Source organism: Lagenorhynchus albirostris, chromosome X (assembly GCF_949774975.1).
Source record: "Lagenorhynchus albirostris chromosome X, mLagAlb1.1, whole genome shotgun sequence".
Classification (NCBI taxonomy): Eukaryota; Metazoa; Chordata; class Mammalia; order Artiodactyla; family Delphinidae; genus Lagenorhynchus; species Lagenorhynchus albirostris.
The window spans coordinates 1,541,912-1,675,671 of NC_083116.1; the positions used below are offsets into that span (position 1 = coordinate 1,541,912).

At 58.3% G+C, this 133,760-nt stretch overlaps 7 protein-coding genes across 31 annotated transcripts; 5 read left to right on the forward strand and 2 right to left on the reverse strand.

Moving 5' to 3' along the window:
• Positions 1-16,655: 16,655 nt before the first annotated feature.
• On the reverse strand, positions 16,656-21,808 carry TMEM187 (transmembrane protein 187). 3 transcript variants are annotated; one of them, XM_060137583.1, is made up of 2 exons: positions 21,602-21,808; positions 16,656-18,028 (listed from the first exon to the last, which is right to left on the reverse strand). In XM_060137583.1, exon 2 carries the CDS (start codon positions 17,777-17,779, stop codon positions 16,979-16,981), a length of 801 nt encoding a protein of 266 aa, XP_059993566.1. In that variant the 5' UTR covers positions 17,780-18,028; positions 21,602-21,808; the 3' UTR covers positions 16,656-16,978. The 3 variants fall into 3 exon arrangements, with proteins under 3 accessions (XP_059993566.1, XP_059993565.1, XP_059993564.1); XM_060137582.1 differs by having other exon boundaries at positions 16,656-18,024; positions 21,576-21,808; XM_060137581.1 differs by having other exon boundaries at positions 21,576-21,808.
• A 272-nt stretch (positions 21,809-22,080) lies between these two features.
• HCFC1 (host cell factor C1) lies at positions 22,081-46,169 on the forward strand. Of its 8 annotated transcripts, none has more exons than XM_060136844.1 (26): positions 22,086-23,796; positions 29,235-29,383; positions 29,541-29,701; positions 30,263-30,471; positions 31,383-31,467; positions 31,956-32,062; positions 33,125-33,304; positions 33,387-33,746; positions 33,986-34,146; positions 34,643-34,840; positions 35,211-35,435; positions 35,528-35,632; positions 36,031-36,274; positions 36,570-36,712; positions 36,862-37,000; positions 37,141-37,361; positions 37,975-39,409; positions 39,608-39,771; positions 40,236-40,809; positions 41,248-41,568; positions 41,766-41,884; positions 41,980-42,117; positions 42,448-42,633; positions 43,238-43,538; positions 43,960-44,023; positions 44,254-46,169. In XM_060136844.1, the coding sequence occupies exons 1-26, from the start codon at positions 23,604-23,606 to the stop codon at positions 44,291-44,293; spliced, it is 6,222 nt and encodes a 2,073-aa protein (XP_059992827.1). In that variant the 5' UTR covers positions 22,086-23,603; the 3' UTR covers positions 44,294-46,169. The 8 variants fall into 8 exon arrangements, 7 of the variants coding, with proteins under 7 accessions (XP_059992827.1, XP_059992830.1, XP_059992825.1 ...); XM_060136847.1 differs by having other exon boundaries at positions 22,087-23,796; positions 40,365-40,809; XM_060136842.1 differs by having other exon boundaries at positions 22,088-23,796; positions 40,233-40,809.
• Positions 46,170-48,602: 2,433 nt separating this feature from the next.
• Positions 48,603-55,817, forward strand: RENBP (renin binding protein). Of its 5 annotated transcripts, XM_060138775.1 has the most exons (11): positions 48,603-48,685; positions 48,958-49,067; positions 49,181-49,256; positions 49,349-49,424; positions 49,615-49,787; positions 51,081-51,305; positions 51,989-52,070; positions 52,386-52,561; positions 53,117-53,248; positions 55,478-55,565; positions 55,654-55,817. In XM_060138775.1, the coding sequence occupies exons 2-11, from the start codon at positions 48,961-48,963 to the stop codon at positions 55,797-55,799; spliced, it is 1,281 nt and encodes a 426-aa protein (XP_059994758.1). In that variant the 5' UTR covers positions 48,603-48,685; positions 48,958-48,960; the 3' UTR covers positions 55,800-55,817. The 5 variants fall into 5 exon arrangements, 4 of the variants coding, with proteins under 4 accessions (XP_059994758.1, XP_059994759.1, XP_059994760.1 ...); XM_060138776.1 differs by lacking the exon at positions 48,958-49,067 and having other exon boundaries at positions 48,650-48,685; XM_060138773.1 differs by lacking the exon at positions 48,603-48,685 and having other exon boundaries at positions 48,720-49,067.
• A 255-nt stretch (positions 55,818-56,072) lies between these two features.
• On the forward strand, positions 56,073-60,735 carry NAA10 (N-alpha-acetyltransferase 10, NatA catalytic subunit). 5 transcript variants are annotated; one of them, XM_060138778.1, is made up of 8 exons: positions 56,100-56,322; positions 56,801-56,899; positions 57,353-57,411; positions 58,302-58,347; positions 58,433-58,548; positions 58,643-58,933; positions 59,670-59,754; positions 60,401-60,735. In XM_060138778.1, exons 1-8 carry the CDS (start codon positions 56,302-56,304, stop codon positions 60,635-60,637), a joined length of 954 nt encoding a protein of 317 aa, XP_059994761.1. In that variant the 5' UTR covers positions 56,100-56,301; the 3' UTR covers positions 60,638-60,735. The 5 variants fall into 5 exon arrangements, with proteins under 5 accessions (XP_059994765.1, XP_059994761.1, XP_059994762.1 ...); XM_060138779.1 differs by having other exon boundaries at positions 58,646-58,933; XM_060138780.1 differs by having other exon boundaries at positions 56,108-56,322; positions 58,433-58,547; positions 58,885-58,933.
• A 3,878-nt stretch (positions 60,736-64,613) lies between these two features.
• On the forward strand, positions 64,614-80,255 carry ARHGAP4 (Rho GTPase activating protein 4). 7 transcript variants are annotated; one of them, XM_060138268.1, is made up of 22 exons: positions 64,614-64,753; positions 68,665-68,872; positions 68,959-69,121; positions 69,338-69,400; positions 69,646-69,810; positions 70,397-70,525; positions 70,603-70,824; positions 74,649-74,750; positions 74,831-75,022; positions 75,108-75,192; positions 75,468-75,495; positions 75,726-75,828; positions 76,473-76,533; positions 76,610-76,687; positions 76,783-76,917; positions 77,020-77,125; positions 77,254-77,487; positions 77,575-77,666; positions 77,759-77,942; positions 78,155-78,247; positions 78,409-78,523; positions 79,700-80,255. In XM_060138268.1, the coding sequence occupies exons 1-22, from the start codon at positions 64,687-64,689 to the stop codon at positions 79,931-79,933; spliced, it is 2,859 nt and encodes a 952-aa protein (XP_059994251.1). In that variant the 5' UTR covers positions 64,614-64,686; the 3' UTR covers positions 79,934-80,255. The 7 variants fall into 7 exon arrangements, 6 of the variants coding, with proteins under 6 accessions (XP_059994251.1, XP_059994254.1, XP_059994255.1 ...); XM_060138271.1 differs by having other exon boundaries at positions 78,366-78,523; positions 79,700-79,836; XM_060138270.1 differs by lacking the exon at positions 64,614-64,753 and adding an exon at positions 67,955-68,042.
• Positions 80,256-80,717: 462 nt separating this feature from the next.
• Positions 80,718-83,095, reverse strand: AVPR2 (arginine vasopressin receptor 2). The gene is made up of 4 exons (XM_060138129.1): positions 82,998-83,095; positions 82,480-82,531; positions 81,244-82,137; positions 80,718-81,052 (listed from the first exon to the last, which is right to left on the reverse strand). The coding sequence occupies exons 2-4, from the start codon at positions 82,502-82,504 to the stop codon at positions 80,847-80,849; spliced, it is 1,125 nt and encodes a 374-aa protein (XP_059994112.1). The 5' UTR covers positions 82,505-82,531; positions 82,998-83,095; the 3' UTR covers positions 80,718-80,846.
• A 26,097-nt stretch (positions 83,096-109,192) lies between these two features.
• On the forward strand, positions 109,193-124,235 carry L1CAM (L1 cell adhesion molecule). 2 transcript variants are annotated; one of them, XM_060138048.1, is made up of 27 exons: positions 109,193-109,216; positions 109,382-109,573; positions 112,860-112,965; positions 113,208-113,410; positions 114,368-114,490; positions 114,580-114,750; positions 114,997-115,108; positions 115,238-115,422; positions 115,563-115,694; positions 115,823-115,966; positions 116,659-116,770; positions 116,881-117,047; positions 117,137-117,293; positions 117,510-117,634; positions 117,778-117,888; positions 118,118-118,315; positions 118,502-118,572; positions 118,747-118,969; positions 119,578-119,693; positions 119,907-120,108; positions 120,198-120,320; positions 120,431-120,604; positions 120,703-120,822; positions 120,951-121,106; positions 121,616-121,750; positions 122,105-122,177; positions 122,844-124,235. In XM_060138048.1, exons 2-27 carry the CDS (start codon positions 109,498-109,500, stop codon positions 123,073-123,075), a joined length of 3,747 nt encoding a protein of 1,248 aa, XP_059994031.1. In that variant the 5' UTR covers positions 109,193-109,216; positions 109,382-109,497; the 3' UTR covers positions 123,076-124,235. The 2 variants fall into 2 exon arrangements, with proteins under 2 accessions (XP_059994031.1, XP_059994033.1); XM_060138050.1 differs by lacking the exons at positions 109,193-109,216; positions 109,382-109,573; positions 112,860-112,965; positions 113,208-113,410; positions 114,368-114,490 and having other exon boundaries at positions 114,687-114,750; positions 115,004-115,108.
• Positions 124,236-133,760: the final 9,525 nt, after the last annotated feature.

The following is a 133,760-nucleotide window of genomic DNA, read 5'->3' on the forward strand; positions in this document are numbered from 1 at the left end:
ATATACATTTTGTCCAGCTTCTCTAGCTGTTTGCAGTGACAGTTAGTCTGATATACTCTATCAGTCGTGGCCAGAATCAGAAGAAGTCGCCAGCACGTCTTATCTCCTTGCACACTGTAGATTTCTCCCTTCTGCCTCGTTCCATCTCCATAGCCCCGCCTTGGCCAAACCGCCCTCAGCTCTGTCACAGCTGGCTGCAGCTGTCCCCTGCTGCGGGGACCCTGCCCCTGCCTGGCCCTCCAGCCTTCTCTCCTACCAGTCGGGTCTCTTCACAAAACTCAGAGGTTAAACTGTGCTGTCAGTCAAGACAGGTCTGTGCCCAGGCAAGCCAGAGCAAAGTCCAAGCAGACCTATGTCCCTTCACTTTTCTCTCTGTTGAAGGTACGAACTGTACTAAGTTCCACCGCTAATGCTGGGTGGTTTTTTTGGTTTGCTTGTGCTCTACGGGCCATCAGTTGCTGTGGCAACCTGGAGTAAACACTTGCGAAAGGAAGCTTTCTTTGCACCGTCAGCGGGAGGGTCCAAGCTGGCAGAGGGCAGGGGACCCGTGGTCTCCTAGGGACAGGAGAGCAGAGAGACACCGCTCAGCTAGTGACAAATTAGAAGAGACGGTCGACTTGTCCTATCACCTTCATTTTTTATCATCTCACCAGGTTGCAAGTGTGACATCGGAAATACTCCCTCGCTGTTGTTTTTCTAGAAGAGAAAGTCACAAACAGTGAATGGAGACCTCCCTCCTGGGTTGGGTTTTCTGCTGAGTCACTGCCTTAATGGCTCCCCAAGATAACTGGCTCCCCCTCTCTTAGCCGGTTTCTAAGGCAACCAGTGAGCAGGCTGGGAGCAAAGCCAGCCTGGGATCAGGAGTCCCATTCCTGGCCACCATGCGGTCATGTTTTCCTAGCCAGAACACTGCCTTTTAAAAATACCTGCTTTTTATGAGGAATCCCAAACGGTACATGAGTGTAGTGTACAAAGGAAGACAAACCCCTTCTCACTTTCCCCGCCTGCATCTCCTCCCCGAGAGCAGAGGGCAGCCGCGCAAGCCTCAGTGGTCCACATCCTGAGACCCAGACCACGCTCGCCCCCCTGCACCCAGCTGGGCCCCCAAAGGCTGTGCCCTGGTGCGCACGCTGTCTGGATATACTACCAAGTGACGTAAGTGGTCCTCTGCGGAGAGTCGGGTTGTTTCTAGTTCTTTCTTCTGTTTGTGCTTTTACACACTTAGGCGAGGCCCTCAGGAGCTGGATCGCTAGGTCATTTTGGTACGTGTAGCCCACCTGGCCTCCAAAGCACCAGGCATTGGCAAAGGTTTCACCTTTGCGAGCTTTTTGGGTTTTTTAATGTTTATTTATTTATTTAGCCAGTGCCGGGTCTTAGTTGCGGCACGTGGGATCTTCCCTGCCGCGTGCGGGATCTTCGTTGCTCTATGCGGACCCTTAGTTGCAGTATGTGGGCTTCTTAGTTGCGGCATGTGTGTGGGATCTAGTTCCCCAACCAGGGATCGAACCTGGGCCCCCTGCACCGGGAGTGTGGAGTCTTACCCACTGGACCCCCAGGGAACTCCCCACCTTTGCAAATCTAATCGGTGAGAAGGCATATCTTGCTTTTTATTTTCGTTTCAGTATAAGTGAGGTTGGACGTTCTTCACTGGTTTGCCTGCATTGGCCTTTGGAATTTCTTTTCACGTGAGCTATCTAGTCATATTCGTGGTTAGATTCCACTGGGCTGTGGGCCTTTTTCTTATTGGTACGGAGAGTTCTTTCCATAATCGAGATCATACGTGTTACAAGTATTCTATCCTCATTTGTGATGTGTCTTTAACTTTGTTCCTGGTACTTTCCATTCAAAAATGTACTAATCTTCACCTGTCAGAACGGCCATCATCAAAAAGACCACAAATAACAAATGTTGGCAAGGATGTGGAGAAAGGGGAACCCTCGTGCACTGTTGGTGGGAATGTAAATTCGTGCAGCCACTACGGAAAACAGTATGGAGGTTTCTCTAAAAACTAAAAATAGAGCTACCATGTGATCCAGCAATTCCATTCCTGGGTACGTATCCAAAGAAAACGAAAACACTAATTTGAAAAGTTTCATACAGCCCAATGTTCGTAGCAGCATCATTTGCAATGGGCAAGATAAGGAAGCTACCTAAGTGTCCAACAGATGAATGGATAAAAAAAGATGCGTTATATGTATACAGCGGAATACTACTTATGGGTTAAGGAGGAAATTTAAATCTTTTAAAATACTAAATACCAAATGTAACGTTATGCCAGTACATTTGGAATAATAGCTTATTTTTTTAACATTTATTTATTTTGGCTGCACTGGGTCTTAGTTGCGGCACACGGGCTCTTCGTTGCGGCATATGGGATCTTTAGCTACAGCATGAGGACTCTTAGTTGCGGCTTGTTGAATCCAGTTCCCCAAGCAAGGATCGAACCTGGGCCCCCTGCATTGGGAGCGCAGAGTCTTACCCACTGGACCACCAGGGAAGTCCCTATGCTGGCGGTACATTTTGAAATTCTAGATTAAATGAATGATTTTCTTTGAAAAATAAAAATCTCCAAAATTGTCTCAAAAAGTAGAAAAACTGAGTACAACAAAAATCACATATGATATGGAATCATATGAAAAGGGCCCGTGTTCAGCAAATTGTTCTCACCTTTCACAGAGGCATTCCCGCGGTGGGACAAGCCCAGGGATCCCCGAGTGTAAGCAGAAATGAGACTCGGGGACCCTCCCCAGCTGAGGCCGCGTCTGCACCCCCTCCCCATACCCCGTGTGGCCATCTGGCTTCGGACCATTCTGCATCTTTGGCTAATTAACCTGGGAACCTAACACCGCCTATGCTGAGGATGTGTGCGTGGTCCCTTGCTACCTGTGTGCAGCCACCAGAGCCACTAGAGGTGACCAAGGGGGCAGAGTCCCCAAAATGACCACCAGAAAAACCTGTTGATCTGGCAAAGCTGAGTTTACTGGACTCACTGCCAAGGCAATGAGGAAGAACACCCGCCTCGACAGAGGAACCTAGAAAAAAGGCTCAGAGCCTTAGAGCCGTGCAGTGGTTTCCAGGTGGGAACCTGGGGACAGGGCTTTGGATTGGCGGACACAGCCTAGGGGCGGGGCTCCACCCAGGGTTGGGTTACAGTCTTACCTTCCTAGGGCAAGTCCGTCCCGAAGCCAAACGCTAGTGTCCTCTGCTCCGTTCCCAGTTTGACAAGGCAATGGGAAAGGATGCCCAGTCCCAGAATTGTTCGTCGTGGGGACAGGGTGGCCTGTTTGTTCCCAGTGCAGCTTAACACAGGACTAGGAGAGGGTACTGGTGTCAGATTTCACAAGTAAGACCCCCTCGGCCACTGTCGGCCCCCACTCGCTCCCCTGGGAGGCCACCAAGAGGACTTGTTGGTCAAAAAAGGCCAAGATCATTGCAGCTGCAGTAAGAGAGACCACGACCTTGACAGAGCCTTAGAGGCTTCTTGGAGGGGCGAGGTCAAGGGTGAGGTGTTTTTCATTAGGTTTTTCCAGTCTGGTGTAAGGCAGGTCTTTCAACCAGGGGGTCTGATCGGGATGGAGCAAACCCAGCTCAGGACTGGCGGATCCTGCCAAGCGAAGGCTTTGAAGGTAACTGGAAGAATAAAGGGCCCTCTGAAAAGCCCCGCTGAGCCTGCTGTGGTTCTTGGCTGGAGGCTGTTACCCTGATGAGGGCCGGTTGAATAATCTAATGTTTGGATAAATGGATTTTGAGGAAGCTCCTGAAATCAACAATAGAGTTATTTGCAACTTCCATGTCCTAGACAAGAATTTCCGGGCACGGTACAGGCACCAGGAGCTAAGGGCTGGGCGATCGTGGTTTCAGTTCTCACCCGAGCAGGTCAGAAGCTGCCCTGGTGGTGGGGGAAGCCACCTCTCCCTGGGGCTGGCTGAGAGGCACCTTCCAGCACAACCGGCCCTCCCACGACCAGGCAACGAGGGCCACCGGTGGCGGTGCTGTAGTATTGGAGGGGAACGCATGGGCGGCTTGCCCTCTGCAAAGCCCAGGGAGGGGTGCCCCCAGAGAACCAACCCTGGAGACCAGAGGTGCTCGAGTCATCCCCATCTCATCTGGAAGTGGCGGAGCTCCTGGTGCTGGGGGGCCCGGCCGCGGGCGGCCTGCCCCGCCACCGTCTGGCATAGTGAGGAGATGGTGCGTTTCAAGTGGGCTGTCTCGCTGACTTCCACCCACAAGGATGTCCTGCTGAGGGACCCCCCAGCAGCAAGAGCCGTGGGGTGGGCAGGGTTGAGAGGCGAGGGAGAAGGCGAGCCCGAGGCGGACGGACTCCTGGGCAGGGGAGAGATGTGAATCGGGTACAAGGGGGACGTTTGGAAATGAACACCATTGGATTTAAGCCCCAGAATGAGACTGACTACAATGAAAAGTGACGGACTCGGCCTCCCATTTCTTAAGGGGGATTTCCTACAGCCCAATGGAGGGGGCAATTGCTGGTAAAAATAAAACCATTTTCATGCATATGCTTCCAAGGAGTTGAGACTACCTGTGAAGGCTGATTAAAGGCATGAAGCCCGATCCTAAAACCAGACAAACCCAAAGAGAAAACCATGCCCGGTCTCAGATCAGACCCAGCACAGAACGCCAGAATCCGGGCTGGCGAGGCCCGCCTCACGTGCCATCTCATTAGCCCGGATCAGAAACACACCTCCCTGAGTGACGCGGGGCCCAGTTGCCGAAAGGAGCAGTGACCCCCAGCAAAGGAGACTCGAGACTGTCAAGTTTTCCCGTTCTTGGTGTGGCTTTAGGAAATGGGGATGGAACGGGATACCCCGCAATGTTTCCTAACTTCTTTTTTCGTAGAAACCCGCCCCTTTTTTGGTGCGGTGTTAATTTTCTAACCAGCCAACTGACTGCGTTTCCTTATGTTTTAGAATTCTTTTTTCAGTTGATTATCTTGGACCTTTCAGTTGTACAATCATCTTATTTACAAATAATGAGAACTTTGTCGTTTCCAACACATATTCCTTGTATCTTTTCCAATGTGAAATAATAATGCTGATCGATCGTGGGATGTCGTCTTTCACCACGAAGCATAGCGTGGCCTTTTGGCTTGAGAGACATACACATCAGCTTCTGAAGCTACTAGCATCTGTTTACGGATTTCACTGTCCAAAGTTGGGTGGAGTAATACTTCCCATCCCACTTGTTCTTCCAGAACGTTTCCACTCCCCCATCAAGAAGTAGAGTCCCCTTGACCATGGAGTCTGGCAGAAGGGACTCGTGACATCCAAGGCTAGGTCCGTCTCTCGAGAGGCTCACCACCCTTGGAACCAGGTGTCGAGCGGTGAGGAAGGTGACGCGGAGGTCATGTGTGCAAAGGAATCAGTGCCTCTGTCACCCCAGCTGAGCGCCCAGCTGCCATCCAGCACCCACTTGCTCTTGGTGGGCTGGCCCCGGCCGACACCACATAGAGCAGAGATGAGCCCTGCCCACGCTGCAGACCCACCAGCAAAATGGGCACTTGGCGTTGTTTCAAGCCACCGTTTTTTTGTTTTGTTTTGCTTTTTTATTTTTGGGCTGCACCGCGTGGCATGTGGGATCCTAGTTCCCCAACCAGGGATCGAACCCGCGCCCCCTGCATTGGAAGCACGGAGTCTTAACCACTGGACCGCCAGAGAAGTCCCTTAAGCCACCGTTTTGGGGTAGTTTCTTGTGCAGCCGTAGTGAACTGGAATGTCATCTATTCCAATTCCTCTCTTATTAAGTGAATTGAATTTTACCAAATACCTTTTTCCCTTTTTTTTCTTTTTCTTTCTTGCGGTATGCGGGCCCCTCACCGCCGCCGCCTCTCCCGTTGCGGAGCACAAGGCTCCGGACGCGCAGGCTCAGTGGCCATGGCTCACGGGCCCAGCCGCTCCGCGGCACGTGGGATCCTCCCGGACCGGGGCACGAACCCGTGTCCCCTGCATTGGCAGGCGGACCCCCAACCACTGCGCCGCCAGGGAAGCCCTCCCTTCATTTTTTATTGTGGTAAAAATATGTCTAAAATTTACCATTTTGACCACTTTTAACTGTGAGTTCAGTGGCACTTAAGTTCAGATGCTTCACACTGGCGTGCAGCCGTCACCACCATCCATCCGCAGAACTCTTCATCTTCCCCGTTAAACAACAATTCCCCCTCCCATCCCTCAGGCCCTGACACCCGCCATCCTACTTTCTGTCTCTACGAGCTGGGCTACTCTAGGCACCCGATAGAATGGAATCATACACTCTGTCCAATTGTGTCTTGTTTTATTTCACTCAGCACAATGTTTTCAAGGTTTGTCCATATGTTGAAACATGCATCAGAATTTCCTTCCTTTTTAAGGCTGAATGACATTCCACTGTGTGTCTCTACCACGCTTTGTCCATTCATCAGTTGATGGACAGTTGGGTTGCTTCCACCTTTTGGCTATTGTAATGCTGCTGTGAACAATGGTGTACAAATATCTGTCCCAATGCCTGCTTTCAATTCTTTTGGGTGGATACCCACAAGTGGGATTGCTTTAAATACCTTTTGACAACTATTGATGTCATGTTTTCCTCCTTGGACGTATTAATATTACTAATCATAGTAACATCATTCCTAATTGGATCATCTCTGCACTCTTGGAATGAACTCCACTTGGTTATGGTGTATTCATTTCTTAATCTGCTTTCGGACTGTCTGAGCTAATTTTTAATTTTTGAAATGTGCATCGACATTTCAGTGAAAAGGATCTGCAGTTTCCTTTGTGCTGTGTGTGTGTGTGTGTGTGTGTGTGTGTGTGTGTGTGTTATCTTTGTCAAGTCTGGAAACCAGATCATACAGTTACTCAGACCAGAAGCGCCCACTGGGCACCAGACACCAGCCTGGACCTCCGGAATGGAGCCCGGACAGGGAGCCACAGGGAGTCTGCCTGTGTGCTGCTCTTGCGCTTCTGGGAGAAGGTTCCTTCGGTTTCATTAAACACACTTGGAAGCTTGTCTTTACTTTCTGGGGTCAAGGTCGGCGACGTCGGTTTCCCCGCCTCCCAGCTGCCAAGCCGCAGAGAAGCTGGGCGAGGCGAGGCCACAGCTCGGAACCAGAAGGCAGCTGGCCTCGGGGTCTAGCGGTTCAGGAATGAGGAGCTGGCCCTGCGGAGGCCCCAGCTCCCCCCTGCGGCGCCCTGCCCACTCCCCCGCCCTCCCCCCTCCTCCAACAGCCCCGCCCCCGCCTCCTGCACAGCCTCGTCAGTCGCGGGGAAACGCAAGAGAAAACCGCAGTGACAGGGCTGTGCACACACACCAGGATGACTAACACTAAAAAGACTGGTCATACCAAGTGTCGTCAAGGGAGTGGAGCCAGCCGCGGTGCAAAGTGGGCCAGCTGGCCGGTTTCTTATGAACTTGAACTTCACCTACCCCCAGGAAGCCATTCCGCTCTAGGTGTGTACCAAAAAGAAATGAATGAGCACGTCCATACAAAGACTTGTACCTGCATGTCCACAGCAGCTTTCTTTATATGAGCCCCCAGCTAGATGCCAATCAACAGGCTAACAGATCAACAGAGCTGTCGGATATCCATATCGCGCACACTACTCAGTAATAAAAAGGAATCAATGTGCTGATACGTGTATGACTGTCCCACGCTGTAAGCTTCCGTTTATATGAACTTCTAGAACGTGCACAACCAATCGGGAGTGCTAGAGGTCACAGTAACGTTTAGTTTGGGGCTTGGTGTGATGGCGCCTCCGCTGTGTGTATGGAAAGTCCAAGTGATTACACTTAATATGTTTGGGGTCAGTAAAAATAATGCAGATACGTGAGGCCCTAAAGCTGTAAATTTTACTTTAAATAACATTTTCAGTATCACCCACCACTTCTATTATTTCGTTCTTTTTATTACTGTAGTTCTAAGTATTTTAAAATTCTCGTTACCTTTTTTTTTTAACTTCACAATGTGTGGCAATTGTGTGTCTGTCTGTGTGTGTGCACATGCGTGCACCGACTTCCAACCTAATCACACTGTCTTCAAATACAGTGGTCTGACACCAAGCTTCCAACTTGCCATCGTCTTCAGACACCACTTGCGGCCACGGGGGCAGTCAGGGTGCCCTTAGTCACTCGCTCCTTCACGTTTTCTGAATCTTCGCAGAACTGTTGTCTGCTTGACCTAAATACCTTCGAGGAAAGCCCATGGAAACCTCCCTCTACGGTGCTAGATTTGTCTATTTCTCCCTGGAGTTCTGTCAATTTTCGCTTTATATATTTTGAAGCTATTTTAACATTATTCCTAACATGTTCTTGTTTTGTCTGATATTAATATAACCACGCCAGCTCCCTCTTGGTTAGGAGGTGCCGAGTATATCTTTTTTCTCCTTCTTTCACGTGTGATCTTTCCGCAGACATATGTTTTAGGTGAGTGTCTAGTAAACAGCATATGCCTGGAGGTTGTGGTTTTGATGCAGCGTGACAATCTCTGTAATCTCTGACAGTTCCCCGATCTGAAGTCCTCTCAGAGGTGGCATCTGTTGTTTATTGTGTCAGCCACCCCAGAAGCCCCGCTAGTGGGGCTGGCTCAGCTCCTTGTGGGTGTCACAGGCTCAGCTCCACCACCTGTTTGGGTTGTACACTATAAAGAACAGTCTGGAAAGAAAGCCCATCTGAGTGGCAAGGACAAATAGTTTCAAATGGAACACGTTTCCGAATGGCTGCCCGGCAAGGGCAGGGCGCTCTCTGGGGAAGCCGAGATGCCCCATGACACAGCCAGGTGCGTGTGCCCGTGCAGTGCCGATGAGAGGGTTTTGAAAATTAAGAATATATTTTCAAAGCATAATGAGATCCCACGTCACGCCCACGAGGATGCTTATAATCAAAAATCAGTAACAAGCTTTGTGTGCTGCAGTGGGAACGGTCCGGCCGCTCCCGGACCGCATGGAATCAGCCCCCGTCCCAGCATGGCCACTCCCAGCTACCGACCCAAGAGAAAGGAAAACACCCTGTCCGCACAGAAACTTAGGCACAAATGTGCAGAGCAGCATTACTCATAAGAGCCAAAGGTACAAACAACCCGAACGTCCACCTGATGACTGGATAAGCAAAAGGTGGTCTAACCACACCGTGGAGGACTATACGGCCGTCAAAGGGAATGCAGTACTGATAGATGCTGCAACACGGATGAAGCTCGGAAACGTGATGCTGGGTGAAAGCAGCCAGACACAAAGGGCCACATAGTGTATCAGTCCGTTTATACGAAAGGCCCGGAAGAGGCAAAGCCAGAGCGGCGGAAAGCAGCTGAGCGGCTGCCAGGGACTGGGAGGCAGCGTGGGAAGACTGCTAGCAGGCCTGCGGTTTCTTCTGGGCTGACAACAGTGTTCTGGAATTCACGGTGATGGTCGCACAGAATATACTAAACAACACTGGAACGTACACTTTATTTTTCTATTTATTTATTTATTTTGCGGTACGCGGGCCTCTCACTGTTGCGGCCTCTCCCGTTGCGGAGCACAGGCTCCGGACGCGCAGGCCCAGCAGCCACGGCTCACGGGCCCAGCCGCTCCGCAGCATATGGGATCCTCCCGGACCGGGGCACGAACCCGTGTCTCCTGCATCGGCAGGCGGACTCTCAACCGCTGCGCCACCAGGGAAGCCCGAACGTACACTTTAGAAACGTGAATTGTATGGTATGTGATTCCTATCTCAATTATTTATTTATTTATTTAGCCTGCACCGAGTCTTAGCTGCGGCATGCGAGATCGTTGAGTTGCAGCATGCATGCGGGATCTAGTTCCCCGACCAGGGATCGAACCCAGGCTCCCTGCATTGGGAGCGCAGAGTCTTACTCACTGCGCCACCAGGGAAGTCCCTCAATCTTTAAACGTATTTTCAAAATGAAATTTGGCTCCCAAGCCATGGTGGCAAGGACTCTATTTACAAATAACAACGTAGCAGCCGAGAGCAGGGAGGGAATTCTGAAGCCCCAGGGCCAACCCCACCTTGGCCACTTCCTACCTCCACAAACTTGAAGGTTATTCAACTTCTCTAAACTTACTTTCCTCGACAGTAAGCCCTCAGTAACCATTAGCTACTCCCAGTATGATTCGTGTTTCCTCGTCTACAGTGCAGCCCAAGAGATGCAGCCCCGGGCTGGGGAGAGCGGCCAGGACCCACAGCTGGTTCTGAGCAGACACTTTGTCCTGAACTGCTTTTATGGGTCACCTCGACCAGTACTCACAACCAGCCATGCCGTATGAGAGGGGAAACTGAGGCACAGAGGGCTGACAAAACGTATTCAAGGTGTCTCAGCTAGTGAACTGCAGAGATCAATGTCGATTTTTAAAGTGTAGTTGAATGCAGATAACATCAAGTTTACCACGTTAACCATTTTTCAGCGCCCAGCTGGGCGGCATTAAGTACGTTCAGGTTGGTGTGCAGCCATCCCCACCATCCATCTCTAGAACCGTTCATCTTCCCCAAGGGAAACCCTGTCCCCATTAGACACTAGCCCCCCTCCCCCTCCCCCAGCCCGTGCCCCGCCCCCATCCTACTTTCTGTCCCTAGGAAACCGACGGCTCTAAGCAGCTCATACAAGTGGAGTCATACAGTGTCCGTCCTTTGTGTCTGGCTGATTTCCCTGACCATGATGCCTTGTAGGTCCAGCCATGTTGTAGCAGGTGTCAGAGCGACCTTCCTTTTTAAGGCTGAATAACATTCCACTGATTGGATGGACCACATCTTGTTTGTCCATTCATCCATTGATGGACACTTGGGTTGCTTTCATGTTTTAGTTATTGTGAATAATGCTGCTGTGAACACAGGTGTACAAGTATCTCTTCAAGACCCTGCTTTCCCTTCCTTTTTCTTTCATTTTTGAATTTTATTTTATGTTTTTTATACAGCAGGTTCTTATGAGTTATCCATTTTATACATATTAGTGTACGTATGTCAATCCCAATCGCCCAATTCATCACACACACCCCGCACCCCCCCCACCGCTTTCCCCCCTTGGTGTCCATACGTTTGTGCTCTACATCTGTGTCTCTATTTCTGCCCTGCAAACCGGTTCATCTGTACCATTTTTCTAGGTTCCACATATATGCGTTAATATACGATATTTGTTTTCCTCTTTCTGACTTACTTCACTCTGTATGACAGTCTCTAGATTCATCCACGTCTCTACAAATGACCCAATTTCGTTCCTTTGTACGGCTGAGTAATATTCCATTGTATCTATGTACCACATCTTCTTTATCCATTTGTCTGTCGATGGGCATTTAGGTTGCTTCCATGACCTGGCTATTGTAAACAGTGCTGCAATGAACACTGGGGTGCATGTGTCTTTTGGAATTATGGTTTTCTCTGGGTATATGCCCAGTAGTGGGATTGCTGGGTCATATGGTAGTTCTATTTTTAGCTTTTTGAGGAAACTCCATACTGTTCTCCATAGTGGCTGTATCAATTCACATTCCCACCAAGAGTGCAAGAGGGTTCCCTTTTCTCCACACCCTCTCCAGCATTTGTTGTTTCTAGATTTTCTGATGATGCCCATTCTAACTGGTGTGAGGCGATACCTCATTGTAGTTTTGATTTGCATTTCTCTAATGATTAGTGATGTTGAGCAGCTTTTCATGTGCTTCCTGGCCATCTGTATGTCTTCTTTGGAGAAATGTCTATTTACGTCTTCTGCCCATGTTTGGATTCGGTTGTTTGTTTTTTTAATATGGAGCTGCGTGAGCTGTTTTTATATTTTGGAGATTAATCCTTTGTCCGTTGATTCGTTTGCAAATATTTTCTCCCATTCTGAGGGTTGTCTTTTCATCTTGTTTGTAGTTTCCTTTGCTTTGCAAAAGCTTTTAAATTTCATTAGGTCCCATTTGTTTATTTTTGTTTTTATTTCCATTTCTCTAGGAGGTGGGTCAAAAAGGATCTTGCTGTGATTTATGTCATAGAGTGTTCTGCCCGTGTTTTCCTCTAAGAGTTTGATAGTGTCCGGTCTTACATTTAGGTCTTTAATCCATTTTGAGTTTATTTTTGTGTATGGTGTTAGGGAGTGTTCTAATTTCATTCTTTTACATGTAGCTGTCCAGTTTTCCCAGCACCACTTATTGAAGAGGCTGTCTTTTCTCCATTGTATACCCTTGCCTCCTTTGTCATAGATTCGTTGAGCATAGGTGCGTGGGTTTATCTCTGGGCTTTCTATCCTGTTCCATTGATCTATATTTCTGGTTTTCTGCTTTCTCTTCTGTTGGGGAGATACCCAGAAGTGGAATTGCTGGATCCTATGTTTGATTTTTCCAGGCAACCTCGATTTTAAGCCGGGAAAGGCAAACCATAAGGAAATGAAATTCTAGTTCACTGCCATCAGAGCAGCAGACAGTAACTCCTCTCCCAGTACTACGTGCTGGTGAGGCCACGGAGCAACGGGAACTCTGCTGGGCAGTCATTTCAGCAAGCACCGTGGCGAGGGATTTGGCAACTTGTAGTTCAGCTGAAGTGCAGATGTGCTGTGCACAGGCAGATCCCCTGGCGACGTGCTCACACGTAGGCAGAGAGGCCCAGACAGCAGCACCAAAGGAGGAAGTACCCTGATGGGCAGCCAGGAGACCTGGGGAAAAACACCCACAGATCCGGTCCCGAAGCCGGTGGGAGACGGATCAGGGCCACGTGGTGCACCTAGGGAAGGTTACAGCACGTGCGAGACGGCAGTGCACACCGCTGGTCATCTCCCCCCGCTCCCCTGTGGGAAAGGTCTCGGAACGTGTTGGGGAGTGGACTCCACCCAACTCCGGACGGTGGTTTCCTCTGGGGCAGGAGAGTAGGGTCAGGCCCCTGTGTGATCTGTTAGGCTGCATGAGAAAGGAGAGGCAGAAGTAAAACCACAAGTCAGCGGTTCTGAAGATCCAAGTGAAAAGCAGGAAACGGAAGAAAAGACTAGAAACACATGAAAACGGTTAGAAGGGCCTGCTGGGCTAGCAGGGCGCGGGCTGCAAGGAGCTTTCCCGGCCTGCGGGCGCCAGGCCCCAGAATTCAGCGCTTAGCAGAGAGGCAGCCAGGGCTCCAGGGGCACCTGGCAGCTGAAAACACCGGGAAAGCAAGACCCGCTTAGAAGGGGAAGAGGCGCTCTCGAATTTCATAGCTATTTGGGGGCTCGCTCGGGAACAGAAATTGCCTAGTTTATATTTACCCAAAGATTTCTACTCATGGAGGCTTTCGGAGGTGAGAGGGAAATGTTTACCTGTGGGACGTGCCCAGTTTTAAGTGCCGAGAAACAAAATCTCCTTTGTCCCCCAGGCTGCGATGAAACATGCTCCTCGGGGTTTGGGCATTTCCTCTCCGCCATGGAACACGATTGTGAAGGGCTCCGGCAAGTACAGTTTGGTGAACTGTCCTGTTAACAGTGATGACAGCTGCACTGCTTTGTTTCTGAATGTAACTTGCAACTATTTTATGAGTATTAGTCTCAATTTTATAATTAACTTTTTATAATGAAAACTACCTGAAGCAGCTATAGGAGATGTTAAGATTCGACAAAGCTACCTGATGTATAGACAAGAAACCCAAAAGCTACAAAGAAAAAGACAGACGTTTAGACATCCATGACTGGGGAAACCTTCAACCACGTTCCTTTAAGATGCCCACAAAGGCAAAAGACAAATGAGATTAACAAAACGTACGTATCATCTGTATGACAGATGAATGGTTAACGTTTATAACGTAAAACAAGCTCCTGCAAACTTTTGGAAGAAAAATCCAATAATGAGGAAAGGATGGAAACCAACAACCTACAGAAGAATAAATCCTAGCTTCCAACAGACAGGTGCACAAGCACCAGTTGTGCACAAGTGTGCATACGTGTGTGTGGAGGGGCACGAGTTAAAGTCACAACGAGGTCTTGCTTTGCCCCCATCAGATTGGCACAAAATGGAAAAGCCCCCTGACGCCTTGCCCAGCCTCTCTCATCGCCGTTAGAAACTGAACCATAATGTCAGTGGGAAAGGCAACCCGGGTGCCCCTGATCCTGACCCAGAGGAAGGCGAGCTCTGGGGCGAAGGGGCAGGCACAGGATGTCGGGGTGAGGGTGGCCGGTATAGACGCCACTGCAGCAGCGCGGGGCCGGGGGCGGCATCTGGGCCTAGCACCGTGAGCGGGAAAGACAGGTGCAGGGGGGTGTGTCCCATGCTGGGGCCACCGCAACCCTGATGGCGCTCTCAGGCGGCTCGTCGTCCCCACCGTGAGCCTGTATACCTGCACGATCAGAGCAAAACCAATGCCACCACTTTCAGGGGGAGCAGATCCCCAGGCCACGTGTGGGGAAGTGAGGAAGAGGCCAGGTGGTGCCGCCACTGTCACTGCTTCCCGGGAGAGGTGGGGCATCACAGCAGAAGGGCCTGGAGGCCGCCGCCTGCCTTTCGGATGCTCAGTGTTGAAACCTTCAGCAAAGTTGCACATGTATAGTTTCAGTTTCTGCGAAATGAGGGCGCCGCGCACATGGTTTCTGAGATCCCTCCCAGCTTCGGAGCCTCTAAGCCGTTAGGCCAGACGCAGGGGGAGGGCCCATCTGGTAACCATTGGCTTCTCTGCTTTCCGGGGGCAAGTTGCAGAGGAAAGAGCAGAGCCCAGAGGGGGCCCGGCCGCCAGCCTCCGTCCTCCGGCACCTCAGACATCGCGGGCGCCCTCGCAGCCTGGGGCAGGGCTGAGGCTGGCTGAGGCCCCGGCCCCGGAAGCCAGGACTCACCAGGGCTGCAGGGGACGCAGGAAGCTGCGTGGCTAAGGCTGGCCACACTTTGAGAAACGCTGATCAAAAACAGGGGGCAGAGAGAGAAGGTTCCAGGCCTCTGGCTTTGGTTGGATGGGTTCAATATAGGGTCGTCTGATTTAGCAAATAACGACAGAACACGCAGTGAAACCTGAATTTCAGATAAACAATGAACACTTTTTTAGTATAAGCACATCTCATGAGACATTGGGGACGCACTGGTACTAAAACATTATTTGATGTCCTGCATTTCATCTGACCACCTTGGGCTTCTGGAGGTTTCCGCCCCATCCGAGGTGTCCCTTCCACACGAGTCTCTCCTTTGTGTGGAGTCCACCCCACCCAGGGTCTCCCCAGGCCCCAGAGTGGAAAAGACCCCCTGCGGTTCCCCCCTTTCCTCCCTCCCCGTGGCACAGTGGTGTTCGTAGTTCTTCATGAAGCAGTCCTGAATCACCCTGATCTCAGCGTGACATCTGTTTCCTGTGGGGACCCAGCCTGACACACGAGTGGAATGAAACCCAGAAGGTTCCCAGGGTTATTTATTAAATAGGTATTGGTAAAAATAAAATAAAATAAAAACAACAAAATAAGTTATGAGGGCTTGCGGCTCAAAGGTATGGAATGAACGAGGCTATGCAAAGCCCCAATTCTCAGGGGATCCACTCTGCCAAGCAGGGGGGAATCAGAGCCCACCCCACATCAGACCCTGGTCCTCCCCCATTCCTCCACACTGCCACCTCTGTCTCTAACTGAGCCACCCGAGAAATCATGCCTTTCCCCTCCCTCCCTCTGGCCTCTTCGAGGAGATGCCCATAGCCTTTTTCCTCTTCTAGGACACACAAAGCCTTCGAGATAACTGTAGTGGAACAAAGCTGCTTCCCGAAGCAAATGCTGGCCGTGCTCTTCAAAGCCGGCAGGCCCCGCCGCGGGCCCCAGTCCTCAGGGGAGGGGCAGAGGCAATGATCACCGACAGGATTCTTCAGGCAACAGCCTGGTTGAGACCCGCCACCCACTGGAGATGTGCCCAGAACAGAACATCCTGCCCAGGTACCCAGTTTCAAAAGCACCTTGGTAGTCATGGCAACGGTCCACATGCCAACCCTCGAGGCTCCAGGGAGAGGGGCCTCAGGGGACACTGAACAGATGCCTGTGGGCTGCCCGTCCTGAGACGCCATTCGGCAGGGACAGGACATCCTCTCCCTTCTGCCCTTGCCTTTGTCTTCAAAGACCAGATGCCTTTCCCGTGACGGGGAATGAAACAGGTGTCTAAAGAACACGTTAACAAGCAGGCAACCCAAAGGCAGACTCCTCAGCGTCTCTTGGGCCTCAGTGTTCCCCCACCCAGGGGGGCTCTCTTGTTCAAACATCACCATCTGCATGAGAAGCACGCTTTGGGGTTGAAAGATGCCAACTCCATGGCCCTACGCTGGGATGCCATCAGGGGATCATGGTTCCGAAGGACCCAGGTTTCTCCGTGGGTGACAGACACTTGACACTGCAGTAACCCTAGCTGCTGAGGACACCTAAGCTATACCCTGGCTCTGAGGGAAGACCCGGCAAGCAACACTCTGTTGAGGACTCACCTCTTGACATTTGCGGGTGTTGCTCCACAGAGGATCAGAGGTGATGTGACTCCCATTTGACCTGCTGTCAGCTTGGCAGTCACAGATGGCACAGTGAGTTAGTGCTCTGGGCTTCGGATTTCCCCACCAGTCTGCTAGGCGCGTGTGTTTACTATGACTCAGTCTCCCTGAGGCCAGATACCTCTGGAGACGCTCACTTGTAACCCCAGCGCCTGGCCTGGCACGCCAGCCAGAGGCTACCCTGCCCCACTGTCGGCCAGCCCATGCTTGTAGCCCACATCCCGAAGCAGACAACCATTCTTTGTCCAACCGTGAGTCTGATGGATTTCTTGGGGTCATTTCCCCCCAACATTTTATTTTGAAAAATTTCAAACTACAGAAAAATTACAAGAATAGTAAAATGGAACCCCACATCCCGGCCCTTAGATATTTGCTTTAACCCTTTGAAAGTAAGTTGCAGACAGCATAACGTTTCATAATGTTGAATATTCATACTCAGAGTATTGAAGCCCATACGTTTGAAGGAAGGGGCAGTCTTCTGTCATCATCCTATCTTGCTGCACCCAGGACTCTGAACACTGATGACAGGATGCCAGCGGAGGGCGCATTTTGATGTTAGGGTGGGTAAGCACCTTCCTTCCACACTTTAACGCATCTTCTCCGCAGGAGGGCATCTTCGGCAGGTGTTTAAGTTGGTCATGAACAAGAAGGCAAAGTGGAACTGGAGCACATCGCAGACTTTGGACCAGAAGTGGCCCGTGAGCCGCTGGAAGAGACGCCACTGCGAGAGCTCGTGGTCACACAGCTTGAGGAGCACAAAACCCAGGCAGCAGAGCACGCCCAGAGCCAAGTACTTCCCCGAGGAAGCGCTGCCGTGGCGGCCCTGAGTGTGCAGGGCCTGCCCCACAGCTGCTGCGATGTGTACACCCAGTGCCACCTCAAACCCACGGGGGTGCAGCAGGGCCAGGCTGTAACTGCACAGGGAGAGGCCCTCGACAGCCAGGAACAGCCAGGGCTTCCAGCCCCTGTCCAGGCAGAGGCACCAGGCCACCGGCCATGCAAAGATGGGCAAGGTGAGCCACTGGTCCAACACGGCGGTGGGGCGCGTCTGCATCGTGATGCGCAGCCACTGAACCGGGCCGTAGACCAGGGCCATGCCCGCAAAGACGTCCTTCATGTAGCAAGCCTTCCATGCTTCTGTGGGGCCTCCCGGGGCGCTGGCCTTGCTCTGCAGCCAGTACATCCCCAGGAGCACGTAGGCCACGTTAACGAGCGAGTTGAAGGGCATGGCCAGGAAGGCAGGGAGGCTGGCGACCGGCGCTTCGGCGTAGTGCTCATAGCCCACTGCGACAGAGACACCTGCGAAAACGCCGGTGTGGACGGTGGCCGCGCAGAGGCAGCTGACCAGGGCCACGTGCAAGAGGGCCTGCCCCGACTCGGGCTTCATCTGGAACCCTATGTGTGAGCCGGGTCGGAGAGCTTAAGAGAGCAGCCGTCTCCACTGTTATTTCAGAATTCAGATAAACAGTTTTTTTGCAAAACACTCCTCGGCCTCCCAGCTGAGCCAGCAGGAAGAATTCCCCGTGATTTCCGACGCAGATGCTGCGACCTTGCCCCGCGTGGAGGTAGTGGCCCAGAGGAAGGCGAGGGTTCTGCTGATTGGTTGGCACCAGTGGAGGATCGTTCTGCCTTCTTCCTTTGTGGTTACAAAAAGAGTGTAGTTAAAGAGTGTGGGTAGAAAGAAATCCATCCGAAAAAGGGTCTCCATCTTCCCGATTCTCAGCCTCAGGATCCACCAACATCAGAAAAAAACCCAAAAAACCCCACAGAAATAAAAGTGCAGGAATACCCAGTCCATTCACCTTCTTATGCACGGCCTCTAGAAGGCTCTAGAACCCTCTTTCACCTAGAGGTTTTGTGCCCCTCTCTCCTGATACCTATGCTCTTGTTCTTTCATCTGTGTGCTATAAAAGTCCCGCCCCTTTGCCCTAGTTCCCTTCGAGCCACTGCATTTGGAGACTTAAATCTTTCCTAGGTCTGCTGTTAAAACTCAGAATGGGCTTTTCCACCTCAGTGACATTACAAATGTGGAAGTTTCCAAGCCAGTCCCAAAGCCCTTTGAACCAAATACCCAGTTAAAAGAGAAACCCTTTGCTGTGGTCCGAGTTCTGGAATCTAAGGCAAGGATGGCGGGGGTGGGTAGGAGGAGGGCGGGGGAGGACTCCCTTCTGCTTCTTAGATGTGAGGCCAGGTGGCACAGGGAGCCGTCCCCCATTGGTTCACCCTCCTGCCTGCCCCTGAAGTGCCACGCCTTTCAAAATCACCTTCTGTCCTTGGCTCACAAGAAAACCTTCCACTTCCTGCAGTCACAGAAGCAGTCCGATAATTTTAAAACAATGTGGACTTTTCATGGACCGTCAACTGCTCTGGGGCCTGCTGCAGTGTAAGCTGGCCAGGTAGCCAAGAGATGTATTAATATCAACAAGAGAAGAGGTTCAATGCCCTGAAAGTGACTCAAAGCGAAGACAGCAATCAGGCAGGCAAGCATGGGGACGAGAGGGACTGTCCGTGTTCAAAGCCCAGTGCCCCCAGCTACTAACCGTGTGATCTTGGGCCTTAACCCTTCCGGGCCTCGGTTTGCATACCTGCAGAATGGGGATGCTACCAGTACCTCCCTGCAGAGTCATGGTGTGAATTAAATGAGTTCTTAGCTATGTAGACCACAGTTTATTTCTGAGGCCCAATGTCCACCTGCCCTCCTGCAGTTCAGGCCCTGAAAGGGCCGGGCAGGGTCTGATTCTGCGCTCGCCCTCCGCTGCTCAGCAAAGACCTGCTCAGTTTCGGTTCAAGCCCCAAACCAGCACCCCTGCTCTTGTTCCTCATCCTGTTTGCCATTTCGCTTCTCAGACTGGCCGTGGGGCCCACGTGGAAGATCCCGGACGGGGCCCGCTGGGTGTCTTGGTGAGGTTTCTGGCCCCCATCCTGCCTTGGGGGCCTGTTGCTAAGGGGACCGGCATTTCCACGAGGGAACCGCAGGCCTTGTCCTGACCGCCACCTCAGCACGCAGCGCTGTCTCACGCCTCCCCGCTGCGGCTTCCGGTTAAGGAGCCTCTAGGCTGGGGGGCTGCCCCTGCCCCGGGCTTCCCACTTCCAGGCTGGCCACCGCTAACGTGGTCTGCACACAGCAGCCCCCAGCATCTCCCTCAAGGGCCGCCCCTGCTTAGCACCCTTCGGTGGCCGGCTCTCCACTCACACACGATCGCGCCCCAACCTCTCGCAGACACCAAAGTGCCGTGCTCATGTAGTCCTGCGGGTCCCTCCTGTGCCTGGCCTGCTTACACCCGCAACTCGGCTATGCCTTCCTCTCTGGCACCAGCACTTCCCCATTCCGCTCCCGAGTCTGGCTGGGACAGCAGCTGAGGCCCGGCCTCGTTTCTCCAGGTCCTTCCCTGGCGCCACCTGGGGCCCGACTCCCTGGTGTGAAGACCCAGGCCTCCTGGGCCCCACGCGGCCAGCGCCAGCCTGACCCTCTCGTCTGCCAGCCAGCATGGAGGAGAGCTGGGGACCGGAGTCCAGCACTGTCAGCTTGATAGACAAGGAGGCCCAGGAAGGGCGTGGAAAGTGACTCCTCTCCCACTGCTGGCCAGAGGCTACTGAGCCCTCGCGCAAGCTGAAAGTGACGTGTAATCAAACGAACTTCCCAAGTCCACCAGGAAGGCCAGGCTGGGTACCTTATGGCCTAGCTCCTCCGTACCCCTGAGGTGTTGTGACACTTGTTACATGACTCTCAAAGTTCTTCCCAGCTTCCCCCGGCACATGAAGGTCCAAGGGCTCTCCCTTGGTCTGGTGCTGGGGTCTCTGGGGGAAGTCCTGCAAAACGTGACAATCTCCTGGCTAAGGGGTTAAGACGTGTTCCTTAAACTCTCCTGCTTCCGCAGTCTGTATGCATTGAAGCAGGAGCCACTGTCACTGTCACAGTGGTGGTTTCTTTGGCCTGTATCATTCATGACAACTGCTTACCGTGCCCGTGACTACCCTGACCACCTTGTTCCCTTTCTGCGGCTAAGGGGACGCCAGTCTGAGGGCTGTACCGTGGGACATCAGCAGCAGGAGAGCTCAATCTGGGCCACTTGGATGCCCAAGGAGCCTGGAACTACCGTAGTGATTCTTGAACTCTGAGGACAGAATCACTGAATGTGGCTAAGGCGCCTGGGAACCAGCAGCTTGGCTTCCTTATTTTACAGGGGAAGGAGTTGGGGCCAGAGAGGTGACGTGAACGGACAAGGTCACCTAGGGCAGTTGGTGGCACAGAAACACAGATGAGGGCTCTTGTCCTTTGCCTGTGTCACAGGACTCTTTGGTCTTTTACTCAAACAAATGCTTCCAAATGCATAAACTAAAACAGAATTACAACAGAAACTTAATATGTCGAAAGACAGTTATTAAAGTATTTTTGAAAATGTATGATATAGTAATATACGTGCTTCTTTACTAATAGGTTAAATTACAGGATCTATGGGCAGGTTGAATAACTACAGTAATTTCCTTTTTAAAATAAATTTATTTATTTTAGTTATTTATTTTTGGCTGCGTTGGGTCCTATTGCTGCGAGCGGGCTCTCTCCAGCTGTGGTACGCGGGCCTCCCACCGCAGGGGCCCCTCCCGCCGCGGAGCACGGGCTCCAGGCACGCTGGCTTCAGTAGTTGTGGCATGCAGGCTCAGTAGTTGTGGCTCACGGGCTCTAGAGCACAGGCTCAGTAGCTGTGGTGCACGGGCTTAGCTGCTCTGCGGCATGTGGGATCTTCCCGGACCAGGGCTCGAACCCATGTCCCCTGCCTTGGCAGGCAGACTCCCAACCACTGCACCACCAGGGAAGCCCAACTACAGTAATTTCAAAGCAGTTATTCTATAATAACGTGTAATTTCTTTAATTTCAGGATATCTACAAGAAAATTTATATGATCTCAAATGATCTGTCATTTCCTTTGGTGACACAGTCACCAGGCTAACCCTCTGTGCTTTGCTGCCTACACTCGTAATTGCGGGAAAGGCCAAATTTCGGCTGGAGGTTGGTGAATGTAAAGATCAAATAAAGATGAGAGAAACAAGAAAAATCATCTGTTGTCATTCCAAGAGCCCGGAGAGCAGCGCATTACACCCTGCGTCTGGCAGTGAGCATGACAGTGCAGCGACCAGACAGCCTCCTGCAAGATTTGGAACATAGGGGTGATGACAGTACCCACCTCTCAAGGTTGTTGTGAGAACTTACAGGATTGGCGCGAAAAGGCCAGCGATCACCATCCGGGTATTTTGCCTCTCTCGCTTTGCTGGGGGAAATTCAAATCTCGAAAAAGGGCGGAGCCGAAAGGCGGCCGTGCGCCTGCGCGCGGGGTGGGGCGCGGGGTCCTGGGAAGCAGGCGGGGCGGGGTGACGCGAGGTGACGCGGGGCGATGCGGACGGCTCCCGCGCCCGCCCGCTCGCCTCAGGCGCCGCCAGCCTGGCTGCCCGCCCGACAGCAGGAGGGGCGGCAGGCGGCTCGGCGCGCGGCGGCCCCGCTCTTTTTCTCGGGGCGCCGTTGGCCGCGGCGGCGCCCCCGCGTGGGGGCGGGACAGCAGGCCTGGGAGCCTGGGAGGGCTCCGCCCCCGGCGTGGCGCGCCAGGCCGCGTTACCGCTCACTCCCACCCCGCCTCCGGCTCCCCCGGAGGCGGGCTTCGGGCCACCTTTCCGGAGGCAGCTGGGCGTGCGGAGCAGGAAAACGTCGGCTCCCCGGTACGAAGCCTGACTCTAATGTCTCCGTCAGCCACCCTCAGCAACCTGTGCCCTGTCCCCACTGCTAGTTAAAGCGATTCCTCTGGCGTGTGTCCCTTCAGCGACCCAGGGGGCAGTTCCCAAGGGGGCGGGGCCAACGGCGTCTGAGGCATTCTCATCCGGGCATTCCCCAGATGCCGCAGCCGCCATCTTTGTTTTGTGCTGAAAGTCGCTACTGACGCCCGCGGACGGCCGGGCGAGGGGAAGTGGCAAGATGGCGGCTCCCAGGGCGGAGGCGTGGAGGCGCGCTTCGGCGGCCACAGGGCTGGGGACGCCTGTGCCTGACCCGAGCGCGGCCTGACCCCAAGCAAAGCGCGCAGCGGCACCGGTCCCTCGCCGCGAGGCAGCGCGAGGTTCTTTTAAGAAGCCTCGGCCGGGAGGAGAAGCCTGCGAGGGTGGGGTGTGGGGGGAAACAGTGACGTCGCCCGACTCCGCCCCCTCGCCCGACCGCCGCCGCCGCCATGTTTAGTTGTTACTTCTTCACACAAGATGGCGGCTCCCAGGGAGGAGGCATGAGCGCCCTGCCGTTACCGCTCCTCCTGCCGTACAGTTGCCACTTCGGGGCCTAACTCTGCCTCTTTGAAGCGGCTCCTGTGGGAAGGAGTCATAAGGAGGGAAGCGAGGATCGGACGCTGCCTTGCGTTTGGTTTGCAGTGGAAGAACTGACCCAAGAGGAAGAGAATAGGGGGGAAGGGGGAGCTAGTCTCAAGATGGCGACTCCCAGGGCGGCAGGCGCAGCCTGAGCAGCAGAGGCGGACTAAAGGGAGACGCTCGAGACCTCACGAGCCGTACGGCGCGAGCCTCCGAGCAGCCCTCGAGAACTCAAGCTCGTTTCACTGGCCTCCGGCGCGCCTCTATTCTTTCCAAGTGTCGAGGCTGTTTAGGGAGCGGCCTCTGCACTAAGCGCTGGGCGGGGAAGCGGGACGGTCTCAAGATGGCGGCTCCCACAATTGTGGTCTGAGCTCCGGCGGGGCTGGGACAACCGCGGCGCTTGTGGCTCATTTCCACCCGCCCCGGAAGCCGGCCAGTGCAGGAGACTTGGGGAGGGTGTGGGAACCGGGCCGGGGCTCCGCCATTTCCGGCGGGGGAGGGCTACGATTGAGGAAGGGAGGAGAGAGAGGCGGCTCAAGATGGCGGCTCCCAGGGCCTCCCGCTCGAGCTTCTAAGTGGGAGCTCCCAGGCAAGTAGTCAGGGCGGCGGGACTCGGCGGCCTCCAGCTTCTCGGGTCTAGGCGCTCGACAGCTTCAGGAGGCTCTTAAGGAGACGTGGTGAGCGAGAAGAAGGGGAAGAGTAGAAGAGAAGGAGAATAGTTAAGATGGCGGCCTCCATGGAGCCGTTCACCGCTGTGTGAAGAACCGCTTCTCTGTGCGAGACGCCTTAGACGAAAGGGGGTGTGTGTGAGTGGAATTGGGGGCCTCCCTTCTCGCTTGGTGACTTTTTCCACCGCGCCCTTTCCCGGAACTATGGCTTCGGCCGTGTCACCCGCCAACTCGCCAGCAGTGCTCCTGCAGCCCCGCTGGAAGCGAGTGGTGGGTTGGTCGGGTCCAGTGCCCCGGCCCCGCCACGGCCACCGCGCCGTGGCCATCAAGGAGCTCATCGTGGTGTTTGGCGGCGGCAACGAGGGGATAGTGGACGAACTGCACGTGTACAACACGGGTGAGTGCAAAGCCCGCTGGGTTCTCGGATCTTTCCCTCCTCCCTTCATCTCCTCCCTCTCCCTCCTTTTCCCTCCCTCTCTCTCCCCTTCCTTCCCTCCGTCCCTCCTCCCTCTCTCTCCTTCCTCCGTCTCCCGCCTTCTCCTCCCCTCCCCTGCAGCCCTCTCCCCCGCCTCCTGTTCCCCCTCTCCGTCCGCACCGAGGTGCTACTTCTCCCGTCCGAGACGGTTTGCTCTGCCCGGCACCTCTGCTTTCCCTTGCTCTTTTTCCCATTCTTACAGCCCTGATTCCCATGTGTTTGAGAGGCGCTTTTCATTATTGGAGAGGAAGCCTGTACCCTGGCTGGTGAAGGAGCGGGGGCGGCTCCCGCGGCGGTGACTTCAGACAGACACCGTTACCCCCGCCAGGCGGGCGGATGCGTCCCTTTGGCGCAGAGTCCCACCCCCTTCCTCCCTCCTCCTGCTCCTGGTCCGCTCTTCCTCATCTCTGGTGTTCTTTCGGGAGAAATGACAACTTCTAGATTACAGATTAGGTCGCCGTCTCGAGAAAAGGGGCAGAGTTGAGCAGCGTAATCCCGACCTGGGGGAGGGGGGCGGGCTGTGTGCTGCGCTGCGTAACCGTCTCCTGGGGACCCACAGGTCAGACGACATTGCTGCTTCCCTCTTGCAGCGTTGACTTCTCCAGCGTTTCTCCACAGATTTCATGTTGTCTCGATCTGGGATCCTTTGATGTAAGAGATGAATTAATTCCAGTGATCCCGCAGCAGGCTGAGGAGGTTCCCCTGCCCGTTCTCATGCCTCCCCCAAAGCCCGGGCCTGGTTGGTTGGGAGGGGCAAGCAAGGTGCGGTCATAGCTGGAGGCTGCGGTGCGCCTCTGCCTCCGGGTGCTGCTGCCGTGCCGGCTCGCCTTCGGCCTGTTGCCTGGTGTCCCCGCTAAGTCTCTAGGGCTTAGCCGCATCCTCCTGCGGCCCCCTCCCCCTTGGCGGCCACTTGGCCCGGTTGATACACCTGGCGCCTCCTTGGGCCCGAGCTGCCTGTTGAATGGACGCTGGCCCGCAGGACCTCGCCTGGCCCGGAGGGAGGGGCTCGGCGGGCGTTTTCGCCGGGAGCGGTGGGCCTGGGTGCCTTCCGGTCCAGTCCCCAGCCTGAGAGGTGGAGGCGGGGCTGCGGAAAACCCCCTCCCAGCTCAGGCAGCGTGCTTTGAGGAAGCTCCCCTCCGCAGCTCGCAGTCGCGTTCGGCTCAGCCGCGGCCAGGGGCCGGCTTCCAGCTCTTTCCCCCGCGCCATGTCATCTGGCGAGCTCCATTGGCCCCAGAGCCATCCTGTCCGAGGGTTCTGTTGGTACGGTGTCCTCGGGCCTGGGCACCTCCTTCCAGCTTTGAGGTTGCTCTGGGATAAGGTGTTGGTTGGAGTGCTGAGGGTTGGAGCTGGGCTCTCGGTTGGGTGCTCCCCACCGCCGCCTCCCCCAAGGCACAGAGTTTAGTTTTCTCTGCATCTTGTAGGTTGTTGACCCTACAAAGTTGACCTTCAAGAGGCTGGTGGGTTGCCGGTGACCCTTCACATTGTGGGTCTGAGCACCTGTTGCCTCCAGTGAGGCTGGGCTGGTTGGTGGCGCTCTGCCAGCTCAGACAGCTGCAGCGGCAGCGATTAGCCGGGTAAGGCAAGGCTGAGGGGCAGGGCTGTTTTCAGAGAGCCGTTGCCCTGAGCAGAAGCTCCTAAACTACTTGGACCAACTTCATTCTCGTAAGGCCTGGAGCAGGCTCCTTGGCAAGGAAGGACAATTTTAGAAAGTAGGGCAGGGGCCTAATTACCATCAGCTCCAAAGTCCACTGCTTCCTGGGGCCTCTGCGTATTCGTTAGTTTATTAAAATGAATCGAGCCCTTTGGCGTTAATTCATTCCCCATCTGCAAGGGTGTGTTGTATAGTAGAGGATAGCCAGCCTTCCGAAGGGCTGCAGCCCTGGATTCCTCCAGGGTAGCAGTTTGGAAAGTGCCCTATGAACTCCCTCGGTGACTTCTCGGGAGAGCCGTTAGCTGACCCAGCTCCCCTGTCCTCACCGAGTGTTTGCTATTTGACAGAGCCTCGAGCTCCTGCTGTTCTCAGAAAGACAGGCTTGGTGTTGCCTCTCTCCCACCAGCCGTGGCACAGATGCGCAGCATCCTTAGCTGCTGTCTTGACAGCCAGCCTCCTGCTTACCTTGGTTTTGGTTTGTTTATAAATTTCTTTCTTTCTTTATTTATGGCTGCGTTGGGTTTCCGTTGCTGCGCGTGGGCTTTCTCTAGTTGCGGCGAATGGGGCCTACTCTTCGCTGTGGTGCGTGGGCTTCTCATTGCAGTGGCTTCTCGTTGCGGAGCACGGGCTCTAGGCGCGCGGGCTTCAGTAGTTGTGGCACTCGGGCTCAGTAGTTGTGGCGTGCAGGCTCTAGAGCGCAGGCTCAGTAGTTGTGGCGCACGGGCTTAGTTGCTCCGTGGCATGTGGGATCTTCCCGGACCAGGGCTCAAACCCATGTCCCCTGCATTGGCAGGCGGATTCTTAACCACTGTGCCGCCAGGGAAGTCCCTTGGTTTTGTTTTAAACGAGGTCAGAGCATACTGTCTAGTGCTTTTCTTTCTGCAAGATGAGTGCTCAGAGAGACTCGCCCTTCGGAGAGAGTTCCCCGTTGCTAAGACAAAGGGCTCCAGGGGGCACGTGCTTGCCTCGCTGTCTTGGTCAGCTCAGAGATCGGGGCGGTGGGGGGGGGTGACGGAGCTGGGGGTGGCAGGTGTGCACTTGAAGGGTGTGTGTGAGAAAGTGTGTGTCCTTCCTCTTTGGTGGCTGTGGAACACTTCACAGGCCTTTGGGAGATCTTAGGGTAGCAACTGTCCTTGACCTCGGGGAATTTTACTTCAACAGCAAAGCGGATTACTCGGAGGACCCGGCCCTGACACAGTGGGGTGCGCCCTGGTGAGGGGAGGGTGTGGCTGGTTGCCAAACCAGTGGCCCAAGGCTGGTCTGCCTCAGTGGTTCTCGAATGTCTGCAACTGATACCACCGGAAAGAGCCTTGGAAAACATCTAGTGGAACTTCCTTGTTTTTGCACATGAGGAAATTGGGGTCTGAGAGGGGAAGTGACAGGTCCAGGGTCACCCTGCTGGCTGGCAGTGGAGTCAGGCAGAATACAGGCCGTCACCGAGACTGTCGGGCTGTCTCGCCCTTCAGTTAAGGGGTGCGGGCCACCACCTTGGAGACACCTCCCTGTTCCTCTGTCCCTGGAGCTAATTGGTCACTAAATTGAGCTTATCTCAAACCCGTTCCCCCTCCGTTCTGGGTCCTTCTTGCTCTCACAGTCACTTCCTGCTCGGCCCGGCGGCTGGTTTCACTTGTCGGGAAGTCCTGTTCAGCCTTCAAGGCCCCGCTCCCATGTCACCCCTTCTGAGAACCCACCCCCACCCCCACCCCCGCTTCGAGCCTCAGCCGAGCGGGAAGGCAGCTGCGGGGGGAGGGGCTCGGCCACCTCCCGCCTCCTGGGTACAGGCCTCCCTTCCTCGGCCCCCCTCGCAGCCGAGAGTGGCGACAAGCCCAAGCCTAGGGAGAAGGAGGGACCCGGAGGTCGGGTCATGCGCCGCCCGCCCCGCTAGATGAGCGAGAGATGACATGATTGGGGGCAGCTGCCATCTCAGGGTAGAACTGGGACTGTAGGTGATGTGAAGAGCGGCAGGTTCTGGCTTCAGACCAGAAACTGTGCCTCCTGACAGACTGCTCCTGATGGCGGTGCAGAGGGCCCCTGCCCTGCCTGGAGTGCTCTAGAATGAGATCAGCCCCTCTTGGGTGCTGTAGAATGAGCTGTCAGGACGTCACAGGTCCCTCTAGCCCGGCCCGCTGAGTCAGTGGTGGCATGTGACGAGAGAGCTGCCGTTTCCCGTGTAGCCTCCTCCCGGCCCTCAGGTGGGCACCTAGCAGTCACTTTAAGTCGGTGACAAGGTTCTCATCTGTGTGTGTGTGTTTGGCCCTGTGACCTCGGGTAAGTTACTTCCACTCCTGGTCTCTGTTCCTTTGTCCACGGAGGGAGGCTCAGAGGTCTGTGGCGGCTTCAATCCCGGGAACTTGGATGAAGCTCCTTCCGGGCCCCGCGGGAGGCCATCTCCCCCAGTTCGGGCAGGGCTGATGGCTCCAGCCTGGAAAGCTGCTGCTCTTCTTGGTTTGTCTTTGCGCTGCGCGGTAGGACGAGGTGGAGCGTGGGGGTCTGGGGCCTGGGCGTGCAGAGCAGGCAGGGGACCCGGAGGCCCACTGGCTGCTGAACTGAGGACGGGACCCACAGCCCACTGCAAACTAACGTGTACACTTGGGAAGCGGCGAGCCGGGCGCCTTTACCTCGGGAGGTGTGGTGTGTTTTTGGCGGCGGGGTGGGGCAGGCCTCTCTGCCCAGCTGCAGGTAGAGTCGGGTTACCCAGCCTGGACGGGGTCAGGGACCGGGTGCGCCGTGCTGTCCCGGCTCCTGTCACGCCCCCACAGGGGCTCTGTTCGCTCCCAGATCCGTGCCCTGCCCACTGGCCCCTCAGTCCCAATTCACTTGCCTACGTTTGACCAAAAGTGATCGAGGGGCGTGGAATCAGATTTGCAGTTGGCTGCCGGTTTGGGGTTTTCGGAGAGAGTGTGGTGTATGTTTTAGGGGATGGCCCTTCAAATAACATAGGACAGAAGGCATCCCTCACAAGAGGGCAGCGTTTGCCCCCGGACTTTTCCAGGAAGACCTGGCATGGCAGACGTGAGGGCGGTGGCCCAGGAGGGGCAAGGATGCCAGGCACAGCAGGGGCAGGTTGGGAGCTCCAGCCCGGCTAGAGGCGATGGGCTTTGGGCAGCTTAGTTGGCACTGACTGCCGCCACCTCTGCCCGTGTTCTGGAGGGGGGAGGGGGGAGGGGGTGGGCCCGGGGGAGGGCTGCTCCGGACCGTCACCCGGGAAACAGCAGTAGAGATTGATTCGTACCCCCATGGCCCTCCCCAGCCTATACCGCAGGCTGCTGCTCCCAGCCTGCACTGGTAGCTCTTTTGGCCACTTAGAGGTGCAGCCACGGGCCCCTGGACGGTATTTTGGGTGTTAGACGTTTCTTTCCGATGACCCATAGAGTGGCGGGAGGTGGCCACATCGCCAGAAGCTGACGAATTTTCTTGGTCAGTGACTTCCTGCTTTTTAAGACGACCGTGATGAGAAGCAGGGTGATCACAGGCTGTTTTGAGGTGGCCTCTGAGGCCAAGGAGTTTGGAAGATGGCTTGGATAGAGGGCTGGCACTTGGATGGTAAAAGGAGAAAGTCCCACATCCTTGGGAAGAGAGGCAGTGCCTCAGCCCCTCCTTTCTTAGACTGTATTTTGAAGGCTGGTGGGTGTGGGGAGGAAGAGGGGTGGAGATTCTGGTTCTAGGGGCTCCCGAGGAGTTCTGACTTCTGCTAACTTTTGTTCTCCAGCGACCAACCAGTGGTTCATCCCGGCCGTGAGAGGGGACATCCCTCCTGGATGTGCAGCCTATGGCTTTGTGTGCGATGGGACTCGCCTGCTGGTATTTGGCGGGATGGTGGAGTACGGCAAATACAGCAACGACCTCTACGAGCTCCAGGTAGGCCCTGGTTGTTGGGGCAGGGGCAGGGGCAGGCCCCATGTCACCCAGGACCTTCTCACTCCCTTCAGGTCCCTCCCTCATCAGCACCAGCCCTTCCCTGTGCGGCCAGTGGCCGGCTCATCCCCGATTTAATCACTGGGTCTTCATTTTGCAGGCAAGCCGGTGGGAGTGGAAGAGACTCAAAGCAAAGACGCCCAAAAACGGGCCCCCTCCGTGTCCTCGGCTCGGGCACAGCTTCTCCCTTGTGGGCAACAAATGTTACCTGTTTGGAGGTCTGGCCAACGATAGCGAGGACCCCAAGAACAACATTCCGAGGTGAGGCTTTGTCCTGTTCACGTGGAATCCCGTGAAGGCGGGTGCTTGCTCACATAGCAGCCAAGCCTGCCGTACCAAGCGCCTTTCCTTTGTGAAACGAGGGTGGCACTGGATGCCCTCTAAGGAGCTTTCTAACCCCGAGGAGGCCTCGCGGGAGGAGGGCCAGGCCAGGAGGTAGAAACCCACCTTGCCTTGGGCTGGTTCCTGCTCCTCAGACCCAGTTTAGAGCTGGCGCTTTGCTTCTCAGCATCTGCTGCCTGCAATCTTCGTGATGGTGGTTGTCCTTTCTGAGGGTTGGAGGTAGTCCTGAGATGGTGCCCCCTTTTCACCCGGGAGGCCCCCATGTCACGCCCAGCTTCGTGTGCAGGGCAGACTGGCACACCCCATCCGGCTCTTCCCTTCTCCTTGCCCTCCTCCTCTGGAGCTTCTGGTAGCCCCTCCTTCGGGGCGAAGGTAGAAGACCTTGCGGTTCGCACAGCCTCAGCCCCCTTTGTCTCCCCAGGAGTCCACTGTTCACCCATCGAAGCCGGTGGCCCGCCATAACTGACTGTCCTTCTCCAGGTACCTGAATGACTTATACATCCTGGAACTGCGGCCAGGCTCTGGAGTGGTAGCCTGGGACATTCCCATCACTTACGGCGTCCTTCCCCCACCCCGGGAGTCCCACACTGCAGTGGTCTACACCGAGAAAGACAACAAGAAGTCCAAGCTGGTGATCTATGGAGGGATGAGTGGCTGCAGGCTGGGGGACCTCTGGACGCTGGATATTGGTAAGATGTGGGTGCGGCGGCTCCAGTAGTCTTGGCGCGAAGCTGGTCTGCTGGGCGGCCGGTGTGGGGTGTTGAGTTGGGGCTCACAGGGAGGGGAGTGTCCCGCCTAGCCCTGTACTTGCTGCAGGGTCAGGATAGGACCCATTTGGGGCTGTCATCTTTGCCCCGAGCTTGTGGCGTTGCTTGAAGAAAGAGCAAGGCTCGGTTGGCTGAGTTGGTCTGCTGTCTTCCAGGAGAGTGAGGGGAGCGGGAAGGGCCTTTCTAGAATGGAACTGTGTAGATGAGGTAGCACCTGTCCCTGTCGACTTGTCAGTGGTCAGGCTGTGCCAGGAGCGGAGCCCCCTGGTCTGTCACAGTCAGAGGGGATGTACAGATGCCCTTAGAGCCGTGGGGACTCCTCGGGCTGGTCGGCAGGTGGGGAAGCGGGAGCGGTTGAAAGGAGTTCAGGCTTTCGACCTGAAGAAGGCTGAGGGGAGAAGGTGGCCGACCACACATGTCTGGAGGGTTAGGTGGTCCTGTGGGGCAGCATCGGTGCTCGAAAGAAACAGTGTCTCGGGAGCAGAATCCCCAGCAGCAGCGGCTCTGTAGGTGGTGGAGGCGGTGTGGGAGAGAGTGCGTCTTGCCGGGAGTCAGAAGGTGCGCCCGCCGCTCCTACCCCAGCCCAGGAGCGGTGCTGGCTTGTAGTGGGTGCTCAGTAAAAGTTCAGAGGATGGTAAACACAGCTTGGGAAATGCCAGCACCTGGTGATCGGAGGGCCTCCCATGGGCTGTAAGGAGGCCAGGTATGGATTCTTGCGCTGGGTCAGCACCTGCCTCCCCGCACCTTCCCTGTGTCCGGGGCACATCCTGTGGGTCAGAGGGCCCGTGTCCGACCTGGTATGGGTAACCTTCCCTTCCCATTGCTTTGCACAGAGACTCTGACGTGGAATAAGCCCAGCCTCAGCGGGGTGGCACCTCTTCCTCGAAGTCTCCACTCGGCTACGACCATAGGAAACAAGTGAGCAGCCAGCCACGGCTTTTCCCTTCCTAGCCCACCCCACCCCCACCCCCGTGGGCTCGCAGTTTCCTTCCAGCAACCCCTAAGGCCTGAGGAGACCTCTTTCTGGCTGGGCTGGCGTTCGGCAGCCCCGTCTTTCCATTATGACCCTGGGGGACTGAGAAAAGACAGAGGGTAGAGGGGCACAGACCGTCCTCTCTGCCAGCAGCTGAGTGTTCTTGTCAATGCCAAAGTCCCAAAGTGAATATAAGAACGATGGGGACTGAGGTGAGCTTTAGGTGAGCTAAACCGAGGCTCCACATACTGGAGGTGACACAGTTCTTGTGAGGGCTGAGCCACCAAGTAGGAGAGGGCCACGTCCAGAGCTTCGTGCGTCCTGGGGAGAGCTAGAGGACCAAGTGTGTTCAGAAGTTTCTGGATGGAAGAGGTGGCCTCTAGCTTGGCACCTCCTCTACAATCCTCTCCTACTCTTCCCTCCCTCGTCCCAGAATGTACGTGTTTGGTGGCTGGGTGCCTCTCGTCATGGATGACGTCAAAGTGGCCACACACGAGAAGGAGTGGAAGTGTACCAACACACTGGCTTGTCTCAACCTGGGTATGGCCTCCTCGGGCTTGGGCTCAGAGCGGCCTCCTCGGCCTGAAAGCTGTGTGGGGAGCACAGGGAGCCGAGCTGCTTCTAGGCCGTGCCTCTAGAATCCGCCAGGAGTAGCCAGTGGCCCAAGTGCTCTGAGGGACGCTCCTCCTTTGCGTCTTTTGAATAGGCTCTTCCTACCCAGCGTAACCACGCAGAGCATCCCTCCTGTCTCCTGTTGGTGGTTTCTCACCCACCCTGCAGGGACTTTGCTATATACACGAGCGTTGCCTCTAGGTTCCTTTAAAACCGAGGAAACAGGACAGCGGCCTGCTCTACGCAGTGCGGCCCCTGACCCTTGCATTTACTCTGTCCTGGAGACCATCCCATCCCTGCAGGGCGAGTGGCCTCATTCTTTTGAATTGCTCTCGTGGTGTCAAAACTTGCACCAACGCTGCTCGTGAGTATCCTCACACCATTCTCGCCAAGTGCAGTTGTATTCAAAGAGGAAGACCTAGAGGTAGACTTGCTTTCAGAGGGATGTTGCTGTACACACAGATGCCCCTGGCAGTGTTTGCCAGGCCGGCAAACAGTTCGCTCTTTGCGGAGCCCGGTAGGCACTTGACTCTCCCCATGGGCCAGCCCCCATTCCCTCCCCTGGCTCACCCTGAGCCCTGGCTGCACCAGCACGAACATCAAACTGCCAGGCACCCTCTGGGTTAAGTTTGCCTTAATCGTGAGTGAGGGTATGTATTTTTCCTCGGATCCTCTTGTCACCTTTTCTGTAACTTGCGTTCCTCTTCACCCATCTCTTTCTAGAGGCTCTTGTGTTGCTTGATGTGTGAGAAGGGAAACCTTTGGCTGTGTGTTTCACATAGTTTTCCCAGTTTATAGTTTGTGGTTTATAATTTTTTACGGTCTTTTTGCTATGTGGAGTTGTTTTTGTTTTTGTCTTTGTCTTAATTTAGTAATCTTTGATGACTTCCTGGTTTTAATTCCCCATCCCTGACAGCAAAAGGCCAAAGAGCCCTTGGGGGTTGTCTATTCCTCTGCCCCCTACTGACCTCCACATCCTGCCCTCCCCAGATACCATGGCCTGGGAGACCATCCTGATGGATACGCTGGAGGACAATATTCCCCGGGCCCGTGCCGGCCACTGTGCTGTAGCCATCAACACCCGCCTGTACATTTGGAGTGGGCGTGACGGCTACCGAAAGGCCTGGAACAACCAGGTCTGCTGCAAGGACCTCTGGTACCTGGAAACGGGTAAGGCCGACCGGAGGAGAGCTGCCATGCCCGTCCCTGAAGTCTCTGCTGCCGCCTTCTCACCAGCGGTGCTCTCTTACAGAAAAGCCACCGCCCCCGGCCCGGGTACAGCTGGTACGAGCCAACACCAACTCCCTGGAGGTGAGCTGGGGGGCTGTGGCAACAGCCGACAGTTATCTTCTGCAGCTCCAGAAATATGACATTCCTGCCACGGCTGCTACTGCCACCTCCCCTACACCCAATCCAGTCCCGTCTGTGCCTGCCAACCCTCCCAAGAGCCCTGCCCCAGCAGCAGCCGCGCCTGCTGTGCAGCCACTGACCCAAGTAGGCATCACGCTCCTGCCCCAGGCTGCCGCCACCACCCCAACCACCACCACCATCCAGGTCCTGCCGACGGTGCCTGGTAGCTCGATCTCCGTGCCTGCCGCAGCCAGGACTCAAGGTGAGCCGGGGGCCGGGCTCTCAAGGGCAAGATCCGGCCCACCAGGGGGTCACGTGCCTGAGTGAGGACCGCTAGACAGACGGCACACCTGGTGGCCATTCGTGCAGGCTTGTGGCCAAGTGGTGGCGGGGGACCTCGGTCCCGACCTTGGAGGCTGTCACTGAGGGTGTCTGGAAGGGCCAGATTTGAAGCACAAGCAGGTCACAGAAGCTGTTCGCCTCTGCCCCTTCTCTTGCCAGGTGTCCCTGCTGTTCTCAAAGTGACCGGTCCTCAGGCTACAACAGGAACCCCATTGGTCACCATGCGACCTGCCAGCCAGGCTGGGAAAGCCCCCGTCACTGTGACCTCCCTTCCCGCAGGCGTGCGAATGGTCGTGCCTACGCAGAGCGCCCAGGGGACGGTGAGAAGCTAGGGCGGGGCTTTCCTGGCGGTCGGTGGTGCGCTGGCGGGATTCGAGTCCTGCTCATCCTGCGCCCGTAAAGCGCTGATGAGGCGACCACTCGGCACTAACTTAAGGGTTAATAAGCTCATGCCTCAGAACCGCCCGTCTGACCTCAAGGGCATTTTAAATGTGTATTTTCTTGTCCTGGAGCCTGAGGGGAGGATCTAGCCAGCTGGGGTTTGACTCAGCCCCCTGAGGAGAGAGCTGTATCTGTCTCCGTGGTCTTTAGGAAAGATCCAGAACTACTCGTAACTCTTGCTGCCAGGTTGCTGTGCCTCATCAGTGGTAGGAGTCCACGTCTGGGGTCAGTAGAGCAGGGCCCAGCAGTCCTGACGCTGAGAGGTGCCACTTCAGGGCGAGCCAGGCGGGTTCTGGTGAAGGCCGTGGAGCAGGGAGTGTGGTGGCCGCGGGCCTGGCACTCCCTGTGGGCTCACACTCCCTGCGCCTGCTGCAGGTCATCGGCAGCAACCCGCAGATGAGTGGCATGGCGGCGTTGGCAGCCGCGGCTGCCGCCACCCAGAAGATCCCTCCTTCCTCGGCACCCACGGTGCTGAGTGTCCCGGCCGGCACCACCATCGTCAAAACTGTGGCCGTGACACCTGGCACCACCACCCTCCCAGCCACTGTGAAGGTGGCCTCCTCGCCAGTCATGGTGAGCATCCCTTGGGCCTGGTTCTCAGCCTTGGGGCCGGGGGCTTCTGGGCACTGTGATCAGACAGCGGTCACTCCTTCCGGGCTTTGGACCAACCCGCAGAGGCTGTAGGTCCGTAACGTGTTTGCTGTGGGCTGTGGAATAAGCTGATAGCTATAGGGGTGTGGCAGCCTTAGGCTAGACTTGCTGGCCCAGTGTCCTCCCTTGCTTTGCTAGAGGAAAGGTAAACCAAATTGAGCTAGGGGCGCACTCACTCATGCGCACATGGGGCAAGGCAGGCTAGAGTTTTGCTGTGTGCGCACCCCCGCCATTCCAGGCAGAGGCTGGGGTGCTCTCTGCCCCGCCCACCACTCTTCTCTGCTCCCTCCAGGTGAGCAACCCAGCCACTCGCATGCTGAAGACTGCAGCCGCCCAGGTGGGGACGTCTGTCTCCTCTGCCGCCAACACGTCCACCCGCCCCATCATCACAGTACACAAGTCGGGGACTGTGACAGTGGCCCAGCAAGCACAGGTGGTGACCACAGTGGTGGGTGGGGTCACCAAGACCATCACCCTGGTGAAGAGCCCCATCTCTGTCCCAGGAGGCAGTGCTCTGGTGAGTGATGGGGGTGCCAGGAGAGCCCAGCCCAGGCCGTGCCCTTGACTGGTCTCTGGATCACTCTTTGTGCTCCATGTCTTCCTTTTCAGATTTCCAATCTGGGCAAAGTGATGTCAGTGGTCCAGACCAAACCAGTTCAGACTTCTGCAGTCACAGGCCAGGCGTCTACAGGCCCGGTGACTCAGATCATCCAGGTGAGCTCGTGGGCTCCAGACTGTGACACAAGCAAGAGTGGGCGCTGGCCTGGGGTTAGAACTCGCATCCCTGGCTAGACATGATCCCATGAACACTGATGGCACAGAAGGTCCTACTGCTTGGTCCTGTCACCCTCGGTCTTCAGAATACTCTGAGCTGCCTGGGCTGCCAGTGGAGACTAGCCAGACCAGAGTCACTGTTAAACTTGCCATTCTTCTAAAAAAAGGATGGATAGATATATATGGGGATAACTGAATCGCTTAGTTGTACACCTGAAACTAACACAACATTGTAGATCACCTGTGTTTCAGTTAAAAATTAAAATAAAAAAACATTTCGCATCTTGACAATGATGCCGGTTCACCTCACCCCGTCTTTGCGTGTTTTCCCCTTACAGACCAAAGGGCCCCTGCCAGCTGGGACTATCCTGAAGCTGGTGACATCAGCAGATGGGAAGCCCACCACCATCATCACTACCACGCAGGCCAGCGGGGCAGGGACTAAGCCCACCATCCTGGGCATCAGCAGCGTGTCCCCCAGCACCACCAAGCCCGGCACGACCACTATCATCAAGACCATCCCCATGTCGGCCATCATCACGCAGGCGGGCGCCACGGGTAGGGGCCTCCTCCAGCGTGCTGGTGAGGGACCATGTCAGGAGGGAAAAGGCAGGCAGATGGAGGGCGGGCTGCGACGTGTTTCCATTCTGGTTTTCCCCTCTTTTCCACCCTCTCCCTGCCTTTTCCTTAAGATATGTCGGGAAGTAGCAGGGGTTACGGCTACAGTTGGTACTTCTTTGTTTTAATCAAGGGGCAGCAGGAGTAACTGCTTGAAAGGGGGCCCAAGAGAAACGGGACCCGGCAGCAGGCCCGGGTGGGAGGCCGGCGCTGTCCCTCGTGGCCCAGCCTGAAGCCAGGCTGCCCCCCTCTCCTCCAGGTGTGACCAGCACTCCCGGCATCAAGTCCCCCATCACCATTATCACCACCAAGGTTATGACTTCCGGAACTGGAGCCCCCGCCAAAATCATCACTGCTGTTCCCAAAATCGCCACTGGCCACGGGCAGCAAGGAGTGACCCAGGTGCGGCGTGCCTGGCCCTCTCCTCACCCCAGGGTCCAGTCCGGGAGCACAGCAGGCCACGTGGGTCTTCCCGTGGGGCCTGGGAGGGCCAGCGCAGGGTCTGGCCAGCCCACATGTGATGTGAGGCTGCTTTCCTCTTGACATCCCAGGTGGTGCTGAAGGGAGCCCCCGGCCAGCCGGGCACCATTCTCCGCACCGTGCCCATGGGCGGCGTCCGCCTGGTCACCCCCGTTACCGTCTCCGCTGTCAAGCCGGCTGTCACCACGTTGGTCGTGAAGGGCACAACAGGTGTGTAGGCCGCGGGGGGAGTGGGGCAGAGTCAGGGTGCGCCCCGGCCCCGCCTGCCCAGGGAGAAAAGCTGCCGGGAAGGCGGTGCCGACAGCGGGCTTCCTCCCACATCCCACTCCCGCCTCCCTCTCTGCCTTCAGGCGTCACGACCCTAGGCACCGTGACAGGCACCGTGTCCACCAGCCTCGCCGGGGCCGGGGGCCACAGCACCAGTGCCTCCCTGGCCACACCCATCACCACCTTGGGCACCATCGCCACCCTCTCGAGCCAAGTGATCAACCCCACTGCCATCACCGTGTCGGCGGCACAGACCACGCTGACGGCGGCCGGTGGGCTCACCACCCCCACCATCACCATGCAGGTAGGGCAGCTGGGAGAGCACGTGGAAGCGCGGGCCCAGCCTGAGGGTTCCGGTCTCCACGTTGGGGCCACCCTCTCCAGGCTTCCTTCTGCTGCCATGTGCAGCTGGGTCCTTTTTTTCCCTCCCGTGTGTGGCACCCGTAGGACGGTTTCCCTGTAGCCACGTAATTGCGATTCTTAGTCACCGTTTGATAGCGTGTCGTGCTGAGAGAACGTATTTCAGCCATTTTTAGTGTTTGAGCGTTAGGCTTTTTCTTTCGTGATACTGTAGAGGGTACGACAATTCATTTTGGGGTGCATATAGCATCTTTCTCTTCGTACGTTGTAAGCTGAATTCCTGGTGAAGTGGTGAAGCGTCTGTGGCTGGCCTTGGTACAGCCTGGGGTCAGCAGGGTTCCCAGCCCAGGCCTCCCCCCCGCCCAGCCCCTTCCCAGTCCCTGTGGCCCTTGAGGTGATGCAGTACCTCTTCCTTGGTTCCTGAGAGAGTCAGTTTCTTGGGGTCAGAGGGTGAGCAGGTCCTGGATTTGCCAGCTTTGTTGCTTTAGGAGCCAAGCTGGTGGTCCCAGCCAGCGTAGGGGATGCTGTACTAATTTCCCATCTGGCCTCTCCCCCAGCCTGTCTCCCAGCCTACCCAGGTGACTCTGATCACAGCGCCCAGCGGGGTCGAGGCCCAGCCTGTGCACGACCTCCCCGTGTCCATTCTGGCCTCGCCTACTACAGAACAGCCCACGGCCACGGTCACCATCGCTGACTCAGGCCAGGGTGACGTGCAGCCCGGCACTGTGACACTGGTGTGCTCCAACCCGCCCTGCGAGACCCACGAGACGGGCACCACCAACACAGCCACCACCACCGTCGTGGCTAATCTCGGGGGACACCCGCAGCCCACCCAGGTGCAGTTTGTCTGCGACAGACAAGAGGCAGCTGCTTCTCTCGTGAGCTCCACAGTGGGCCAGCAGAACGGCAGTGTGGTTCGCGTCTGTTCCAACCCGCCGTGCGAGACCCACGACACGGGCACCACCAACACGGCCACCACTGCCACCTCCAACATGGCTGGGCAGCACGGCTGCTCCAACCCGCCGTGTGAGACCCACGAGACGGGCACCACCAGCACGGCCACCACCGCCATGTCGGGCATCGGAGCCGGGCAGCGGCGAGACATCCGGTACACCTGTGTGGCAAGCACCGTGCCCGCCGTGGTCCGGGTCGGCATGGCTGCCGGGGCGTCAGAGGGAGCCCAGGGCTCTGTCAAGCCCTCGTGCCAAACCCGCCAGACCGGCGCGACCAGCACCACCATGACTGTGATGGCCACCGGGGCCCCATGCTCAGCTGGCCCGCTCTTCAGACCAAGCCTGGCCCTGGAGGCTGGTGGCCGTGGCGCCACGCTCGTGCAGTTGGGCCCTCTGAGCACCCAGGTCAGGCCTGGTGGTGAGGGTAGCCCCCTAGCTGGCCTGGGCCCGCTGGTATCCGTGGGGCGCCAGCCGGAGGCGCATCACGCCCACACGACGTACACCGCCACCACGGCCCGCTCTACCGTGGGTGCCGGGGAACCCAGTGAGGTGCAGGGGATGCCCGCGCTTGGGTACGAGAGCTCGCCTGGCACCGCTGTGACTGTGAAGGCCCTGGAGGCACTGCTGTGCTCCTCGGCCACCGTGACGCAGGTCTGCTCCAACCCCCCGTGCGAGACCCACGAGACAGGCACCACCCCTACGCCCACCACCGCCACGTCCACCGGGGGTGCGGGCCAGCCAGAGGGTGGGCAGCAGCCCCCGGCTGGCCGCCCCTGTGAGACGCACCAGACGGCTTCCACCGGTACCACCATGTCAGTCAGCATGGGCGCCCTGCTCCCTGACGCCGCGCCCTCCCACAGAACCCTGGAGTCCGGCTTGGAGGGGGCGGCACCGCCCGCAGTTACCCCCCAGGCTGGAGCTTCATTGCTGGCTCCTTTCCCGACGCAGAGGGTGTGCTCCAACCCACCCTGTGAGACCCACGAGACAGGCACCACGCACACGGCCACCACCGTCACCTCCAACATGAGTTCCAACCAAGGTAGGTGGAGGCGGCCAGCCTGGCACCCGTGCTCCCCGGGGCCCAGGCCCCAGCAAGAGGCCTTCGGTTTGATTCCGCGGAGCTCGGTTTACTAGCCTGGGCGGGTCCTCTGGGCGATGGTGTCCCCTGCTGGCAGAGCTGGGTGGAAACCCTGCTGGAGGGGGGCCTGTCATCCCGCTCTCCGCTTGCCCCCCGCAGACCCCCCGCCGCCTGCCAGCGACCAGGGAGAGGTGGAGAGCACCCAGGGCGACGGCGTCAACATCCCTGGTTCCAGTCCTATCACGACAACGGTGTCCTCCACGCTGACACGGGCCGTGACCACTGTGACACAGTCCACACCGGTCCCGGGCCCTTCGGTGCCGGTAAGAGCCCCCGGAACGCCCCCCTCTGTCTGCCTCCCTGCTGCCCACCGCACTTCAGGCCTGCGCTGTTCCAGGATTGGACACCAGGTGTCGCTCTCGCTCCAGGCACGCGCCACTCCTGGTTCCTTTTCCAGACCATAGAAGGGCAGCCTCGTGCCTGACAGGGCGGGGCGCAGGAGACCCCCAGGCTTGGTGGGTGTCTGGTGGGCGCTTTTCTTTCTGTAGCTGTTTCCTATGGCTTGTTACTCGGCTGTCGCCTGTAAGAGTGGCACAGCGGGAGTCTGAGGGCCCCTTTGGCGAGGCCGGGAGACCTCTGTGAGGATGGGGTAAAATTGGCCGGCAGGTCGCGGGTCTCCACTCCTCTCGCCACGCCCCCCACTGGCCCACAGGGAAAGATGAAGGTCTGCCTGGTTCTGGCCTCCCGCTCCTTCCCTCTGACAGGGGCTTCTCTCCCTTTCTAGAAGATCTCATCAGTGACCGAGACTACCCCAGGGGCTCTGACCACCGAAGTCCCCATCCCGGCCACGATAACAGTGACCATAGCCAACACAGAAACTTCTGACATGCCCTTCTCTGCTGTTGACATCCTGCAGCCCCCAGAGGAGCTCCAGGCCTCTCCAGGGCCTCGCCAGCAGCTTCCGCCACGGCAGCTCCTGCAGCCTGCCTCCGCACCCCTGATGGGGGAGTCCGCCGAGGTCCTGTCAGCCTCCCAGGCCCCCGAGCTCCAGGCCGCCGTGGATCTGAGCAGTACGGGGGACCCGTCTTCAGGCCAGGAGCCTGCCAGCTCAGCCGTGGTAGCCACTGTGGTGGTCCAGCCGCCACCGCCCACGCAGTCCGAAGTAGACCAGTTGTCACTTCCCCAAGAGCTGATGGCCGAGGCCCAGGCGGGCACTACCACCCTCATGGTAACGGGGCTCACCCCCGAGGAGCTGGCGGTGACTGCTGCCGCTGAAGCGGCCGCCCAGGCCGCGGCCACAGAGGAAGCCCAGGCCCTGGCCATCCAGGCCGTGCTCCAGGCCGCGCAGCAGGCCGTCATGGGTAGGTGCTGGGGTCACGGTAGGTGGCTTACCCCACTGTCTTTGGTTCAGGGTAGGTGGGAGCCCCGAGGGGAAGATGGACTCCTCGGGAGGAGTGAGGAACCGGGGTTCTGGAGCCTCCCTGCTGGCAGCCCTGGCTGGCGGGCCCCAGTGACAGCCTGGGAAGAGGAGGCTTGTTTCCCGCCAGGGCAGCACGCCGCAGACTTGACGGGGAGGGCAGGCTGACTTGGGCGCCCAGGGAGGAAGCGGGCTTTCTCGGGCGGGGGAGGGCAGGGTAGAGGTGGGCCGGAGACGAGGTCCGAGAGACAGGCTCTGAGGGCCGGCACCCACCAGGGCACCAGGGCTGCCCCTAGCTCCGGGAGGGCGGTGACCATGGGTAGCCGGGGCTGGGCTCTCCCGCCTGCCGCTCCTCCTAAGTAGAAGTCATCTCCACCTGGAGCAGGCACCGGGGAGCCCATGGACACGTCGGAGGCGGCGGCCGCTGTGACGCAGGCGGAGCTGAGCCACCTGTCGGCCGAGGGCCAGGAGGGCCAGGCTACCACCATCCCCATCGTGCTGACGCAGCAGGAGCTGGCCGCCCTGGTGCAGCAGCAGCAGCTCCAGGAGGCGCAGGCCCAGCAACAGCAGCACCACCTCCCCACGGAGGCACTGGCCCCTGCCGACAGCCTCAACGACCCGACCATCGAGAGCAACTGCCTCAACGAGCTGGCCGGGGCTGCGCCCAGCACCGTGGCACTGCTGCCCTCCACAGCCACTGAGAGTGAGTGGGGCCCTGCTCCCCCAGGGAACTTGGTTGATTGCGGAAGAAAGCCTCGGGGCGGCGGTGGGGGTGGGGGGCGGCGCTGGTCCCGGGCCCCTCCGTGCAGAGGCGGGCGTGTCCTCTAGCCTGTGGGAAGGGCTCCCACGCAAAAGCCAGGTCTCCGGGGCCTTTCCTGTTGATGCCATCTTTACTCCCAGGCCTGGCTCCGTCCAACACGTTTGTGGCCCCCCAGCCAGTCGTGGTCGCCAGTCCCGCGAAGCTGCAGGCCGCGGCTACCCTGACGGAAGTGGCCAATGGCATCGAGTCCCTGGGCGTAGTGAGTCTGGAGTGACGGGGACTCGGGGGTTGGGGTGCAGCATTTGGGCCCCGAGGGTGGAGGGCCTGATCTCTTCTCCCCTCTCTGACTTGCAGAAGCCAGACCTGCCACCCCCGCCCAGCAAAGCCCCCGTGAAGAAAGAGAACCAGTGGTTTGATGTGGGGGTCATTAAAGGCACCAACGTGATGGTGACACACTATTTCCTGCCACCTGATGACGCTGCTCCATCGGATGTAAGTGTCCCCGCGAGCTGAGACCCCCGGGTGGGTAGGGATTTGTCAAGCTCCCCGGGGGCACGCCTGTCTTAGGGCTGCCCCCCTCTCTCCCTGTGACCCTTGAAGTGGCTGTGAAGCCCAGCCTTGGCCCACCTTGCCCTGTCCCCGCCTTGTCGTGCAGGGGCTGCCGTGGCTGCCCTTTCCCCGGCCCACCCACCCCACTGTGTGGACCTGCATCGTCCCCAGGGTAGAAAACTCCTCCGCTGGCCCCAGAGCCACGCTCCAGCAGCCCTCTCACGTCAGGCACTTCCGTGTCTCCCTTCCTGTTCGCCCGGCCTCTTCCCGCAGGACGACTCGGGCGCGGTGCCCGACTATAACCAGCTGCGCAAGCAGGAGCTGCAGCCTGGCACCGCCTATAAGTTCCGCGTTGCCGGGGTCAACGCCTGTGGCCGGGGGCCCTTCAGCGAGATCTCAGCCTTTAAGACGTGTCTGCCTGGCTTCCCGGGGGCCCCCTGTGCCATTAAAATCAGCAAAGTGAGTCTTCTTGCCCTGGGATCAGCCTCTGTCCTCGGCTGAGTCCGTGCACTCAGCGCTCTCTTCCGTGCTGGCTTCCGGCAGGGGTGACTCGGGAGGGGGCCCCAAGGTGCGGGCAGAGCCAGCTGGCTCTGCGGTGAGGCTTCTGGTCCTGGCTCTGTCGGCAATGGCCAGGGAGACAAGGGCAAGTTCCTCCCCGTGCCCCTGCCACCGCCTCCCCCTTTTGACACACTGTGCTGTGCTCCACGTGCTCCTTCATCTAATCCTTAAACCCCCGATGAGGAGACTGAGGCGCCAAGAGGCTAAAAGACGAGCCACATGCTAGGTGGCAGAGCGGGGCTGGGAAGGCTGCTGGAGTCCCGTTGGTTGTATCGTGCTGTTGCGTCAGGCTGCCTTCCGGGTGGGGGCAGAAGAAGCCATCTCTTTGGAGCTCCTGGAGCTCTGCTCTGAAATAGCTTTGTTGTGTTAGGAGGAGGGTGAAGTATGAACACTCAGTTCCGGAGGCTTCGAAGCATTCTAGGCCCTCTGTACCCGGGTGGCCGGGGTGGGAATAAGTCACAAGGCTGAAGATGGCCCAGCCTGATCTCTGCCCCCTCGGTTCCAGAGTCCAGATGGCGCTCACCTCACCTGGGAGCCGCCCTCTGTGACCTCTGGGAAGATCATCGAGTACTCGGTGTACCTGGCCATCCAGAGCTCGCAGTCTGGGGGCGAGTCCAAGAGCTCCACCCCGGCGCAGCTGGCCTTCATGCGGGTGTACTGTGGGCCCAGCCCCTCCTGCCTCGTGCAGTCCTCCAGCCTCTCCAACGCCCACATCGACTACACCACCAAGCCCGCCATCATCTTCCGCATCGCTGCCCGCAACGAGAAGGGCTACGGCCCAGCCACGCAAGTCAGGTGGTTGCAAGGTGGGTCTTGTTCGTTGGGCTCCTTTGGGCAGCTCTAGGGAGAGGTTGGGGGATGGCGGGGAAAAGCCCCGCGAGCGTCGCCGGGACCACCCGGCTCCAAGCTGGACTTGGGGGCTTTATATTCTGGGGCGGGTGATGGCCTAGGGCCCTGGGTAGGTGTCTTGGAGTGGAGGGTTACTCGCCTCATCTGGGGGTGCAGAGGAAACTGCTCGGGGCTGCTGGGGGCGGGAAGGGCTGCCGAGACCGGCAGCAGGAGGCATGGGGTGGGGAGCAGAGGCCTCGGGCTGCTCCGTCAAGAGTTTGCGCGGGGTTGGGGGGGCCACGGGCGTCGTCCCCGCTCTCGTTCCCTCAGCTGCACCACTGGAGTCGTCTCACCGCCGTTGCTGAGCTGCTCACTCACTGTTGGCCTCTTTCCTTTCAGAAACCAGTAAGGACAGCTCTGGCGCCAAGCCGGCCAGCAAGCGGCCCATGTCCTCTCCAGAAATGTAAGCGGGGAGTGCCTTTCAAGAGCCTTCTGAGGCCAGGGGTAGGCGGATCCCGGGAGGAAGGAGCGGTGGGGACAGTAGGGCCCGCCTTCTCCTTAAGCGAGGGGGGCTGCTTAACCGGGCACGACGCCCCGCTAGGGCCCAGCCAGAGCCCCCGATGAGTCCCACTCGCTTCACCGTGGGGACCCAGCTGACGCTTTTCGCTTTGCCTTTGCCTCCCGTCTCCCAAGGAAATCCGCTCCAAAGAAATCGAAGGCAGACGGTCAGTGAGAGGCAGCTGCCCTGCGCCTGGCTGCTTCTCCAGACCCCCCTCTGCTTCAGGACCGCCGCCCGCCCGCCCGGGCCTGCCCGCCCCGCCCACCCGGCGCTCACTTTGCCCTCACGAGCCGCCCCACCGGCTGCCCGTTCTCTCTCCCTCTCTCTCTCCCTCTGTTTTAAAAATAATCTCGAGAAAGCACATTTTACCATTGCTGTGGGGAGGAAGCAGAAGGCAGATGTGGAAGAGCCCCCCTTCCTCTCCCCGCCCAGCGCCTGCCAGGGGACCAAGGCCCCAGGAGTGGGGGGTGGGCGTGGAAGCCGAGGAGAGGTGCCCCCCTGGGGCCCTTCCCCCGCCTCCGCACCCTGAACTGGGTGTCTGTCTGGTTCTGTTGCATTTTCTTCCATTAGTGTTTCCCGACACCCGCCCGCCCTTCCGCTTCTCCCACCCCGCCCTGCCTGGCACTCCCATGGGAAGCTGACACATTTTCTCAGAGGCCTTCGTACACCCACCTCTTTCTCCCTCCCCTCTTCTTTCCCATTTGAAAAAAAGAGAAGAAAGAAAAAGAAAGAGGTGGAGAAGGAACCCCGTGGTGGCCTGAGCAGTGTTCTGTGAAAACCTCCCGACTCCCAATTGGGGCGTAGAGTAGCCGCCCACGGAGCCTGGCTTCAGCCTGTCTGGGGTTGGGGCTAGGGGCCACATCACCAACTGCTGCATTTGTTGTATTTTTTTTAAGTTGAAGTTGACGGAGTTAACATTTTTATTGTAATTTTAGCCTTAGCGTGTGGGGTTTTGTCCCTTTTTTTTTTTGTTGTTGTTGTTGTTAGCTGTGTACAGAATGTGTATCTTTTTTCCCCCCCCCCCTTTTTTTAAAACTCTTTTTCTCCTTGGCTAAGCCTTGGCAGGGATCTTTCTGGAGGAGAAGCTGGGGCAGCCAGGGTAGGAGAGGCATGGGATCTCCCCTGTGGGCCTGGTGTTTGCTGCCCAGCCCGGTTTTCTCTTTCTGGCCCCTGTCCTCTGCCCCTCTGCCTGTCCCCAGGCCTCTGGGACAAAGGAGGGTGAGCCGTCAAACCTCACTCCCCACGGGCAGCTGCTCCACACCTAGAGGGAGCTTCAGAGTCCGCTAGAGCCCGAGGTCAGTCAGGTTGCTGAGGAGGATGGTGTGGAGGTGGGGGCCGCGGCCTGACAGCCAGTCCTGGGGCCACAGCACTCTCCACGACCCCCAGGCTCGCTCCCCGGCATGACTGCTTAGAGCATCCAACACCCACAACTGCCGCTTCCTGCAGCCGCCCTCTCTCGGCAAAGCTGGTGCATGATGGAGGGGAGCTTGGCCTCAGAGGCAGCCTGGGAGGGCAAGTTGTGTGGTGCCACTGACTCTGTGAATTTACAGTGCAGTCCCCAAGCTGGGCCCGTCCTCCTGGGCCAGGCTTGGTGGGCTTGGGGCTCTGCTTGGAATGGCTAGTGACAGCTTGCTGCCCCACACCCAAGCTTTAGGCAACGAGTGAGACTTGCAGGCGGGTCGCACAGAAGGATTTGAAACGACCAGCCGGTCTCTTCAAAACCCCTTTCTCTGCCCTGGAGACGCAGCTGTGGCCGGGGGCACCCCAGCCTCTGCAAACCCCCGGCCCTGGCCCACGCCCTCTGGGGCCTCTGATTTGTTGTATTATAGTATATTTCGCTGTGGAAAACGTCATGTTTAGTCACCTTGGAGCCCACCGCCTGGTCCCGTTGTTTCCCCCCATCCCTATTCCCGAGCACCCGTTGATCTCTTGTTTCTGGAAACAGTAAGCTTGTTCATCTAATGTAGAGTAACCCCCGTGACTCAATATTACCATAGTGCGATGTCGTTTTGTGCTATTTTGAACAATTAAAAGACTTTTTTTGAAATAACCATCTGCCGTCTTGCTGTGTCTGGGGCTCCCACAGGAGGCTGCCGGAGGTGGGGAAGTTGGGCCCCACAGGGCTCACCAGAACCCTCAGGGAGCCTCTTGTTCGCGGGGCCTGCTGTGAGCGGGATTCTGCTTCCCCATTGGCTCCCGTGTCTCACAGTTCTGTGGGCTGTGACCTTGGCACTGAGCTACACTAGGACCAGGTTGCCCACAGAAGATCCCATGATGGCGGCCAGAGCGCAGGCCACAGGCCAAGGGCCTCCCTGGACACGTGTTGCCGATTCCCTGTGTGGAGACCAGGTCACCTTCCTTCTCCCCAACCAGCGGACAGGGGACTGGGTCCAAGGCCTGGCAGGTCACCAGCCGCCACCCTCCTCGGACGGTTGGCCAGGGCCGAGCACCTGCCACTGAGCGCTCACAGACCCCGGAGAGCCCCCGGGATGTCAGATCTGCAGGAGAGCCCGGCGTCAACCGAGGGGTGGCTCCTCCCGTCTGGTGCTCAGTGGGCGTTGCCCGAGTGACTCCTTGTCTGCCCTTCCTGCACACGGGCCAGGGCCCCCAAGGGGGGGGCAGCAGAGCTTCTGTTGAACCAACTGTGACAGTTGCACTGTTGGGGTGGGCTGCTATCGCTAGGGTGGTGCCGTACCCAGGGTAAGACGGGCAGAGGTCGTCCTCAGCGTGGACCAGACGGGAGCTCCGCAGAGCGCGGGGTGAGGCGGCCGAGGCTCAGCACAGCCTTGGTGCCACGCGGGGCAGAGGGGAGCACCTCGCTGCGGGCCCCGCACTCTGACAGGGATCCGGGGGCCCTGCCTCATTCCCCGCTCTTGGCAAGTCGCTCTGGTACCAAAAGCCACCTCCTCCCTCTCTAACCCGCGGACGCCCAACGGCGCCTCGCCCAAGAGGCCCCCCAGAGTGCGCCCCTGTCCCTGGTACTCCCTCCGCTGGAAGCGCGGGGTCTCATGAGTGTGGGGTCCTGTCGGGCCTCCACCACACCGACTCTAACCTGACTCAGAGCCCAGGCGCCTCACAGCTCTTGGAGGTTGGCGGGGACAGAGGCCCAGGGAGAGCGGCAGGCACGTGTCCTTCAGGCTAGAGCAGGAGAAGGAACGTGCAGGGGTGGGGGGTGGGGGGATGCGGGGCAGCCGGGGGAGGGGGGCCCACCTGGGGGACTCGGGAAAGAAGGGGCCTGTGCAGATCTGCCAGACACATGGTACGCAGTTCTGTGGATGCTCACAGCGTGGGGGGGAGGGGCGCCAGGTTCCTGCCGCCCACCCGTCGTCCCTCTGCTCACTTGCACGGCTCTCTGGACGGCCAGGGCCACGCTGCTGGTGTCTTCAGCACCGGTCTCAAAATACTGGGCTCCAGCCCCGCACAGGGACGGGAACGCCGCCGGCTCTCACCTCGGGATTGGGACCCAGGGCTGGGGGCCACCCGTAAGAACCTTAGAACCCTCCCCATAGCAAGGCTCCTCCTTGCCTAGGCATGAGGGAGACAGAGTGCCAGGAAGGCAGGGGATCCGCAGGCAGGCGGCTGACACCAGCGCAGCTGGGCCCACGGCTGGGACCCCCCTCCGCAGGCACGAGGGAAGGCGGAGGGTGGAGGGGCACAGCAGCTGCCGGTGCCCCGTGCTGTCGGGACCAGCGCACAGCTGCGGGAGCCGCAGGGGCGCCAGGCCCCTGTCCCAGGGCTGTAGGACACTCCTGGGCTGCTGTCCCTCCTTCCGGAAGACGGGGCGACGGACCCTAAAGGCCAAGCTTCCCTGAGCCCCACTGGGAGCCCAGGGTCCCTGGAACGCCCCCTCCACATAATTCTTCCGTTGGCTGGGCAAGCAGGTGACAGTTCGGCCAGCCTTCTTCAGAGCACCTGACCTAATCAGACAGTCACAGAGCCGTGAAGTGAAAATCAGATACTGGTGCTAGAAGATACACCTGGAGAACTCGGGGGTGTGACGGCGGAGAGGGCCCAGGATGCCCCCTCTTGCCTGGCCTTTGAGCTGCCGTCACTGGGGCCAACAGGTCAGGTGCTGAGGGGCTGGTTCATCAGAGAGGACTTGCCCCGCTGTGGGGCCCAGGTCAGAGGAGCCGAGGCGTTCAGCAAGTTCCAGCTGCTCTCTCCTGCTGCACCTGGGCCCGCGCCCCGCCCTGTCCAGCCCCCTGCTGGACCCCCCCGCCCCCCCCCGTCCCGGACCTTCCTCCTGCCAGCTCACCCAGCACTTCCCACCGGGAGGATCTTGAGCGGAGGCTGCCCAGCAGAGGGGCTCCGCGGGACTCTGCCGCCCAAAGGTGGGGTGGGCCAAGAGTCGGGGCGCAGCTGGAGGCCGGGGTGGAGTCGCAAGCCGGCCAAGCCCAGCCCCCGCTGCGGGCTCTGCCCCCAGGCCCGGGCAGAACCCCGGGGAGGAGGGGTGGGTGGGGCTAGGCTGGGTCAGCTGAGTGACAGTCACGCGACCGCGACCAGCTCGGCTCCGAGCGCCTTCCTGGAGGAGAGGGGGGGACGAGCGTGAGTCTCCGAGTGTGGCAGGCCAGTGGTGTGGGACCCGGGAGGGGGTGGGGGGGAGGGCTTGTCCTGGAGGCGCCCCAGGGCGGCGGGGTCAGTCCTGGGGCGGGTCTGGGTCTGGAGGGCAGACCCGCACAGGGCTGGGTCCCGAGGCCTGGGGGCCTGGGGGACCCCGCCCTGGGGTCCGCTCGAGCCTGGGGTGAGCTGGGGCACCAAGGGGCCCACTGAGGAGGCTGGGACCCGGAAAGATGGGGAGGTCTGAGGGGGAGCCGTGCCTCCAAGTGCAAGTTTCCCAGGACATGGAGAAGGAGAGAGAGACCCTGCAGGCCTGGAAGGAGCGGGTGGAGCACGAGCTGGATGTCGTGGTGGCTTTCTGGTTGGAGCACTCCCACGACCAGGAGCACGGGTGCGCCTCGCCCTGCTCGGGCCCTGGGCGGGGTCCCTGCCCCTGCTGAGTCCCCACCTCACTCAGCTGACTCAGGCCTGCTGGGCTCGGCTAACGCTGCGTGGGGCCCACAGGGGCTTCTTCACGTGCCTTGGCCGTGACGGGCAGGTGTATGACGACCTCAAGTACGTCTGGCTGCAGGGGAGGCAGGTACGACAGGGGTACCCATGACTTGCCGTCATCCCGGCCCCGAGGACTGGGCCGCTCCCGACTTAGGCCGTGTTTCCTCCACTCCCCCACAGGTGTGGATGTATTGTCGCCTGTACCGCAAGCTTGAGCGCTTCCGCCGCCCTGAGCTTCTGAATGCGGCTAAAGCAGGTGCCCCCTCCGGGTCCCCATCTCCCCAGAGGCCGCTCCAAGTCACTCTGTAGCACGCGTGCTCCTAGGTGCCTAGTTCTTAGAGGGGTCTAGAAGCAGCAAAGGGCCCGGTATGCTCGCAGGTAGGGAGGAGGGGGGAGGCGGTGGCATCCTCACCCAAATTCTAGCAGGCCACCTTCCCGACCAGCAGGTGGCGAATTTTTGCTGCGTTATGCCCGAGTGGCACCTCCTGCAAAGAAGTGTGCCTTTGTGCTGACGAGGGACGGCCGCCCGGTCAAGGTGCAGCGGACCATCTTCAGCGAGTGTTTCTACACCATGGCCATGAATGAGCTGTGGAGGGTGACAGGGGACGCGCAGTACCAGGTGCATGGGAGGAAGGCTGCCCTGCGTGTCTCCGTGCCCTCGCCTGTCCTGGGCACGGCTGCCAGAGCATTCCCATTCAGCATGCGAGCCCCTCCCTGGGTCCTGCGTGCAGGGCCGGGTCTGTCGTCACCGTCAGTCCTTACTCTGGGCCCCCACAGCCCAGGGCTGCTGGTGACACCCCCCGCTTGTTGCACTGTACTGTCACTGTGCGTATACAGGTGAAGGAAAGTGCAGGGTTCATTGCGAGCCTCCAAGCAAGGGGAAAGGGCAGGTCTTGCTCAAAAGACCCTAACTCCCCGATGGCTTCCGGGGAAGGGCTTTTTTTTTTTTTTTTTTTTTTTTTTTTGCGGTACGCGGTCCTCTCACCCATTGCGGAGCACAGGCTCCGGACGCACAGGCTCAGTGGCCATGGCTCACGGGCCCAGCCGCTCCACGGCATGTGGGATCTTCCCGGACCGGGGCACGAACCGTGTCCCCTGCATCGGCAGGCGGACTCTCAACCACTGCGCCACCAGGGAAGGGCTTTTGAAGGCAAGGTGAGGGAGGGGGTGGCAGGATACCTGATCAGCTTATGGACGTTCTTCTGACTGCTTGGTGGTGAGGTAACCAGGTGGTATTTCGGGAGGGAGTCAACATCATCAGCCTTCTGGTTCCAGTGGTCTGGGGTCTACACGCCGGTGGTCAGCACGCCCTTACCTTCTTCCGCCCGGTGGGGGTCTTAGTATCTGCAAAACAACTCAGGGATATGACTCAGGGTATGATCTATAGCCCCTGAGGAGTAACTAAAGGTCCATGACTCTCTCTTATGGCTAAACTATTATTATTTTGTGTTGCTTATCTGTTTTCCTCTGCTTCTGCATTTTCTCACTTCTATGATTATATTTGCTCTTTGGAACTCGGGGAAGGCCTTGGAGGCTAAAGCTTTTCTACAGACAAGAGGCGGGGGACACAGGGGTTCTACCCCCCAGAAGGCTCTGCAGGGTCCTGCTCAGTTTCACAGGGATCAATCCGTGCCCTGCCCTGGCCGGGACAGGGCCGCTCCCTCCTCCCTGGGCCCCCTCTTGCTTTCAAACGTGACCTCACTGTCTGGGAATGGTCTACGCCCCCAGAGTGGGAGCCCTAGCCCCCAGCCCGGGGCCAGGCCCAGAGTAGGCCTTGGTGAAGGTGTCCTATGAGTGGCTGGGAGCACATGGTTCTCCCACCCCAGGGCTGGGGACCCAGCAGGTCGGCACCTGGGGTACCAGACTAGATGGGATGCAGCCTCAGCCTGGGCCTCCCCTCATCCCTCCCCAGAGCGAAGCGGTGGAGATGATGGATCAGATCGTGCACTGGGTGCGGGAGGACCCCTCTGGGCTGGGCCGGCCCCAGCTCCCTGGGGCCCCGGCCGCGGAGTCCATGGCGGTGCCCATGATGCTTCTCAGCCTGGTGGAGCAGCTCGGGGAGGCCGACGACGAGCTGGCGGGCAGCTACGCGGAGCTGGGGGACTGGTGCGCTCGGAGGATTCTGCGGCACGTGCAGGTGGGGGCAGGGCAGCGGGCGGACGGCGGCCACCAGACAGGGCCTGGGGAGCTGGGGGGCAGGGCGACCCCCTCCGCCCCACCCCCGGGGCGCCTCCTCCGCCCGCACCCACCCCCGGAGCCGGGCGCCGCTGGCTCCCTTTACAGACGGGGAGATGGGGCGAGGTGCGGCCCAGAACCCTCGGGAAGGGAAGGAGGGCCCCGGGGGAGCCGGGGTGGGTGCCAGAGCCCCAGGCAGGTCAGGGAGCAGGAAGCCTGGCCGGACTCAGCTTCGTCCCAGGCCTCCGCACAGCCCAGTCCCCCCGGTCTCAGCCTCCGCTCAGTGCCTTACGCTCCCCACGTCAGGGGCCCAGGCCCAAAGCAAGGGTTAGGACAGGGAGCAGGAAGCCTGGCCGGACTCAGCTTCGTCCCAGGCCTCCGCACAGCCCAGTCCCCCCGGTCTCAGCCTCCGCTCAGTGCCTTACGCTCCCCACGTCAGGGGCCCAGGCCCAAAGCAAGGGTTAGGACAGGTCCAGACCCTTGGGAGTGAATCGGCTCCTCTTCCAAAGGCCCTCCGAGTGAGGCCACCCAAGCCTGCAGATCAGGAGGGAGGGGGCGTGGGAGGGCGCGTCTTTCTTGTTGGATGATGGGGCGGGGGTCAGGGGGTGCTGAAGGCCAAGCTACCTTCTACTCCTCCCTCGGCAGAGGGGTGGGCAGGCTGTGCTGGAGAATGTGTCAGAGGATGGCGAGGGGCTTTCTGGCTGCCTGGGGAGACACCAGAACCCAGGTGAGGGGCGGGGTGGGCTGGGGGGCGGCCCGGTTGGAGGGGGGCGCTCAGCCTTGGTTCTGGACTCCAGATGCAGGGAGTGCCCTCCTCCCTCCGCCCTCAGCGCACCGAGGACCAGGCAGGGGAGGAGGGACGGGCCTCCCACACTGGCGTGTCAGCAGCAGGAGGGTGACTCTGGGGCAGACCGGCAGGGCTGGGGGGCTCAAAGCAGGCCCCACAGTGGGGCAGAGAGGAAGGGAGTCAGCGGTCAGCACAGCGCTTGAGTCCCCCGCCTGGGGGAGGACACGCGGCCTACCTTACCCGAGCCCTCACCAGGCCACGCGCTGGAAGCTGGCTGGTTCCTGCTCCGTCACGCCGTCCGGAGAGGTGACCCCAAACTTCGAGCCCACGTTATCAACAAGTTCCTATTGTTGCCTTTCCGCTCTGGATGGGATCCCGACCATGGAGGTCTCTTCTACTTCCAGGATGCTGACGGCCTATGCCCCACCCAGGTGGGAATGTACCCAGGGCTACATGGTACTAGCCTGTCGAAGGCTTTCTGCCCAGGGAGGTGCGTGTTGTCATCACCCATTTCAGAGAGGGGGACCCGGGGCTCAGAGGAGTGAACCTGCCTGGTGTGACCCCAGTGGGAAGCTCGACTCCTGTGCCGGTGGCCCTCAAGCTCACATGCACAGGGAGGCCGTGAGGGAGCGCAGGCCATGCCCACGCGGAGACACATGGCCCTTCATCTTGGAAAGGCTCTCTGAGTGACCCTAAGGCATCAGCAGTGGGAGCAGCCGGGGTTGCGATTCCAGGGCTCAAGGGGCGCCCACCCCAGCCCTGCCCTTTGGGAGGGGCCGCTTGGGCTACATCTGCCTCAGGAAGCTAGTCGCGATCTGATGGGCGGTTAAGGCCCCCAGAGGCGTTCGTCCCGTGGTTAAGCTCCAAGAGCTTGGGCCAGATGGAGTCTGAGCCAGGGCCCGAAAGATGGGGGTGACTCTCCTGCTGACAGGGGTGGTGGAGTGGGGTCCAGGGCTCTCAGATGCCTGCCTCCGCTCTGCTCTCAGCTGGAGTGGGCCATGAAGCTCTGGTGGCCGCACAGCGAAGCCATGATCGCCTTCCTCATGGGCTACAGTGAGAGCGGGGACTCCGCCTTGCTGAACATCTTCTACCAGGTGGCCGAGTACACTTTCCGCCAGGTAAGTGCTGCTTCCTGGCCTCAGCGGTGTGGAGGAGACCGCAGGCACGGCACACCCCCTCCTTCCCCCCCTCGCCGGACGTGTTCCCTCAGTAGGTCTGAGAGTTCCCGGAAGTCCCGGCCCTGGTGCCCTCCGTTCAGTCAAGAGAGTGGCCCCTGCCCCACTGGAGCTCACATTTGGTGCTGGTGGGACCGACCATAAACAAGTAAACCAGCAAACACAGATGGTGATGAGAGCTCTGGGAAATAAAGCAAGGTCAGGGGACTGGGGGGCTAGTGGGAAGGAAAAAAGCTGGGGCTTCAGGAGGGGAGGCCAGAGGGCACTAGGCGAAGGCAGGGAGAGCGGGCTGTGGCTGTCATCCTGGCTAGTGAGTGGGGGCCTGGCCCGGGGTGGGGGCTGCAGCGGCTCAGGGGTCAGAGTGTGGTCGAGCGGGAGAGGTGTGGGCTGGCCACGTGAGGCAAGGTAACCTTGGAGTACAGAAGGAAAGGAGAAGAGGGCATAGGCAGGCCCAGCAAAGGAGAGAGAATCATCTGCGAGGTAGGAAGGAAGCCAGCCCCCCGCCCCCCGCAGAGGCCCGAGTGCCTGAGCAGAGCGATGAGCCTGACGGGGAACGAAGGAAGATTCCCGATGTGTTTCCAAAGCCGCGACTCACTCCTTTAGTAAACCCCAGTACGGGAGGCATTACAACAGGGGGGTCTTATTCTGAGGTCTGTGGGCTTTGAAACCTGAGAGAAAATTCCACCGTTATTTGCACTAACCTCTAACTGAAATCCAGCTTTCACGTCCATCATGAATGAAAGCAGTGAACCACAGTATTAGCAGCGTCCGACTTTGTCACCAGTAAATTCCAAATGTGTTCATGTTATGCTGTGGTTAGAGAGGCATCTCCAAGTACTGCACACGCTCGTCACTGCTTCCAAACACGGGAGCCACAAGACCAGAGGCGATATATGTTAAGATTGAATGCGTTCATAGAGAACATGTGTTCGAGGTGATCGCTCTTAACCGCATAAAGTGAAATTTAAGGAATACATTTTCAAGAAAGAGAGATTGTACTGAACAATCACAAAAGTTATAAACAACAGGTAATTCACTATGCACTAATCGTCATAACAATACAGAAAGCAAAAATTCAGACATCCATGGAAAGGCTGGACAGGAAAACAGTCAAATCCTTTGTTATCTTCCCGTGTCATATCCAGTAGTCGAATAATAAGTAAGGACATGGGTAATATCACTGGGAAGATAGAACGAACAGATACAGAACTAGTTTTACCCCCTATGAAGAATACACCTACTCATAGGTCCCCATTTAAAAAGACATTTTTGGTAGTGGACTTCAATGTCACTGATTTCTTCTATGGTCCTTCTGAGAAGGGGTTCCACTCGGGGGTCTATCTGGGGAGGAAGGGCCTAGGCCAGGGCTCTGAGGTCTATCCTGGAGCATCTGGAAGGAATTGGGCAGGAGAGAAGCGAGGAATTTGGAAAGGGTCAACAGAGCTGCTGGGCAGGGGCAGGCTTCAGGTGGCTCCGAGGGAGGGGGAGATGTGTTTGGGACCTGTGGTGAGCAAGGGAGAAGTCAGACCTCTGTACGGGATATCTACAATGTAGCGCTATCTACAATCTCATCCACGGCAAGACAGTCCTCTGAAGCAGGGAACAGGAGCTCCAAAGGAATAACTTGTTACAAAGTTACATGGCAGGTCAGCACTTCCTCAGGGTTCCGTTTCTTTTTACATTGTTATTTTTTTAAATTATATTTATTTACTTTTGGCTGCGCTGGGTCTTCGTTGCTGCGCGCGGACTTCTCACTGCGGTCGGTAGCACCGGCTCTAGGCGCGCGGGCTTCGGTATTTGTGGCACACGGGCTCTAGAGCGCAAGCTCAGTAGTCCGAAGCAGGGTTTTTGTTTTTGTTTTTGTTTTAAATTCCATCTTGCAAGGTTTCATCTCACAGCCTGCGGCCCCTTCCCCAGGTGGGGTAACTAGCTGCAGACTCAAAACTCCACCACCCCCCCCACAAGAAAAAGGAAAAGGAAAAGCCCCTTGCTTTCATATTTGTCCAGGAGGCGGGACCTCATTTAAGAGCACTGATTCTGGAGCCGGGGGTCAGCCCGGGCTCTGACCCCAGGTAGCGGTTTAGTGGGACCGGTGAACGCCCCTTTCCCAGGCCTGTGGCATCTGGGCGGTTCCTGCAGGCGCTGCCTGTCACTGCCTCACTGTTATTGCAGTTTCGCGATCCCGAGTACGGGGAATGGTTTGGCTACCTGAACCGAGAAGGGAAGATCGCCCTCACCATCAAGGGGGGTCCTTTCAAAGGTGAGTGGGGGAAAGAGCGGGGCCCAGGGGCTCGGGGCACTCGGCTGCCCACGGCCCTCCCAACCCGCCGTCCCGCCTCTCCCCGCAGGCTGCTTCCACGTGCCGCGGTGCCTCGCCATGTGCGAGGAGATGCTGAGTGACCTGCTGAGCCGCCTCGCCCCGGCCTCGGCCCCGGCCCCGGCCCTCAGCGCCCGGTCTCCGCCCGCCGACCCCGCCCGCCGAGGCGCAGAATAAAGCCAAGCCTGCTCCACTGCCCGTGTGTGTGAGCGTCTGTGGGGTGTCGGGTGGGGGACCAACCGCCGCCTTCGGCTGGAGGGCACCTGCTCGCCCTGCCAGTGACCCGCCCCGCGCGCTGGACCCTCCCACCCTGCCAACAGGCCCGCCCCGCGCCGGGGCCCGCCCGGCCATTGGCCCGGCCCGCCCCGCGGAGCGGCCCCACCCCGCCCTTGGCCCTCCCTGCGCATGGCCGAGCGGCCGGGAGGGCGGGCCCGGCGGGCGGGCTCGGCGGCGCGCACTTCCGGCCGGTGGCCGGGCCCGGCGCGCGCCTCCTCTTCCGCCGCCGTCCCCGCGATCCTGGACCCAGATCCAGATCCAGATCCAGATCCAGCCCCAGCCCCAGCCCCGGCCCCAGCCCCAGCCCCAGCCCCGGCCTGGCAGCCCCGGCGTCGCTTCGGAGCGCGGTGGCAGCTGACTGCGCGTTCACGACCCGCTGGGAGCCGCGAGCCCCGCCGCCGTTATGAACATCCGCAATGCAAGGGTGAGGGGCCGGGGCCGGAGGCTGTCCGCGCCGCGTGGGAGCGGGGCCCGGTGGCCGCGTGCGCGTGCTCCCGATGGGCCCGGCCGATCACCGGGCTAGCCGCCCTGGGCGCCCTCGGCCGCCCGGCGCGGAAAAGTGAAGGCCACGTCCCCGTGGGGCTGGATCTACCCGAAGAGGAGGCCGGGGGAGCCAGGGGCGCAGGGCCGGGGCTGCGAACTCCTTCTTTCCGGATGTCGGGTTTCCGTTGGATGGTGTCGGGGAGCTTCCTGGAGCTCAACGTTCATTCCTGGAACAGTCAGTTTTTGCACAGCGGCTGTGGGCCAGGCCTGTGCGGAGACAGATAGTCCCAGCGCCCGCCCAGCCCTGTGGGGGGGCGGGGGTCGCTGAGTAGACAGAGCAGGGTTCTAACACGACCGAGGCCTACTTAGTCACCGCAGCCCCCAGCCTGACTGCATTCCACTGCCGTCCTCTCCCGCAGCCAGAGGACCTGATGAACATGCAGCACTGCAACCTCCTGTGCCTGCCCGAGAACTACCAGATGAAATATTATTTCTACCATGGCCTTTCCTGGCCCCAGGTGGGCAGCTGTTGAATTTGGGGATGAGGGAAACCAGGCCAAGGAAATTCCACCCTGGGTCGGCTTGGGACGAGCCGGCGAGGTCGCGCAAGGTCGTGAAGAGTCCGGGGGGGCGCATGGGTCAATGAGGCCCTGAGTGTTTCCGGCTGGGGTGGCGGGAGATGGATAGAGGCGCCTTGAAGAGGGCCGAAGAACAGGGCCAAGGTAGGGGCAGTATTCCCACCTGTGTCTGTCCACTTCTTCTGGGTTAAGGAAAGGGGGCACGGTGTGATGTGGGAAAACCAAGCCACTTGGCCTGGAGGTCAGGAGCTGTCACTGAACTCGCTGCCCGATGGGCTTCTGTCTGTCATGCACACAGCGACAGGCAGGCGCTGGGGCCAGGTGTCCGATAAGGGCGCCTCCAGCTCTGACAGGAACTTGTTTTCTGCCTTCTCTTTCCTCCCTGTCACCCAGCTCTCTTACATCGCTGAGGATGAGAATGGGAAGATTGTGGGGTATGTCCTGGCCAAAATGTGAGTCACCAAGGACGGAGGGACAAGCCTGGTGCCTGCCGTGGGGGTGGGGGGAGGAGGGACACCGACACCGCACGCGTCTGATGGCTGCTGCCTGGGTTGGGTTGGGTTTGTTTGTTTCGTTTTGTTAATTAATAGACTGTTCGTTTAGTGCAGTTTCCTCTCACATTAACATCTTGTGGCAAATTTGTTACAATGGGTGAACCGATGCTGTTACATTATTGCAGAAACCCATAGTTACATTGTTTTACTCTTTGAGTAGTAGTTCTACACTCCATGGACAAAGGTATAACAAGTATCCGATACTATAGTATCAAACAGAGTAGTTTCACTGCCCTCCCTCCCTCCCTCCCTCCCCTCTCCCCGGGAACCACTGATCTCTTTACTGTCTCCATACTTTCGCCTTCTCCAGAAGGTCATATGATTAGAATCATACAGTGTGTAGCCATTTCAGACCACCTTTCACTTAAGTCATATGCATTGAAGTCTCCCCCCACATCTTTTCATGGCTTGAGAGTTTTTTTTTTTTTTTTTTTTTTCCGGTACGCGGGCCTCTCACTGCTGTGGCCTCTCCCGTTGCGGAGCACAGGCTCCGGATGCGCAGGCTCAGCGGCCATGGCTCACGGGCCCAGCCGCTTCGCGGCACGTGGGATCCTCCCGGACCGGGGCACGAACCTGTGTCTCCTGCATCGGCAGGCGGACTCTCAACCACTGCACCACCAGGGAAGCCCGAGAGCTCCTTTCGTTTTAGCCCTGAACAGTATTCCACTGATGCTGCACATGTCTTTTGGCTGCTGCCTGGGGTTTGGAGAGTCCTGGCTCTCCCCTGTCCCGGGACTGGACGCACTTTGGGGTTCACGCCTAGCCCCTCTCCTTTCTTCTTGCTCTAGGGAAGAGGACCCGGACGACGTGCCCCATGGACACATCACCTCGCTGGTGCGTAGGGCCCACCCAGGGTCTGGTGGGGGCGGGGGCGGAAGTTAGTTGGAGCCGCCCCGAGGTCCCACCTTTCTCCCACCAGGCTGTGAAGCGTTCCCACCGGCGCCTTGGCCTGGCTCAGAAGCTGATGGACCAGGCCTCCCGAGCCATGATCGAGAACTTCAATGCCAAATACGTCTCTCTGCATGTCAGGAAGAGGTGGAAGCCAGGGCCGAGGGAAGGGGGGGGGTAGGGGGATACTGTCTGTTTTGTTGGGTCTTTTTTGAATTTTATTTTATTTATTTTTATACAGCAGGTTCTTATCAGTTATCTATTTTATACATATTCGTGTATATATGTCAATCCCAATCTCCCAATTCATCCCACCACCACCAGCGGGGATACTGCCTCGATGTGGATCCTGGGCTGCCTTGGCTTTTGGAGAAGATCGGGAAGTGGGCTTAGTGGGGAGGGGGACCGGGAGGAGGGGCAGGACCTGGACGTGCTGTCCCTGCCTGGCCTCGTCTGTACAGCTCAGCAGTGCCTTATTCCCCTGCAGTAACCGGGCCGCTCTGCACCTCTATTCCAACACCCTCAACTTTCAGTAAGTAGATCTAGATTTTTCTCATGGAGTGGGATGGTCCCCAGGTCTGGCTTATCCAGGTGGCTGAGATGGGCTGTCCGTGGAGGGCCCACTGAGACAGCGTCAGCTTCAGCTTGGTGGGGGACGAGGAGGGACTGTTGGGAAGGGAAGTGGCCTCCGGGCTGGGTATTTGAGGCAGGATCTTTGGCCTGGATGCAAATGCCTCTGGTGGTTGACAGTTCTAGGGTCTTAAGGCTGGCAGGGTGCCCAGGTCTGCATACACACTGCCCAGCGCAGGCTTGGCCCCTGAGCTGCTCGGGCTAGGGGCCACGCTGCCTGGTAACGACCACCAAGAACAGAGGCCCAGGCCGCAGCACCCCTCCCCGGTTCCAATTGTTAGGCATACGAGCCAGCCATGCATGCCCAGGAAGTGACAGGGAGCAGGGCGGGGAGGGGAGGGGAGGGGAGGGGACTGCCAAATTCAGGGCTTCAGTTCACAGGAAACCACAGACACAGATCCTTGGTGGCCAGGTTAGGGACGAGGGGCAGTGGCAGGATGCCAGTGGGGGGGGGGAATAAAGGAGCTGGGTGCTACTTACTGTTGGAGAAAGCAGAGGGAAGACCATGTTGGAAATGTCTCCCAAAGGGTCCTTGGGGGGGCAATGACACCCTGCCCCACTAGCAGATGATACCAGAAGGCTGAGGAGAATTGCCCCCGATTTGGGTTGCCCTCCTTCTCTCCACCTGCTGCCCCCAGGATCAGCGAAGTGGAGCCCAAATACTATGCAGATGGAGAAGACGCATACGCGATGAAGCGGGATCTCACCCAGATGGCCGATGAGGTAAGAGTCCTGCAGGTAAGAGTCCTGCGGGGCCAGGGCCGCGGTCCCCAGTCAAGGCGAGCAGGGGTGGCCTGGGACAGTTGGAGGCTGCGTGGCCGGGAGTCCTGGCCCTCCTCACCTCAGCTTCCGTAGCTGGCAGGCGGGGAGCCGGACCTCGGCAGGGCTTTAACGAAGGCCATCGGCCCAAGATTCCATTCTCCGAGGAAGAAGCCCGTCCTGCCCAGAGGCTGCTGTGAGAGGAGAGGGAGGAGGCCCCTGGACGTGCTGAGAGACGCGGGGCCTGGGGACGGCTGTGGCTGGCCTCCAAGGCTCAGGGGCCAGACAAAACCGGGCTGAAGAGAAGTCAGGGTTCTGCCCAAGGCTCCTCGGGGGCCCGGGCCGTTCAGAGGGCTCCACGGCAGCCTCGTGAGGGAGCCGTAAGCACCTCCACTTTACAGGACAGGAAACAGGCCCAGAGGGGACAGTGCCAGGGCTCCCCGCTGGGAGTCGGACTCAGTCCTGTTTCCTGCCCTGGCTCTGCTGCCTCTCATCCTGCCCCCCGCCGCCAGCAAGGGACAAGGCACGGGCAGCAGGAGAGGGCCTTCGTGGTCTAGAGACTTAGGTGCTGTCTCCTTACTCCCGTTTCTCCCCGGGCTCCTGGTGGCAGCTGAGGCGGCACCTGGAGCTGAAGGAGAAGGCCAGGCACGTGGTGCTGGGCTCCATCGAGAACAAGGTGGAGGGCAAGGGCAACTCGCTTCCGAGCTCGGGAGAGGCCAGTCGTGAGGAAAAGGGCCTGGCTGCGGAGGATAGCGGTGGAGACAGCAAAGACCTCAGTGAGGTCAGCGAGACCACAGAGAGCACCGATGTCAAGGACAGCTCAGAGGCCTCTGACTCAGCCTCCTAGAGCCTGCACATGCTTCTCTCCCTGCCCTGGCCTGCCCATCCCATCCTCACCCCGAGAGGTTTCACAATAAACTTCACCCAGTGGCCTTGGGGAGTTTACCTGTGCGAGCGTGCACATTTTTGGGGGTGTGTGTATGCCCCTCTCTGGCTCTTCTGCATCCCTGTGGATGTGGACCTCACATCCTTTTGGCACAGTGCTTCCTGCCAAGCTCGAGTAGAAGGGAAGAGCTTTGTCGGGGCCTTGGAGATGTCTGATAGCTTGGAGCCATCTTTGGGTCCCGGGGGAAGGGAACCCTGGAGTTCTGGGAGCCTCTTCCGAGCCCTGCTCTGCCGCTGCCTTGCCAGGTTCCAGATGCCTGAGTCCAACTGCTCGCTGAGCTTCTCTACCAATGTCTGATCTCGGTAATGGCCCAACCAGCTACCCAGTTGCTCGAGCCCTGGCAACTGTCCTTGATTCCTCCCTCCCCTGCAAACCAAAAGCGAGTCCTGTCTGTTCGATCACCATGATACCCCTTGAATCTACTTCCTAACCCAAGCCTTCATTTGAAAATAATCGGTGGGCTTGCTTTCTAGCATGGTTTTACATTTACAGAAGTGAGCAGATAGTACAGAGTTCCCGTGGACTGCCCCCCGTCCCCCTCAGTTTCCCCTATTAATTTTTTTTTTTTTTTTGCGGTACGCGGGCCTCTCACTGCTGTGGCCTCTCCCATCGCGGAGCACAGGCTCCGGACGCGCAGGCTCAGCGGCCATGGCTCACGGGCCCAGCCGCTCCGCAGCATGTGGGATCTTCCCGGACCGGGACACGAACCCGCGTCCCCTGCATCGGCAGGCGGACTCTCAACCACTGCGCCACCCGGGAAGCCTCTCCTATTAATATTTTGTATCAAGTGTTAACATGTGTTTGAGCCAAGATTGATACATTGTTAACTACAGTCCACAGTTACATTTCCCTCTGCGTTGTACACTCCCGTGAGTTTTGACGAATGCATAATGTCATTTCATGCAGCCTGTAAGCCCTCTGTTTTTCATAGCTTCAATTCTAACCCTAAAATTGGCTCCTGTGCCTTTCATCACTGCCATTCCCTCTGGCTGCAGCGCCATTGTTTGCTGCTCCTCATCCCTGGGCGGGCCGCCTGGGCCGCCCACCTCCCAGCGGAGCTCAGCACTCCTTAGCTGTCACTGTACCTTGTGCGCCTGCTGCCGCAGACGGCACACTGCTCCTCTGCTACGCAGAATGATTTGCTACGGAGCTCCATCCGCTCTCTGGCTGGCGCCTGCCACGTGACCAACTAACAGCCGGTACGCTAGTGAGCGGGCCGGAAATAGGAAGATGCGCCTGCGCGCGCCCGCTAACGCGCGGGCTGGCGGGGGGAGGGAGGCTGTGTTCTGATTGGCTCAAATCGCGGCCTTGCTGTCGGAGGCGGAGCCTCGCCCCGCCCTCCGCTCCTGGCTTCAGTCCCTTTCGGTTCGCAAGCCGCGCCGGGCTTCGTTCCCAGGCTCTGATTGGTACGGCGGCGGCGGGGCTGGGCTCCGCGCGGCGGGCGGGGCGGGCGGGGCGGGCGGGGCGGGCAAGGGGGAGAGCATGCGCGCTACATCGGCCGCGCCCCAGCGCTGGCGGGAGGGAGCCCGCGGAGGCTCCCACGGTGCCTTGCGGCACACTCCTTCCTCCCTCGTCGGGCCCGCCCTCTTCTCTCCGCGTCCAGCGTCCCAGGAGGGCCCGTTGACGCTCGGCCGCCCCCAGGCGGTTGGGTTTTCTGGGCGGAGGCGGGAGCTGAGGCGAGGGCGGAGGGCAGAGAGGGGAAGCCGCAGGCCCGACTGACCCTTGGGGCCCAGCACTTTCTCCTTCTCTGCAGGACCCGGCTCTGGGAGGGGCCGCTTCAGTAGCTAGGTGCCGAACAGAGGCTGGAAGGCTGAGGGTGGGAAAAGCAGGAACTCCTGTTCCCTAGCCGTGTGACTGGGGGTGGGCTCTGGGGACGTCTCCCCAGGGGATGAACCTATACACAGAGGTGCACAACCTGGACCCCCCTTGTGAAACTTCTCCTGGAAAGCTCATTTGTGGGAAAATGGGAGTGGCCTCACTGTCCAATTCATGCTCTCATCTGACGTGGACATCTGTTAACAACCTCCCCATTGATCTCTTCTCCCTCTGGTCCATCCTTCACGCAGCAGACCTGACCACGTCAGCCCTGCGGTCACCCCTCAGGACCAAGTGTTCACTCCACTTGTCAACAGGCTTAGCAAGGCCCCGCAGATCTGATCCTGCCCTTCTGCACCATTTAGATTCTTGGAAGGGGAACAATAGAGCTGAGGACAGAGCAAGCAGTTCGGCCTTAAATGCCAAAGAAGCGTCCTAAAAGCCAGGGCTAGTCACTCGAGTTTTGACACCAGTGGCTGAATGGGGCTTCACGTGAGCATTTCTGGAGTCCTAAAGTAAAACGACGAAGGAGAGCATTTGAAAGTAGACGCCGACACCAGTTCAGCCGCAGTTTCCTGCGGGCTTGAGCCCTGTGCCTGGCTCTGCTGAATGGGGGAGGAACTTTGGGCGACCAGTCAGGGCTCAGATAGAGGGCAGGGGGCAAGGTGTGTTGTGTTGGGTTTAGCCGATGAGGGGCATGCCTTCCTGCTGGGGTCTGGCCTGCTCCCAGGCCGAAAAGCCCCAGTGCCCCGTGCACACACTGCACCTTAGAGAAGGGCCTGGTACTGGGGGTGGGGGGCAGGGAACTGAGGAGGTATGTTTTCCCCTTCTGGGCGAGCGAAATGCTCACAGTTGAAAGCCAGGAAGTACCTGCGCAGACTCCCCTCCCTCCCACAGCTGCAGGTCAGGGTCACGTGTGCCCACATTTGCACAGAGCCTGACTTGGACATCCACGCACACACATGCCCGGACCCCTTGCACTAGCGCCTACAGGCCCGCCTCCCCTGGGCACGAGCCCAAAGCCTAACTGCCTTCGCCCCCGTCCCTACCATCTATACCCCAGGGATTTCCCTCCCACCCAACTGAAGACAGTTGTCCAGTCCGGCTGGTCAATTGCTACCTGCATCCTGCCTTCTCAGTATACTGGAGAAAAACCTGTCGGCCTGGCCTGTGACTTCGAGTTGGTAGAGAGGGGTGAAGGGAAACTCCAGCACTCCTGTCTAAGAGAGGCCCCAAGACGCCCCCAGGCTCAGTAAGGCCTTACTCTGAGAGTGAGGGAAGAAGGCTGCCCCTCCCCAGTCCCCTGGGCCTAGGACAGCAGGTGCAAGCTGCCGGGGAAAGGAGGCAGAAGAGTCTCTTCCGGCAGCAGGAAGTGGTAACCACCTATGGGGCAACAAGGCTTGTTCCTCCCCACAGGGCTGAGCAGAAGGGGAACCTTAGCCCAAGCCTGCTCTCTGACCTCCGCCCCCACCCGCTCCCCATGAGGGGGCCTGGAGGGAGTGAAGGCACGTTCTGTTCTCTGGTGCTGACCTCCCTTCCCACCTGGCTCTCCAGGCTCCTTGTGTTTGGGAAGGGTGGGCCCCATCTGATGTCCTGGGGATCTGGGGGAGGCAGGTGACCCAAGGGAGCCCAGGGTCTGGAGCAGCTATGGTGTCACTGCGCACTGGCATTCAGGGCCAATGGCCACGATGTGCAGTCTGGCAGTGGTGACCAGACAGCCTTCTGGAGGCTGGGGGGGAATGGCAGCCAGAGGATGCCAGCTTGCCGGGCACCTTGGGGCTCCCACACCGGCCCTAGCAGCCGAACCTTGGGCACAAGGCTGCCCGGGTGCGCGCCCAGTGCCTGGGGCGAGGCGACGGCAAGGCCCGGCCCCAGTGGCGCGCGCGCGCGCGCGCGCGCACACACACACACACGCACGCACACCCCTCCCCCCCCCCCCCCCCCCGACCCCAGACCCTCTCGAGCAGTGCCAGGCCGCGCCGGCCGCCCCCGCCCCGCCCCGGGAGCCGCGCTGGGGGCGGGGCGGGGCGGGGCCGGCGCAGGCTGCTGGCTGCGGGGGCCTCCGGTCCCAACGCCCGGCCCGCTTGCGGCCGCGTGGGAGCAACGGAGCTCGACGGCGCGGCCGCCCGGCGGCCATGGCCACGCACGGGAAGCTGCGCCGGGAGCGAGGGCCGCAGGCGGACCATGAGGCGCAAGTCAAAGGTGAGAGGGCGCGGGGCGCTCCCGGCCCAGTTCCCTACGGAGACCCCGAAGGTCGTGGGGGAGCTCGAAAAGACCTGGCCGCTGGCCCAGGGCCCGATGCTCTCCCCCAGTGACCTCCGGAGGGGGCTGAGGGAGGGAACCCGCGCCCCCTGCCCGCCTCTCCACGTCCCTTTGGCCGCAACCGCCGCTGTTCCTCCTTCCTTCCACTCTCCCTCGCTCCCTCCCTCCCTTTGGTAGCTGTGTCCTCCTGGGTTCTCCCTGCACCTCACCTAAGGACTCCGAGGAGGGAAGGGGGCACCGAGTGCTCCCCCCAAAGTGGCATTCTAGCCACAGTGAAATGGAGCACCTTGACTTTGCTGACGGGGGTTGGGTAGGGGGTCCGAGAGCTTCGGTGGATGGATTTAGCGATGGCTTTACCCTAAAACCACTCCAGTCCCTGCAGCCCAGTCCCTGTTCCCTCCCTTGGGCGCTGAGGTGGCTCAGAGTTGAAGGCCACTGTCTCTGGGTCAAACCGGCACAGTGTATCTTGGCCTGAGGGATCTTGCGCCCTCTGCAAGAGCAGACCTCTTTGGGTTCTGATAAACACTCTGTGCAAATCGTATGCAAATCAGCTTTGCAAACTCTTAGTCGACTGCTTTTCTGGGTCTTATTCAGGGCGTGGTAACTCGTGCAAAGGGAAGCAGGCAGCGTCCAAGCGCCAGCAGTTTGAGGCTGTAACATTTCTGGTGTCTTCAGATGTGCGACCCTGTATATCAGTCTCAATAGCTCAATTTTACCGATGAAGGAAACCGAAGCTCAGAGAGGAGCAGTGACTTGCTTATGGCCACTCCTATAGGTCCCAGGAGGTGTAATGAAATGAGCCTCGAATGTCCTTCCAGTCCATAGATGGAGATTCCAACGTCATTATCCAATACAAGCAATTTACACCAAAGTATGCTCGAGTCCTCCCCGTCTGGGAAGGGTGGCCTGCTGCCCAGAGCCAGCTTGAGGTGACCGTGCAGGGCCAGTCAGCTCTCCAAGCCTCCCCTGCAACATTCCTCAGATGGAGAGAATGGTCCGCAGCCGCATCCCCCAAATGTCATGCAGCTGAAGGACTTTGGAAACTCTTCAGTCAGCAAATGTGGGTCGTTCCTTCACACTGAAAAAAAATTGGGGTTTCGAGCAAGGCTGTCTTTTAAGTTGTTCCTTGCCTGCTCTGGGTCCCTAATGATTTTAGCTTCTGTTCCCCGTCCCCCCCGCCCCGTGCCCCCACCCCCCCACCCAAAGAAACTTCCTACTATGCTAGAAAAACGGGATCACTGTCTTGACACCCGAAATTCTGAAAGGTCAGCATAGTCGTGGTTTGGGAGGCCATCTTTTCTGCTTTGCTTGTCAGCAGAAGTGAGACCGAATGCCTCACTCACAGGAAGTGTTGTTGAGGCCCAGTCCTGGCTCTGCAATTCAAGCATACGTGGATTCCATCCTTCCTTTTGCTAGATGTTTTGTACGCATCTGTTCTTTGCCAGGCCCTGAACATACAGTGCTGAGCACAGGAGAAGCAATCCCTGCTGTCATACGGCTCACAGGTCTAGTGGGGAGACATACAGTGAACAACCTATCACACAATTCATTTCAATTATGAGGAAAACCACTATAAAGGGAGGGTGCGGATGTCAAGAAAGGGGACAGGAAGAGGGCCAGACCTAGTCTGTGGGGAGGTTGGGAAGGCTTCCCTGATGAGCGCATCCCAGCTGAGATCTGAGAGCTGGACGCCCACTCAGCTGCGAGCCTGGGGAGCCTGGGGAGCTCAGCAGGCACCGGCTCACTGTGCTCAGACCCTGCCGACTCAACGTCTGCCTGACGCCAGGCCCGAATCCCAGCCCAGGCTTGGCTGCACCGAACAGAAGAAATGAAACGGTTTGGTGTGCTGGCCCGTTGAGCACTGTTCGCTTGTAATAGGTCCCCAGCGAACTGTCGCTCCACGAGGAAGGGGCAGACGCCAGAGGAGAGTGAGGCAAGCCGGGACATCTCAGATCTTTCTTGGAATGAAATGAAATTTACTTTTATCCCCAAACTGTTACCCTGATTTAATGAAGACTCTCCTGATTTCAAGTGGCCTGGCCTCGGACGGTGTAAGGAGACTGCACTGGTTTCACCTTCAGGAAGCAGTCCTCGCCCAGGCTTCCATTTACCCAGCTTGACCCCTTGGTGGAAAGAGAGCGCTCTCGTTCAGTCACTGCGGTGCAAGCGCGGGGTGGGGATGGTGGCCCCTGGGCCTGTCACTGATCTAGTCCTACGGTGGAGGACGGTGGAGGGGCCGAGGGATGGGTGATGCAAGAGCCACATCTGGGGCGCCTGGAGTCAGGGAGAGGGACCCAGGGGCTGAGAGTAGGAAGGGGACGTTCTCGAAAGGGAAATCAGAGGAGGAGACATGGATGCCGAGCAGGCAGGACCCATGGAGGCTGCCACGTGCCCCACAGCCCGTGGGACGCCACTGGCGGGACAGAAATCCACATGGCACCAGTACTGAGCTGTTCACCGCAGAGTTCTTTCCGACAGCCACCCTGGGTCCTGCCACTGCCCACCTCCTCCCAGGCTGGCTGTCTGGTCCAAGCCCCTGACTGTCTTGCCTGGACTGGTGCGGTAGCTGCCACCTGGGCTGGGCACGTTTCCTCCGTCACCTGACCTCTGCCCTGGCTCCCCACGGCAGCCTGAGGGGCCCTGAGTGCGAAGCCGGACCCTCGTGGCTCCGCTGCTGTGGCTCCCCTCTCCCTCGGCGTCCAGCGGGGAGTCCTCCCCAACCACGGGCCTTGGCCATCTCTCCCCTCCCCTCGCCTGCGCAGCTCTCTCCAGCCACGCTGGCTCCACGGCCCCTCTGTTGCTTCCTTCAGCTCTCTGTTCCAGTGTTGCTTGTTCCTGACCACCTCCCGCTCTGTGCTGTCTTCTCAGTGCCACTTGTTCCGACACGTTCTAGCGCGTGCCTGTCCCCCTGCTGTGTCCCCAGGAGGGTGGGCACCGTGTCTCCATGTCTAGACTGACTGGGTGCATAACCAACATTATGCTGAATGAAGGAGTCATTTAACGTCCCTTTTTTGGACAGCAATTAGTAAGTGGTGACCCGCTTGCCAGAAGCCGAGACAGTGCGTTATGTCCCCGGGATGCCCAGGGCTCGCCAGTGGGTTGCTTAAGATCCTCATTCAGGCGGTTCTTTGCTTTAGGTCTGTGTGGGGAAAGTTGCCAAATCAAGTCAGCGATAAGGTGTCAGAAGCCAGCAGTGTGGGGAGCGGGGTGTGGCCCTCTCTGCCCGGAGGTGGGTAGTGAGGAGTCGGTACTGGGAACAGCAAACAGGCCAGTTGCCTCAGTCCTGTCACTGGTCAGCCTCCACCAGCTGGTCTGGCCCTCCCACTGGCGCTACCCTTTCTCCCTGGGGCTGAGGGCAGGGTTTCCAGCCAGCGAGGCCGCAAGTTCACTGCAGGTTTGGCAGAGCGCCGTGGCCACCCCGCGCCTGCGCAGCCCCGTGTGTCTCTGTGTTTGCGGGGGCGGCCACCCTGCCTGGGGTCCTGGGCACCCAAAGGTCAGGAAGTGGCAGGGAAACCGGGGAGTCATGGGAAGCCCAAGTGCCAGGTGCTCTCCCACCATCCCAACCTGCTCCGAGCCTCCGGGACCCTCCACGCTCCCTCTCGCCCCTGCCCCTTCGCAGGGCTCTGCCCTCTGCCTGGAAGGGCCTTTCCGTTCTTCCTTCCCGGCTGGTTCCCTTCAGCCTCACCTCAGAGGTCCCCTTCCTCAGGCCCGCCCCGAGCCGGCTGGACGGCAGACCTCCCGCAGCGCCGGGCCGGCCTCCCGCCCCCTCGGCTCTGCGCTCACTCCACTCGGCGGTGGGTCCACTGCCCCAGCCTGAGCTGCGTTGTACCCCCCCCGCCCCGCCCCTACAGAGATGCGCTGGCAGCTGGGCGAGCAGCTGCGCTGCCTGGAGCTGCAGGGCGAGCTGCGGCGGGAGCTGCTGCAGGAGCTGGCCGAGTTCATGCGGCGCCGCGCCGAGGTGGAGCTGGAGTACTCGCGGGGCCTGGACAAGCTGGTTGAGCGCTTCTCTGGCCGCGCAGGCCGCCTGGGGGGTGGCAGCCGGGAGCACCAGAGCTTCCGGTGGGTCCTGGGGACTGGCCGGTGGGACGACTGCAGCAGGGCCTGAGGCCCCGCTCCCCGTCGGTCTGAGTGCCCGTCTCCCCCAGGAAGGAGCCGTCCCTCCTGTCGCCCTTACACTGCTGGGCCGTGTTGCTGCAGCAGACGCGGCAGCAGAGCCGCGAGAGCGCGGCCCTCAGCGACATGCTGGGTGGGCCCCTGGCCCAGCGCCTGAGTCACATCGCGGAGGATGTTGGGCGCATAGTCAAGAAGGCAAGGCCCCTGCCCTGGGCACGGGATGCTGGATGGCCTCAAGATCTAGCGAGGGCAGCCCGTGGGTGCCCGATGCAGAGGTGTCACGGCTGGGAGGGCCCAGGAGGCCGGGGGGCGTCGGGCAGAGGGGAGCCAAGCTGAGGGCTGGCCGCCGCTGCAGGATGGAGGTGGGTGTTGCACTGGGGCAGGACTGTGCTCAACTCCCCTCCCCCGCAGAGTAAGGATCTGGAGCAACAGCTGCAGGAGGAGCTCCTGGAGGTGGTGTCAGAGCTTCAGACGGTGAGAGCGCCGCAGGGCCTGTCCGAATCAGAGGGAGGCCATCACCTCACATCTCCCCGAGCCAGGCTCAAGGAGAGACCTGGGTTTCGAGGACCACAAGCTCGGCCCTCTCTCCCTGCTCTGGGCACTGGGTGGTTGGGCAGAGCGCTCAGTTCCGAGTCCCGGATGGGCTGGGATGGGGAGGGTGAGGGCTGGCTGCGGCCGTGGCCTTGAGCAGGACTGCCTGGCCTTGGGTCTCCTTGCAGGCCAAGAAGACATACCAGGTGTACCACATGGAGAGCGTGAATGCCGAGGCCAAGCTCCGGGAAGCCGAGCGGCAGGAGGAGAAGCGGGCGTGCCGAAGTGCCGGCACCGAGGCAGGGCCCCTCCGCAAGGGCTCCCTCAAGAAGGGAGGGCGGCTGGTGGAGAAGGTGGGCCTGGGGGGCAGCCGTCTGTGTCCGGAGGCTCTGGCTCCTGGGCTTTGTCCTTCCGAGTCCCGGCCCTGCAGGGAGGTGGTGTGCAGCAGGAAGGCGGGGCTGGCTCTGGAGGGCTCCCCAAGCTGGGGTGGTAAACAGAGCGGGCAGGAGAAGAGCCACTAGGCCCGGGACAGCCCGCACGCTCCTAGCTGGTCTCCCCCACCAAGCCCCGCTGGGCAAAGAGAAATCTGCTGCCGGAAGCCTGGGGGCCCTTCCACCCACCCGTCCTTGCCTCACGCAGTGCTGTGAGATTGCAGACAAGCGAGCGGACGTGTCGAATGGGTGACTGAGTGACAGGAGGGGAGGAGGAATGTTTGAGGCGGTCCCTGAAGAGAGGATGGGGACGCTGAGGCTGCCAGGGTTGCGGAGGGAGGACATCATGACTTCGGGACCAAGTTGTTTGAGGGACCTGGTGGGACAGCGGGTGTAGCTGTCCGCGTGGGGAAGGGAGGGGAGAGAGCATGTGTCGCGGGTGAGGGCTACATGGGAGGCGGAGCTGGGGCCGCGTGGGTGATCCTGGGGCTTGTGTGGTCCTGAGCAGCGCCATGCCAAGTTCTTGGAGCACAAACTCAAGTGCACAAAGGCACGCAACGAGTACCTGCTCAGCCTGGCCAGCGTCAACGCCGCTGTCAACAACTACTACGTGCGTGACGTCCTGGACCTCATGGACGTGAGTGCTGGCGGGCAGGCGGGGCCGGGCGCCTGTGTGCCGAGCCTGCCCGAGCCGTGTCCTCGCTTGTCCCCCAGTGCTGTGACACGGGATTCCACCTGGCCCTGGGGCAGGTGCTCCGGAGCTACACGGCCGCCGAGAGCCGCACCCAGGCCTCCCAGCTACAGGGCCTGGGCAGCCTGGAGGAGGTGGTGGAAGCCCTAGACCCTCCAGGGGACAAGGCCAAGGTGCTGGAGGTGCACGCAGCAGCCTTCTGTCCCCCGCTGCGTTTCGACTACCAGCCCCACGAAGGAGATGAGGTGAGGGTCTCTGCCCGCCCCTTCAGGCAAATGCTTCATTGTGATGGTAGCTTGTTTCTCAGACCCTCCTTCAGTGGCCTCAAGACAAATGAGGCTCTGCGGTTTCCGGACTTGCGTTTGGAGCCAGCAGACCTCCGCGGCTCACTTCTGCGGCTCAGGCGAAGGACGCGCACACACACCCACGCCCCCCGCAAGGGCAAACAGCCAGGATGCCACTGGTTTTGAGGCCAGCTGGCGGGTGGTATATAGCTGTCCGTATACTCTTTTTTCGACGGTTCTATGTACCTTAGACGTTTCATAATGCAAACTTGCGGGGAGAGAAACCATGCAAACAGTAACTTATAACTAGGCATCTTTTTTCTTTCTTTCTTTTGGGCCGCACCACACGGCTTGTGGGATCTGAGTTCCCCGACCAGGGATCAAACCTGTGCCCCCTGCAGTGGAAGCTCAGAGCCCTAACCACTGGACCGCCAGGGAAGTCCCCACTAGGCATTTTTAAATGCACCTCCGAGCTATTCTTTTGTTTACCAGTTTATCCTCGTGAACATTGTGCAGGGGCTGGGGTTACGCTGAGCTTTTACTTATTTAATATGTATTTTGACCAAAGTCGTATCGGAAGTCAAACGTTACTCAAGGCGTCCAATGGCACACAGCCCTTCTCTGACTCACCTGTTCCGTCCCTGATTCCCACTCCCCAGACGCAACCCCTTCCCCATCTTCTAGCTGCTGCTTCTGCTGCAAGCAACGCGGCAGGTGCTGCTAGCGCTTCTGCGCTTCCAGAGGCCCTACCGGCCTCCTTCGTGGCTGACTAGGGCTCCTCCCCACATCACCACCTCCCAGTGCTGTCGTCTCCGTCTTCCCCTCACACCAGGTGATCTCTTCTCTTCAGAGCTCTGCCCTGGAGCCGTCCAGTCCCGGCTTGCAGGCCTGTGAAGTCCAGGACCTCCCTGCCCCATCGTCCTGAGCATTCCTGCCATTCTCTCCTGCGTTGGACCGTCTGTGTCCCAGATCCTGTGTCTTTCTCTTTTTTGGTTTATTACCCTTGTTTGTGTGGACATCTTTCCCCATACTTTCCTGACTTCGAAAGTCTGAAAAAATGTCTGTATTCTTTTTTTGTTTTGGGTTTTTTTTTTTTGCGGTACGCGGGCTTCTCACTGCTGTGGCCTCTCCCGTTGCGGAGCACAGGCTCCGGACGCGCAGGCTCAGCGGCCATGGCTCACGGGCCCAGCCACTCCACGGCATGTGGGATCCTCCCAGACCGGGGCACGAACCCGTGTCCCCTGCATCGGCAGGCGGACTCTCAGCCACTGCGCCACCAGGGAAGCCCCAAATGTCTGTATTCTATCCTTGAAATTGATTGGTAGTGTAGCTGGGTATAGAATTCAAGGTTGTAGGTGAGAAGTGCAATGCCATTCTGATTTCTGGACTGTTGCACGTGACCTGCAGTTTGTCTCCCTGAAGCCTTTAGGATGGACTCTTTCCCTCGTGTAAGGTTTTATGATGATGTGCCTTGGGGATCCGTTTCCTTCATGGTGCTGGGCACCCAGTGGGCCTCGTCACTATGCAAACCTGTGTCTCAAGGTTTTGAGCTCATATTATTCCTTTGGTAATTTCCTTCCCTTAATTTTCTTTTCTCTTCCTTTCACGAATTCTTGTAACTTGATGTTGAACACCATGGATTGACAGTCTAAGTTCCTTATCTTTTTTTTTAATATAAATTTATTTATTTATTTTTGGCTGCGTTGGGTCTTCGTTGCTGCGCGCGGACTTTCTCTAGGTGCGGCGAGTGGGGGCTACTCTTTGTTGAGGTGTGCGGGCTTCTCATTGTGGTGGCTTTTCTTGCTGAGGAGCACGGGCCGTAGGCGCGTGGGCTTCAGTAGTTGCAGCACGCGGGCTCAGTAGTTGTGGCTCGCGGGCTCTAGAGCGCAGGCTCAGTAGTTGTGGTGCACGGGCTTAGCTGCTCCGCGGCATGTGGGATCTTCCTGGACTAGGGCTCAAACCCGTTTCCCCTGCATTGGCAGGCAGATTCTCAACTACTGCACCACCAGGGAAGCCCTGATTTCCTTATCTTTTATCTTTCCTATTTCTCATCGCTATACCTCTTCATTCTGCTTTCTTAGATATTTTTTCGACTATTTCTTCCTGCCCCTTGTTGAAATTTTTTTTAATTTACTTTCATATTTTTTTGTTTTTAAGAGTTTTGGTTTGTTTTCCAAATTCCTATTTAAAATAGCCCTTTCTTCTTGTTTCATGGATACAGTATCTTCTCAAATCTTTCTGAAATGTTCATTCCTTTTCTTGACATTTTCCCCCGGTTCCCTGCCTTTTCACTGTTTTCTTGCTTTGATCGATGTCTTCCACTTTAGCGCTCTCCCTCAAATGGCTGCCGGTTCTTGGCCGTCAGTTCATATTTCAGAGGAGGCACTGAAGAGAGGTGCCTTACGTATCTGATGTGTGTGAGCAGAGCTTGTCAGCAGTGGGTTTCCCCCCAGGGTGGCTGGGCAGGGACTCCGATCATTGCTGTGAGGGACACCCACATCACGGGGAGCTGGGGGTGTCTCGGTAAGAGGGTGCTAGAAAGGACTCCGAGGACTTGGGCAAGGGTTAGGGGACTTGGGGGAGGGGCCTGGCGCTGGCTTGGATGCTGTCAGGAAACAGGGGTAACTCTGACAGGGTGTCTTAATAAATCTTATTGAGAAGACGGGGCAGGGGTGGCTAAAGGGAGGCTAGAGCTGTCATCAGTGAGGAAGGAACCGTCCCTCACACTAGCTGGGACGTGCGGAGGTTTGCTCATTTTTGTGCCTTGGACAAGGTTTTTGCTTTGGTCTGTGCTCAGACACGCTGATGACTTTTTTTTATCTTCAGCCGTCATGGCCACAGTGGCTTTGTCTGACGTTGATGCTCTGTGACATTCCTTATGTCCAACAGGCCCACACTGAGGCACAGCTCTGAGCTCCTGGCCAGCCCCAGATGGCGGCGGCTGCTGTGTTCTCTCTCATCAGTAGGGACTTTCGTCCCCTTCCTCAGCAGTGACTAGTGTCCCTGAGTCCAGAACCCCTCTGATTTATCCTTTCCAGAGAGTCAATTTCTGGTTTTCTGCCCATTATGTGGGCTTGAGGGGGTGGGTCTTCTAATGTCAGTGTTTTCTAGGGCCTGGATAGAAATTTTATAATCGTGGTAAAATACACATAAGACTCACCGTTTTGTCCGTTTAAGTGCACAGTTCAGTGGCATGAAACACCTTCACATTGTTGTGCAGCCATCACCACCGTCCGTTCCCCAGAACTTTTTCATCTTCCCCAATGGAAAATCTGTCCCCATTAGACACTAACTCCCCCCCCCCAGCCCATGGCCCCCAGCATCTACTCTCTGTCTCTAGGAATCTGGCTACTCCAGGCGCCTCCTACAAGTAGAATCATGTCCTATTTGTCCTTTTGTGACAAAAGGCTTGTTGCGCTGAGGATAACGTCCTCAGGGTTCACCCATGTTGAAGCATGTGTGAGAATTTCCTCCCTTTTTGTGGCTGAATAACGTTCCATTGTATGGAGAGACCGCACTTTGCTTGTCTTTTCATCAGCTGCTGGACGCTTGGGTTGCTTCTTCCTTTGGGCTGTGAGGAGTAGCGCTGCGGGGAACGGCCGTGCGCAAGTCTCTATGCGTGCGGGTGTGCGCCTTCCCCTTGGGAAGGTGTCCTTGCCACGCTTCAGATCTGGCTGTACGCAGCGTCAAGGCTGGTGATCCTGTGCATCGGCGGCCAAGGCAGCGAAATGGGCCCCAGAGACCTCGGGCGTGGCCCTCAGCCGCCTGGATGCTGCCCTCTGCAGGTGGCTGAGATCCGGGTTGAGATGGAGCTGCGGGACGAGATTCTGCCCAGAGCCCACAATATCCGGAGCCGCCTGGACCGACAAACCATCGAGACAGAGGAGGTATGGGTGACCCGGCCTGCCCTCCCCCTGCCTTCTGACTTGGACTCCCTGTCCCTCACCTGTCCCCACTTCTTCCCCAGGTAAACAAGACGCTGAAGGCCACCCTGCAGGCCCTGCTGGAGGTGGTGGCGTCGGAAGATGGGGACATGCTCGAGTCCTTCCAGGCCAGCCCCTCCACCGAGTCCCTCAAGTCCACCAGCTCGGACCCAGGGGTTCGGCAGGCCAGCCGGAGGCGGGGGCAGCAGCAGGAGACCGAGACCTTCTACATCACGGTGGGGAGGCGGGGCCAGGAGGGCGGGGGGCCGGGGAGGCCCAGAGCTAGGACTAAAGCCTTGGACTCTTCCTGGGGCTTCCTAGAAACTCCAGGAGTACCTGAGTGGACGGAGCATCCTCGCCAAGCTGCAGGCCAAGCATGAGAAGCTGCAGGAGGCCATTCAGCGAGGTGGGCCCCGCTCCTGGCCCCCTGAGCCCCTGCCTCGCCACCCCCAGGGCCGGGAGCGGCCGCAGCTTGGCTCTCCTCCTGGGTCCTCCACCCGGCCCACGTGCTCTCCTCCCAGGGAGGGTGCTTGGCACGCAGGGAATAAGCCAGCGAGGATCCCGGCCCCTATCCCGCCTTTTGTCCTGTGACCGCCCTGGGCCTTCAGGTGCCCTCTCCCTCTGCGGGGTGTTGAGGAACCTCCCAGCCCGAGAGACACACCAACGTTTTCTCCTCCCCAGGTGACAAGGAAGAGCGGGAGGTGTCTCGGTGAGTCCTTCGTGAAGGACCAGCTTGTCCTGAGGAGCTGTGGGGTCCCCACCTCCCCTCTCTTTGGGACCCGGCTCTGTTGCTCGTCCTTCGGTGGCCTGTTTCCCACTTTGCCCAGTGGGTTCTGGAATAGCTCACGAGCTCCAGCATGCTGTTTGGCTGGGCCAGGGTGTCGGGGCAGCCTAGTCTCCACACCCACTCCCCTCAGAGCCAGCTCCTGTTCACGACAGGACCCAGTACACACAGAGAAAACTCCAGAAGAGCCGCCTTCCCCGCCCCAGCTCCCAGTATAACCAGAAGCTCTTTGGGGGAGACATGGAGAAGTTTATCCAGGTACTTGCTTTGTGTCACCCGCCAACCAAGTGCGGGCCCCTCCCCGCTTCTGCTCTCCCTCCAGCCCCGGGGGCTGCCTGTGAACCCAGTAACCTCCGCCCCGGCCACCGGTCTCCTCCTGGGTGGGCCTTTGTCGGGCCTGCACTGGTCAGAGGGCACATCCCTAACTAGTAACGGAAAGCCTCGGGTGGCAGCGATTTTAGGGCTAAGGAGTTGAGTTAACAGAAGCAAGAGTGTCCACGGGCCCCACTTCTGGGTTACGAGAGAGGAAGTAAGGGAAGCAAGAAGGATCAGAAAAGAAGAAATCACACTGTTATTTGCAGGATGTGATTCTGTATGTCACGGTTCAAAAGAATCAACAGATTATTTAAGTGAACAAATTTTGGGTTTCACGATGTTACTTGATTCGAGGTCGACATACGGAGTTCGATGGCATTTCCACATGCCAGCAATAAACAGTTAGCAGGTAAAACGTAAGGCGTGGCCCGAGACGGCACCAGGGATGTCGGACACCTGGGCATGCATCTCGCAGGCCTTACTGCTGACCGCATAACGCATTAAGAGAAAATAAAAGCGAGTGAGTGGTGAGGCAGGACGTGCTGTGTCCACAGTGGAGGGAACACCCTCTCTGTCCCTGTCCCCAGAGCTCGGGCCAGTCCGTGCCCCTGGTGGTGGAGAGCTGCATCCGCTTCATTAACCTCAACGGTGAGTAAGACCTGGGCCCTCCTGCCGCTGGCCTGGCACCCGATCCTGCGCCCACCGGCTCTCCGTCCTCCCGCAGGCCTGCAGCACGAGGGCATCTTCCGGGTGTCGGGCGCCCAGCCCCGGGTCTCGGAGATCCGTGACGCTTTTGAGAGAGGTGGGGACCAGCGGGGCCGGGGGTGAGGATGGGGGTGGGTGGAAGAGCCAGTGCCATCCGCCTTCTCGCCCCCTGCGCCACCGTGTCGCCCTCAGGAGAGGACCCACTGGTGGAGGGCTGCACCGCCCATGACCTGGACTCGGTGGCAGGTGTGCTGAAGCTCTACTTCCGGAGCCTGCAGCCTCCGATATTCCCCCCGGAGCTGTTCAGGGAGCTGCTGGCTTCTGCGGGTGAGGCGGGGGTCTGAGGCGGGCCCTGGGGGGGGGGCCCTCCCCGCTGGCCTCCACGGCTGCGCTCACGCCTTCTCTCCGGGGCACTGGCCTCGGCCGCAGAAGCGGAGGCCGCGGCGGAGTGGGTGGAGCATGTGAGCCGCCTCCTGGCCCGGCTGCCCGCACCGGTGCTCGTGGTCCTGCGCTACCTCTTCGCCTTCCTCAACCAGTGAGTACCTCTCGGCGCGGGGGGAGGGGGGGCGAGGGCGGCTCAGGGGTGGCTCTAGCCAGCTGCTAGTGGGGGTGAGGGGACACCGGGCCGAGAACTCCCTGCCTGTGACCCACCTGTGCCCCCAGCCTGGCCCAGTACAGCGATGAGAACATGATGGATGCCTACAACCTGGCCGTGTGCTTCGGGCCGACGCTGCTGCCCGTACCCGCCGGGCAGGACCCGGTGGCCTTGCAGGGCCGGGTGAACCAGCTGGTGCAGACGGTCATTGTGCAGCCCTCGCGGGTCTTCCCGCCCCTGGCCCAGCTGCCCGGCCCTGTCTATGAGAAGTGCATGGCGCCGCCTTCTGCCAGCTGCCTGGGGTAGGCTCTTCGTGCTGCCGGGAGGGAGGTCCGGCAGACGGGCGATCCCTCGTGCGCTCATCCGCCTTGCTCTGCTCTGCACTGCAGGGATGCCCAGCTGGAGGGCCCGGCGGGGGAGAACGAGCCGGAGCCGGAGCCGGAGCCAGAGCCAGAGGCTGGGAGCCTGGCCCCGGAGGACGGTGAGGGGGCCGGGAAGGAGTGCCCCACCCTGTCCCCGCCCTGGATGCCCACTCCACCCCTCCCCCACACTGGGGTCCCCTCTCTTCCCTAGACCCGGAGGGGGTTGTGGAGGCCGTGGCCTGCTTTGCCTACACGGGCCGCACGGCCCAGGAGCTGACCTTCCAGCGGGGGGACGTGCTGCGGCTGCACGAGCGGGCCTCAGGCGACTGGTGGCGGGGCGAGCACGCCGGGGCCCGGGGACTCATCCCCCATAAGTACATCACGTTGCCGGCGGGGTGAGTGAGTGAAGTTGGGGCCCTTCCTGGGAGGCTGTCCTTTCACCCGGGCTTCTTGCCCTTCCCCCGCCCCGAGTTCCCGCTTCCGTAGGCCCGGGGTGGCCCAGAGTGCGCCTTTCTGACCACTTCTGGCCAGCGCTGAGCCCTCTGGCCCCCAGACCCCAAGCCCAGAATGAGCGTTCTAACAGGCGGTCTTGTCTCTCTGGCGCCAGGGCAGAGAAGCTTGCTGTGGGCCAGGGGCTGCCGGCCGCCGGGGAGCTGGTGAGCAGCCCAGAGGCCCTCCCGGCCATGGAGTTTGTCCAGAGGTGAGCAAGGGGAAGACTGCTTCCGGGGGCCCTGCCCGCCCACCCCAGGCTGGAGGAGGTGGAGAGGGACCGGCCTCACTGTTCCCTTTCCCTTGGCCACACCCTGGACTGGGAGAAGCCTCCCCAGGGCCCCCGCCAGGCCCACTGTCTATGCCCTGCAGGCCAGAGCCGTGCACCCAACCCGAGGCCCCTCTCGGCACACCCGGGGGCCCCTCTGGGCACAGACGGCGCTGCTTGGTCCCAGCATCCCCGGAGCGACATGTGGAGGTGGATAAGGTGAGAGCTGGGAATGGCCGTGTGGCAAGTGGGGGGCACCTCTCAGGGATGGGTCTCTGCTTCCCCTTATGAACCGGACTCTTCCCTCCCAAGGTTCAAGTCTGACCTTCCTGACCTCAGACCAGCCGGTGGAGCCCAGCCTAGGGAGGGGCAGGCCGGCAAGGGTGTGAATGCAGTGGGGAGGGACGGGCCTGGAGGCAGGGTAGAAGGGAAGGGGACCTGGGGCTCTCACATTTGGGCTTCATGTTCGGTTCCTGAGTGGGACGCAGTGAGTGGGACAGGCTTCAAGGCTGGCATCTAGAGCCAGACTAGGTGAAAGGTGGTGATGTGGCAGGCGCTTGGCGAGCCAGGGAGGATGAAAGGGGCAGGTGGACAAGAGGCTGAGGGAGGTGGCTGACTGGGGAGCCAGGCGGGGTCGTAGTTCTTGCAGGGGGAGAGAGCGGGTGCTGGATGCGGCCGGGGCCAGGGGTGCAGCCTGGGGACACCCGGCTCCCCTCTGGGCCCAGCGCACCCCACTGTGGGCTCCCAGTGGGCACCGCCGGGCTGAGCCCCGGGAACCGTGTGAGCACTTATCACTACATCTGGGGTCTGTCCAGATAACCCAGGATCGTCTCCCCATCTCCAGATCCTAAACTTATATCTGCAAAGGCCCTATTTCCACACAGGGTCCCAGCCCAGTGCAGGGTGGGGGGCGGGTAGGATGTGCACGTCTCTCCAGGGGCATTTCAGCCCCTCCTCCCTGGGCTGCAGGGGACCACTGGCCCTGGAGGTCCAGGCACGCTGGTGGCCCCCGAAGCCAGGGGATGGTGGCTGTGATCTCAGCCAGGGAGAGAGTGGGAAGAGGAGGGGGACCCGGGGCCCAGCCAGAGGGGCTCCCATTTCAGGGCTGGACTGAGGATTGCTGTCCCCGGAGGAGACGGTGACCGCCACACCAAAAGTGGCAGGAGCGAAACCGGGCAAGGGAGGGGCGACAGCTGCGGGGCCCACGGAGGGGAGGGGCCTGGGGACAGGCGGTGGCCGAGGACTTTGTTTCAGGGGATGGAGGAGTTTGGGCAGCGGAGGGTAGGAGGGCCTCGCTCCTGGGTCAGCAGGCGCCACTGACCTGGGGGTGGGGGACTGGCTGGCCAGGTGGAGGCCGCTCGCACCGACGCCCTGCCTTCCTCTCCTCCCCGCCAGGCCGTGGCGCAGACCATGGACTCTGTGTTTAAGGAGCTCTTGGGGAAGACCGCCGTCCGTCAGGGCCTCGGGCCGGCGTCCACCATCTCCCCTGGCCCTGGGCCCCGCAGCCTGAAGACCGTGGCCTGCGGCCGCCCCGGCAAGAACAAAGGCTTCTCCCGTGGCCCTGGGGCCCCAGCCTCACTCTTGGCCTCCCAGCCCCAGGACCTGGACTCACCCCTCAAGCCGCACTGAGGTGCTACCGGTTCCTCTGCAGGCCCCGCCCCGCCCCAGGCGGCCACGGGGGAGACCGGCCGGGCTCCCCAGGCCCTTTGCTTCTCCCTGGTCCTGTGCAGCATGCTTGCTCGTGACCGTCTGCAGAGAGGAGGACGAGGCCACCCCAGCTCACCCCTGCCTCCCCCGCCCTGGCTCAGGCCCCCTGGGAGGCAGCCGAGGAGGGAGGCTGGGGGCAGCTGGCCGTGAGGGCTTGTCGCTGGTGTCGGGTGCCCGGTGCCCTTGCTCAGCCGAGGGCGCCAGCCTGGTGCTGGCGGCCATTCATAAAGGCCTGTGCATTGACTCCCCGACGCGAGCCAGTTCTCTGTCTCTGTGGGGCTGGGAAGGTGGGTACAGGGCCAGCCTCCTGGCACCCCAAAGATGGCAGGTTGGGAACAGCTTCTGCGGGGGGTTCCTTGGCACAGGGCTGCCTTTGAAGGCCTGCGTGGCGGGTTCTAGAGCTGCTCACGTGTCTGGGTGCGGGAGGGCTCTGAGAATCTTTCCGCGCTGCCCCCGCGCCCACCGTTACCCTGATCCAAGGAGACTCGCCAGGTGGGAAATGAGCTGGAACTTTTATGACGGGGAGAGTCAGAAGGGAGGGCAGAGGGGGACTAGAGAGGCGGGGAAAGGAAGGCCCCCGGCCCCACCCCTTTCTTCCTCCTGGGCCCCCACCCCCCACCCCCCGCTCCCGGGACCTCCGTCAGCCGGCAGGGCAGGCACTGGTTGGGGTGGAAGCCATGCGCCGGCCCTGGACCCTGCAGCCCACCGCCGCAGCCCCTCCCTACACGCGGCGCCAAGGAGCTGACTGCCGGGGCCCCCGCGCGATCGCGGAGCCTGTCCCCGGGCAGGCGGCTGAGCTTCGTGGAGCCTCTGGAAGGAAGGCACCCCTCGTTTCTCAGGAGGAGGTGTCCCTGGCCAGGAAGGAGCTGGCCGTGGCACAGGACTCCTCGTGGGGCCCCAGGCCGGGCGGGGCGCGCGTCCAGGCGCAGCAGAGCAGGCTTCGCAGCTCGGAGGAGACGCTGCGGCTGAAGGAAGCGTAGATCCAGGGGTTGGTACAGCTGTTGAGGCTGGCCAGCAACATGAGCAGCACGAAGGGGGGCCCTGTGTGGTGCAGGGGTCTGGGCTGGGGATGAGGGTGCCCAGGGAAGGCCGCGACCCACGTGCCACCCAGCGGCTAGCAGTGCACATCAGCCCGCGTCCGCTCGGGAGCCCACGGCTGGGGAGGGGAGGGGCCAAGGTGTGCGTGCAGCCAAGCCTGAGCGGCCCCCACGGCTCGAGCCACGGCCACACACCTTCCCGAGGTGCCTCCGGGTCCCACGCTGCCCACAGCTGCACGAGGAAGAAGGGCGCCCAGCACAGCACGTACACTATCACGATCACCAGCGTCATCCTCACGGTCTTGGCCATGGCCGCCGACACCCGGGCTCCCTCGCTGGGACTGCCCGTCCGGCGCCCTCCGCGGCGCCCCCCGGCCCTCTCTGCAGGCCCCGGCGCCAGGCTGGCGTGAATCTCCCGAAAGATGAGCACCTGGCAGGCGGCAATGCCCAGGGCAGGTGCCACGAACACCATCAGGGCGATCCAGGTGACGTAGGCGCGGAGGCCCCAGGGCTCAGCAAAGCGGGCCCAGCAGTCGAGGACACCGCTGCCGTCTCCCACGTCACGCTGGGCGAAGATGAAGACCTGGGGCAGGCTGAGGAGAAGCGAGGAGGCCCAGGCCAGCAGCACCGGCCGGTTCCAGCGAGCTCCGCCTCCATGGCGGTGCGCCAGCATGGGGCGGCAGATGGCGCGGTGGCGGTCCAGCGTCATGGCCAGGATCATGTAGGAGGAGGCGTACATGCCCACCATCTGCAGGTACTTGACAGCCCGGCACAGGGCATCGGGCCCACGGAAGCGGTCGGTGGCGTCCCAGGCCAGCTGGGGCAGCACTTGGAACAGAGCCACGGCCAGGTCGGCCAGGCACAAGTGGCCGATGAAGACGTGCATGGGCGCCCAGTGGCCCCGCCGGCCCCGCCGGCCCCGCCGCACTAGGGCACCCAGCACCAAGCCGTTGCTCAGGGCCACAGCCACGAAGACTGTGGAGAGCAGGGCCAGCTCCGCCTGGGCTAGCAGCGGGTCCCGGGCGTCCAGCGGCTCCTCCTCGCTGCCGTTGCCGGGCGGCGTAGGTTGGGAGAGGGGCCGGGGCACAGCTGGGCAGCGGTGGGGGGAGAGGCCCGAGTTAGGGAGTGTGCTCTGCAGGGGAACCGAGCCCAGGGAGCTTCCCGCTGGTCAGGCAGAGCTGGTGGCCTTCTGCTTCCCTCCAGCCTCCCACTTCCTGGATCCGCATGTGGTGGGGAGGGAAGGGCAGCCCCAGCCCAAGCGAATACATAGGGCCATGCGCTCCCCTCCCCGCACCAGCAGCCCGGAGAAGTGGGTGAAGGAGGTCTCTGAAAGGGGCTTCTTGGCTTCATCCAACCCCGCCCGGCCCACCTGGCTCATCCCAGTGGAGGAAAGGGTGGGGGGATGGGTAGGGACAGTGGCTGGGACCTTACCCGACGTGGTGGACGCCATGACCATGGTGGGGCGGGCAGGAGTCCTGAGCGCCTGGAGGAGACGGGGTGGCGAGCTTAGCCTCCCACCAGAGGGGCCAGCCTGGCTGCCCAGAGTCTCCGGATAGGGGTCCTTAGAGAGCTGCCGGGGTGGTGGGGTGGGGGTGTGTGCGTGCGCGTGCATGTGTGTGTGTGCACGCGCGCATGCGTGAGTGTGTGTGTTCCAGTGATCGGGCACTGGGGGTACATCCTTAGCCTAACCAGGGTTGGTGAGGTCTGGCCCCTGAGAGACATCGACCTCGGAGCCCTGCTACACTCCTCCCAGGACTAGGCAGGGGAAGCTGGAGAGAGGGACAGTCAGACAGATGGACGAACCAAGCCTATGACCTACCTAGGCGGCCCACAAGAAGCGAGGCAGACAGATAGACCCCCCCCCCGCCCTGACAGAGGCCAAGAGAGGTGGCCATCGGAGGGCTGGGGACACGGTGGGAGGGCTGGTATGCCCCCGTGTAGCCCCTTACCTGGCCGGGCTCCCGGGCTCCTGGGCAGCTGGGCGGCAGCGGGCGCAAAGGTGGCCCAGGAGCTCAGATCGGCGCTCCATCGCCTGCCCCGCCCCAACCAGGCCTCTGGGAGTGACCTGCTCAGGAGGGGACTTCCTCCCCCTCCCCCATGAGCCTCCCGCCTCTGCTTCCCTTCCTGGCGACAGCCATCCCAGGGCTCCGTTCTCCCCGCCAAGGGGGAGCCGAGCCCTCCAGAGCTTGGCTTAGCTGCAGCCGGCTATCTGCCACCAGCCGCGCCTGCCCCCACTTCCGCAGGGCCCCCTTTATTAACTCGTGGGGCTGCGGAGCTCTGGGCGATGACTTAGTTCAGCGTGTCTATAAGTGGGGAAACTGCGACCGGAGATGGGTGGGCCCGGCTCAGCGTCACACAGCTTTCTCGTGGCGAAGCTTGACCCCCCCCTTTCCCAAGCCAGGCTCCTTCTGCCCCTCTCTGGGCCTGGGCAAGGCTCTCCCGAGGTCCCCACTAGGCAGAAGGAGGGCTTCTCCCCAGCCTGCGAAGGCCCCACCCGCTCCTCAATTAGGCCGCAGGAGATGAGGGACGGGAAGAGGGGGGGCGGGGTCAAGCTGGGGCTGAAGGTGTCCCCGAGAGATCCAGCTTCCTCCCCAGACTGTGGGAGCCCGGGACACCTCCACGCTTTTCCTCCTCCCACACCTGTCCTAGGAGAAGGGGGCTCAGAGCTTCTGCACTGACGCATATTCCAGCTCCTCTCTCCCCTCCCCCCACATACGCCGCGCGCTCCTGTGCCCTCCCTCCCTCCTCTCCTCTCCAGCCCATCCTTTTCCCCATCCCAGGCTCTCCCCACCCCCACCCCAGCTCCTGCCACCGGCCCTGGCCTCCCTCAGCCCAGGCCGGCCCAGCCCAGCCCAAGGCAGTGGCCTGCATGCGGCCCAGAGCCCGGCTCCAGGCTGAGATTGGCCCTTTCTTCCTGTTTGTCCCTCCTCTCTGTTGACCTGCGAGGCTAGGGACCAAAGCAGCCTCTCACAGACCAGGGGCTCAAGTACAGCCAAGGCCAGGCGTCCTCTTCGCGGCCAGAGTCTGGCGGCGCCAGTAGGGGTCATCAGGGTGGGGGCCCACCCAGCCCCCCTACACCCCACACCCACACAGCGCACACGCACACACACTGCACCACATGCGCTTCACGCCCAGTACTCACACGGCGCGCAGTACACACACACACACGCACGCACGCACGCACACACACACACACGCTCCACACCACACCCCCACGGTATGTGTGCGTATTTGTAATGGTTTTTGCTAAACCATTTGGAAGTCGGTTGTAGAATACCAACACCCCACATCTGAACACATCAGCCACACCTGCTAGGAACCAGAACATCCTCACTCTCCCTGTAACCACACAACCATGACTAACCCAGGAGCATAGAAAGGACTTTTCCGCTGCCATCCAGATCAACGAAAAGGGTAGAAAATGGCGTTCCCGGGCACTTGTTTCCTTGTGCCCCCTTCCCCATGTGCCTCCCGCTGCCCGGTCCCCAAGACCCTCCCAGACTCGCCGGTGAGATGACACCTTCCTCGTCTGCCCTGGGGAACTGAGGCGCCTGCAGAGGAGCGCATGTCCCCACTTGGCCACTCCTCCACTGTGGGACCTTGGACAGGCTGTGGCCAGCTCTCTGTGACTCAGCTTCCCCCTCTGTAAAATGGGAATCCAACAATTGAAAGTTGAGCCATGGCGATAGGATGGGCAGAGACTTAAGCCGGCAGGTGTGGAAGTGCCTTTTTTTGCTCACTGCGTCTCGGGCAGCTCTGGAAGCAGTGCCAGCCTTCTGGGGTAAACGGGCCATCACCTCCTTATGGGGTTCTCTGCCCAGCCCCAAACGAGGTCATGCAGGCTGTATCCCGGCAGAGAGCTGGCGCAGGGCTTGGGGACACCTCTGCGCCCTGTGCTCCTTATTTCCCACTGTCGAGTCCAGGGAAAAGTCTGGGGGAAGGCCCTTCGCTGCGACTTTCTCTCGGCTCCAAGAAGGAACGGGAGAGGGCTTTGTGTGCGCACCAAGGCCTGGATGTAAAGGGAAACAAGTGCTGGGACCTCTGGGAGGAACGAAGAGCCCCTGAGGCCAGCCGGTGTGCCCGGAGAGTCTGGCTACCTGGCTGACAGCCCGACTCAGCTGAGAGGCTGGGCCGAGTCCCGCTGCGGGCGGCAAAGAGCTGGTCAGATGGAGACACCCCAGGCCACCCCAGCCCCAGCCACCAAGGAGGACTTGGCCATGGAGCAGCCAGTTGGCCTCAGGTGGCCTCAGGCCCCGGGCAGAAGTGAACAGACACCCTCCCCCCCTCCCCCGGCGCAGCCCCCTCTGCCCTGCCCAGTACCGTCTCCCTGTAGGACTGCCTTTGCAGAAAGGTTCTGTGTGTGGCCGAGGAGTGGGCCCCGAGCTCCCCCAGCCCAGTGTCTGAGCAGAGGGGGTGGGGGCACTGACCATCCCAGGTGCCCGGCGCCAGGGCAGTGGGTCAGAACTGTGGGACCTGGATCTGTCTGTCTTGCTCTACCACTGGCTCTCAGGAACCAGGACCATTTGCTCAACAGGCGAAGCGGCCGTACCCCCCAGGGGTGTGTGTCTGGGGGGTGGAGGGGGAAGGCACAGGCCTTGGAGGGGACACTTGAAGGCTATTTCAGGGATGAAAGAGAAAGAGGAGCCAGCCAGGGACACGAAGAAAGAGTGACGAAAAAGCCAGGAGAAAACCAGGAGAGCAGAGGTTCCCGAGGTTGGGAGGGGAGACAGGTGCCCTACGGGAAGGAAGGACGCGAGCAAAGCCGCTGGAAGGCCATGCCTGGTGTCAACTGGAAAAAAATGCACACCTGAGGGACTTCCCCGGTGGTCCAGTGGTTAAGAATCCGCCTTCCAACGCAGGGGACACGGGTTCGAGCCCTGGTTCGGGAAGATCCCACATGCCGTGGAGCAACTAAGCCCATGCGCCACAACTACTGAGCCTGCGCTCTGGAGCCCGCGAGCCACAACTACTGAGCCCACGAGCCACAACTGCTGAGCTCGCGTGCTCTGGAGCCTGCGTGCCGCAACAAAGATCCCGCCTGCCACAACTAAGACCCAATGCAGCCAAATAAATAAATTAAATAAATATAAAAAAAGAAAAAGAAAAAAATGCACACCCGAAAACTTGAGGATTATGTATTATTCGGTGGACTTCCTGAGGATTCCAGTCCGGGGGACAGCCTCTCAGAGAGCTCTGAGGGACAGCTCTGAGGAGGTAAGGGGGGAGCCAGGGTAGTGAGAACATCAAAAGATTACTGTCAGTTAAAGAAAACTGGGCATTTCAAGTGACTGAATCCAGCACTCTTCCAGGTATGGGAAGAGGCAAGGGTCTGATGCTCATTGAGATCATTCCTTTGATCTGTGCCTCAGCCGTCTGGGGCCAGCATCCTGTTTTCTCCATCCTGAATCCCCTCAGCGTGCACAGCGTGGGGCTTACCGATGCGGCAGGCAACTTTCTTTGCACACAAGGATGGAGAGAGGTGCCCTAACTGGGCATCCCACCTGTGGGGTGGGCTTTGCAGACGGTGGCAGAGGGAGGACTGAGTGAGCTCACAGCGAGTGAAATGGAATGACAGGGGAGAGCAGGGCGAGGAGGCGAGGCCTAGGAGGTGAAAGAGCTCCAACGGGGCAAAGATATATTGAATCAAACCACGCGTGTGTGCCTGCGTGCGAGTGTGTACTGGGAGTCAAGTGGACCAAAGACGACAGAAAGACAGCGTGGCGACTCACCTGAGGTCTGAATTAAAGTGAACAGTAATTTTAAAAATGGGACACGCTGGGGGAGGCACAAGAGTGGTACTCGATGGATTAGGGCTCTGCAGACTGTGACGTCTCTCCTTGTCCTGAATGACTTTTTTTTTAATTAATTAATTTTTGGCTGTGTTGGGTCTTCATTGCTGCGCACGGGCTTTCTCTAGTTGTGGCGAGCAGGGGCTACTGTTCGTTGCAGTGCTCGGGCTTCTCACTGCGGTGGCTTCTCATGTTGTGGAGCACGGGCTCCAGGCGCGCAGGCTTCAGTAGTTGTGGCTCGCGGGCTCTAGAGCGCAGGCTCAGTAGTTGTGGTGCACGGACTTCATTGCTCCACGGCCTGTGGGATCTTCCCCGACCAGGGCGCGAACCTGTGTCCCCTGCATTGGCAGGCGGATTCTTAACCACTGCGCCACCAGGGAAGTCCCCTGACTTTCGTTTTTGTTTATTTATTGAGGCCACGCCTCAGTTTGCGGGATCTTAGTTCCCCAACCAGTGATGGAACCCGCGCCCGTGGCAGTGAAAGCGCCGAGTCCTAACAAGGGCCACCAGGGAATTCCCCAGGAATGACTTTGTAAAATCTGTTTTATTGAGGGATGATTAGCGTACAGTAAAATTCACAACTTGCTTCATGAGATTTGACACACACAGTTGTGTAAGCGCCACCATAATCATGATATAGAATGTTTGCATCACTGCGGAAAGTTCCCTCGTGGCCCTTTGCAATCTCCTTCCCCCACCTGGAGCCTGACAGCCATGATTTTCCTATCACTATAGATTTGCCTTCCCTCGAATTTTATAGCATCGTAGCGTGTGCAGTATTTCGTATCTGGCTTGTCTCACTCGGCAGGATGACTTTGAGTTCATCTCTTTGGCTGTTTGTATCAGGACTTTGTTCCTTTTTCTTGCTAAGCAGCATTCCGTTGTCTGGATGGCCCACAGACAGTTTATTCCATTACCGGCCGATGGACACGTGGGTTGTTTCCTGTTTGGGGCTCTCATGAATGAGGCGACTCTGAGTGCAAACTCTTGTGTGCTTTAACGTCTCCAGTGGGCAGCCTATGATAAATATGTTTCAGGTGGTAAGAAACCGGCAGGTTGTTTTCCACACGCCTCAGATCAGTTTGCCTTCCCAGCAGCACAGTTCCACGTGCTCTGCATCTTCGCCGGCACTCGCTGTGGTCAGTCTGTCATTTTTTTTTAAGCCCCTTTCATTTTAACCTTTCTTTTGACTGATGATATACTTATTTGCCAGTTGTCTGTATTCTTTGGTGAAGTACCTAGTCCAATCTCGGGCAATTTTTTAAAGTTTTCTCAATTATTGAGTTGTAAGAGTTTTTTTCTTTTTTTCATTTTGATTATATTTTAGATACACATCCTCAAACAGAATGGTTTTGCAAATATTTTCTCCCACCCTGTAGCAAATGTTTTAAGTTTGGAAAGTCTAATTTTGTCCATTTTTTTCTCTCATGGTTTGTGTTTTTTTGCGTCCTATCTAAAAAGTCTTTGCCTAATGCACTGTCACAAACATATTCTCCTTTGATTTCTTCTAGAAGGTTTATATTTCTAGCTCTTACATTTAGGTCTGTGATTCATTTCGAGTTAAATCTTGTGCATAGTATGAGGTAAAAGCCTGGGTTCCTTCTTTTGTGTGTGGATACCAGGTGTTCCAGGACCATTGCTTGAGAAGACTGTCCTTTTCACCTTGAATTACTTGCACCTTTCCTGAAAATTGATCATATGTGTGTGGGTCTGTTTCTGGACTCTCAATTTTGTTCCTTGATCTCTATGCCTGTCCTTATACCTTATACCAAGGCTACACTGTCTTGCTTACTCTAGAGTTATAGTAAGTTTTTTTTTTTTTTTTTTGGCTACACCTCGCGGCTTGTGGGATCTTAGTTCCCCGACCACGGATCAAACACAGGTCCCCTGCAGTGAAAGCGTGGAGTCCTAGCCACTGGACCGCCAGGAAATTCCCTATAGTAAGTCTTGAAATCAGATAGCATAAATCCGTCAACTTTGTCCTTTCTCAAAATCATTTCGGCTAGTCTAGGTAATTTGCATTTCCACATAAATTTTAAAATCAGCTTGTCTGTTTCTACAAAAAAAAAAAAAAAAGCCTGCCAGGATTTTAATTGCTATTACATTGAATCTGTAGATAAATCTGGGGAGAATTGGCATCGTAACGATAATGAGTCTTTCGACACATGACTGTGGTGTTTCTTTCCGTTTATTTAAGTTTCTTTCATTTCTCTCAGCAATATTTTGTCGTTTTTGGTATACAGGTTTTGCACATATGTTACTAAGCTATCCCTAAGTATTGATATTTTTGATGCTATTGTAAATGGTACTTTTAAAATATTTTATTTATTTGTTTGTTTTTATTTTTGGCTGCGTCAGGTTTCATGCAGGATCTTTTGTTGTGGTGCGTGGGCTTCTCTCTAGTTGTGGTGCACGGGCTCCAGGGTGCATGGGCTCTGTACTTTGCGGCACGCGGGCTCTCTAGTTGAGGCGTGCAGGCTCAGTAATTGTGGTGTGTGGGCTTAGTTGCCCCAAGGCATGTGGGATCTTAATTCCGCGACCAGGGATCGAACCCGTGTCCCCTGCATTGGGAGGCGGATTCTTTACCACTGGACCACCGGGGAAGTCCTGTAAATGGTACTTTTAAATGTCAGTTTCTGATTGTTGCTAGTATATAGAAATACTATTGATTTTTGCATATTGACTGTTTATCCTGCAACCTTGCTAAACACTTATTAGTTCTACTGGTTTTTGCAGATTTCTTAGAATTTTTTCTTACACAGACAATCATGTCATTTCTGAATCAAGACATTTACTTTTTTCTTTCTAATCTATATGCCTTTTATTCCTTTTTCTTGCCTTACCGCGCTTGCTAGGACCTCCAGTGCAATGATGAGTGTAAGTGATGAGAGCAGACAGCCTTGCCGTGTTCCTGATCAGAAGGGAAAGGCAGTCAGTCTGTCACCATTGAATATGATAGTAACTGTGGGCTTTTCATAGACGCCCTTTTTGAAGCTGAGGCGGTCTTCCTCTATTCCCAGTTTACTGAGAGCTTTTAGCATGAGTGGGTGTTCAATTTTATCAAATGTTTTTCTGCATCTATTGAGATGATCACGTGATGCTCTTTTTTTGTTGTCGCTCTGTTAATATGGTTAATTACATTGACTGATTTTCAACTGTCAAAGCAAACTGGAACCTTATTTGGTCATGATGTGCTATCTTTTTATATATTGCTAGATTTGCTTTGCTTTTTTTTTTTTTTTAATTTGGCCATGCCACACAGCTTGTGGGATCTTAGTTCCCTGACCGGGGATTGAACCCGGCCCTCAGCAGTAAAAGCAGAGTCCTAACCAGTGGACCACCAGCGCATTCCCTGATTTGCTGAAATTTTGGTTAGTACTTTTACTTCATGTGTATTCATGAGCGATACTGGTCTGTAGTTTCCTCTTCATGTAATGTCTTCGGTTTTGATATAGGGATAATTCTTACCTTATAAAATGAGTTGGGAAGTGTTCCCTCCTCTTCTATTTTCTGGAAGAGTTTGTGTAGAATTGGTGTTATTTCTTCCATAACGTTTGGTAGAATTCACCAGTGAAGCTATGTAAGCCTGGAGTATTCCTTGTGAGAATGTTTTTAGCTACAAACTCAACTCCTTTAATAACTATAGGGTTTATTCGGGTTATTTATTTCTTCCTGAATGAACTTTGATAGTGTGTATCTTTCACAGAATTCGTCCATTTCACCTGTATTGCCATATGTGTTTCACAATATTCCCTTGATACTCTTTTATTTTTTTAAATTAATTAATTAATTTATTTTTGGCTGCATTGGGTCTTCGTTGCTGTGCACAGGCTTTCTCTAGTTGTGGCAAGTGGGGGTTACTCTTCGTTGCAGTGCTTGGGCTTCTCATTGCGGTGGCTTCTGTTGTTGGGGAGCATGGGCTCTAGGTGTGCAGGCTTCAGTAGTGTGGCACGTGGGCTCAGTAGTTGTGGCTCACGGGCTCTAGAGCACAGACTCGGTAGTTGTGGCACACGGGCTTAGGTGCTCCGTGGCATGTGGGATCTTCCCGGACCAGGGCTGGAACCCGTGTCCCTTGCATTAGCCAGTGGATTCTTAACCACTGCTCCACTAGGGAAGCCCCCTTAATATCCTTTTAATGTTTGTAAGATCTGTATTGATTGCCCCTCTTTCATTTTTTTTTTTTTTTTTTTTTTTTGCGGTACGCGGGCCTCTGACTGCTGCGGCCTCTCCCGTTGCAGAGCACAGGCTCCGGACACGCAGGCTCAGCGGCCATGGCTCACGGGCCCAGTCGCTCCGCGGCATGTGGGATCCTCCCGGACCGGGGCACGAACCCGTGTCCCCTGCATCGGCAGGTGGACTCTCAACCACTGCGCCACCAGGGAAGCCCCCCCACTCTTTCAGTTTTGACATTGGTAATTTGTATCTTCTCTCCATTTTTTCTGATCAGACAGGCTAGAGGTTTATCAATTTCATTAATCTAGTCGCCAGATGGGATGCTGCCCAATTCATGAATCGCCTAATAAAGCCAATTATATCCTCAAATTCACTTGCTTGAATTTTGTTTTTTAACAGTACACAGATAGATCAATGAAACAAAATTAAAAACCTAGAAACATATATATGTGAAATGTTATATATGATTTATATATATAAATTTATTATAAAGATGATATTATAAATCAGTTGGGAACAGATGGATTATTCGATAAAAGGTATTGGGGAAACTGGAAAGACATCTGGAAAAAAAATAAAATTGGATCACCACTACCTCACACTTTATAGCAAAAGAAATTCCAGAGGGAGAAAATGTTGGAATGTGAGGAGTGAAAGAACAAAGGTACTAGAAGAAAGCACAGGAGAATTTCTCTATTTTGCTGGGGACAAGCCATCTTCAGTATAGTAAAACAAACACGCAGATAGATAAAACAAGAAACTATAAAAGAAAAAACAAATAAATTCCAGGTTTCTTCCCCAGCTTTATTGACCTATGATCAGAAATTGAAACTGTATATATTTAGGGTATATGATGTGATATTTTGATATACATATTCATCACCCCATCTAGTTACCTTTTTTTTTTTTTGGTTGTGGTGGTGGTGAGAACCTTGAGATCTACTCTCTTAGCTGAGTTCAAATATACATTATTATTAACTCTAGTCATCATGCTATATATTGGGCCTCCAGAACTTATTGATCTTATAACTGGAAATTTGTACCCTTTGACCAACATCTTTCCATTTCCCCTGGCCCGCAGCCTTTAGTAATCACCATTCTATTCTCTGTTACTACGTGTTCCACATTTTTGGATTCTACCTATCAGTGAGATCACGCGGTATTTGTCTTTCTGTGCCTGTATTATTTCACTTAAATTCATTAAATTCATCTATTTTTTGTTGTTGTTAAATTTTATTTTATTTATTTATTTTTGGCTGTGTTGGGTTGTCGTTGCTGCGTGTGGGCTTTCTCTAGTTGCAGCGAGCGGGGGCTACTCTTTGTTGCGGTGAGCGGGCTTCTCATTGCGGTGGTTTCTCTTGTTGAGGAGCACGGGCTCTAGGCGCGTGGGCTTCAGTAGTTGTGTGCAGGCTCAGTAGTTGTCGCTCACTGGCTCTAGAGTGCAGGCTCAGTAGCTGTGGCGCACGGGCTTAGCTGCTCCGCAGCATGTGGCATCTTCGCGGACCAGGGTTCAAACCTGTGTCCCCTGCATTGGCAGGCGGATTCCACTCCACCACCAGGGAAGCCCCTAAATTCAACTATTACGAAATTCTTTTAATTCCTGTACAGAAAAAAAAAATCTAAGAGAAATAACAAACTGCAAAAAACAAAACTGATTTGGGACCTTTCTCCTTTTCTAATATAAGTAGTTAATGTTATACATTTTCTTCTAGTCACTTGTTTAGTTGAATCCCCAATTTATGATATTTTATGTCTTTAGTTTTATTCAATTAAAAACATTTTCTAATTCAACTTGTGATTTCTCTTTTGATCCATGTGTTACTTAGAAGCATCTATTTTTTCATTTCCAAATAGTCAGATTTCCTAGATGTCGTTTCGTTATCGATTTCTAATTCAACTACATTGTGATCAGAAATCCTGCTTTGTCTGATTTCTGTCCTTTGTAATTTATTGAGGCTTGTTCTATTGTCCAGCATGTTGTCTATGTTGGTGAATGTTACATCTGCACTTGAGAAGAATGTGTATTCTCTTGTTGGTTGTAGCAGTCTAGAAATATGAGTTAGGTCACTTTGGTTGATAGTGTTGTTCAAATCTTCCAGGTCTTAATGATTGTTTTTCCTGTCTATTTTGTCAGTTACTGAGAAAGGAATGGGAAAGTCTCCAACTATGTTTGTAGCTTTGTCCATTTCTACGACCCTTTGGCACTGTCAGTTTGTCTTTCGTGATTTGGGAGCTTCGTTATTGGGTGCTTACATATTTAAAATGATTATATCTTCTTGATTATTTGTCCTTTTTCCAGGATGAAATATTCCTCTTTACTTCAGGTAGTATTCTTTGTCTTGAATTCTACTCTATCTAGCATTAATGCAGCTATACCAGCTTTTTTATGTTCAGTGTTTGCATGGTGTATCTTTTTCTGTCCTTTTACTTTCAGCCTTTCTGTGTCTTTATGCTTGTAAATAACACACAGCTATTTCATCTAGCCTGACGGTCTCTGCCTTTTAACTGGTGTGTGTGGCAGATTGTGTTTTTCAAAGGTAGCCCCAACAATATCTCCCATCCCACATGCTCTTCTGGAGCCTTGCCATTTTCCCATCAAGAGGTGGGATTTAACCCTCCCTCTATAATCTGGGCAGGCTTGTGACTTGCTTGTAATCAACATGATATGGTAAAAGTGATGCCACTTGATTTCTGAGGCTAGATCAGGAAAGGCAATGCAGCTCCTGCCTCGTTAGCAAGGATACTCACTCTTCCAGCCTATAGCTACCACCTGACCAGTCCAACTGCCCTGAGACTGCCATGGTATGAAGAGGCCCAAACTAGCCCTTACGGGAGAGACCACATGAAAAGGCTCTGAGAGGACATGAAGATGGAGAGATGCCCAACCAGCTCTAAGCTGCCCCAGCTCCAGCCACCGTCTAATGACAACCACATAAAAGACCTTCAGCCAGAGCTGCCCAGTTGAGTCCTTCCCAAATCCTTTTTTTATAAAAACTGTGGAATCACTGGATCATATGGTCATTCTATGTTTAGCTTTTTGAAGAATGCCTTTCCTGTATACTTGACTCACAGAAACCATGAGCAATAAGAAAATGATTGTAACTATTTAAAAACACTAAATTTTGGAGCAATTTGTTATGCAGCAACAGTAACAGGAATGGAGTTTTAGTCCATTGATACTTACTAAAATTATTGATAATTTTGGGTCTAAATATATCATCTCAATGTTTAATTTCTATTTGTTCCATCCATTTTCCTTCTTTCTCTCCTTTTCTGCCCTTGTTTTTGGCGGGGGACAAATTGGATCTTTTCAGTATTTCATCTTCTTTATTGACTTTTTCTTTTCTTTTCTTTTCTTCTTTTTGAAGAAGAAAATTGACTTTTTGGTTACAAATCTTTTTGAAGAAGAAAATTGACTTTTTGGTTACAAATCTTTTTGTGTTATTTTAAAAATTGTTGCTCTAGAGATTACCGTTTGTTTCTTTGGCTTAGCACATTCTACCTTCAGAAACAAATGCCACTACTTTATAAACAATGTAAGAATGTTACAACGGTATTCCGATTGCTACAGTCCCAACTTTGTGTTCTGGTTGTCATATAAGTATTTTTACACACAATATACAAAAAGATAACTCCACATGCCATTGTTATTATTTTTACTTTAAAGAGTAAATAGTCATATATTTACTCTTTCTGGTGTTTTTCATTCCTTTCTTCAGTCTGCTATAATTGATCTTCCGTCTAAATAATTTATTTTAGCATTTCTCTCATTGCAAGTCTGCTGGAGATGAATTATTCATTCTCATCTGGGGATGCAACTTTATTTTGTCTTAATTTTTGTTGGATATTTTCACTGGATATAGAATTCCAGATTGAAACTTTTTCTTTTCCTTTCAGCATTTGAAGGTGTTGTTTCATTATCTTCTAGCCTCTGTTGGTTTTAGATTGGGAGTCTGCTGTCACTCTTATTGTTCCCCTGGATGTAGCATGTCTTTTTTTCTCTGACTGCTTTCAAGATTGTTTTAAGAAAAATTGTTTTTCAGCAGTTTGACAATGAAGTGCCTAGGGGATGCTGGAATTATGATAAATATGTTATCATTTTAAAGTCTCTGATAATTCTGACATCTGGGCCATCTATGAGTCTGGTTTTATTGATACTTTTCTTTTGATGATGGGTCATATTTCCTCGCTTTTCCACATGTATCTTTTTTTTTAATTGAATGCCAGACATTGATTGTAATAGAACAGTAGGGAATATAATAAATAACATTTGTGCTCCACAAAGGACGTGCCTCTTCTTCTGTTAGGCTACTTGTGTGTGTCTGTGTTGTGTGTCTAAGGCCCCTAGGGATTCACACTGTCACATCATCCCATACTCGACGTTTAAAAATTTTATTAAAAGTTCCTCCTTCTGCCAAGGATAAAAGCAGCAATGGGTCTTTTCCCTGGGAAGGACTTGCCATTTTTCAGACTTTGTTGTTGTTGTTGCAACTTCAGCTCCCTGATAGGCTTCAAAGAAGAAGAACCTATGATCCTGTAGGGATGCTGTCTTGCAACTTTCTGTATCCTAGGCAGAAGCAAAATAACCAGCTACTGACTTCCGAGTTGCTGCTGCTGCTGTGGAAGTTCTTGTCTGTTCTCTGAATGTTCTTTTTTATGGCAGCCGTTCTTCTCTCATGGATATTCATCCTATTATCTCCCTGAGGAAATTAAGGAGTTTTTTTTTTTTAATAAATTTATTTATTTATTTAATCTTTGACTGTGTTGGGTCTTCGTTGCTGAGCGCAGGCTTTCTCTAGTTGCGGCGAGCGGGGGCTACTCTTCATTGCGGTGCGCGGGCTTCTCACTGCGGTGGCTTCTCTTGTTGCGGAGCACGGGCTCTAGGCGTGCGGGCTCAGTAGTTGTGGCTCGCGGGCTCTAGAGCACAGGCTCAGTAGTTGTGGTGCATGGGCTTAGTTGCTCTGCGGCATGTGGGATCTTCCCGGACCAGGGCTCGAACCCGTGTCCCCTGCATTGGCAGGTGGATTCTTAACCACTGCGCCACCAGGGAAGCCCCCAGTTCCTTTTTTTAAAGTAATTTTTATTGGAGTATAGCTGATTTCCAATGTTGTGTTAGTTTCTGCTGTACAGCAAAGTGAATCAGTTATACATATACATATAGCCACTCTTTTAGTTTCTAGCCCCATATAGGTTATTACAGAGTCCTGAGCAGAGCTCCCTGTGCTCTGCAGTAGGTCCTTATTGTTTATCTATGTTACATACGGTAGTGTGTGAGTCCCGCCTTCTTTTAATGTGCCTTTGTACTTACTGTCCAGACTGCATGCAGCCGGGCTGCGGAAAGCAGATTGGGCTTCATCAGTTAGGTGCACCCACGTGAGGTTTGGAAGCCTGAAGGAAAGGCTGTCTGTCTTTCTGCTGTGTGGAATTGTTTTGCTGCTGGATGTCAAGGCCAGGAGGTGTGGGGCTTCGGCAGCAGAGGCCCTGTGCCTGGCCTCTGTTTCTTGTGGCAGCAATCCCCGGGTCATGACGATGGTGGCATCTTCTTGAACTCAGCAGGTAGACCATGGCCGCCTGTTCCCGCACCTTGCTGATGGGGGCAGAGGCAGCAGCTCCTTGGGGAGCCAGTGCTGTGGTGGTGTCCTGGGAAGCCCACTCAGAACATGCTCCTCAGCACCTCCAAAGGTTGTGCTCGCTTCTAGCTCCCCGCACAAGATCTCTTTTTGTGTAAGACGGTTGGACTGCTTCCTGCCCCTAACCTTCACTGATAGAAAGCGGGAGTGCGGGGAGAGAAGTTTGGAAAGCAGGGCAAGTAGAAAGGACTTAACAAGCGGACAAAGATAAATCCAAACATACAGCAACCCCCACCAGTGTAATCAACTAAACCCTGCAGGTAAAAGGTAGATAAATCCCCCATATGATGCAGTGATTCCACTCCTCAGTGGTTACCTTACAGAAACGAAAGCGCGCTCAACCAAAAGCCTGTACGTTAATGTTTAGAGCAGCTCTGTTCATCACTCCCCAAAGCTGGAAACAACCCAGATGTACTTCAACGGGTGCACAGCTAAACAAACTACGCCGTATCCAAACAATGCCGTACTACTCAGTAATCAAAAGGGACAGACTGCTGACACACACACACACACACAACAACATGGGGGAAGAGTCCACACTGGATGGGTCCATTTGTAATACATTCCAGCAAAGACAGAGCGCAGAGCAGGGGGCTCTGGGGGTCAGGGGCTGGGCTGGAGGGAGTGGCTGACCACAAAGGGACTTGAGGGAATTTGGGGAGGTGATGGAAATGTTTTCGATCTTGATTTTGGTGGTGGTTACACGACATTTATCAAAACTCATTGAACTGTACACCTCAAAAGGGCAAATTTTACTGTCTGTAAGTCATACTTCCGTAAAGCTGATTTTTTTTTTAAAAAAAGACAAGGATTGTTAGACTGGATCAAACTAAACCCAAACCCAACTATATGCTGTTTCAAGAGACACGAAGACACAGAAAGACGGGAAGGAGAAGAATAAAGACATGTCATGCTCAGGAGCCCACCCTGCTAGCCCACTGGCGCTTTCTTCCCCTAACACTGGCTTCTGTGATTCCCGCCCCCTCATCACATGGCCCTTCATCTTGGGGGCGTTCTGACAAGACTCTGGGGGGCCTCCCTCTCTAGCTGACTGTGCCCAAGAGGGGTGAGTCACGGGGGCTGTGAGGAGCACTTGCCCTCGAAGCGGGTGTGGCTGGGCAAGACCCAGCCGTCTGTCTGTTCAGAGCCTCCCAACCTCCCGGCAAGCATGCGGCAGTGCAGGGATGGCTTCCCTCTCATTCGAGGCCAACCTCTCCTGCCCCTGCTGGTCCCACGGCAGTCACATAGAAGGAAGTTCAAATCCCAGCTCTGCCGGTTACCTTCTGGGAGATCTTGGGTAAGCCACTTGACCGGTCCGAGCCTCAGTTTCCTCATCTGTGAAATGGGGGCAATACTGGTGCCTACTTAGAGTGATGGGCTGAGTAGCAGGTGGGTGAATGCCTGTGGAGTGCTCGGCACAGAGCCTCTCGGCTGCGTGATTATTCCTCTGCCTCTCGGGCTCTTTGCTTGGAGAGGTGGGTAACGGAAACTTCCTCACAGGGTTACCTGTGGATGCAGTGAACTAATGAGACGAAGACGCTCTTCCCAGCCTTGCTCCCTGGGCACATTCCTTGAGCTCTTTGGCCTTTGGTTTCCTCATCTGTGATGTGGGCTAATGGTTGGCCTCCCTGGTTGGTGTGCGAGATATTTGGCATGTACTGGCCCCGGGGTTTAGTGGCATCACAAATGGAGACGGAGCCCATCACCAAGCACTTAGTAGGAGCAGAGGAAGTGGCTCCTCCCCCTTCTTACTTCACCCTAGTCACTCCCATCCCAGGGGTCAGCGTGGAACCCTGCGCTCCGTAAAGGATTTGTGGAAGCTGGGGCTGGAGGCAGAGGTTGGGAACTTGGCGGGGAGGGTAGTGAGTGGAGGCGGCTGGAGAGCAGAGAGGCCAGGCCTATCGGAGGTCAGATCAGAGCAGGCAGGAAGCGAACCGCAGCTCAGTGCTTCATGGAAAATAACCACTCTCCGGCGCCCAGGCCTGCCCGCTGGCCCAGCTTCCTCCGCGCCCAGCGCCCCGCCCACCAGCCTAAACCCCACCTCCCCAGCCCCAGCCTCCTCACTGCTCCTGAAAGGGCTGCAACCGTGGCATAAGGGCCCAGGCAGCACTCCCACCCTGGGTCTGCTGGAACCAGAGGGTGGGCCACTGGCAACTCTGGGGAACACCCTGCCCCCAGCTCCCTGGTGCCCCCCTACCCCAGCCCGCACTTTCACTCAAGACTCTGGTCTTGTCCACGCCCCTTCTAAAGACACCTAGAAACCTGGCGTCCGGACCTTCCCTGAGGGCAAGTGGGGCCACTCCAGGCCTCCCCTTCCAGGAGAAACTGAAGCTGGTGGGGAGATGGTCGGATGGGGGGGGGACTCCAGGCCCCTTCCTACGTGGGCCCCCTGCATGGCTTGGAGGGTCTGGGGAGGCTGAGCTGAGGGCCCGGGCATGCTTCACTGGGCAACAGGCATGCCCATAAAAATACCGTGGCCAACAGGGCCGCAATCTGCCATCTGGGCCCTAGGCCTTCCTTGCCCTGCGGCTGGGCTCGGCTCACTCCGGAATAGCTATGCCCTCCGCCTGGCCTCGGAGGTCACGACCGCGAGCCTGGGGCGGGGGGATGGGGGGCGCTGGGGAGGAGATACGTCCCCACGCTTTCCAGTGAGAGGAGTGGGGCTGCCGGGAGAGGTCGGGATGGGGCCAATCCCCACGACAAAGAAATAGGACGCCAGGGAAACCGACAGGGAGTCGGAGGAATATCTGGGGATGCGCTATGGCAGCTCGGGGGGCGCTCTCTCAGCAACCTCCCCGCTCCTCCCCCCTCCCCCGGCTCTGGGCTGCGCAGGAGCCCGCGCCCCTCTGCGCCTCCCTGGAGGGCTGACATTGACGCCCGTGCGCCCTTCCCGGACCAAGCGCCTAGGATGGGAGGGGGGTGCTTCCGGGAAGAGCCCAGGGCCTCGGGAATCCTGCCCTGGGGGGGGCGTCCAAGCACCCCACGGCCAGGGCGCGGCCGAGACCGCGTCGCGTGTGGGTGCCGGGCGCTCGCCAGCGCCCTCGAGGGCTGGGTGGAGGCTCAGGGGATCTGTTTCCTCTGACTCCTCTCCCCACCGCCCAGCACCGCGCCCCGGGGGCACCCCTGCCTCGAGATTCCCGCCCGGAGCCTCCACTGCGGCGTGGGTGCCCTGCTGCTGGGCACTGCCGGGCCAGGGACTACAGAGCTGCGGGCGCGGGTCAGGCGGGACCCGGCGGCGGGGGTCCCATTGAGCTCCCTCCCGGAGGGGGTCGCCGCGGTTCCCCGTGCCGGCGGCCTCGGCAGCCCAACTCCGCCGGGACGAGGGGCGCGGCGGGGCGGGCGGCCGGGGAGGTGATCTCACTCCCCTCCCCCGCCTCCCCAGCGCTCCCCTCCCCCTCCCCTGCGCGCACGCCCGCCCCGCCCCGCCCCGCCCCGCCCCCGCCCCGGCGCCGCGGCCGCCGCAGCATCAGCATCGCAGACGCGCTCGGGCGGCGGGTCCGAGGCCGGCGAGTGCGGAGGCTGGGCGGGTAACCCGAGCGGCGGCCGCAGCGCAGGTAAGGCGGGCAGGCCTGCCCTCGCGCCCGGGCCGCGCCTGCAGCTCCCCGAGCCTCCCATCCCAGCCCTGCCCCGGGGGCGAAAGCGGGGAGCCCCACCCGGACCAGCCCGCGGCCACCGGCGGAGCGGCCAGAGCCCCACCCAGGCCGGGCACCGGGCTCCGGGGCCCGCGGAGCGCAGCGGGGCAGGGAAAGGCGGCCGGGCGCCGGAGCCCGACAGGTGAAGAGTACCTGGGCGGCGCCCGAAATGCCGACCCGGGGAGGGATGCTCTGGGGGAAGTCAGGCAGGGTCTGTGCGGGCTGGCGGGGGCTGAAGGTGGCACGTCCCTCCGGGTGTGTGAGTGGGTGAGAAGGGGAGCGCGGTGGGGCCGTGACCCCCATCCCCCCATCGGCCGCCGTGGGGTGTGGCCCGGGGCGTGGCTGCCCCCCTTCCCCAGTCCAGAGTCCTGTTTGGCCGAAAATCCAGCTGCCAGCACGGTTGGGGGGAGGTCAGACTAGGCTGCCCCTGCAGTGGGGGGCAGGGGAAGGAACTGGGCTGGGCCCTGCCTGGCCCTCAGCCCCAAGGTGGGAAGGGGGGCTTTGTTCTCCTCCTCTCTAAACCCCAGCCTGGACTCCCCGGGCTTACGCTCCCAGCCTGCACCAGGACCAGAGTCTCCTGCCCTGGAACGTGGGGTGCCTCTGGAGCCGCAGATTCTGCAGGCTCTTGTGGCCAAGAAAGGGCGCACTGAAGTGAGGCTGGCCTGGGCACCCAGCAGGGTGCGGCTGCGCACATGAGTGTAGAAGGTGGGCCCAGTAGGTAGGGGGACGACGGAGGGAGGGCCTCAGCTCCTGGGGCCCTGCCTTGCCCACTGCAGGTCTTTCGTCCATTGCCAAGTCTTCCTGTCGCTGTCTGGTTATGAGAGGGGTCTGCAATTCCTCTTTCCCCCTTCCTAGGGAAAATTTTGGGGGACTCTTGGTTGGCAGGGGTTGCAGAGCCCCTAGTACAACCTGCTGCCCCTACAGCGTATCTGGAGCCCAGCCCTTCGCTGCCTGTCTCAGGAAGGCAGGCCCAGGGCCATCTGCCCCGACTCAAGAAGTGGGGGGCCTGACACCCCCCTCTAAGTAGGTGCCCTGCTTCCAGTTAACTCCACCCAGAGGCAGGGGCTTCTGGGCAGCTCGGTGCCATCGCTGCTGACTCACGTGGCTCGAGGGTGAAGAAGCCAGAGTCACCCTTTCTTCCCAAGAACTTGTCCCCTGTGAGGTGGCTGGGACAGGGGGCGGCCTGGGGCCTGTCTCCTCTGACCATCTCCTTGCTGCAGGCGATGGGACTCAGCCTGGCCTGGCCTCTCAGCACAGCGCCCACGCGACACCCACACGTGCACCCATGGGCCCCCAGCTTTCGGGGGGCGCCTTAGTGAATCTGTGGCCACATGGCAAGTTCTTGTCAGTGCTGAGGCTGGGGACCCCCCCCAACCCGTCCCCGGCTCCTGGACACTTTCTTTGCTGCATCCTAGCCTCTCTCTTCGTACTTATTTATGCTTGTGTGTGTGCGATCCCCAAAGCGATACATCTTATTGTGGTATGATTGAAATATACAAAAAAGAACAAAAGAAATTAAGGATCCTGGGTGATCGGTTCACCGAGGGAGAATCCCGCTCAGCACACCCCAGCCTCAGTCTCCCTGCTTTGCTACAACCCACTCCCAAGAGGCTCCTCCCCCAACGCCCAGCGCCCAGCCCCCTGCAAAGCTTGGAGCCGGCGCTTAGCGCGCAGTAAGGAGCTCCTCCCAGCCCAGGAGCTCAGTGGCCCACGGGGCGGGCAGGCGTTCGCTGGGCAGCTGCACTGCCAGGTGCCTGCCTGGACCAGGCTCGGGGCTACCTATGGAAAAGCCAGTAACAAACTGGACCAACACCGTCTTTGTCTTCAGGGGGTGTGGACTGGCTTTCTGTTTTCCTTTGTGACTATTCGCAGGGAAAGGGGAGGCCGGGATGGAGGTTGTGCCCCCATCAGCCTCTTGCCCTGCTGGGGCGGATGCCTTCCGCGGTGCGCACTCGGGCGAGGCCAGCTGGGGAGGGTGGGGGAGCAGCCCGTGTGCCACACCCGCCATTGCCCAGCCCAGCGACATGGGACCCTCAGTCCTTTCCCCTCTTTGAGTCTCGGCCCTCTTGGTTATCACATGGGGCGTGGACTCGTTAATCTCCAAGGTCCCTGGTGCCACTGTAAATGGCTGCAGCTGGACAGAACGCCTCCTGGTTCCGGAGAGTCAGGGCGAACGTGTGAGGGGAGCTTCCCCCAACCCCTTCTTGGGGCAAAAGGTTGAAACAGGTCTGGAGTGAGATGGGGGGCTGCTTCCCAGGGGTGCCCTGGGCCTAGGAGGGGCCTGTTCTGGGGAGAATGGAGCAAAGGGGGGCCCTGGGCAAAGGTTGGCCAAGATGGGCATCCCAGCCAAGTGCCCTGCTCCACTAGGCCCCCCTCTGTGGGCGTGAGTGGCGACCCGGAGCGCCATCCCAGGAGCTCTGTCGCACCCTGTGATGCAGACCACTGGGCTGCTGTCTTTGCCCTGCCCCTCCTCTCATAATTGGGAAGGCTGGGTTGAGGTCCCTGGAGGGGGGGCTTTACCCCCCCCCCCAGTCTTTCTCCCTCCTGCTCGCTGACCTGGCCCGTCCTGGATGCCCCGGTCCTGCTTTCCCTGCCCTCGCCTTGCTCTCAGCTGCCTCTTTACACCTCCACTCCCACACTGTCACCTTTCTCCTCCCTGCTCTGTTGGAGTTTCGCACAGCACTGCCCTCCTCTCCTTCCCCTGCTTCTGCCTGCCCCACCCCTCCCTGGATGCCCTTGTCGCCATCTCCGCACTTCCCCTTTTGTCCATCTTCTCTCTCTGCAGCTCTCCCTGCCCCGATTCCTAAAGCCCAAGGTCGGCCTGGGCTCTGCACCTCAGCACGGGGGTGACCGCCACCCAGCACACGTCCCCCGGACTCTAGGCCTTTGGGTTGGGCCCAGACCTCCCGTGGGGGCCTCGTCTGACCTGGAAGGTGTACAGGGGGCACCTGGTGGCCACCAGCAGAGGACCCTGGGGGAGGCGGTTGGCGGTTAGCAAGGCCAGCCCACCTTCTCCCCAGATATCAACAGGATCTTTGTGGCTTCCTAGAGGCTGTGGTCTGAGAGAGGGAGGAGCCGGGGAGGGTCTGGACGGACTTCGAGTCTTTCCAGCTTTTCTTTGTCCAGTGCCCCCCTACCCCGTCCGAGGCCGCAGGCTATTGCCTACGCCCCCCCTCCGTGTTCTCCCCAGGCCATGAAGCTGTGGGGGGAGGGCCTGGCCGCTGTCCTGCCAGCCGGCAGCTCACGCCAGCCCCTGGGATGACCCCGGATTGGGTGGAGCAGGAAGGCGCAGTGTCCTGGGCTTTGCGCGCTTGGCTCAGGGGCCCCGACGCTGAGGGGCCCTTCTGAGCCAGGCCGTCTTCCTGCCAGTCTGATGGTGGAGCTTGAAGGGAGGTGATGAGTCCCTGGGAGCCACGCTTCCCTCTGAAGTGTTCAGAGCCAGGCAGATTGGGGGTTTGCGTGGGGCGGCTTTGGGTGTGGGAGTGTGTGCATGGCGTCCCGTGTTCCTGTTCGCACGTGTGGGCATTAGCCATCTGGTTGCATGTGTGCAATCGTGTGTGTGTGTGTGTGTGTGTGTGCTGGTGAGAGTGTGCGCACACAGATCCTCCTGTGCCCGCACTGATCCTGTGCTGGGAAGGGGCGGGGCTGCTGGTGGTGGCTGCGGAGGCGCCGTGTCTCCCTGTAAGACCGTGGGGCTTCCCGCTGAGGGGGGTGCCCTCTGGCCCTTCCTCTGACCGCCTGCGTTCATGCCTTAGGAATGCTGAAGCCCAGGGAACAACAGAGGCTCCATTGTCCATTCCCAGGCTTCCTGTGCCCCCTCTGCTCTTTAACCCTTTGGAATGGGGAGCCCCAAGGCGGCTGGAGGGGGCTGGCAGTGTCTGAGCTTTTCCAGGCGCCCCCTGCCCCCCTCACTTGGGCCAGGTGTCCCAGGGCTGGCAGGACTGAGCAGCTTCGGGTGGGCCTCGGGCTGGGCCCCTCCCACCTCTCTGTTTGCCTGGCACCTTCCCTCCCCCGCACTGCCTTCCTTCCCTCCTCTGGGTCCTGGGGCAAGCCCTGCTGGCCCATAGGAGCCGACATATATCGCTCCCTCTTGCCGGGCCCCTGAAGCCCCCGCTGGTGCCAGGTTCACTTCTCAGATCTTGTTCTAAGCGCACTTTGCAGAGCTGGAAGGAGGGCTTAGAGGGGGTGAAAGGGCACGGTTGTTAGGCCGTGGGCGTCAATTTCCCCAACCGCGCACGGGCAGCTTGGCTACAGTGCTTGCATTCTAGGGGCCTGGGAGGCCGGAGATTTGGCCCCTGCTTCACTGGAGCTCAGTTTTCCCTTCTGCACGGGAAGGGAGTCCGTGCTGTGCCTAAGGTCTGTCTGGAGAGGGGGGCCTCCCTGGTAGCCAAGTGCTCTGTGAGGGGGCCCTGGAGCCTTTGGTTTTGAGGAAGGAGTCAGAGCGACCCAAGATTCTGCACAGCCATGGAGGGGGGCAAGAAACCCAGGCTGTCCTGGCTGTCCTGGAGCTGTTTGCCTTCTCTTGTGCAGAGTCCTTGGGGGCGTTGAGGGATAGGGTGGTTCCTGCCCTGCGCTGAGGCGTGATGTGGGTCACATCCTACTTCCGCGTGGCCTCCTCCCAAGATTCCCCTGCATTTGCCTGCCATCTGCCTAGCAAATAGGCCCTTCCCCGGGGGCCCAGGCCCTGGCCCTCTGCGAACGCAAGCAGGCATACATGTTGGGATGCCTGAGGCGCCGAGAGGCCAGCTAACTGCCCAAGCTGTCTTAGGCGGCTTTGGGTGCCCCCACCCCACCTAGAACCCCGTACCTGCTGAGCATCAGTGCCACCTGCGTGACCTTGGACATGGTGCTCCGGTTCTGGGCCTCAGTTTCCTCAGTTGTAAAATGGGGATAATGATACTGCTCCGTCCCCAGGGTAATTTTAAGGATTCAACGAGTAATGCGTGTAGGGGTGTTTAGAAGAGTCCCTGGTGTGCGGTAAGTGCTATCTGCGAATTCAGTTAATAAAATAGGGAAGGGGGACGGAATGTCTGTCTGGCTGCCGATGGCGAGATACCCCCTTGCTTTCTCAATGGAGACTGTCTGTTCTCCCCTCTCCCACAAAGGGTTAACCTCTGGCCCGCCCCTTCCTTATCCTGTAAGGAGAATGGTCCATTACAGGTGAGCTGCCGTTGCCTTGGAGACCGCAGCCTTAACGGGGCTGAGGGCGCGCTCTCCCTTAGGGAGGGGCGGGGCAGAGAGCACCGAGGACTAAGCAGCCGTCCTCGAGGGCTTCCGGGGCCCCCGCGTACATTTGGGGGCTCGCACCCAGCAGCCTCTTTTATGTATTATCTCAATAACCCATTAGGCTGCGGCAAGCTTTCCCCCATCTCTGCCAGTGGAGGGAGCTGGCTCCATCTCCATGGAAACCCGCCAGCCACAGCCTGGGGGGGCGCGTGAGGAGGAGCCTTAAAGGAACACAGTGCCTGGGGTGTAGGTGACACCCACGCCCTCATATACACCCTGCTGAGGGGACAGCCCAGGCGTAGGTGCCCCCAAGTGCCCCCACAAGCCCACAAGTACGTGGACCTGGCACTCACACTGACCATCTCACATACCAGGGCTGAGCCCCCAGCGCTGCCCCCACTCGGAACAGACGGGCTGGGCTACCTGCCTGTGACTTCTCCTTGGGCAGGTGCATTTCTCTCAGGTGGGAGGGGCAGAGAGGACTCCAGGCAGGACCTGGCAGCCGGTGGGCCTGTGTGCAGCGAGCACGCACAGGGCACCCTTGGAGGTTCCCAGGGTGTGTGTGTGCACAGAGAAGAAAGCAGCCATCCCAGGTCTCAGCCTGGCTCCGCGACCTCCCAAGTGTCCCCCAGCCCCCGGTCAGAGGGCGGAGGCCAGAGGAGAGGACTGGCCGCGGGACCCAGGGCTGGCGCTCTCCTAGGGTCCCACTGAGCCCCTCCCTGCTGGCTCTGCCACCTCAGAGCCCGCCACGCCCTTTCTCCTTCCCTGCCCCCGTGAGTGTGCATGAGGCCTCCAGAGAGGATGGGTACTCGGCCTGCCTTGGTCGTTTCCTCCCCCAGCACGTGGGCACTCACGGTTGTGCCGGCCCATGGACGCATCGGCACCCCGTCAGCCAGGCGGCTGCTCTCTCCATGCCAACAGCAATCTTGGAGGGAGTCACTGGGGTCCTCTGGGTGCTTCTCCCTCCTCCCCTGCGGGGATCCCCAGCTGCTCCCTGAGGGCTGGCCAGCAGTGGCTTTGCTCATCTTGTCTATAACCGTCTCCTTGCCCTAGTGCCACAAGTGGCCAGGGCCGTGCTGCTCTGTATGTGTGTCTGTGGTCCTGGCTCGCAGCTTCTCTGCCTCCTGCTTGTCTCCAGTCCGACCTCAGCTCCAAGCCCAAGAAGTCCACCTCCCCCGACTCAGGTCCTCCTCTCCTCCTTTCCTGTCTCTTGCCTGGCACCCCCCCCCCAGGGACAAGGATGCCGAGGAAGCGCCACTGGGTTTGCGCGTAGGTGTGCACACGCGCGTGCGCACACCCCCCCGCCCCCCTGCCCCCAGTCTTCCTCTTTCGGCCATTTCTCATCAGTGCTTTCTGCAGCTGTCTCATCCTTTGTGCTCCTTTCCCCTCTTCTCTTCCTTTCCCCGCTGCCTGGGTCTCTGTTTCTGGATTTCTCCATCGTGGTTGCTGTGGTGGTCCAGCATCTGTCTTTGTCTCCCGTTCCCTGCCCTCCCTCCCCCAGCCCTGCTTCTCTGTCTCTCCTGCTCCCTCCTGCCTCTTTCTCACCCTGTCTGTCACCCTTCAGTCCTCCCCAGCCTGCCCCCGCTTTGCAGACATGGCCGTGGCCCCATCTGTACACCAGCTTGTGGAACACTCCCCCGCCTCCTTTGCCCCTGGAGGTGCCGATGGGGGGTGGGGGCCTGCCGAGCTGGCAACCTGAGCTGCTTGCTCTGTAGTTGCCTGAGGAATGGGGAGAGATCCGAGAGCCGGCAGGCAGCAGTGGGACGGGAGGAGGCAGAGCCCCGCCCAGCTGTCAGGGGCCTCTCCGCCTCTGAGTGCCTGGGAAGGCGGTGAGCTGGGTGGCAAATACCAGGGACTAAAGGAGGTTGGGTGTGAGACTGTGTGGGGGGTGTTGGGATGGGGCAGAGAGTGGGGACCAGGGGCTTTGGCAGCATCATACATCCCCTGCATATACACTGGGGTACACACGCCAAACCCAATTCTGGGAACCTAGTTTGGGGACAGACAGCCGTCATCATTCCAGCCAAGGGAGTGCTCTGGTCTCCTCTCATCCGCCTTTGAGATTCTCTCTCGTTTCTCTCCCCTCCCCCTCCTAAGACCAGAGCGCGCAGAGCTCCCAAGGCTGCCTTTGATCACCTGCCCTCTGATCTGGGTCTCCTACTGCTTCCTACAGGCCTTGAAGGCGAGGCTGAGGCTGCAGGGGCCCACCCTGCTCGCACGGGCTTTGTGGAGGAAGGTGGGGGCAGAACGGGTCCGCTGTTGCCCCTCCTTTCTGGGCCCCAGCTTGGCTCCTGCAAGTTGGGAATCGGCCACGCCTTTGCCACTTCTTACCCTCCGAGTCCTTCTCTTGGCCTTCAGCCCGTCCACGTCGACCCACGCTGGTGCTTCTCCCCCTCCCCCTCCAGCTTTGGGTCTAATCTAATTGCTATTCGCCGCCGTCCATTTTCCCTGCCCAGTCCCCAGGCCGTCTGCTGAATTCACCCTTCTCGGGTCACCTTACACAAAACCATTATGTGGCTTCTGGTTGCCTCCTGACACACTGGATGTCTTAGCATGGCGTTCCAGGCCTCCCCACCCACCCCTTCAGCATTCTGGCTGAGGCTTGGCCCGCGCTTTGATAAGGCCCTGGCTGGGCACGGCGAGGATGCCCGGGATGGACTTGGTGAAGGCATCCAGGCCCCAGCCTCCAAGCTCTTGCCCTTCTTGCACTTTTACCACTGTCTCTTTCTCACACCTCTTCCTGTTTGCAGTCAAAACGGTCTGTCTTCTTGGGAGTGTCTTCTCTTCTAGTCGTTGGCAGAGAAGCCCCCTCCCCCGGGCCCTCAGTCGCTGGGGCTTCTTGCACGCAGGTGGGATGTGCATATAGCTGGCATCACTTGGGCTTGCGGTGGACACATCTATCAGTTGAGCCCTGAAGACTCAGACAAAGACCCGGAAGGTGGGCTTGCCAGACGCTCGAGATGTCAGAAACACTGTCCCAGAGCTTCTCCTGACCCCTGCTCCGACCCTGGCCTGGAGCATCTGGAAGGGGAGAGGCCACAGTCGCTTCTATTGTCCCCCCAGGAGCCTGAGGGACAGCAGGGAGGTGCTTTCCTCCTTGCCTCCCTCCTGCCACTTTTTGAGGGCAGGCTTCCTTTTCCTCAACCTGTTCTGTGAAATGCAGCCTTCTTGGGCCCCTTTCCTTCTTTCTCTGTTCCCACTTCCCAAGTCCCCCTTGCCCCTCACCAGCTTTTTAGGCCTGAACAGCACCCGGGGATCAGTTGGCTCTGAAACCCACAGCAATGAGACGGTGATGAGTTCTCTACATATGTGCGCAGGCATGCTTGTGTGTGCAAACAGAGATAGCAGACATGAGGATTCATCCCCCAGAGATACAGACACACGAGACACACATATACTTCCGCGTGCACGCACCCACTCATGAGTGCATCCCCCTTCGTGAGAAGATGAAGGTGGACACACACAGCCACAAAGATACTGATGTGCATATCTGGCTACGTGCAGACCCACATCCCCACTCATGCCCGTAGGCATCTGCTTGCTGGGTGTTGAGTCGCACACGAGGATGACATGCACAGAGCAGCCTGTGGCATGCCCAGGGGAGCTGATCGGGGCAACAAGTTGGTGCTGGAGAGGCAGCTGGCGGAGGAGGCACAGACAGAGAGTAGGAAGGGGATGAAAGGCAAACTGGAGCCCCAGCCTCTGCTGTCTCTTGCAGGTTGCCTTCTCCAAGGTGGGGGGGAGGGAGGGATGGAGGAGCCGGACAGCCGGGGGCGGGGCTGGGGGCGGGGCCAGGAGCCCAGGCTCGCCCAGATGTTAGTCACTAACATCCGTCCGTTCTCTCTCCTCCCTTACCTTTCCCTTCCCTCCTCCCCTCTCGCAGTGTCCCCACCCCCGGCTCCCTCCCCAAGCCGCCCACCAGCCCCCTTCCCTCTGGCCGGAGCTTGAGCCGAGCCCGGCCGGCTTTTGCCGCGCCGAGCCGCCGGCGCCGCCGGGAAGATGGCCGTGGCGCTGCGGTACTTGTGGCCTCTCCTCCTGTGCAGCCCCTGCCTGCTCATCCAGATCCCCGAGGAATGTGAGTAACCGGAGGGAGCCTCGGCGCCTCCCTTCACCGCCGCGCTGGGCTTCTCTTTATCTTCTACCTCTTCACCTTCTCCCGGTTCCGGCCCCTCACCCCTCCTTTCCTGGGCAGGGAGTGGACAAGAGGTACCCAGGACGCTGAGTACCTCTGGAAAAGACAGGGTGGAAGACTCGGGGTATCTCAGTACCACGGACAGGGACCAGAGGTGAGGGAGGGCTGGTGAGATTTCAGCACCACGGACAGCGGGCCAGGCCCTGGACCCTCCTCCTCCCGGCCTCCGCGCTCTCCTTCGGCCCGCCCCACCACTCCTCCGAGGATGGGGCGGGCAGGTGAATGGGGCCATCCCCAGTCCTCGGCTAGCTCGCTCTAGCCTCGCTCCGGCTTCTGGCTTGGGTAATCCTATCTTGGGCCCTTGGTAGCCCTTTCTGTGAACTGGGACAGGAACAGACCCCTTAGCCTTCTGGGCCCTCGCGATTTGATGTGTAGTTACTTGGTGGGGCTGGGGGTGGGGCTGTTGGAGTATTACCTTTGGGGGGGGGTCACGGGTAGGTGCATGGGTGTTGCGGAGTGTGGCTGGAAGGTTGTGACTGAACGAACATGAGTATTTGTGTATGCTTGTGAGTTGGCCAGACGTTATTTTTGTCTGGATGTATTTGTAGATGCGTGAGGTGTCATGGACTAAGTGTGGGTATTCCCGAGTGTGAGCTTGATCTCCTATGTGGGTAAGTTTGTAAGTCAGTATAACCGTTACTTACTGGTCACATTTGTGAAGGTCTGTAGGTATTTGACTGTTAACATTGGATTGTAGTGGGTCGTGTGTGCATGTACCTGTGTGTGTGTGTGGAATGTGTGTTACTGCGACGATGTTTTCTCCTGAAAACACACCGTTGTGAGTGGCTGTTGGGCTTGCGTGAGGGGAAGTCTCCTCGGTAGCTCCACTCCCTTCCCCCCTCACCTTTCCATCTTTGTCTCTGAGCCTGGACCTATAGGAGGCCAGCATCACTGAGAGATGAGCCCTGGGCTGAACGTGGGGACTGTCCGTGCCAGGAATGGGACAGGGGCTGAGGGAGGTGGGTTTGGAAAGCACGTAGCACTGGGGGACAGTGAGGGTTTGGAGGAGGTGGAGAGGGGCTGATGGGAAGAAAGGCCGGGATGTCTCCTTAGATACGCACATGTAGGTGCATGCACTCACGCCCATGCCACTCCCCCCGCTGCGGATGCACACGGACAAGCACGTGGGGAGACGCAGACGAGCCACCCGTACCCACCCAGGCACAGAGACTCCGAGAGGCACACAGTGAGAAGTTTAGACACAAAGCAACACAGTCATGCACACAAACACAGAAGTGGGTGTGCAACACAAAATTGTACACTGGATGCAAGCCGGGACACAGCCTCCAGATGTACTCCGGCGAGACACACCCGAGTACAGACGCATGAGCGGATGCGCACAGAGTCACTGCAGCTCAGCCTGCAGCATCCACGCACGTGCCCAGACTCCCACCTTCCACATTCCCACACACGTGCTTTCCTCCCCCGTCCTTCTCCTCTCAGTCGCTGCCAGGCCTTGCCCTGGGCGTCCGCCTGCCCCGCTACACCTGTGTGTGGAGGCGCAGGGAGAATTTGGAGAAAGGAGGGTAGAGGAAAGAGAAGTAGCTCGAAGAGCACGGCGAGTCTGAGGCTGCCCTGGGCACCGGCGGGCGCTTGTTATTGACCCCAATACAATATGGCAGGCGGCCTGGTGCCTCCCTGTTGGAAACTGTCCTCCAGCTGTCTCCCTCCCCGGCCACTCCAGGCCCCTTTGTCTCCTTCCCTGCTTTCCCCAGCCTGTCGTCCCTCTCTCTGGCTCTGGCTCTGGGGCTGCCTGCACCGGCCCCTTCCCAGCGCAGGGCCCTCTCCGCAGTGTCCCCAGGGAGCCCCTCTTCTCTCCTGGAGGCCCTTACACTGAGGTCTTCGGCAGAGACAAAGCCTTCAGAGGCAGCCCACTGCTCTCCACCCTTCCCTCCCCTCTCTCCCCTCCTCACAGCCACCCTGGCCAGTGCTGCGCTGAGTCCAGCGGCACTGGGGGCCGTAGCTCGGGCCTCAGCTCCAGGGAGCTTGGTGGCGGGCTGAGAGGAAGGAAGGGGAGAAAATGAGGGCTGGCGCCGGCCCTGCAGGCAATGGATACTCAGATTCAGCAGGGCCTTTGGGAGGGTTTGGAGGGGAGGGGGCAGCTGGGCTCTGAAGACTGGGCCTGGGTAATTGAAAACACTGAGCTGTGCTAATTGGATTAGGAGGGAAGCGGGCTGGAGCAGGGGAGGGCGCCCTGGCTGACGACTGTCTGCCTCCCAGCCTTCTGAGGCATCCTGCGTGGGGTGGGGGTCAGTTCTGCAGGCCTGCCAGGAAGATGCAAGGGTCTGTTCAAAGCACACGCTTCGCTCAAGTCGCGGATTTCTTTCTCCCTGCGTGCTGGAGCCGAGGCCTGGCTCCCCCTGGGCATTGACTGGTGATGCGAGCTGTGTCCCCTCTTTCCGCCGGCACGTGTCCCCACGTTACACCTCCTCTCCCGGCCTCCCCTCCCCCAGGGGTGTCTTCCCCACGCACTTACTTCTTCCCCTGCCAGGGCCCCCTGCTGGGGCGGCATGTCAGCTTTTCTCTCCCTCTCTCCCTTGCTGCCTGGATTTCTCAGATGAAGGACACCATGGTAAGTTGCGGGGAGGGTGGGAGTGTTTCCCAGAAGGCCAAGGAGAGAGGAAAAGAGGGGGTGTCGGCGCGTCCCCCCCCCTCTCCTGCACATGCTCAGCTCTCCCTGTGTGCCGTGTCCCCTGCGCGGGTTGCAGTCTTTTCTGGTTCTTGGGTCCCGTGCTGGAGGCCTGGAGGCCGCATCAGCCTCCCTCCTGGTTCCTGGGGTGCCTGGGGGACACGTTTGTTCTGTGTCCGCGGGGTTTCCTGCCTCCCCTTCCCTCTGGTCCCCTCTCTCTCTTTTGGCTTTCTGTCTGTGTCTGTGTCTGTCCTTGTCTCTCTTTTCTTTCTTTCACACTCTTTGCCCTCCTCTTTGGCTCCATCTGTCCCCTCTGGTTTCTTTCTTTGTAAACCTTTAGTGCCGTCTTCTCTCTATGCTCTCTCCTTCCGCATTCGCCCCAGCAGCTTTGGGCCCAGCTTCTTCCTCCTCTCCCCGCAACCCCATTGCCGCGGGGCCTATAAGGCTCCAGACCCCGCTTCCCTCACCACGGAACAGGGGTTAAGGCCCGCTGCCCGCCAGAGGCCACCCTCACCACCACTGTCCCCATCCTGTCCCCAGCGATGGAGCCCCCTGTCATCACGGAACAGTCTCCACGGCGCGTGGTCGTGTTCCCCACAGATGATATCAGCCTCAAGTGTGAGGCCAGCGGCAAACCCCAAGTGCAGTGAGTGACCTTCACCCTCTAAGCCCTGGGGTTGGCCACTGACTTTATCTGCAGCCCTCGTGTCTCCCAGGGCCTCCCAACAGCTGGGAGCACACACCCCAGATCTCCCTCGTCACCCTTGGTCCTCGCCCTGCCTCAGCCCGTCCCCGGGGCCCCTGGCGGCTTGCAGCCTTGCCGTGGCCTGTACCAGCCGCGGTCCTGGGTTCCCGGCCTCAGGCCTCTGAGCCTTTTTCTGCCCGCAGGTTCCGCTGGACTCGGGACGGCGTCCTCTTCAAACCCAAGGAGGAGCCGGGTGTGACCGTGAACCAGGCCCCCCACTCTGGCTCCTTCACCATCACGGGCAACAACAGCAACTTCGCCCAGAGTTTTCAGGGCACCTATCGCTGCTTTGCCAGCAACAAGCTGGGCACCGCCATGTCCCACGAGATCCAGCTCATGGCCGAGGGTGCGAGGCGCTGCAGGGACCGGGGAGGGCCTGGGGCACGTGAGAAGGTCCCCAAACAGGCCTGGGGAGCGCGTGTGAGAGTCCAGCCTCAGCTGGCTGATAAGTGTGCCCGTAGCCGCATCCTCCTTCCCTGCCTTGTACTTTCTCCGTTCTTCCTGGTCGGCTCCATCTCCCCTTCCCTCTCTTCTGTGCTCTACGCCCTCTTGGCCTCGGGGGCCTGCCGCCTGGGGGATGCGCGTGGGCTTGCACTTGTTGACCGACTGAGTGGGTGGAGGATTGAGCCTGTCTGAGCCACTACCTGGGCTTTGGCTTCCGCCCCGTCCATATCCCCGAATTACCATCTCCTCTCTACCACTCTCGGTCACCTCCTTCCGCCTCCCCCATCGCTCCGTCTCCTCTCCCGCTGCTTTCCGCCTCTCACCTGGCCCCTCCAGCTCCCTCCTTCCTGCTCTCTGGCTCTGTCGTTATCTGTGTCGCCCTTTCCCTGGGGTTTTCCCTCTGCATTCCATCCTCCCTGAGCTTTCTGCCTCCTGAGCTTGCACTCCTCTCCCCTCCCTGCCCCTCCAGTTACCTTGGGAACCGTTGCCATGGTTTCTGTGTCAGGATGATGGAAGGGTCTGTAACTCCAGCATCCCTCCGCAGCTCCCCTCCCCCCACCGCTGCACCTCAGCCTTCCCCCACCCGCCCTCATCCTGTCCTCCTGGTGGGAGCTGAGAATTGTGGAGAGTTAACCCTTCGCAGCCATCCGGCCTCCTGCCCGTCCTCTCCTCTGCATGGAGTGCCCGGTCTCTGCCTTGAGCCCAAAAAGGACCCAGAGTGTCTGCCTGCTTTACGTGAACTTCCCCACGGCCTGGCCCTCTGACCCACCCCCTTGGCTATCCCTCCTCCTCTCCCCTGCTCTGCCTTGGCCGGGAGGAGACTTGAGACCCACAGTGCCAGTCTCTCTGTCCCTTCTAGGTACCCCCAAATGGCCAAAGGAGACAGTGAGGCCCGTCGAGGCGGAGGAAGGGGAGTCGGTGATTCTGCCTTGCCACCCGCCCCCCAGCGCGGAGCCGCTCCGCATCTATTGGATGAACAGCAGTGGGTGCCCGCGAGCGGAAGGGTGTCAGTGGGTGTGATTCCTGGGTGGGGGTCCTGACCTCTGCCTCCTTGCCTCCCCCACCCCGCAGAGATCTTGCACATCAAGCAGGACGAGCGGGTGACCATGGGGCAGAACGGCAACCTCTACTTCGCCAATGTGCTTACCTCGGACAACCACTCAGACTACATCTGCCATGCCCACTTCCCTGGCACCCGGACCATCATTCAAAAGGAACCCATTGACCTCCGGGTCAAGGCCAGTGAGTCCCAAAGGCCCTACTTCTCTCTCACCTTCAGGCATGGCCCATCCCATCAGTCAGGCCACCCCGGCATTCCTCGAAGACAGCTTGGCCCAAACGCCTCCCCGGGTGCCTCCCCGGGTGGTGAGGGCGAGGAGGAAACTGCAGCCCTGGGGGCTTGCTGGGGTGTCCAGATCACCCGGCCTGGGAACGTCGTGGGTGGAGGGAACAGTCAGCCGCGCCGCAGTCAGCTCTGTGTCCTCACAGCCAACAGCATGATGGACAGGAAGCCGCGCCTGCTCTTCCCCACCGACGCCAGCACCCACCTGGTGGCCCTGCAGGGGCAGCCGCTGGCCCTGGAGTGCATCGCCGAGGGCTTGTGAGTCTGCGCCCCCTGCGAGGGGCGGGGCGGGGCGGGGCGGAGCCTTTGCCGGGGCAGGGCTGAGTGGCCTGGTCCTCTCTCCCCTGTGCTCTCTCCTTGGCCTCCGTGCGCCGTGGCCCCGGGCAGCCCCACGCCCACCATCAAATGGCTACGCCCGAGCGGCCCCATGCCGGCTGACCGAGTCACCTACCAGAACCACAACAAGACCCTGCAGCTGCTGAACGTGGGGGAGGAGGACGACGGCGAGTATCGCTGCCTGGCTGAGAACTCCCTGGGCAGTGACCAGCATGCCTACTACGTCACCGTGGAGGGTACGGTGCCTCTGCCGGCTCATCCCGTTCAGGCTGCCCAGAATGCAGCCCTCACTGTCACAGGGGTGGGCAGGGTCTGGGCCAGGGCCAAGAGCTGGCTGCAGGCTGCGGGCTCAGGGCGGCTCTCCCCTTCCTCGCAGCTGCCCCGTACTGGCTACACAAGCCCCAGAGCCATCTGTACGGGCCGGGAGAGACTGCCCGCCTGGACTGCCAAGTGCAGGGCAGGCCCCAACCAGAGGTCACCTGGAGAATCAATGGGATCCCTGTGGAGGGTGAGCGGGGCCTCGGGCAGGGACAGGGAGTGAGCTTGGGGAGCCCTGGGGACGGCGGGGACGAGCAGCGGCCTTGGCGTGGCTCAGTGCTCTGGCCCTGGGCCCGCGGGCCACCTTTGCGCACACAGAACTGGCCAAGGACCAGAAGTACCGGATCCACCATGGAGCCCTGATCCTGAGCAACGTGCAGCCCAGCGACACGATGGTGACCCAGTGTGAGGCCCGAAACCGGCACGGGCTCCTGCTGGCCAACGCCTACATTTACGTGGTCGGTGAGTGCCAGCCAGCTGGACCCAGCCGCCGCCGCCTCTTTGCCTCGTAGCCCCCAGTCCGTCCCTGCAGCCCACGAGGCAGGGCCACCACACTGACTCAGCCCACGGCTGCTCTGTCCGCCGTGGCTCCCTTTCTCCTCTCGGGAGCCTTCCCCTCTTCTCCCGCCCCTCCTCCCAACAGCGCGTGGGGATCACGGAGGAGAGGCAGGCTCTTTGTCGGTATTTCCAGGTGAAGAAGCAGCTTCAGACAGTGGTCTGGTGCAGCACAGGTCACTGAGCAGAGGCTCACCCTGGCCAGGGTGTGCCCGAGGCCAGCCTAGCGGCTCCTCTCCCAGAGTCTTGGGGAGGACTAGGGGGCTAGGCCTGGGGGGCTTCTGGGAAGAGGTAGACTGTCAGGGGGACCTCAAATAATTGGTACGACATGGGTGGCTGGGACGGGAGGTGCATCTGAGGCGGAGGGGCTGGCGTGTCCTAAGGCCGAGAGAGGCTCAGCTTGGCGCGGGCCAGAGCCGGGTGCCGGCAAGCAAGATGGGCAGGGCTCTCGGGGGCCTGAGAACGGCTGGAAGTCACTGGCAGCTTCCAGAGGCTGCGAGCCCTCCTGGGAGAAGCTGCCCCGCCAGCCCCTTCATGTGCCTCCTGATCGCGTGTGGGTGCCCGCCCGACCCTCAGTCCTGCCACGTCTCCTCCCTCAGAGCTGCCGGCCAAGATCCTGACCCCAGACAACGAGACGTACATGGCGGTCCAGGGCAGCACCGCCTACCTTCTGTGTAAGGCCTTTGGAGCCCCTGTGCCCAGCGTGCAGTGGTGAGTGCCCCAACCCCAGCGGGGGGCACCATCTCCTGGCCCAGGGAACCAGGGAGGGCCGGGGGCCCAGCCCACTGGCATCTGAGCCAGGCCTGCCCTGCTCGCACCAGGCTGGACAGGGAAGGAAAGACAGTGCTGCAGGACGAGCGCTTCTTCCCCTACACCAACGGGACCCTGGGCATCCGAGACCTCCAGGCCAATGACACCGGCCACTACTTCTGCCAGGCTGCCAATGACCAAAACAACGTGACCATTGTGGCTAACCTGCAGGTCAAAGGTCCGATGTGATCAGCAGCCCCTCCAGGAGGGGGGTCAGGGTCTCTGGGGGACCCCGGAGTGACCTTCCCCTCCCGTCATTGCCCTCAGATGCCACTCAGATCACACAGGGGCCCCGCAGCGCGATCGAGAAGAAAGGCTCGCGAGTGACGTTCACGTGCCAGGCCTCCTTTGACCCCTCCTTGCAGCACAGCATCACCTGGCGCGGGGATGGTCGCGACCTCCAGGAGCTTGGGGACAGTGACAAGTGCGGGCCCAGCCCCAACCTGGGCTCGGTGGAAGGGGGAAGAGTGGGAAAGGCAGGACGTCCAGACCTCCTGGCCTCATCCATGGGGGGGGGGTGCCCCGCTTTGAGGGGGAAGGTTCTGGCAGGAGAGGGGAGCGGGGCGAGCAGAGTGCAGGTGGCAGGGAGTAGCGGGTCCGCCGGGAGCAGAAGAACACGCGTGCCCCCCACCCCCGCCAGGTACTTCATAGAGGACGGGCGCCTGGTCATCCACAGCCTGGACTACAGCGACCAGGGCAACTACAGCTGCGTGGCCAGCACCAAGCTGGACGCGGTGGAGAGCAGGGCAGGGCTCCTGGTGGTGGGTGAGTCCCGCGTGGTATGAGGCTCGTGGCCCAGAGGTGTGGGGGCACGGGAGCCCAGGCTTACAGTGCAGGGCGCTTTCGGGCAGGGGGGTGGGGTGGTCGGCTTGTGAGTGGGCCCGAGATCCACCCTCTGTGGCCCTCAGGGAGCCCCGGCCCCGTGCCTCAGCTGGAGCTGTCTGACCGCCACCTGCTGAAGCAGAGCGAGGTGCGCCTGTCCTGGAGCCCCGCTGACGACCACAACGCCCCCATTGAGAGTAAGAGGCCCCCAGCGTGGCGCCCCACTGGCCCTCCCTCCTGGCGGGCCCACCCTCCTCCCAGAGCTGCGGCTCCGGGGCCGCCCGGCTCACTGAAGCACGCACCTGTGTTCGGGGGCTCCGGGTCGCTCGCAGGAGCCCGAGGACACCAGTCGCCTGGGGCGCCCTCTCCCCTCCTCAGGGAGGGCCAGACCTTGCCGCCCCGTCACCGCCCCCCACTTCTTGGCAGAGTATGACATTGAGTTCGAGGACAAGGAGATGGCGCCTGACAAGTGGCACAGTCTGGGCAAGGTGCCCGGGAACCAGACCTCCACCACCCTCAAGCTGTCGCCTTATGTCCACTACACCTTTAGAGTTACTGCCATCAACAAATACGGCCCTGGGGAGCCCAGCCCAGCCTCGGAGACTGTGCTCACTCCAGAAGCAGGTGAGCACCTGGGAGGGGCCTCAGGCGCCAGGCCCCCTGGGCTCTGCAAGGAGAGTCTAGAGAAATGACCGTACCCAAGCTCCTCTGCTTCCAGGGCCAGAACGGCTCATTGCTTCCTTGGTCCTGGGCCTTCACGGCCTCAGCAGGAGCCCCACAGCGTTGATGTGTTAACACATTACTTTGCAGCCCCGGAGAAGAACCCCGTGGACGTGAAGGGGGAAGGAAACGAGACCAACAACATGGTCATCACTTGGAAGGTGAGGCGGCCCCTAGGCTGAGCTCACCCCCAGACGTAAGACCGGCACCCAGATATTGCAGCTCCCCCTGGCTGTCCTAAGGACCAGGGACCTGAGGCTGGGCTGGGGAGTGGATCAGAGGTCGGGGAACGGGGCGCTTGGCCAACCAGCTCCCTTTCTGCTCTCCCGCTCCAGCCACTCCGGTGGATGGACTGGAATGCCCCCCAGGTTCAGTATCGCGTGCAGTGGCGCCCTCAGAAGACACAGGGGGCCTGGCAGGAACAGATCGTGAGCGACCCCTTCCTGGTGGTGTCCAACACTTCCACCTTTGTGCCCTATGAGATCAAGGTCCAGGCCGTCAACAGCCAGGGCAAGGGCCCGGAGCCCCAGATCACCATCGGCTACTCTGGGGAGGATTGTGAGTATTGGGCTGGCCCCGCCCACACCCGGGGGTGGAGCCTGCGTGCGCCGGCATGGCCCACTCCCCCCCAGCCCCTCAGGGATCCGCCCAGGTGCCCAGCTCCTACCTCTTAATATACAGTAGTGCATTTCCTAAGAGTAAGGATGTTTCCTTACATGACCAAAGTGCCGTTATGAAGATCCAGAAAGAAATTTACCGTCAGCAAGTTGGCATCTATAACTTTGCATCTATCTGGGTGGCAGCCGGTACCCCCGTGGTATGGACCAGTGGTGTCTTCACCCCAGTCCAGGGTCCCATTCAGGATCCTGCATGGGGTCTAGGTATCCTGCTTCTGTCCGTTCCTTGAATGTAGAGCGTTACCAGATGTTAAGCTTGGTCATCCAGTCAAGGTCTTTTCTAGTTACTACTCGGCGTAGTTACCGTCTTCTCTCGCGACTAATAAACAGTCTGCAGGGAGACACCCTGAGACCATGCGAACGCCCTGCTCATCAAACTGCCCACGCCTCATATCGCATCCAGAGCCGCCATCCCCCTGCGGGAGGGCGGGGTTCTGGGCTGGCCGCAGGATGCCACAGGCCCTCATCCGTGTCATTGGCCGTTTCCAGACCCCCAGGCAAGCCCTGAGCTGGAAGGCATCAAGATCCTCAATTCGAGCACGGTGCTGGTCAGATGGTGGCCTGTGGACCCAGCCCAGGTCAAGGGCCACCTCCGGGGATACAATGTAAGAGTCCGAGGCGTAGGGGCTGGGGAGATCCCCGGGGTGAGGGGTGAGGCTACCAGGAGTGACAAGGTTGGGGGCGGGCTTCTGCCAGCTGCTCTCCCGGAAGTGCTCAGGTTGGAAGGAAGGCTCCCCTGGGAGGGCAGGGGGGAACACGTGCCCCAGGGTCACTGGCAGAGGCCTTCTGCCCTTTCGGGGTCTCCTGTCCGCCTGCAGGTGACGTACTGGTGGGAGGGCAGTCAGAGGAGGCACAGCAAGAGGCACGTCCACAGAGGCCACGTGCTGGTGCCTGCCAACAGCACCAGCGCCATCCTGGGCGGCCTGCGGCCCTACAGCTCCTACCATCTGGAGGTGCAGGCCTTTAACGGCCGGGGACTGGGGCCCGCCAGCGAGATGACCTTCAGCACCCCCGAGGGAGGTGAGCTTTGCGCCCTGCACCCCTGCCCCGCCCTCCCCCCACCCGGGTTGCCAGGGCGACGACCTGCCGTTGGTCTCCGTGCCCCGCAGTTCCTGGACACCCCGAGGCGTTGCACCTGGAGTGCCAGTCGGACACCAGCCTGCTGCTGCACTGGCAGCCCCCGCTCAGCCACAATGGCGTGCTCACGGGCTACGTGCTCTCCTACCAACCTCGTACGTGTGTCGTGGGCCCGGAGCTTCGGCCCAGCCCGGCTGGGAGGTGGAGGGGAGCCGGGGGTGGGCGGTGCTGGCGGCCAAAGCCGACTCCTCGCCTGTCCTCGCAGTGGATGATGGGGGCAAAGAGCAGTTGTCCTTCGACCTCCCGGACCCTGAGCTGCGGATGCACAACCTGACGAACCTCAGCCCCCACCTGCGGTACCGCTTCCAGCTCCAGGCCACGACGAAGGAGGGCCCTGGAGAGGCAATCGTGCGGGAAGGAGGCACCATGGCCTTATCTGGTGAGCTGGAGGGGGCTGAGGCGGGGGGCTAGGCAGCCGGGCCCACGAGGGCGGCCCAGGGGCTGCCTCGAGGTCCCACACCCTCTCTCAATCTCCAGGGACCCCGGATTTTGGCAACATCTCGGCCATGGCTGGCGAGAATTACAGCGTGGTCTCCTGGGTCCCCAAGGAGGGCCAGTGCAACTTCGGGTTCCAGATCTGGTTCAAAGCCCTGGGGGGTGAGCGCAAAAGGGGACCCTGTAGTAGGGGGAAGGGGGCTCAGGGTCCAGAGGGGCTGCGGGGGGGCGTGGAGCCAGGGTGCTGCCGGGCCCTCCCGTTCACCCCTGCTGCCCTCTCACCCCTACAGATGAGAAGCTGGGCGCTCATCTCCCGCCGCAGTACGTCAGCTACAACCAGAGCTCCTACACGCAGTGGGACCTGCAGCCTGACACTGACTACGAGATCCACTTGCTCAAGGAGAGGGTTCTCCTGCACCAGATGGCCGTGAAGACCAACGGCACTGGTAAGGGAGCCTCGGGCACTGACTGGTCAGCGTCCCTCCGTCGCCGGCCAGGCTACAGCCACCTCAGGCCCCAGGCCACGGCTCGGCTCTTCCTCCCAGTACCTGGGTGCCCCGCGGCCCAGGATGGAGAAGTCTGGGTCCCTGGAACGATCCCTTTTTGTATCCTCTGTTTGAACTGTTGCCAGGGCAACCACTTTTGCAGAAGGTCCTCCTCCCTGTCCCGCAGAGGGTCCCCCGCAAGCCTCAGCTCCAAGCACGCTTCGCCCCAGCTTATCGCTCCTCCCGGGCCCTCTGGCGTCCATGGGCCTGGCCCTCACCTGCCCTTGCCCGGTCCCCGGGGGTGGAGGGGTCGGGAGTGGACCAATGGAACTAGAGGCTCTGAGGGAAGCCCGCGCACAAGGCTGGGAACGGGGTGGGGGGGGCAGGCTCAGGTGGTGGGTCTGCAGCGCCCGGGACCCAGCATCTTACCCCGGACCTGGGCTCGTTCTCCTTCCCACTGTCCCTGCCAGGCCGAGTGAGACTCCCTCCCGCCGGCTTTGCCACGGAGGGCTGGTTCATCGGCTTCGTCAGCGCCATCATCGTCCTGCTTCTCATCTTCCTCATCCTTTGCTTTATCAAGCGCAGCAAGGGTGGCAAGTACTCAGGTAACTCCTGACCCCAGGGCTCAGGGAGGATGGTCGCCGAGGGCCCCCGTTCATCCCTCCTGCGAGTTCTCCTTGGTCCCGGGAGCCCCTGGCAGGATGGGGTGGGCGTGTTGGGGGCAGGCAGAAGGCCTAAGGGGAGTTTCTGCGCACACCGGGGCGCGTGGTAGCCAGGCCCACGGGGGGCGAGCAGTTCACCCTTGAAGGCTTGTCGGTTCCTGAGAGCCGCTGAAACAGGGTGCTGTCAGCGTTCAGGGCCCAGAGGGACAGCCTCGCCTGCGTCCCCGCCTGGGGCGAGGCCCATTGCCCGGTGGAGGCTGGGCGGGAGGAGAAGCTGGGCCCTCTCTGTGTCTGCAGTGAAGGACAAGGAAGACACCCAGGCGGACTCGGAGGCCCGGCCCATGAAGGACGAAGCCTTCGGCGAGTACAGGTGAGCTGGGCGGGGGCAGGCGCCGATGGGCCGCCCAGCTTCTCGCTTTCAGGCCTGACCCCGTCTCTCTCTCTCTCCTTCGTGCTGCGGGGTACCGGCAGGTCCCTGGAGAGGTAAGGCGGGGCGGGTGGGGAGATGCTGTTAGACTGCAGGGCCGGGGGCCTCCCATGGCCGCCGTGTGCCCGGGAGTGCCACCGGCCCCTGCTTGCCAGGCCTCTGCGCGCCCCCGGCTCTCCGGCCCGGCAGCTCCCTATTTCAGGGAGAAGCCAACGCTGACACTCAGCTCCCGGGCCTGCCTGTCCCCATCCCAGCTGCCACTCTCTGGGCTCTGCCGGGGCCACAGCGGTACAGGTACCCCCGCCCATCTCGTCTGCAGATGGGAGCCAGGCCCCGCGAACCCCCCACCTCCCCCAGGATCCAGGGCACGCCCAAGCCTCGCCCCACTCGTGCTGTGCCACCTGCCCTCCCGGCAGTGTGTCCAGGCGGAGGGCCTCTGCCCCAGTACATTCAGAGCACACGGAAGACGGAAGACGGAAGACTAGCGGAACCCAGGCCCCTGGGGCTCTGCCCCGCCCCCAGCCAGGCCTCCTCTGCAGGCCAGCACCTGCCAGCTCCTGCTGGGCACTGCTGGGCAGCCTCCCACTCCCTTCTGCCCTCCCCCTGCAGTGACAACGAGGAGAAGGCCTTCGGCAGCAGCCAGCCATCCCTCAACGGAGACATCAAGCCCCTGGGCAGTGACGACAGCCTGGCCGACTACGGGGGCAGCGTGGACGTGCAGTTCAACGAGGACGGCTCCTTCATCGGCCAGTACAGTGGCAAGAAGGAGAAGGAGGCGGCGGGAGGCAACGACAGCTCAGGGGCCGCCTCCCCCATCAACCCTGCGGGGACCCTGGAGTAGCAGGGTCCAGCCAGCCCAGGGCCAGGCCGCAGCCGACTCAGAGGCCAAGCCCCACCGTCCGAGGCCTGTGCTGGGTCCCTGACCTTGGGACTGAGGCCCCTCCCTCTCTTCACCAGGCGGTGGCCCGGCCCTCTGATCCTGAGCCCGAGGGAGGCTTAAGTCGGGGGCAGAGAAGAGGAACTCACTGCCTCTAATCCCCTTCTGACTGCCTGGTCCCCACTCGATTGCCAAAACCCAGCTGCACCCCTTCTTGGGCACACACTGCTTTACTCCAGCTCGGGGGCCAGTCACCCACACATCAGGAGCCTTCAGGTGCTGCCTCGCCGGCCTTTGGGCAGAGAGAAGCTGTGGTCAGGGCAGAGGAAGCGGGGATGCTGCCCGGTGGGGTCTCCTCAGGACCACGGCTGGCACCTGCACCCCCAGCCATTGCTTGGCCAGCCTGGCTGGGACAGGGGACAGAACAGTGTCCCCACCATCTGCTCCCTTTTCTTTGCCATCTCTGCTCCAACTGGGATGGGAGCTGGGCAGGCTGGCCATGGGTGCAGAGGAGGCCATCTGGAGAGCCCAGAGTCCCACCTGCCGGTGTCGCACTCGGCCCGGCCCACCCCACCCTGCGGCCGGCTTTCAGGAGTTCCATACACACGCTGCCTTTGGTACCCGCCAGACGACATCCAAGTGGCCTCCGTCACTGCCCAGGTGCGGGGCAGGCACACCTCCTCCCCCCTGACCCTGGCCTCTCCCAGCCTCCACCGCACCCCAGGACCCCTTAGCGACCCCCCGCCCCCACCCCCAGTCTGAACAGTTCCCTTCCTCAGCCTCCCCCAGCCCCACCTTGGGATGTAAATACACCGTGACTTTGAAAGTTTGCACCCATGCCCTTTCCCCATATGCCACTAGTGTGTAGGCAGATGTCTGAGTCTCTAGGTGGTTTCTAGGTTTTATAGCAATTAGCTTTGATGATCCCATCCCAGGAAAAATAAAAACAGACAAAAAAAAAAAAAAAAAAGGAAAGATTGGTTCTCCCGGCTCTGCTACGCTCCCGCCCAGCAGCCCCCATCTCCCCATATGCCTTTGCTCGGTCTGTGGATGAGCCCTTTACAAAAAGCAAAAGTCTATATATATATGTACATAAATATCAGAATTATAAAAGGCAAATAAAAACCTGGAAACAAAGAGGAGCTGCTGTCATTTTACCGAACACCCTGTCCCCTACCGTGCTGCACGCTGCGGTCCACCTGCCCCGCCAGGCCCGGCTCTCCGCCCCCGGGGGCCCTGCTGCCTGCTTCTCGTTCCCACTGGCCTCCAGGGGAGCTGAGCTCTAGGCTGTCACCACGGTTTCGGGCCCCAGGGCTGCCCAGCCCTCTAAAGCAGTGACCAAACACCGCAAGTGGACCCACAGGGACAGCCTGGGGATCTCTGCGTCGGTTCACTCCCTGGCTTTCCCAGGCCGGATTCCTGCACCGCTCCCCAGCCCCTGGCCTCTGCACTCAGCCGAGGCCTTGGTTTCATCTTTAGCTGAGCCACTAGAAACCACCAGAAGAGGCCGTCTTTGCCCACGTTCACACCATCAACTCTGTCCCCTCCCCCCACCCCCTGCCCAGCCCCAGCCCCAGCCCCAGACCTGAACGCTCTGTCCTCCGGCCCCTGTGGGTGAGCCGAAGTCTGAGGTCAGCCCATCACCCAGGCACTGGGTCCTGCCCCACCAGGACCCATCAACGATTGTTCTGCTATGCCTTCCTTGCCTTTTCTTTTTTTTTTTTTTTTTTGCGGTACGCGGGCCTCTCACTGTTGTGGCCTCTCCCGTTGCGGAGCACAGGCTCCGGACGCGCAGGCTCAGCGGCCATGACTCACGGGACCAACCGCTCCGCGGCATGTGGGATCTTCCCGGACCGGGGCACGAACCCGTATCCCCTGCATCGGCAGGCGGACTCTCAACCGCTGCGCCACCAGGGAAGCCCACCTTGCCTTTTCTGTATCTCTAATTTTTCTGTCCCTGTTGATCAGTCCACGGGCAAACATGCTGTAACAGCCTCCATCACTAAAAACACCCACTACTAACACCACGCCCCCCTCCAGCTCTTGTCCGGCTTCTCTGCCCCTATTGACCGCACCGCCCCTCAAGAGCTGTCTACGCTCATCAGCCCCACTTAATCTCCACCTGTAGCAGCATCTGCTTCTTGTCCCCAATACCTGTCTTCTTGTTACATAACAATAGAATTTTGCTCAGCTGAAGATACATCTCCCAGACTCCTTTGCATCTAGGTAGGGCCAGAGGAATGTGAGTGCAGGGGCAACCTCTGGGCTGTGCCCTTAAAGAAGCACAGTGTGCCTTTCTCTGCCCGGCTCCGTCTCCCCAGCCTGCGAGGAGAGCCATCCTGCACCGCCGAATGGAGGGCATGGCAGAGCAGCGACGTAAAAGGAGCCTGGGGTCCTGCTGAGCTGGAGCTGCCATGTCTGCCCTGGCTGCCTCATTGTTTTTAAGAGCAATTTTAGGTTTACAGAAAAACTGAGCAGAGAGTAGAGAGTTCCCCCAGAGTCCCTCAGCCCCGCCCCTCAGCAGTTTCCCTCATTATTCACGTCTTAACATTTGTTACAAGTGATGATCCGGTAGTGATTCGTTTTCGTTAACTGAAGTCCACAGCTTACCTTAGCGTTCACTCTTGGCGTTGTATGTTCTATGGATTTGGACAAATGTACAGTATCATACAGAGTCATTTCACTGCCCTAAAACCCCCCCCAAAATGTCATTGTTGGGAGTTAGCACGCGTGACATAAAGTGCACACCTGCATTTTTCACTGTTGAACCCACCACTCAGAACATTTGCGTCACTGCGGAAAGCCCCTCTATGCCCCTACCCAGCCAACACCTTGCTCCAGAGACAGCCCCTCTCGTGACGTCAGCCCTCCCGTTCATTGCTGGGGGGTATCCATCGTATGGACGCAGCGCAATTTGCTCATCCATTTGCCTGGCTATTCTGGGTACAGCGGATCTATGCAGTCGGTTTTTGGGGGTGATATGCCCTAGGAGGAACGCGGCTGGGCCAGGTATTAAGCCATTGTCTTGAGTCCCAACCCACTTTGTTGTCCTCTGCTTCTTGATGCGTGAGCAGAGGCTCTGCAAACCGCATTCCTGCTTTGCCAAGCTGGCCCCGTCGTAGGCTCTGCTCTCACGGGGTGTTAGAGGGAGACGGCAAAGCCGGAAGAGGGAGAAGGGACATGCGCCCTCCCGGGAGCATCACCTCGCGAGTCCTCTTCATCCGAGCTGTCAGCAGCACAGCCTCACGGCACCAGCTGAATCCAATTTTCAGATTTCCCAACACTTACAAAAGCAGCTTTGTTGCATCCCACTTCGCAGGCAACCAGTGCCCGTCCTCCTCACAGGTCTGGGTCCCCGCCCCCTGGGGCTCTTTTCTGAGCTCAGAGACCCCAGCACTAGCTAGGCTCTGCCCCCACTCGGACACTGAGTGTCACCGATCAGGGCCCCTGTCCAAGCTGCTGTTTGAGGAGTCGCAGCCCCTTCCCTTCCTTCCAGGCTTAGGGGCTGTATGAGTTTGTGGGGCTGCTGTAGCAAAGGACTACAAGCTGAGGGGCTTAAACAGCAGAAATGAATTGTCTCCCAGTTCTGGAGGCTGGAAGTCCAGGATCAAGGTGTTGGCAGGCTTGTGCAGGGCGCTAGGGAAGGACCTGCCATCGTTTCTGCTTCCTGATTGGATCTAGGCTGATGGAGAAACTGGTAACAGGGGTGGTGTCAGGAATCACATCCTGAGAGGCGCTTTGGGGATGGGTTTGTTTGCGTCTTTCGGCTTGAAGGCGCCGTTCACTCCTCCCCACCCACTGCCCTGCCTTTCACATGAGAAACGTGGAGAGGCTGGGAACTCATCTGACCTTGGGATTCCGCAACCTGCACAATGAAACGTTGTGCTTGATTTGCAGCACTTTCAGCTACGCGGCTGCAAAGAGGAAGAGAATTTTTAGGGCTGTCGTGGACGCTCTCTGATGCTTTGCAAGGGGACACCTATTTTTGGCTGAGTTGGGTCTTCGTTGCTGCGTGCAGGCTTTCTCTAGTTGCAGCGAGCGGGGGCTACTCTTCATTGCTGTGTGTGGGCTTCTCATTGCAGCGGCTTCTCTTGTTGCGGAGCACGGGTTCTAGGCGCGCAGACTTCAGTAATTGTGGCTCTCGGGCTCTAGAGCGCAGGCTTAGTAGTTGTGGCGCACGGGCTTAGTTGCTCCGCGGCATGTGGCATCTTCCTGGACCAGGGCTCGAACCCCTGTCCCCAGCATTGGCAGGCAGATTCTCAACCACTGTGCCACCAGGGAAGTCCCCCAGAGAGTCTATATTTAATGTTAGCCCATGCAGCTGGAAGGGATTCTAACAGCCTATTTGGTTGGTTGACTTAAACTTGGACTCAGCTGTGGCCTAAGTTCAATGATATCAAGACACCAGAACAACCCTGGCTTGATGTAGAGGAAGGAACACGATGGTGTGTCCTAGGGGGAGCTGCAGGTATTTGTGTCTTGAACTTGAAAGTTGCAGTTGTGATGATATTTGCTCATATCCCCATTTGTCTATTTGAGTCTGGGCAGAAGGTGGATAGATCTTGGAGAATGACTATGGATTGATGTCAACTTCATCAGGCAGTGACTCGGATTACAGCTGCTGTTCCAGAGGTAGTCTCTTTACCGAAGCAGTAAACACACAACCCCTGGCCCCTGGTACGCAGGTCTTGCCCTATTGACTGTTTAACTCCATACCATTTTGCGAAGTCCACCAGAAGCACTTTGTTTTTACTTGGCAGGGCCAACAGCGCACCTAAGGGCCATGTCACCTCGCCTCCTCTCTGACATAATGTAACGCTTAGAGACTTTGTCTCACCATTTCTCACAACAGCCACTGGTTCACTACATCAATGACATCATCCTGATTGGATATGAGGAGCAAGAGGCAGAAAGTACTAGAGATGCCTTAGTAAGACATACCCGGACTAGAAGGGGGGAGAGTTACTCCATGAAAAGTTAGGGAAGTAAAACCTCAGTGAAGTTTCGGGAAGTTCAATGCTCTACGGAATGTAAAGATACCCTCTTCAAGGTGAAAGACAGGACGCTGAACCTACACCAAACACCTCTAAAAATAACGTTTGGTGTACTCTCTCCGATTGTGGAATATATATCACAGGTGAGTGTGCCACATTGACCCATCGAGTGTGTAACTCAAGGCTGCCACTTTGTGTGGGGACCTGAGCAGGAGAGAACTCTGCAGTGAGTCCAGGCTGCCGTGCAAGGAGCACTTGCAACTGGGCCTTGTGACCCAGCAGGTCCAATACTTCTCAAAATGTCTGTGGAAGGTAGTGAGACTGGGCGGAGTCTCTGGCCAGCACCGATGGGGGGCCACCACGCAGACCTTTAGGCTTTTGTAGAAAATCCATGTCCTCTTCTTTCCGATAACCATTCTCCTTTGGAGAAGCAGACTTGGCTTTGCTATCGGGCCCTGGAAGAGACTGAACTCTTAGGACTCTGGGTGACCTGAGTTTTCCATCCAGAACTGGGTGTCGGTCTGACCTGTCAAGCCATAGTTTGGGCACGTGCAGCGGCGCGTCGCCATGAGTGGAAATGGGATTTTAGAGACAGGAGCTCAGGTGGTTTCAGAAGGAAAGCAGCCTGAGGAAGCGCCTCGGTTTCCTGCAGCACATCCTCTCCTTCTGCCACGTCTGTGCTTCCCGGGATGTTTTGCAGGACAGGTGAGTGAGGAGGGAGCAACTGGAGCCTGGCTTGTGGATGGCGCTGCACAGTCTGCTGGGAGCCTGCCAGAACCATTCACGGGCGAGCCTGACATATACTATCATGTAAGTTGAAGGTGTACAACACCACGATTTGGTACACATATTTGTTGCAAAACGTTTACCACAATAACGTTAGTGAACACATCCTTCACCTCACAGAATTATCATTTTGTCGTTGTTGTTGTTAGTGAGAACGTTTAAGATCTACTCTTATAGAACAGAGTTGTGGTCGCCAAGGGGGAGGGGGTGGGGGAAGGAAGCAGTGGGAGTTTGGGATTAGTAGATTCAAACTAGTATCTATAGGATGGGTAAACAACACGGTCCTACTGTAGAGCACAGGGAACTCTATTCAATATTCTGTGATAAACCATCATGGAAAAGAATATGAAAAATAATGCGTATATATGTATGACTGAGTCACTTTGCTGTTCATAGCAACTTTCAAGTATACAATACAGTATTATTAACTATACTCGCCATGTTGTACCTTAGACCCCAGAACTTATTCCTCTTCTAACCGGAAGTCTGTGCCCTTGACCACCACGTGTTCATTTCCCCCAGCCCCTGACAACCACCGTCCTACTGTCTATTCTATCACTTCAGCTTTTTTAGACTCCACACAGAAATGAGATTATACACGCAGTATTTGTCTTTCTCTGTCTGATTTATTTCACTGAGCGTAGTGTCCTCAAGTTCTATCCACGTTGTCCCAAGTGGCAGGATTTCTTTCTTTTTTTATGGCTGAATAATATCCAATTGTATATATATACTGCATCTTCTTTATCCATTCATCCATCGAAGGACACTTAACTTGTTTCCATGTCTTGGCTATTGTAAATAGTGCAGCTGTGAACATTGGGGCGCAGAAAACTCTTCAAGAAGGTGGTTTGATTTCCTTTGCGTATATAATATACCCAAAGTACCTGCACCAATTCACATTCCCGCCAACAGTGCACAAGGCTTCCCTTTTCTCCGCATCTTCACCAACACTTGTTATCTGTCTCTTTTTTTGTTTGTTTGTTTGCTTTTTGTTTTTTTGTGGTACGCGGGCCTCTCACTGCTGTGGCCTCTCCCGTTGAGGAGCACAGGCTCCGGACACACAGGCCCAGCGGCCATGGCTCACGGGCCCAGCCGCTCCGCGGCATGTGGGATCCTCCCGGACCGGGGCACGAACCCGTGTCCCCTGCATCGGCAGGCAGATTCTTTTTTTTTTTTTTTTTTTGTGGTACGTGGGCCTCTCACTGCTGTGGCCTCTCCCGTTGCAGAGCACAGGCTCCGGACGCGCAGGCTCAGCGGCCATGGCTCACGGGCCCAGCCGCTCCGCGGCATGTGGGATCTTCCCGGACCGGGGCACGAACCCGTGTCCCCCGCATCGGCAGGCAGACTCTCAACCACTGCGCCGCCAGGGAAGCCCTCTGTCTCTTTTTGATGATGGCCGTTCTGACGGGTGTGAGGTGATATCACCCCGTGATTTTGATTTGCGTTGCCCTGATGATTAGTGATGTTGTGCATCTTTTCATGAACCTGTTGGCCACCTGGATGTCTTCTTTGGAAAAATGTCTGTTCAGGTCCTTTGCCCATCTTGAAATCAGATTATTTAGTTTTTTCCTGTTCAGTTGCATGTTATGTATATTTGGATATTAACCCCTTATCTGCTGGATGGTTTGCAAATATCTCTCCCTTTCCATAGGTTGTTTTTTCAGTGTTCTTTCTTTGGCTGTGCAGAAGCTATTTAACTTGATGTAGTTGATTGCCCATTCTGACTGGCCTGAGGGACGGCCAGAAGTATGGATCTGCATAGATTCGTAGGAAACTGCTACTGATTTGGCTAAATGGTCATGACTTGGAAAGAACAGGGCTGGAAGTTTGGCAACATAGGTTTGGGGAAGAGGAATGTGGACGGACCTTTCAGAGGGGCGTCCACTGCAGATGAGACTGAAAGATGTGCTCTGTGGATGCCAGCCAGCCTCCTTCCCAGCAACCCCAGCGCTCGCTCAACAGGCCCCTGAACAAAGCGGCCATGGTGGCAGGGGTGTGTTATGCATGGACTCAACAACACAGACTTCCCCTGGTCAAGGTCGACCTGGCCCTCACTACTGCAGAGAGCTTAGGCCGACAAAAGCAGAGATTCACACTGTCCCAGACGTGGTATGTATACTACATATATACATATATATATACATTATATATATAGAATTCTCTGCTTCCTCTCCTCTCCCCTTATTACTTTATATAGCAATTGTTTTGATCGTAACTTTACAATTTAGTCTCGGGATCACAGGGTATTAAAGTGGAACTATGACATTTAGAGGAGAAATTAACACCAGCAGCACTGTGGCTGTCATCAGAGATGATTAAAAAGGCTCTTGGGGGGGGCTTCCCTGGTGGCGCAGAGGTTGAGAGTCCGCCTGCCGATGCAGGGGACAGGGGTTCGTGCCCTGGTCTAGGGGGATCCCGCATGCCGCGGAGCGGCTGGGGCCGTGAGCCATGGCCGCTGAGCCTGCGCGTCCGGAGCCTGTGCTCCGCGACGGGAGAGGCCACAACAGTGAGAGGCCCGCGTACCGCAAAAAAAAAAAAAAAAAAAAAAAGGCTCTTGGGGGAATTCCGTGGTGTCCAGTGGTTAGGATTTGGCGCTCTCACTGCCGGAGCCCAGGTTCAATCCCTGGTGGGGGAGCTAAGATTTAAAAAAAAGGGCTCTTGGGAATTGGCCTCTCTCCTCTTTGGGGAGAGGGTGGGAGCATATTTTTATGGAAGATGCTGGCCTTTGGTCAGGCAGAAACATACAGTTGTCACCATTGCTGCTGGCAGTTCAAATACATGTAGAAGGGTTTGATGCCGAGACGCTGAAGAGGCTTAGAGCCGGGAGCTGTGCCACGCTGGGCTCCGCAACGCTTCCTCGTCTTCTGGCTCTGTGTCTGTTGGGTTCCACCAGTAGGGGCACTAGAGGAAGACTGAAAGGCTGGAGAAGTGGACAAGGGTCTTACTCCTTCCTGTTCGCTTTCTGCTCCTATCACTCTGGCCCAGCCTCGGCCCTCAGCCTGGCAGCGTCAGTTGATTTCCATCTCGAGCTGATTTCAGCATTCTTAGAACCGGCCAAGGGGCACTCTTCCTCAGAGGTGAGAGTCCCAGACCGATGTGGCCCTTCCCCTGAGCCTCTGCAGCAGCGACTCAACACCCTCTCCTCTGTGTCTGATTTCCAACTCTGCAGGGCCCCTCCTCTGAGCTTTGAGATCCATACCCAAGCTCTTCCTTGTGTTCTCCCAGCCCTGAAGGTGGGCAGCTGCTGCCTGTAGTTATTGCCTTTGTGCTATCTCAGTTCCTCCAATGCCCAGTCTTCTGCTTCCTGCTTAATAAACTCTCTGTATTAAATCCTCTCTGTTGAAATACTTAGTGTAGTTTCCGTTTTCCTGACTTACAGTGTATTTTAATGGTTATATGTCAATTACATCTCAATTAAGCTGGAAAAATATTAAAATTAAAATATCAAAAACGGGCAAAGCATATGAATGAATAGGGAGTTTACAGAAGAAAAACCCAAAATACTGAGAAGCATAAAAAGAAGATGCTCAAGCCCATGGATTATGAGAGAAATGTAAATTAAATTAAAAAAGCAATGAGGGCTTCCCTGGTGGCACAGTGGTTAAGACTCCGCCTGCCAATGCAGCGGACACTGGTTCGAGCCCTGGTCCAGGAAGATCCTACATGTCCTGGAGCAACTAAGCCCATGCGCCACAACTGCTGAGCCTGTGCTCTAGAGCCCGAGAGCCATAACTACTGAAGCTCGTGTGCCGCAACTACTGAAGCCCAGGCTTAGTTGCTCCGCGGCACGTAAAAAAAGAATTTCTATTTGTTTAATTTTATATCTATGTGAGATGATGAATGTTCACCAAACTTACTATGACAATAATTGCATGACGTATGTAAGCCAAATCATTGTGCTGTACACCTTTAACTCATACAGTGCTGTATGTCAGTTATATCTCAATAAAGCTGGAAGAAAAAAAGGATACTAACAAACTTAAATTTAAAAAATAATAAATTTAATATTAAAAAAATGTATGTATACACCTGGGACTTCCCTGGCGGTCCATTGGTTAACACTTCTACAACAGGCGGTGTGGGTTCTATCCCTGGTCGGGGAACTAAGATCCCACATGCCTTGCGGCATGGCCAAAATGTAAAAAAAAAGTATGTATACACCTGGCCTAAGACCCTGTAATTCTGTGTCACCTAAGACACAATGTGTAAGGTGTTACATGTGTGACAAAGCTCATTGTAGCTTTATTTTCTGTGACAAGAACGTGCAGGCAATCTGAACATCCATCACTGAGGAAGCAGATAGGACATTAGGGAGCACTGTGCCGTCTTTGCAAGCAAGGTTTACATGTAGAGAATTCCCTGGTGGTCCAGTGGTTAGGACTCGGGGCTTTCACTGCCGGGGCTTGGGTTCAGTCCCTGGTTGGGGAACTAAGATCCCGCAGGCTGCAGGGCACGACAAAAAAAAAAAAAAGAAAAGGGACTTCCCTGGTGGCGCAGTGGTTAAGAATCCACCTGCCAGGGCAGGGGACATGGGTTTGAGCCCTGGTCCGGGAAGATCGCACATGCCGTGGAGCAACTAAGCCTGTGCACCACAACTACTGAGCCTGCACTCTAGAGCCCACAAGCCACAACTACTGAGCCCGCGAGCCACAACTACTGAAGCCCACGTGCCTAGAGCCTGTGCTCCGCAGCAAGAGAAGCCACCACAATGAGAAGCCCGCGCACCGCAACGAAGAGTAGTCCCTGCTCGCTGCAACTAGAGAAAGCCCGCGCGCAGCAACAAAGACCCAACGCAGCCAAAAATAAATAAATTAGAAAAAACAACCAACCAAACAAACAAGAAAATATTTACATGTAGACCCAGTGACA

What these genes read in the sequence shown, in the direction of transcription:
- RENBP (XM_060138773.1), top strand. Translation starts at nt 48,910, where the DNA reads ATGGGGAGGTCTGAGGGGGAGCCGTGCCTCCAAGTGCAAGTTTCCCAG. An exon ending in TCTGGCTGCAGGGGAGGCAG is followed by an intron (nt 49,257 to 49,348) that starts GTACGACAGGGG and finishes ACTCCCCCACAG; the next exon opens with GTGTGGATGTATTGTCGCCT. An exon ending in GGGGAGACACCAGAACCCAG is followed by an intron (nt 52,071 to 52,385) that starts GTGAGGGGCGGG and finishes AGCCCTCACCAG; the next exon opens with GCCACGCGCTGGAAGCTGGC.
- NAA10 (XM_060138778.1), top strand. Translation starts at nt 56,302, where the DNA reads ATGAACATCCGCAATGCAAGG. An exon ending in GGGTATGTCCTGGCCAAAAT is followed by an intron (nt 57,412 to 58,301) that starts GTGAGTCACCAA and finishes TTCTTGCTCTAG; the next exon opens with GGAAGAGGACCCGGACGACG. An exon ending in ATGGACACATCACCTCGCTG is followed by an intron (nt 58,348 to 58,432) that starts GTGCGTAGGGCC and finishes TTCTCCCACCAG; the next exon opens with GCTGTGAAGCGTTCCCACCG.
- HCFC1 (XM_060136842.1), top strand. Translation starts at nt 23,604, where the DNA reads ATGGCTTCGGCCGTGTCACCCGCCAACTCGCCAGCAGTGCTCCTGCAG. An exon ending in CCTCTGGACGCTGGATATTG is followed by an intron (nt 30,472 to 31,382) that starts GTAAGATGTGGG and finishes TGCTTTGCACAG; the next exon opens with AGACTCTGACGTGGAATAAG. An exon ending in GGGCCTCCTCCAGCGTGCTG is followed by an intron (nt 36,275 to 36,569) that starts GTGAGGGACCAT and finishes CCTCTCCTCCAG; the next exon opens with GTGTGACCAGCACTCCCGGC.
- L1CAM (XM_060138048.1), top strand. Translation starts at nt 109,498, where the DNA reads ATGGCCGTGGCGCTGCGGTACTTGTGGCCTCTCCTCCTGTGCAGCCCC. An exon ending in CCTGTGCCCAGCGTGCAGTG is followed by an intron (nt 116,771 to 116,880) that starts GTGAGTGCCCCA and finishes TGCTCGCACCAG; the next exon opens with GCTGGACAGGGAAGGAAAGA. An exon ending in TGTGCTCACTCCAGAAGCAG is followed by an intron (nt 118,316 to 118,501) that starts GTGAGCACCTGG and finishes ATTACTTTGCAG; the next exon opens with CCCCGGAGAAGAACCCCGTG.
- AVPR2 (XM_060138129.1), bottom strand. Translation starts at nt 82,504, where the DNA reads ATGGTCATGGCGTCCACCACGTCGG. An exon ending in CATGGCGTCCACCACGTCGG is followed by an intron (nt 82,138 to 82,479) that starts GTAAGGTCCCAG and finishes ACCGCTGCCCAG; the next exon opens with CTGTGCCCCGGCCCCTCTCC. An exon ending in CCCGGAGGCACCTCGGGAAG is followed by an intron (nt 81,053 to 81,243) that starts GTGTGTGGCCGT and finishes TGCACCACACAG; the next exon opens with GGCCCCCCTTCGTGCTGCTC.
- TMEM187 (XM_060137583.1), bottom strand. Translation starts at nt 17,779, where the DNA reads ATGAAGCCCGAGTCGGGGCAGGCCCTCTTGCACGTGGCCCTGGTCAGC.
- ARHGAP4 (XM_060138268.1), top strand. Translation starts at nt 64,687, where the DNA reads ATGGCCACGCACGGGAAGCTGCGCCGGGAGCGAGGGCCGCAGGCGGAC. An exon ending in GGAGCTGCTGGCTTCTGCGG is followed by an intron (nt 76,918 to 77,019) that starts GTGAGGCGGGGG and finishes CCTCGGCCGCAG; the next exon opens with AAGCGGAGGCCGCGGCGGAG. An exon ending in GAGCCTGGCCCCGGAGGACG is followed by an intron (nt 77,667 to 77,758) that starts GTGAGGGGGCCG and finishes TCTCTTCCCTAG; the next exon opens with ACCCGGAGGGGGTTGTGGAG.